The sequence below is a fragment of the Podarcis raffonei genome, chromosome 7 (assembly GCF_027172205.1).
Source record: "Podarcis raffonei isolate rPodRaf1 chromosome 7, rPodRaf1.pri, whole genome shotgun sequence".
Lineage (NCBI taxonomy): Eukaryota > Metazoa > Chordata > Lepidosauria > Squamata > Lacertidae > Podarcis > Podarcis raffonei.
Genome location: NC_070608.1, coordinates 33,194,809 through 33,338,987, shown reverse-complemented (window position 1 = coordinate 33,338,987; position 144,179 = coordinate 33,194,809). Strand labels below are relative to the sequence as shown.

The window sequence follows — 144,179 nt, the reverse complement described above, 5'->3', positions numbered from 1 at the left end:
TATCTTTCTTCACCAGCAGCTTAATTCCTGTTGCAGCTGGCCTAGGCCTAGAATTCAATATGTATTTCATAGGCCTCGCTACAAGCTGGTGTAGACCTATGCCATCCATGTGACTAATCCAGCACATAACAAGAGAGAAACCCAGTGTGATTTAAGAACATCAACTAACAGGGCTTTTTGGCAAGAGGTGGAGAGGGTGGTAGGGTCACGGCTCTCTCTTTTTTGTCCCATCTTAAGGCCCATCAAAGCCTCCAAGTTCCTGCAAAGCATATCTCTGACATTGCTTGTTGACAAGTGGTCCATATTTGTCCTACTCTCTTCCTACTTCACGTAGGATACTGTGTTACCTAGGATGGTAAACCTCTGCTTGTGCCGCAATGGTTAGGATTTATGGTCGGATCAGGCTGCATATTGAACAAGAAAAGTCATGCAACTTCCATGCACTCAGAATGCTGTGTTACAGGTAAGCGTCCATCTACTCATTAAGAAAACTGGGCTTAATTTGCTTGGTTTTCTACCATGTAATTTTGTTCCTGAAGGAAATGAACAGATAAAACTGAGAACATACAACTTTAAACACCACAGTTTTAAATAATTTCATTAGTTTGGATTGCAGTCATCAAAATATGTTCCTCCTAACTATGCGTTCTTGAAGGAGGGGCCTTTTTGGTGGTGATGCCCCAGCTCTGTAATACTTTCCTAAAGGATTACTGGTCTGGCATAAACACTGTGTTTTTTCCTGCGGCAGTTTAAGATGGCTTTGTTTGCTCAGGGTTTTAAAATTTGCTGGATTGTGTTAGTTGGTTGAATAGTTTTTGGTTTACTATTTTTCCATGTTTGATCTTTAGAAATTGTTTTAATATTGTCTTGATATTTGATTGTTTGTGTACTCTGAAACCTATGTTTTGGATGGATGTGCCATTTAGACATTTTCAACACAAAATACATAAGTATGCAGGTTCACCATCAACTCACTGTACCCTACTTTCTGAGGTTTCACATTACTTTAGCTGACTGCAGGCCAACACTACAGATCTAGATGTGCAGGGATTTACATAAGCCCTGCTGGTCACCTCTTCTTGTGATAGAAGCATCTCACCATCACTGGAGAGGGACCATACCTCAGTGGGAGAACATCTTCTTTGAATACAGAAGGTCACAGGTTCATTCCCTGGCATCTTCAAGCGGAGCTAGAAATGTCCCCTGAAATTCTGCAGAGTCACGGTCAGTCAGTGTAAAAAATACTCAGCTAGATGGACTAGTGATCTGACAGCTTCCTATGTCCCACTACTACTTCATGGGGCGGCCAAGAGAATGGGCTCAAAGGCTATGAAAATATGCAGTGTGATATTTATTCTGCATATCGTCGTGTACACCTCTGATAAGCACAGTTCCTCAAGAATGGGGAGAGTCAATAGCTTGGTAAGGTAAAGGTAAAGGGACCCCTGACCATTAGGTCCAGTCGTGACCGACTCTGGGGTTGCGGCGCTCATCTCGCTCTATAGGCCAATGGAGCCAGCGTTTGTCTGCAGACAGCTTCCGGGTCATGTGGCCAGCATGACCAAGCTGCTTCTGGCGAACCAGAGCAGTGCACAGAAACATTGTTTACCTTCCCGCCAGAGCAGTACCTATTTATCTACTAGCACTTTGATATGCTTTCGAACTGCTAGGTTGGCAGGAGCAAGGACCGCGCAATGGGAGCTCACCCCGTCATGGGGATTCGAACTGCCGACCTTCTGATTGGCAAGTCCTAGGCTCTGTGGTTTAACCCACAGCACCACCCGCGTCCCTAATAGCTTGGTAGCAGGATATATTTTTGGCAAGACCTCAGGTTGCTGTCAAGATCCCACGTTCAATCTCTGACATGCCAAAATATGGCTGGGAATTATTCCTCTCTAAAATCCCAAGAGCTGTTGCCAGTCAGTGCAGGCAATACTGAGGTATATAGTCTGGCTCTCTGTAAGGCACTTTCCTACTTTCCTAGCTTAGAGAGTGTTCTTTGGGCCAAAGCACATCAATCTCAGGATGCAGGGATGGGAAAGAACCTTGACCCCGAAAAGGATAAGCAGTACCAGGCTAGAAAGGCCACCATATATTTTCATGCTTCATTTTTTCCCTTAAGACAATTGTTATAATGTGTTTAACACATTAGAGGACAATGACTACAACCCTTAATTGTAATCACCTCAAAATCCAATGTGGTGTTCACTAGTAAAACATGCATAGGATTGCAGGGTTGAAATACCTCCATGTATTTAAGCCTCGGCTGTATTTCTCAGCACTGAAAGCACTAAAGCAGACATGGATTTACATGACTGCATCTGTGTAAATTGTGGCTCTGGATCTCATATGATCTTCCACCCACTGGAGAGGGAAACACAATCCATTCCGTTAGGCTCATTAAAGGTGACTGGATGCAGCAATTCAACAGTACTTGCTTGTGTAATGGTTACATGCAGGAAAAACGAGGTGTTAAGCTGGGAAAGCTAATGTGCCTTAGCCTTACCATCTGGAAATGGGTTGGAATGGACACTGGTTTTGATTCAAAGGGAAGGAAATGGTAGCCTATCGGAATGACGTTGCTCCACAATATCATTATCCCACCTACTCCCACCTCAGCTCAGGAGATGTCACGAATAAAATGCTGTAACCATCTTACACATGTACAGGCCGAATCCGAAAACCAGCACAAATGCAGCTTGAAAGTACATAGCTTCCAACCACTTCAAAAGGAGAAGCAGTGAAGGGAGGGTGGAGGTGGAGAAGGGGGGTGGTGGTCCAAGTTAGGGAATTGTTTGAGTTGCTTGATTTAATAGCTCTCAGTGATTGAGCTATAACAAAACCACTTTATCCCTGAGACAACTGAAATCATGAAGTAAACTCTGGAAACAAACCAAGGATTTTTGTGGGGAACTCATGTGGTCCCACAGAGCTCAAGGACTTGTAGGAAATGTCTTTGAAATCAAAGTTTATGAATCACTAGTGCCTATAAAAATTGCCTGCAGATGTTCTAAAGTGCCCCTCTGGTTATGGTTGCCAAAAAGGTAAACCAAGGGTGGAATACAGTAGATGTAAAATGAAGACCTGTAAGAGTGATCAGTTTCGTGAATGCAGTGCAGAAAAATGGCTTCATTACTTTTCCCTGTTGGGTTCTTGTTTTATATAATGAATATACAACAGTATATGCTCTGTTCAAATTACTGTGTGCTCTTCAGTGCAATAGACAATGTAGGGGCCATGGTCTGGCCTAATCTACCAGTTCCACAGAAACTCTCCTGTTTATTCTTCTTCTTAATTTATTTATACCCTGCCTTTCTTCTTGACAGGGACTCTTGGCAGCTATTACCCTTCATCCCATAACTGGTGGCAGCACTTGGGAGACTAAAAGCTGTGATGGTTTCCCTTGCCAAGCCAGATCTGCAGGTGTTGATGATTTCTTCAGTAATGTTGACCTCCAGATTTGAACTCCAGAACTCATGATCTTATTGTGCATAAGTTCAAATAATCATTTTGACGGCCGTTGATTCCCAGCTAGTGGAGTTTGTTTTAACAACTGTGAAACCAACTGCAATATCACTGTGACTGAATTGTCCCGCTTCTAACAATGCGAGTTGGAGTCATCAATTTACCTCTATTAATTTACACCTCAGGACTCACTATCCCTAGGTGCTCTGGAAACTCTCCCACAGCACCCACAAAACTCTGTGCTCCCTTTTATTCAATGCTGCTGTTTTGAGAAGTACAAAACAGACCACCTGTTTGTATCAAATCTTGGTATATTTACTTGCGGAAATCCCTCCCTCCGATTTCTTGCAATTCCATGGGTATCAGTCAATGATAGAATAGGACAGGAGGGAATAATGCAGGGTTAGCTACCCTGAGCCACAAGGGGTGAGCTATAAGTTGAAACTCCACACATTTTATTTATTTATTATACTAAAACTTCTAGCCTGCCTTATTTTTCGAAGAAACTCAAAGCGCCTAACTGATTAAATAACAATACATTTTTATCCTGCTCTTCAACCTCAAGGGTTCACAGAATGCCCCCCAAATCTTAAGGTTAAATAAATAATAAATCCATCAACATACTAAATAATTATAATTATAACATGCTAGATGCCTACAATACACAGAATAATCACAAAGCAGAGGAACAGTAAAGACAACTATTAAGACCAGAGACAGGTAAGGTTTAAAACCATCTGTTATATAGTATCTAAAAATGGAGGGCGTTTTTAGACGTTTTAGTCTTCACCTGATACTGAAAGGACAGCTTTTTCAGCACCAGCCAAGGTGTCCTAGGATCCTTGGTGAGGAAAGATGGGAAAGAAATTTAATAAATGAATAGATAAATTCCAAAGGCAGACCACCATCACTAAAAAAGCCCTGTATTGGCAAGGGAACCCATAGAAGCAAACCATCCAACATTTCTCCAATGAAAATAGGGATGTCCCATTCCATAATGATAATTTTACTATTTATACCCCACACATCATACTACTGGATTGCCCCAGCCACTCTGGTCAGCTTCCAACACATATAAAAACATAATAAAACATTAAACATTTAAAATACTTCCCAAACAGGATTGCCTTAAGACAGCTCAGGGGTCAGGTAACTCCATACCCTCCAACATTTCTCCAATGAAAATAGGGACGTCCTAAGGAAAAGCGGGACATTCTGGGATCAAATCAGAAACCAAGATGGCTTCTCTAAATAAAGGATGACCCTGGAAAATAGGGACACGTTGAGGGTATGTAGAAGGATCTGTGAGAAAGATCTAAACACTCAAGTAGTTTCATGCAGGATCAAGCAACACTTGAGGTAAATGATCTTTGCCCACAAATAGCTTTAAATGTGAAAATCTGGGGAAATCTGAACTATGCTTGGAAGCAGATATACATATATACACAATGATATAGAAGGGGTTAAAATTAGAATGATCTAGTAGCTTTAAAGAGAAAGAAGAAGGAGCCTCTTGAGGAACCACTGTAAATGAAAATAATTTTGTTCACAAAACTGTGTTTTATGCAGACGCCACATTTGAATAACAAGCTCTTTCACATTGGTATCACATCAGGAGTTCAGAGGACTTCACTGAATTTACTTCCAAAATAATTAACATAACAAAGAGGGTCTTAATCGTTTTCTGCGTATGGCAAGAAAAATACAGATGAGAGGCAAACTTGTCCTTTGTACTAACATTGGACAAATGGCTGCATACATCTGAAAGTAAAATCTGGCTGGGAAATAATTTACTGCGTTTAAGTGAGTGATGAAACAGCATGATGTAAAGTCTTAACCAAATTGATTAGGCATGTGCACATGACGCTCGAGATATGCAGTGAGGTGCTTAGGAATCTGGATCAGTTGGTGTATTTTAAAAACATGGTGCAAGTTACTAACCACTCCCTTGAGCATCCATATCAAAGGCAAGGCTTTAACTGTCATTTTCATGTAGGCAACTGGATGTTGTGCAGCCACGCAAGACCAGGGTGGGGGTGGAAGCAGGGGAAGAGCAAAGGAAACATATTCCGGGTTCCATTATTTTTAGGAGGTGCAAGCGTGGCAATCATTTGTTATTTGTAAGAAGCGTTTTTATTTGAGGCAGTTGCAGTGTTGGGCAAAGGTCATGCTTTGCATGCACAAGGTCCAACCCCCAGCACCTGCAGGTTGCACTGGGAATGTTCCTCGTCCCTGGAGACCCTGGAGTGCTGCTGCCAGCCTTGTAGACAGTACTGAGCTGGATGGACCAATGGACTGGACACAGTGTAATGCAGCTTCCTGTGTTCCTTGGAATGGGAGGCAGGGATAACACAGCAAATCTTGCACTGCTTTGTTTTCTGGTGCAAAGGTCACATGTTTGACAAAAGTTGAAATCTTCCCATGGCTGCAGGCTATATTGCCCAACTACTGACTCCACCATCAGTAGAGTTTGGATTTGATATCCCGCTTTATCACTACCCGAAGGAGTCTCAAAGCGGCTAACATTCTCCTTTCCCTTCCTCTCCCACAACAAACACTCTGTGAGGTGAGTGGGGCTGAGAGACTTCAGAGAAGTGTGACTAGCCCAAGGTCACCCAGCAGCTGCATGTGGAGGAGCGGAGACGCGAACCCGGTTCCCCAGATTACAAGACTACTGCTCTTAACCACTACACCACACTGGCTCTCAACTCTGTCTGCAACTCTGCAACTATCCCATCGATAATCATTTCATTCTTAGCTTAAACTTCAGAAGCTTCCTCCAAAGTATCCTGGGAATTGTAATGTGGGCAAGGGGACTGAGAATTCTCCATGAAGAGATTAATAACTCTTCTCAAGAACTGCAATCCCCAGGGCGAGCAAATGGGTGCTAACAGGTATGATTCTGTAGTGAAGATACATCATGCAAATTAATTCAGACTTTATTTTTTAAACTGGGTAGGGAGAAGTGCCTAAATTCAATGGCAAAATCAGTTGTGAACAGCATATGCATTCTGAAATGTGTAGGTTTTCCTGAAATCAACATGGAGCTGGTAGTCAGGAAAGAGCCGTGCCCTGTTTACTTGTCTGCTGCGATAGAACCCAACCATTTAAATGTGCCATTCACTACTGAAGGTCTTGCTTACAACTAATCCAGAATGCGGCAGCTAGACTGGTGACAGGGAGTGGCCGCCGAGACCATATAACACCAGTCCTGAGAGACCTTCATTGGCTCCCAGTACGTTTCTGAGCACAATTCAAAGTGTTGGTGCTGACCTTTAAAGCCCTAAACGGCCTTGGTCCTGTATACCTGAAGGAGTGTCTCCATCCCCATTGTTCTGCCTGGACACTGAGGTCCAGCTCCGAGGGCCTTCTGGCAGTTCCCTCATTGCAAGAAGTGAGGTTACAGGGAACCAGGCAGAGGGCCTTCTTGGTGGTGGCGCCTGCTCTGTGGAACACCCTCCCATCAGATGTCAAGGAAATAAACTACCTGACTTTTAGAAAACATCTGAAGGCAGCTCTGTTTAGGGCAGTTTTAAATGTTTTATGTATTTATCATGTTTTTAATATTCTGTTGGGAGCTGCCCAGAGTGACTGGGGAAACCCAGCCAGATGGGCGGGCTATAAATAATAATAATAATAATAATAATAATAATAATAATAATAATAATAATAATAAATGTCATTTAAACAGGAGCACATTGGGTGCCTGACTTTAAAAAAGTAAAGTGTGAGTTCTTCAGCTGTGATAAGCAAATATCAGAAGAGCTCATGAGATGCCACTCTGTAGTTTGGGCCATTGTATTGCCAGAACCACCAGAGCTATTTCTTTGTAGGTGCTTCAGTGGTTCAAAGTCAGAACTTTTAAAAAGTCTCCTGGAACTGCTTCTTCTAGAATTCGTTGCTAGATGGAGATATCAGACCTGTTTATGTTGTGATAAACTTCTGTTGTGTTTCAGAGGCCTACCTTGTTGCTGTGTGCTCTCCTGTATCCTAGCATAACACATGCGTTATGGACTCACAATCTCTTACGACACAAACAGCTGCAACTTTGTGTTTTGATTTCAGGATCAGCAGAAGCTGGAAAAGTGGGAGGGGATGTGCACACAATGCTTTTCTGGCTTTTTACAAATGTAGGGGTGTATATTCTTCTGTGACCCAATCCATCAGACTAACCTTCATGTCATGTGCAGAATAGCATGAGGAAGGAAGTTAGATTCTTTCTGTTTAATGACTGCATTTAAGTACCCTCAACTATAATTCACATGGTGGGTGGATTCAGGGTTGTCAGTTTCCATGTTTGCAGCAGCTTGGAAAAGGTCACAGGATGCAGTGCGGACTGTTCCTCTTCCTTACATGAAAAATAGTATTGAATTGCATGAACAACTTCCAGGCTGGCTGTAGCCCAGTCATTTGTCTACTGATCTTTTCCAAGGTCCACTGAGTCTACATAGAGTGACTTCCCCAGAATAACTGGTCCCATGGGTGTGGGTCGCTGGCTGTGTACACACTCCACCCCCACCACAGCAATGTTTAATTTTATGCTCTATTTGGTGTGGGATACCACATGAAGCTCTAAGAATTCTAACAGGATAAACTGCATGAGTGTCTTTGCAGAATCAAGGACAAAATTTTTGGTGGCAGGATATATATATATATATATATATATATATATATATATATATATATATATATATGGAAAGGAGAATTCCCTGGATGCCAAGATCCAGGTTGGGGGTAAGTTGGTGAGAGACCCCTGACAAGAGATTTACGCAGCTAAGTAATGCGTGGAAATGCAGGCTGTTATACCTTTAAAATATACCGTTGTGATTTCCAAAATGGTCCCCTTTTCCCCCATCATAAAAAAAGACCACATGTATGGTAAGTTAAAAATGATTTACTTACAAAAATTTCCATGGTCTGGTTGATGTGCTTTTCCATTCATCAGACAGAAAACTCAAGCAGTAAAACTTGGCTTAGTTACAGTGATGAAAGTTCCTAAATCTTTAGTATAGAAACTCAAGGAAGGCTTGTTGGAGCCATGCGGTCTGAGCTTGGAGCAACCAGCTCAGACCTCACATATTGAGCTTCTTGGGTACACTGAAGGGGAAAAATAGGCTTAATTACCCTCCTTACCAAGGTGAGGTGGTGTGACCTAGCTAAGCGGTTCCCAGACACGTATACAAATCTTCTTCTTCCAAAGTGGTTCAAATGGTATAGTTAGGAAAGGGCCATAGCTCAGTGATACAGCACATAAATTCCATGTAAAATATCCCAAGCTCAATCATGGTCATCTCCTGGAAGGGCTGAGAAGAGCTTCAATCAAAAGCCTTTAAGGGCTGTTGCCAGTCAATGTAGACTAGGCAATTCCAAGCTAGATAGACTTGGGGCCTGACTCAGTATTAGGCAACTTTCTATGACTGTAAGCAAATTCTCAGTACAGGGAATTCTTATTTTGTGCGGGGGTTATGTTATGGACCCCTGCATGCATCAGCGGAGCCTGCATAAAGTGTTCCGCACGGCTCCTGACCTGACCCCATTCTACCCTTTTATTGACATTTTTGGATCACTTCTGGGTTCGGTGCTGTGCGCACATGCACAATCGCACATCATTTGGACATGTGTTATTGCCCGTATGGAATAAAAGGCTCAATATCTCTTTAACATTTCGGCCTAATAATGAGGTTTTCCTGTCAATGTTATATGGTTTCTCCCTCCAAAGTAGACCCCAAAGCTTTGCTGAGGGTGCTGCTGAGATCCATAACTGTGGGGCCACCCAGTGCCCAAGCTCATATCAAAGACATGCCTGTGTGGCTCAGTGCAGCTGGCAGCAGACAGAGGCAAACATTTCCCTTGTTTTAATTCCCCCATCAACTACTGGGCGTCCATTTTGAAAGGTTTTTAATTTGAACAATCTCTATGGTTTTTCATTATAAACCCATGCACATAATACAGAACCAACCTTAACCTCCCACCCCAAATCTATGTCAAATGTTTCACTTAATTTAAGTGCCACTCAGTCAGCATTTGTATGATAGGAACTCAAAAGAAATGGCTACAGACTAATTGATGAGTAATCCCCATTCTGCAGTGCATACAGAGCCTCGGAAATGAGGGTGGAAATAGCTTTTGCTCCTTCTAATCCACTCCTTGTCTTTTCTTAAGACAGCCTATGTTCTGTGCCTCAAAGCATTTTCTTGTTTGCACCTTTTCTTGTTTGCACCTTTTGTCAGATGAGTCCCATTTCCTAATTACCTTTTCATTTAAAAAATAAAAATAAATCTACTAATATCCCACCTTAACCTTTGACTCCTCATTTCCCCCTCATTCACTTCCCATTTCCCATCAGAATCAGATCTGAACCATAAGATTTGAATCTTATAGGTCAGAAGATTGATCTACAGAATGTGTTTTAATTTAATATGCCAAGATGGGCCACCTGGAAGGTAAACCTTGTGATATATTGGAAATGGGACCCCTCTGATAAAAGATGAAACTGCAAACAAGAAGATGGTTCAAGTCAGCGAGTAGAGATCTGGTTGGCAATTTAATTCACTGAAATGGTAAGTGCTTGTATGCACTCCTATGTGTTTACATTGGTTGGTGACTGAATTCTAGAGCATTCTCTAATAGTTCTCATGTGATTGGCTAACGTTGGTCACATGGGAGGTATCTAGTGAAAGAGACACTCCATTTTATGTGAGGCAAGATGACTGTGTTATGGAATCCACTGTGAGCACTGCTAAGTTGAATAGAGTGTTGGAGTGCTTCTTCTCTGCTTGAAAGAAAGAAAGCAAAGCTTTAGGAGAAGGTAAAAGCAGAAATCTCTCATAGGAGCTGCAAGGCATGGCCTAAATGAGCTCCAAAAGGCTGAGTGCTGAGCTTGTGAAAGAGAGAAAAATACAGTTGTTTGGAAGTTAAAGGAAGAGACTGAGACATGTGACTGTAAATCACACCTCAACGTTCTTAAGATATTTACTTTGATGCATGGCCAAAAGCTTTGAAATGTAGAGGTGTAGTACACTTGACAAACATCAGCTGGTCTGCAAGGCCACTGGCCATGAGTCCTAGTGCCAGGTATCATCTTGTTCAGATGCTAGCATACAGGACCCCCATGACATTTCTGGATGGTCGTTGGATGATTTTTGGATCGCAGTCAACATAATGTAGTGGTTTTGTATGACAACCAGTGCCAGATTTACATATAAGCTAAAAAAAACTATAGCTTAGGGCCCCACTCTCTTGGGGCCCCTCAAAAATTTAAAGGAAAAAAAACTTTGATAAAATACATATTTTGTTATATGCAAATGGCTTTAGATACCTATTAGGCCCATAAATTACCATATAGCATATATTCAACACAAAAAACAGCGACAATTTGTTGTTGACAAAGGACAGCTGGACATATAAAGGGCCCCATTACCTTCAGTAGCTTAGAGCCTCATCAAAACTAAATCCAGCCCTCATGACAACTCCATCGGTCCCAGCCAATGGTCAGGGATGATGGGAGTTGAGGACCAACCACTTCTGGACAGCATCCCATTGGTTACCCCTAGTCTACTGTATCTTGGACCTGTTCAGAGCATTCAGTAAGGTGGGGATGGAGAGGTGATAACTCTTATTGTTACAGCCTTCCAGAAACAGAAGAATGCAAAGTGTCCTTGTAAGTGACAAAGCACTGCTGCAGGCAACAGAGATGGCTGCTCAGTTTTAACCTAGCATGAGCATCACAGGAAGCAAGTTACTGCCTGTTATGGATTATTGTATGAGCCAAACAAAAATCAATGTGACTATTTCTGTTGAGAATTACATACAGTTTTTTATGCATTTTCAAAAATCGATATCTTATGGGTGTTTTTACTTTCACTAGATGTATATTATCCGAAGACATTGACATAAAGTTTCTGCAGGCTTTCATTTTGAACCGTTCTATTATAGTCTCTTCTTAACAAAACGTCTCTTCATTAAGTGATTCCCAGAAGTACCCAAGCTGTGTGTAATGATCTGAAAAGCCTGCATTATACATTGACTTGGAGCTTCCATTATTAATAGGCCCTTCTCATGCCCTTCTTAGCTGATTGACATCTATTTGAGACAATTAGATGCCTATAAACTGCCTTAACTTGGCATTGTTATCTGAAGGTCTAGGCACATAATTATGGGGCTGCAAGTAACAACCCACTGGAGCATGTGAACGGAAGCCAGGGGAGCCCCATTAATGTCAATGGAACTGGGGCTGCAACCCTAGGCTCCATCTGCACTATACATTTAAATCACTGATACCACTTTAAACAGTCATGCTCCCTTCCACAAGAATCCTGGTTTTGGTAGTTTGCTAAGTGTGATGAATTGTTAGGGGACCCCCTATTGGCCCCATACAAAACAGCTTACGTCTGAGCACCTGAGCTTAGACTGCAAACCTGTGCATAAATACTTGAGGGTTAAGTCTCAGTGAACTCGTTGGGGCTTACTATTGAGTAGACATCTATAGGATTGTGCTGTTGATGCATTGGTCAGTCTAGCTCTGTTCTTCTACATAAAGATGCGTGTGAAAACTGCACATAAATATTTTATATTTGTAATGCTTGATGCAAAAAAGAAAAGGGAAACCGTGGATTGTAGTGCACAATATGTCACAAGTGAGCTGTCCTTGCATGTTATGTAATAATATTTTTTTTAAGGGTGAGGAAGTTGAAGAGAAAGTTGCATTATTATCACAATTTTTTAACACTTATTCCCGAGAGCGCCTTGTTTTTGAAAGAGAAACGGCATTATTTGTAGAGAATCTCATTTCAAGGGACAAAAGGTTTGCTCTGCAATATTCTCACCTCTATTCTGTGATATGGAATCAGGCTCCAACACACACACCTGTACAATTTTGTCACTACCTAAGTTGCCTTCACAATATATATTATGTCAGTCAACACAGCTGAAATCTGAGATTGGATGGGAGACTGCATCTGTCCAAGAGTGCGGTGACAAAAGCTCTCTGTTGAAGTCTTCCTTGCATTTCACTGTTTTCTATTCAAGGTGCTGCTTTGACCTTCCTGTTAAACCAGAGACAAGCCCCTTAGTCCAGAGGTTCATGAGAGCAGTAGCACTTGTGGATAATCTCCCTCCCTTTTCCACCAATGAACATAAGATCAACGGGAGAAAGGAAAGGGAGCTTTCACCTCCCTTACCATGGTGGGATCTCCACAAGTGGAGCCTTTCATCACTGTATGAACAGAAATAGGTGGGATGCCGGCTGCATATAGCAGCTTATTGCACTAGCAAAGGGAGCCATCCACATGCACACCGATGCTGAGTTAGGCTCTGTGTGTGAATTAATGGTGCTCATTTACTTTATAACTCGAAGGGGATGAAGACAGACCTTTCTTCAATGGGCCTTGCCTTTTGCACTCATTATGTGTTGTTGATGATGAAGGATGATGAAGGTAGGGATGGGAAAGAAATTAAGTTCAGTTTACATTTCAAGTTGAATGTGCTTAATTCACACTTTGCAAAACATTAGGTGAACTGAAATGCCACTATTTTTCCAAATTTGCACATCTCTGAATTTTGCATTGCAGTTTGCCAGCCAGGTAATGTGTACAAAAAATGCCTATACTAGGGTAAAGTGTGCATAAAAATGCAAATGTGATTTGGGGAAAACGTGCAAAAATTATGTTAGGGAAAGGACCTTTAAAAAAGGTAATACTATATGACAAAATTGAATTTTGAAATGTGCATATTAGGAGAAATTTGCACTAAAATGCTGATGGATTTTCATGTGAAACATGGAGAACTGAATTTAAGACTAAAAAACTGAGAAAGCAAGAGAAACTGAAACCGATAGATTCATCCATCTCAAGTCTGAAAATACTCCAGTGTTAGCACAACTGCTCTAATGAAAGTGCTTCCGAATATGGGGGCTTGCTAAAATGCTGGCAAGAGCACACGTTTCCCAATCATATAGCCATTTGAACTATTTGCACCCTCGGATTCAAGGTCAGTTGTTACAAGGCTTGGTTGGGTGTGCTCAGTAGACACTGCTGTGTGTTTCACTTTCTGCTACACTTTCTGAGCCAAGAGAGATGATAAGAAAGGGCATTGCTTCTCTATAGCAAATGCTGCAGGGAACCTCAGTTTTAGTTCCAGCTAATTGTGAAAATGTAATAACTATGGGAGTGTTAAATAGTTCTAGATATCTATGCTAGAAAACAGTGCATATTATTTGCAGCATAAGCATAAACCCCACTCTGGATATAGGAATAGCTATGATTCAGTATAATACTGTACTGTGAAACTTACAGGACAGTCGTACCTTGGATCCCAAACGCCCTGGAACTCGGACATTTTGGCTCCCGAACGCCACAAACCCAGAAGTGATTGTTTCGGTTTGCAAATGTTCTTTTGGAACCTGAACATCTGACGGGGCATCCTCGGCTTCTGGTTGGAGCTTCCTGCAGCCAGTCAGAAGCCACGATTTGGTTTTTGAATGTTTTGGAAGTCGAACGGACTTCCGGAACGGATTCTATTCAACTTCCAAAGTACGTCTATATTGTGTTGTAGTATCACCTAAATGCACAGGTCTTCCTTGCAGAGAATCTGCTTGGGTAACCCCCTCTCTCTAATGGAAAGAAGAGCACACATGGAAGCCAGTTGTTGGGTATATCTTGGACCACAACTCTCATCAGCCCAGGTGTGTAGCAAATAACTGTTTCCAAATGCAGAATGCTGTTGCTGAGTCAGGACACTTATGAGGAATTAAGCTCCAGTGACATAGATAGGGAATGGCTACAGTGAAATGGGATGTGGCTCATCATGCCAAAGAAGCAAATGTTGTTGATAGATGGTGAATTGTGCTAATTTGTATTGAAAATGTTTTCACTATTCCCAATGCAATGGCTTGCAGAAATAATGTTATGCTTTGACAAAACAGCATTGAACCATAAATTTTAGCCATTTGAGCAAACACAGGTTTTTCATATGAGGCATGTCGGCTTATGTCCTAGTTTGTATGCAGAGTATAAGGATTTGCATAGGAAAATATATATGGTGGCTCTGAAGTTAACCAATTACTTCAGCTCGCCTCCAAAAGGACACTGTAGAGTTGAAAAGGGTTCAGGAAAGGACAACCAAAGAGCAACTTTTTTAATGAGAAAAGGTTGCAGCATTTGGGATTTCCTCAACCTGGTGGTCCTTCACATGTTCTGGGCTACAGTTCATTAGCTCCAGCCATCTGAGCTGTAGTCCAAAACATACAGAGGGCCTCAGATTGGGAGGGGCCATCCCCCAGGCTCACCATCCAAAAAGACATGACACCCAAGGCACAAGGAGTGGGAGGGAGGAGGGGAAAGCAAGCTCAAGAACAAATTCTGAAAAGTTGCAGTTCTCAAAGGTAACAGGAGATTGTCAGTGGCAGTTCTGCCTGCCTTGCCCTTGGTAACTCTGGAAGCAGATCCGGGAAGAGAGCTGGCAGTGACATACAGGCCAGGAGGACAAGGCAGCCCTGCTCTACAGTTCTTCCCTTAGACAGCATAGGATGCCTATGAAGACCACTTAAAACCAGAGAAACATACTGGTTTGAGAGTCTCTCACACACATATGGCCACCAAGCACACACCACAAATTGTTATACTGGCTACAATAGAGAGCCTAGTTTTAGCAAGGGGAGGAGTGACAGGAACCCATGGGCACCAGTGAAAGCCTTCGCGGGCACCACATTGGTAACCCCTGCCCTAAAGCAATATTAAAAAGAATAAAAATGTAACAAGTATACAAAATGGTGTGTTCATAGAAGGAGAAGGAGTTGTGCCACATATCACTAGTGACCATGCCCAAAGCCTAGGGTTTGCCAATCAGAAGGTCGGTGGTTCGAATCCCTGCGACAGGGTGAGCTCCTGTTGCTCAGTCCCAGCTCCTGCCAACCTAGCAGTTCGAAAGCATGTCAAAGTACAAGTAGATAAATAGGTAGCACTCCGGTGGGAAGGTAAATGGCGTTTCTGTGCACTGCTCTGGTTTGCCAGAAGCAGCTTAGTCATGCTGGCCACATGACCTGGAAGCTGTACGCCGGCCCCCTTGGCCAGTAAAGCGAGATGAGCACCGCGACCCCAGAGTCGTTCGTGAATGAACCTAACGGTCAGGGGTCCCTTTACCTTTACTAACCCATTTGACTCCCAGTCGGGGCAGATGTGCTAGCTGGAGGGGTTGGCATTAGTGGGCAGCAGGGTAGACACACAGAAAATGGAATGGAAGTATAACCCTGTGGAACACAGCCCCCCCCCTTGATACCGCAAAACTTGGCCTGTTGAATTTGTGCCTGCCTTGCAGCTATTAAAAGCACACAACCCCTGTTTTTTATTTTAAGCAACCCTTTTGGAGGCTATAAAATAAAGGGAAATGAATGAACTAAAATAGGTGTGAGGTCAACCTCTTGGCTCCACGGCATAGCCTTGTAATGTGGGTTTTGTGCCAGGGATTGCTAGAGGGATGGGGGGGGGGAATGGAACGGAATCCTCCCCCTTCATTCTCAGCTATTTTGCAGCTGCCGCTGCTTCCTCAGAGCTGTCACAGCCCTGCTGCTCCTGCATATGTGCTCTGCAAGCCAGAACGACAGGTGAAGCCACATAGCTGAGGGCTCGCCTGGCCCGTCGCACGCCACTGACAAAAATGGCCACACAGGCTGGGCTGCCTGACGGCGGCCTATCCCAACTACAGCTCCTCCTTGCACAGTGCACAGAATGGCTGGCACCAAGGTCCACCAACTGGTTCCTCTGTGGCCTAAACTGCCACAGAAACCTAAAGTGGGAGAGAAGCCTCTGTGAGAAGGGGCAGAGATTGGTCCAAGGGCAAGCTATTTGCCTCAGAGCTATCATTCTCAGCCTGCAGGGTTTGGCTGAAGCCTTCCCCTCCTTGGACAGCTATACAAATAACCCTTCTATATACTACCCTAGCTCATTTTCCGCTTCCAGCTGGCCTACCCATCACCCCGCCTCCCCAACCAGCTGGCAAGCCATCTATTAATCCAGCTGCCAGGCCGCAGCTAGCAAGTCTCCTACAGAGCTCTCCATTCCGTGTTCTGAGGAAGGGGTTCTTCACCTGAGTGAGACATTGCATACCCTCCAACATTACTTTGACAAAAATCAGGACCCACATCTTTACTTGCGGCACTCTAGTGGGAGCCAGGAGAGGAGGAAGGGGGTGTGATGGAGGCAGGCTGCCCTGGGTGTTACCACTGAGGGGAGTGACAAAATGCAGGGTGGCACTCACCACAGGGCCTGCAGCGTGCCCGAGCTATGCGTCTCTCCTGGGAGTTACGTGGTGGTTTGGGAGCCTGCAGGCTCCGCACTGCCTCAAACGGTCTGCCCACTGCCTCTCCCTCAGCTGTAGGGCAGCTGAGTGGGAGGAGGTAGGCAGACTCCTCAGAGGCCCCACGGAGCATCCTGCCCTGGCTCGCCCTGCCCCACAGGTAGCTGGCCCTGCCCCCGGGCGCAGGGCACGCGCATCGCCTCAGGCGCCCGATCAGCTTGCTCCACCACTGGTGGGAGCCAGCTGACTCACACGTCTTTTGGTGCTGCTGATTCATGGGAAATCACAGCAAGCACCGGCTCATGCTCCTCCCCGAATTTGATGATGGTGCTAGAGACGGGAAACGGGATCAAATCAGAAGCCGGGATGGCTTCTGTAATTCCAGGATGTCCCAGGAAAATCAGGACACTTGACGGGTTTGGCATTATGGGCAAAGTGGCCAATCAGAGTGACTGCATTCTTGCCACATAGACAGTTACTTCCATTACCTCCCGCTGGCCTGGATTGCCTGGTCCTAGGCTTGCATGCTCAGGCTTAATGCAGGCCTAGCTGGTGTTGCCTCAGCAGCCCTAATGATGTGTCTTCCCCAAAGGCCAGACTTTTTGTGATGAGGAAAGAGATGGGGAAATGCACTGGGAAGGGGGGGGGATAATGCTTGCTTTGATGCAACAATAGCCAATAGCCAATGTTGTCTAATCTCTCTGTGAATAAATCAGGGTGAATGTTCAATAAACAGGTCATATGGAAGTACTCAGGGAGAAAGAGAAAGAGAAAGAGAAAGAGAGATTCTTCTTGACATTTGTCTGCTGTCTTCACAGAGCATATTTTAAGCTCCCTATTTCAGAGGTTGCTGATCCAAACTAGTTATTTATCAGGATTGGAGTTTTGCCCATTATTCCTCTTATTCTTTATTTTCTACAGCACAGAGTTTCACAATCTAAAAAAAAATCAGACTCGGTGTTATTGAATCCTGGCATGAAATTAGGCAAAATGAATTCATGCAGTTCAGTGAAAAGTGATATGCTGCAGTAGTGTATAAAATTACTAGTGATAATCATTTTCATATTATCTGTACTTTAGCTTTGCTGTGATACATTTGCTGTCTGTTCTGGCACGGATACAACAATGTTCTGTGGGCAAGCACATGCCTGACATTCCAGCATTTATAATTATGGTTACATGCACATTCCATAGCGGGTAAGTGCCTGGATACATGGGACAAGTGCTGGTGCATTTCTATCATCTCTAGGTCCTGAGTACTCAAAATGGTTTGGATATTAATGAAACACTTGCAAGGCAGATAAAGAAAGGAAAACTCAGAACCAGCATTAAAAAATGATGCAAACAGATATCACTATATGCACAGTTTCTCATTCATGTGGGTGGGTGTGAATTTTTTTATTTTATTTTTTTGCAATTCCTTCTTTACTCCCTGCCCTGTTTCTAAAAATATTTCTAACAAACAATCCCCAAGTCAAATGTTATGCTTGTAAATCCATTCTAAACAATTTACATCAGTTAGGTGTCCTCTACTCTCTGTCTTAACAGATTGTTCCTCCCTAACAGGAGTTCTTATAAGCAACTTCTTCAGCTTACATCTGAAAAGCATTTAAATCAATGGAAATGAAGTGTAGGTGAACATGTGTCCATTAGTAAAACAATTCACACTTTCTGGGTCGGATTAAACGAAACAGTTGTGCTAGTGGAAGGTGGTGTGATAAGTCTTGCTAGTGCAATGGGACACTCTCCCCCTCTTTTCCCCCTGAACCCCCCAATCAGCTTGGGGGTGTCAGGAGAACTCCCAGAACTGCCCCACTGGGTGCAGTGGGGGCAAAAGGGGAGATCATGCCATCAGGCAAGCAAGAAATGCTTACGCTGATAGAGGATTCTCCTGAGCATCACTTTGGATTCCACCCTCCGATATGATCTCATAGATAAAACTTTGCATGTTCTACATTCATAAACACACACTTAAATTTAGTACACCTACCATTGGTTGATGAATGTTGAACATGCAACAGAGACTGACATCACTCCATGCAGCTGGCTAAGACTGTTCTAAATTACACGTTGCTCCTTTTGTCCCTATGGGGTCTATCTTGGCAGAGGGCAGCAGTAGCATTTTTGCTAGCTGTGGATCCTATACGTAGAAATGGTGCATGAGTGTGTTCCTACACACAGCGGTCTTTGTGGTTTTTCGCTGTTTGCGGCTTCAGCTTTTCATCCCTCCTGGTCATTTGACTGAAACAAAGCAGCTGTTTCATTTGCAAAACTTCACTTTCCTTCACCATTATACTGTTGTAAGAACTCCTACGGTAACCACCTGACATGCATAACTCCAGGAAGAACTTGCTCCTCTAGCTCTGGAATAATCAGGGGGCCATTCAGATTTCAATATGTATGAGATGGACAAAGGGATTTTGGGGGTAGGAGAGGACGAGATTTAACAAGATAATATATTAAATATTTTCATAGGAGCATAAGCTGCTACCTTATCATGAGTCACTTGGTATTGCCCACACTGTCTGGCAGTGGAGTCTTTCCTAGCCCTATGTCAGGAGCAGGTGTCAGGAACAGGTCAACAATAACTCTCACGGCATCAATGAAGTTAACTCTTCATTCAAAGGAACCGAAACAGTGGAGGCCTAGTGAGCCCAGCATCTCTTCCTGGTAGATCTTGCCCCAGTAAGGCAGTTGTGAGGACTGAATGTCCCCACCTTCCCTAAGTCTCCTCTTTCCCTGAGTCCTTCCCAAGCAATCTGAGACTTCGTTGCCTTGTCTCTATTTTCTCCAACCACTTCATACCTCTTTTGGTTTTGGGAGACATGCTGGGGGGTGGGGGTGGAGACACAACTGTTCTCAGCAGCCTGCCTCATCTCTTCCTCCTGCCCCGACTCTTCAGCTTCAGCTTCTGCCTCTGATCTCTGCCCTAGACTCTTCCTGATCAGGAAACCCTGTTACCTCTTCTGCTTCCATCACCTCCTTCTCCCAGTTTCTCCCTCTTCTCCCTCTAACCATTCATCATCGTCCCACCACCAATCACCTGGCTCTGGGCCTTCTTCCCCTGGGGGTCTCCAGCTGGTGTGTCTCACCATTCCTCTAGCTGGAGACACCAGGGATTGATTCTGGGACCTTCTGCAAGCAAGGCAGATGTTCTACTAGCACCCTCTCTCAAGCTTAAATTGTGAGGAGTGGATTTTGAGAAAGTTTGTTGTTGTTGTTTGTTGTTTTAGCTTTTTATGCCTCATAATAACTAGCACAGGACAAGCAAGCAGTGGCAGGTTCCTCCACCCCTTTTTAAGAAAATGTATTTATATCCTGTATCACGTACCATTCTGGCTCGGCTATGATTTATAGCAAATGCCATTACGCACGTAAAACCTATGAGCTGCTAACTTAAGTAGGCTTTTCCTGTAACGACTATTATTTGATTTCTTACATTTATATCCTACCTTTCTTCTACCATGGAACACAAGGCAGCATTATGTGTGGTCCTCAGAGGGTCTTCCATTCAGACACTGATAAGATCCAGACTCACTTGGTTTCAGCAAGGTGGTGGCCTCATGTGCCATCAACCTATTCCTTGGGAATAAATTATTAAATCTGAAACAAGGAGGCTTACAACTAGAAAAAGGCTAAGCTATTGAACAATACTCAGATTAAATAGAATGCATTTTTAAGAGCAACCGCAACTAAAAGTAAAAAAATCAAAGCACAGAAAACAAAACAAAACTACAGGAAAACAAAGTATGTCTAGTCAAATATGCCCTATCGTTTAAAGAGCTGGTCTTAACTTGATGCCTAAAAGTCAAAGCATTGGATCCTAGCAAGCCTCCAAAGGGAGGATATTCCATAGAACTGGCACCACAACTGAATAGGCCCTGTTGTTTGTGTATACCCACCAAGCTTCATTAAATAGGAGCACATGGAGCAAAGTCTCAGATGTTGAACAGCGCACACAAGGAGAACCTTGAATAAGTTTTGGAAACTTCAGTTGTTCCAAAATGTAACAGCCAAATAACTAGCCAGGGTTCCATTTCTAACTCTCATAACCTCTGTTTTAAAACAGCTGCACTGGTTGCCTTTTTGTTTCTGGGTTCAATTCAAGGCGCTCACATGAGTGTTTATAGTCCAAAATGGCATAGGTTCCAAGTATATGAAAGATGCCCTTCATTCCTATAGACCCTTGTGGGTGTTTTAATCTGGGTAGTTCCACCACCCTCAGAAGTTAATGGGATCACAGCCTCTGAGAGGTGTAATTCCCTCCCCATAGAGATCTGTTTGGCACCTTCATTGTATAGCTTTCACCATATACTGCAGACACACTTCTTTGACACTTGAAAGATATAATTTTAGGGCCCACTCTATGTTCCTCATTGCAAATTGCTTTCAAAGATTTTAATATTGAATTTTTACGTTGTTGTAGCCTGCCTGTATGGTGACCAGGGCCGGATTTAGGTTTGATGAGGCCCTAAGCTACTGAAGGTAATGTCAATGACAAGTTGTCACTGTTTTTTGTGCTGAATATATGCTATGTGGTAATTTATGGACCTAATGGGTATCTAAAGCCATTTGCACATGCAGAATGTAGGCACCCTATATATAGAAATGAGCAAACCAGTGATATTTTAGGGAGCAGGTGGGGCCCATTACTTACATCATAGGAGCCTACACAACACAAAACACTGTTGCTGTATGTAGGTTTCATTTTATTTGTTTTTTATTATATTTTTTGGAAATGTACATCCAGGGTTTTTTTCCTTTAAATTTTTGCCCCCCCCCAAGAGAGTGGGGCCCCAAACCAAAGCTCGTTTAGCTTATATGTAAATCCGCCACTGATGGTGACATATGGGCAAGAAGTCAAAATAATGATGATGATGATGATGACATGTATGTGTCTCTGTGTGTGTGTTCCTGCGGGGCAATTAATATGGTCTGAAATATTAGGGGAAGGAGAAAGCTTCCCTGCCTTTCCTAAATGGCATATATTCATATTTATGTGAACGGTTGCAAGGCTCAGTATTAATACAATAATCTAAGATAGTATTTATTTAGCACTTTCTCTAAGTCCTTCACTTACATTATCTCTTAAGCTGGAATACTCATTCTAAGCCAGCTTGGTCCCATAAATGATGTGGGCACACAGATCCTCCACTTATCTCAACTTTGCATTTGGGCTTGCTTTGCTTTCCCTTTTTTTCTTCAGTCATCTGTAATCATTAGACCATAGGCACATTCATGTAATGCACCTGTTCTGCTATCTATTTTTGACACAGTGCCGTCTCTTGTATAGACTGAGCTGTGGATTAGCGGACAGTGAGGCAGTCATATGATTTTGAGGCTGAACTGAACAGCGATCAAGTGGGAGAAAGAATCAGGTGGCTCTTCAAAGAGTGTCACGAGGTGACAACAGAGGCCTGGGAGCTGCTAATTCAATGTTTGGGACTTTTTAGTTTGGAGGAAAGGCAAGTAAGAGTTGGCTTGATAGAAGTTTATAAAATTACTCATGGCATAGAGAAAGTGGCTAGAGAAAGGTCTTTCTTCCTCTCTTGAACTTGTGGACATCCAAGGAAGCTGAATGTTGTAAGTTTCAGGGCAGATAAAAAAAGCACCAATTCACAAAGCACATGGAACTCATTCCCACACTCCCAACTTGGGTGGCTTTAAAAAGAGGGCGGGACAAATTCCTAGAGGATAAGGTTATCTGTGGCTACTAGCCATGAAGGCTATGCTCTGCCTCCACAGTCAGAAGGAATATCCTTCTGAATACCAGTTGCTGGAAACCACAGAAATGGAGAGTGCTGTTGTGCTCAGGTCCTCCTCATGGGTTTCGCATGGGTTTATGGGTAGTGTGGGAATGTTAAGGACAGTAGGAGAGGATATATTGATTAAATATTATCCTTCCTCACTCACACTAGTGGCGTGTGGGTGGCACTGTGGGTTAAACCACAGAGCCTAGGACTTGCCGATCAGAAGGTCGGCGGTTCGAATCCCCGCGATGGAGTGAGCTCCCATTGCTTGGTCCCTGCTCCTGCCAACCTAGCAGTTCAAAAGCATGTCAGAGTGCAAGTAGATAAATAGGTACCGCTCTGGCGGGAAGGTAAACAGCGTTTCCGTGTGCTGCCAGAAGCGGCTTAGTCATGTTGGCCACATGACCTGGAAGCTGTATGCCGGCTCCCTCGGCCAATAAAGCGAGATGAGCGCTGCAACCCCAGAGTCGGCCACGACTGGACCTAATGGTCAGGGGTCCCTTTACCTTTACCTATATATAGCAGAGCTAATTCCCCTTTACACAGCAAGAAGCTAGTTGCAGATTCGTTTGAATCTCTTTAGTTAAGTAATCCAATCTGGCATGCCCAGATTGGAGTATATTCCTTTTAAGACCCCTTCGATTCCCTCTTAAAAGAATAAAGACACAAGAGTCTTCCTTATAAGTAATTAAAAGTTTACTCACATTCAGTTCACAGTATCATCCCTGAAGGCAGGCTTTAGCCTGTAGTTATAGATACAGTGTGGCTTACATCCCTGTGCTGCTGGCAGAGAGCCAGCATTGCAGTCCAAGAGAAGAAAAGGCATCAGAAGAGGAAGGTGGCTGCGTGACTGGACCTTTTGTGGGGGTCTGCAAGGGTCACGCCCACCTACCTGGTCACATGCAAGGGGAGGATGCTCCAGACCAGGTGCAACAGGAAGTTCAACTAGCTGGATCAACATCCCCCGTCTGTGTCCACTCTAGGCAAACAGGAAGTGTTGTACTGTGAGAACAGGCCACTGTGAGAACAGAATGCTGGAATAGATGGACCATTGGCCTGATTCAGCAGGCTCTTTTTACGTTATGTTCTTACTGCCTTGACACACGGCTGCTATATAACCAGCAGCACCCAGCACTAGGGGACAACAGTTTGTGTATTTTTAAAAACTCAGTCAAGTTTGGTTCACATTTGCTTGACTTATGACTACTGGTGCAGAGAAATACTCAATGGCTGGGAAGTGGGAACACACTTGAGCTTAGAAAGAAGGACTTGTTAGGGTTCAAAACACCTGCTCAATATTGGGTATGTCCTTTTCACAAAGGCATGATTGGTGGACTGAAGACTAAGGAGGCTTAAATCAATACTGCCTGTCTGTGGGCACAGAGCTAGAGCAGTGCTGTGGAGAATCTGGTTTCAGAAAACCTGATATGGTCAAACCAAACAGCCGTTTAGCTTACCATAGTGCATATTTTAGTGCACCAAAATTTGAAGGTTGGGACTTCCATATTAAAATGAAGGCCTGCAGCCAAAGATTGAGCTCAAGTCAATATGTAAACTTCAGTCTTTTCCACCTCTGCTTCTTCTACCCCTCATAAGAACATAAGAAGATCCCCTGTTCATCTCCTGCAGCATTCTGGTCTCACAGTGGCCAACCAGAGGTCTTTTGGGAAGCCAGCAGGCAGGACCTAAGCAGAAGAACCCTCTCTCCACTTGCGATTCACATCATTGGGTATTCAGCCATTGTGACTAGTAGCCACTGGTAGCCTTATCCTTCATGAATTTATCTAATCCTCTTTTAAAGTCATCCAAGTTGGTGACCATGACCGTCTCCTGTGGGAGAAAAATCCATAGTTTATTTATTCACTGTGCCTTTTCTCCATCCTGAGTTTTGTAACGTTCAGCATTCATTGGATGGCCTCGGATTCTAGTGTTATGATAAAAAGAGAACACTTCTCTCTATCCACTTTCATCACACCATGCATAATACTGCACACCTCCCTCGCCTTTTCTCTAAGCAAAAAATCTTCAACTGTTGTGAACTTTCCTCCTAGAGGAGTTGCGCCAACCTCTTGGTCTTGGCGATTGCACTTTCCTACACTTTCCCCAGGCTCTTGCAGAAGAAACTTTCCCACAGACCACAGTGACTTACTGGGTGTATAAGGTACCCCAACTCTGGTATAAAGTGACTATAAAGGCATTATTCCACCACAAAAATGTAATGTCCTGTAAAGGATTTGGACTTCTCCGGTACTTGGAAAACACAGAAAGTCTGGGTTTTCTTTTGAAAAGACCAGTTTAGAAAAATATTCTCTCTCTAAAATCTCCCATAGTCTAAACAAATGATATTCACCAAAAAGTACCAACTCTGACAATGAGCGTATCTGATAGTATAAACAAAATGCAAACATCTGCCAGTCATTTGTAAAAATGGTTTTGATTTGACTATATCAAAATAAGAAGGCTTTATTTATGTTTTTATTTTCCAGCCCAACTCATGTGGTTTTTACATATGTAGCTTTAGAAATCAAGCACCATTAGTAAAATGCAAAAGGCATGTTGACAAGGTTGCTATAATGGAAGAATAGCAACAGAGCATGTGGATTTTTTAAAAAAGAAAACCAAATGCATTGTGTTATCATGATTCACGGTGAGAGCAAAATCTGGGCTCTTTGAAAGTCAGTGGGGATTTTGCTCAGTAATATGGAATGAGGCATGGCACTAACTCTGAATGCATATATTACTAGTCAACAATGCTTTTCCTATATGAGAAATAAATGTAATCCTAAAATGTTATGGCAACAATGAAACTCAATTTCATAGTGCGGTCATGCTTGGATTAGAGGAAACTCAGAGAGAAACTCGCCACAGAGACACAATTCCCAGCACCCTTAACAAACTACACTTCCCAGGGTTCTTTGGGGGAAGTCCTGTGCTTTAAATGTTTGTTGGATGCACTTTAAATGTATTGTGTTGATCTGCTGTGTAATCCGCTGTGTTGCAATTCCCCCCCCATTAGTTCAAGCAACAGAAAGCAAGTCTGCTTCGTTCTCTGCTGGACAGCCCTTCGTGTATATTGTGAATGAGTCTGAGGTAGTTCTAATATTTATGGGGCAACCTTTTTAATGAAATTGTCAACAAACGAAACCCACTCTTGCTTCAGGCACCTCAGGGACTAGTTAATCCACAGTTGTGTTTGCCTGTAGTAAATCTTCACCTGCTTCAACACCTCAAAATGATTTGCTGTCTCTAGGTGTACTAACAACATTCTTTATGTGAGAACTTTATGGCTTAGGAACTGAAAAGGGGCAGCTGGCTCAGCAGAGTGATCAATCGGTACTCCAAACTCTTGGTCAGAATTTAAATATGCAGAAAAACCAACTGCACTTCTCTTTTTGTCATTTGATATAAAGTAGATGGTTCTCTCCATGCTCCCTGATTACTTAGGAGATTTGTCTTATACCATCAGTTGCTTTGCAAATCCCCCTTTAATAATACAGCATGTTGAATTGGGACCATGTTGAGCACACTGGAATGTTGAGAATGTTTTGTTTTGTTTTGATTTGATTTAATCCAGCTATAAATCTGAAGGATGGGACTCTGGCCTGCATCCTGCTTTTGAAAGTGCCAACACCAAAGAAAATTAGAATGTGCCGAGCCAACTGAGATGTTAGCATTGGTAACTCGAGGTTCCAGGCCACCAGGCATGGCAAGATGCAAGTCCTGTGTGGATATTCAAATCATGTGCAGTGATCATCTACATATAGCCACATTCCTCCCACATTCAATCTCTGCTTTATCACAATCAATTCATGTATAACAAAACATCAGTTCAATTTCTCATGCCATGACTGTGAAAATGAATTAGAATCTGTTCGCAAGTTGTATCTCAAAACGCAGCTACCACAAGGTAGATTATTTTACAAGGTAGAAGCATAGAATCATTAAGTTGGAAGGGACCATAAGGATCATTTAGTCCACCCCCTGGAATATTTCACCCAACGTAGATCATGTTACTTCAGCTTGTTTTTGACACTTTCCTTTACATCTCTGTCATTCATTCTTCTGCTCACCTTTCTTCTTCCCCATTCTTCTTCCTCTTATTGTTGAATATTCCAGGAAGTATAGTCCCACTAGTTCCATTCCCATTACTTATCGATAGACAGGCTAGTTAATAATAATAATAATAATAATAATAATAATAATAATAATAATAATAATTTATTTATACCCCGCCCATCTGGCTGGGTTTCCCCAGCCACTCTGGGCAGCTCCCAACAGAACACCAATAACAATAATAAAAAAGCATCAACATCAAACATTAAAAACTTCCCTAAACAGGGCTGCCTTCAGATGTCTTCTGAAAGTCAGATACCGTAGTTGTTTATTTCCTTGACATTTGACAATTCTCATCATACTGTGTGGATGAAGTGTTAGGCTGGCTTATTCAAACTTGAGGGAAAGCTGGGTTTACTCCATCCTTCTAGAAATGTTTGATAGCATTTGCATAATATCATATATACTGTTGAATAAAACTGCTAAATAAGAAAACTGTCCATTAACTGCCCTACTAATATGTGTTAATTGCCCCACTTATGTGAGCAAACATGTGATGCCTAATCCATTGTAAATGACCAGTTTAATGCTCCGTTAAATAACAAAATGTGTTTAAGGCATAAAAATGACAATCAGCATTGCAGAGTATCTGGAACTGGGCCCTTTCGGTTGACGAAACACAAGTTTTGCTACTAGAAAATTTGACTAAAGGAGTCTATTAGTGGCGATGCAAAACACAGTCCCTTCTCCTGATACGTTGTTTGTTTTGAACAGCACCCATAAAATTGCTGTTCGCAGGGTGGTGTGATGCCTTCTCTGTGATTTACTGTTCTTGAAACCAAGAGACTACCTTGTGATTTACACAAAGAATGGGGCATTTGACATTAGAGGGACTAATTGCTTTCATTTATCATGGTTCCCAGAACTCTTTCAGGAACATTGCCTCGTCATGTACCTTCACAAACCAACAAAGCCCAGGCTAAAAGGATCAGCGTGTGTTTGTGTGTGAGTGCGCACAGCACAGTAAACTTATAGTCTAACCAGAAGAAGAAAAAACTCAAATGCAGGCCTAGGAGGTACAAATGAGACCTGCAACAAATGTTGTTATGTAACATATTTGCCTATAACAGGAATGCTCCTGTTCACGGTTCCAGACAGCCACCAACACCTATTATCTTCTAGTAAAAAGCCATTCAGTATCAGCTAGCTCTGGAAAGAGAAGATGAACATCATTTCACATTAGCAAGCAATCAGGTTATAAATTTCTTTTCTTGATACACAAATGTCCATTAAAATATTCTTGAAAGTAAGGGAAAGAGTGGAAGTGCTTGGAAAGTATAAGAAGAGTTTGGACTTGATATCCCACCTTTCATTCCCCTTAAGGAATCTCAAAGTGGCCAACAATCTCCTTTCTCTTCCTCCCCAACAACAAACACTAGGTGAGGTGAGTGGGGCTGAGAGACTTCAGAGAAGTGTGACTAGCCCAGGGTCACCCAGCAGCTGTATGTGGAGGAGCGGAGACAGGAACCTGGTTCGCTAGATTACGAACCCACCGCTCTTAACCACTACACCATGTTGGCTCCCAGAAGAGGGGTGTGGCAATTTCAAAGTAAAAAAATAAATGGAAGGGGCAGAGTGTGGACATGGAGGACTATCGATGGTTGGCAGCAGTGCTTCTGACCATGAGCTGCAGGAAACCACGTAAGGAGAGAGTGCTCTTGTTCTCAAATCCTGCTTGCAAGTTTCCCATGGGCATTTGGTCAGCCACTGTGAGGACAGTGTATTGGACTAAATAGACCATCCAGCAAGTGCTTCTTATGTTCTTATGACAGAAGTGGGGAAAATGCCAAGGCTCTGGGAATAGGAAGCAAGTCTGAATAAAGATAAGCATCACTGTTCATTTGGGTACCTTTACCAAAGAGATGTGTACAGATGATGTGGGTTTTTCTCCCAGAATTCCTGTGCATAGACCATGCTGGCTGAGATTTTGACACCTAGAGGGTATAGAATTGGCTACCACTGTATATATATATATATATATATATATAGAGAGAGAGAGAGAGAGAGAGAGAGAGAGAGAGAGAAAGAAACTTGCCTAGCAGGTATGCTGAAGAAAGAAGTGGGGAATCGGGGATGGGAACATTTCAAGCAGTCTTCACATCTGTCATGGAACACAGCCTCTCCCAGTCCGTGTGAAATGGTGAATGGGACCAAATAGTATTCTGATCAGGCAGAATTTTAAAATGCTCATTCTCCTATGATCCAACTAGACATGATATTAAATACAGCTTTGCATTTAATGTGCACCTTAAAAAAATGCAGCTAGCAGTTGTTGGTGGGGCTGATAAGGACTTTCCTCTCGTTGCAGATATCAACGTCAAAGGCGCTATTTTCATCAGAATTGAAGCAGAGGAAGAAGAGAAGAAGAAGAGTTTGGATTTGATATCCCGCCTTTCACTCCCTTTAAGGAGTCTCAAAGCGGCTAACATTCTCCTTTCCCTTCCTCCCCCCCCCCAACAAACACTCTGTGAGGTGAGTGGGGCTGAGAGACTTCAAAGAAGTGTGACTGGCCCAAGGTCACCCAGCAGCTGCATGTGGAGGAGCAGAGACGTGAACCCGGTTCCCCAGATTACGAGACTACCGCTCTTAACCACTACACCACACTGGCTCTCAAGGAGAGGAAGAGGAGGAAAGGGTCTTTGCCTACTGTGATGCTGATCATCCTCAGTGATTTCCCCAAAGAATCAAGGGAATTGTAGTTTGTGCTGGAAATTGTAGCTCTGTGAGGGGGTAAACTTCAGTTCCTAGTATTCTTTGGGGAAAGCCACATGCTTTAAATGTATGGTGTGGATGCGAACTTTATCTACACGCCATGAAAAGCTTCGCCAATGCAATTTCCACCAGTCATGCTGCTTTTTATTTTAGTTAATACTGTGGAGGGAGGAAAGCAGCAATCACACACTCTGCAGTGCCTGATTTTCAGAGCAAAAGAATTTAAGATTGTCTGGAAGTTATACAATCTGACCTGACAGGCTTTGCTGTAACCCCAGATGGGATTTAGTTACACATGTAAGAGGAAAGACGCCCTGGCGCATGCTCAGAGAGCCTCTCTGCTTTGCAGATTTCAGAGCTGAGCATTTGCGTGGAATGTGGGTGGACAGGAGTAAGCTCTGGTGGATCCTGGCTCCAATCAAGATCCACTATTCCACGCAGATGTGGGTGGTGACAAGAGGCCAAGCCTGTGCTGGGGAAAAACTGATTTAAATTATTAGGTTGCTTAATCCTTAAACAAATTTTGGCAATGAAGCAACAGAAGATTACCCTCTCCACCTCTGTACAAAGCCACTTAATCATGCTGGAAATTAAAAAGGAATAATGAGTCAGACTATTGGGCTGAGGTCAAGTTTCAAAAGAGCATTATGTGCTAGTAACAATTAATGTGCCACCTCCATTCACAAGAAACATAAAGCCCTGCTGGATCAGACCAAAGGCCCATCTAGCACAACCTCCTGTTCCCGCAGTGGCCTACCAGATGCCTGTGGGAAACCCGCAAACTGGTTATATAATGCACTCGCCCCATTTGTGACTCGTAGCAGCAGCTATTCAGAGACAGCCCTATCCTCAGTAAATCTGTCTAATCCTAAAGCTGTCACCACTAGAATAACTAGGGCCATTTTGTTTGCCCTTTAATGTGCATGGGGTTTGGAGATCTTCACAAAAGGGTAGAGATGAACAAGTCCCTTCGCTGCAGGAATGGGGAACCCAGGAGGCCTCCAGAAGGTGTTGGACTCCACCTCCATTAGCCCAGCCAGGACAGCCAGCGCTCAAGGGCAACAGGAACTGTAAGCTGACAACATCTACAAGGTCCCAGGTTCCCCAACCCTCGTATGATCACTGCTGGTTTCCAGGCATAGTTAAGAAAAAACCAACTAGAACTATGGAAGAGATTCATCTCAAATTACCAGCTTAGGCTGTGCCACCTTCTTCCCATGCATGGTGTCACAACAAGTTAAATTCATTTCATCTGCTGTGGTAATGTCTTCGTTCATTCGATTCTGTGGTTTTATGTCAATAATGTTTTGTACACCAGTGGGTTACAATAGCGCAAGATACGCCCTGATCCTGTGTTCCCTGTCCAATATGCAGGGAAAGATGGAGCTCAAGTCCCTGAAATGTCATCTCCCTCCCCTTCTCTAGTTCTTTGTCTGCATCATTTATAAACAACTCACTGTTATTTAACTTTTGGCACAGATCTGTGTCACATAGCTCCTCCTATGTGTGAGTTCTGTTGCTCCTGGCACAAAAGAAGATAGTTGTACGCTTGCAGAAATACAGCCCCACCTAAAAACTGCTTTTCAGCTTGTCTTTTGAGGGAAAACTGTTAGCCAAGGAAAGTGCAGGAGATATTTGCAGGTACCGAAGAAGGTACCAAGTCATGAGTTAATGATGTTCTCATTTGGGTTAAATAATAGAGGGACATAACTGGGACAGGGTCAGAGCGTCAGGTCTAAAAGTGAATGTGCACAAAGTAATTTCAAGGGGTGGGTGTTGGAAAGAGATGTACAGCTATATAAACTGAAGTATTTATTTAATTAATAGGACATGGCACAGGTTTCCAGCCTGTGCAGACAAGCCTTTTGTAGTATTGGCATACAAATGGATAAACTTCTGTTGTACCATGAACCCTTTGGGCTCAGAAGATTATGAAGAACGATTCTATGTTTAAATCTGTTTAAACTTTTATTGGATATATTAAAAATTCATCTCCTGGACACTTACTAAACCTGTTGCTTCGGGCATTCAGCTGAAACTCGGCTATTATAGTACAGGCCTGGGGAGCATCTTGTAAAAGTTTTAATTATCACATTAAATAAAACATCAGCTGTCTCTTTATGGGGTACATCAGTTCATGCAGCCTTTCTCTTGGGTTTTAATAGCTTCATAAAAGTAGCCATTAATAGAGCGCTAGATTCTTTGTATGATTGTTTAGAGTGGGTTGGAGATGCGCTGCTGCCTTTACTAAGTAGGGGGAAAAACTATGCTTGGTAGGGAGTATCTGAGCATCACCAGTTATTTCACTGCTCCTGCCTGAGTAGACAGAACTCACAGGGTGATGTTGCTGGTACAGGGTTTCAGTGGCAAATTCCACCCCAACCTACACCTCTATGTATACACTTTGTATACATATGAGTTTGTCAGTGTGGTGGAGAATGCCGTTTTCAGCTAATAGATTACACCAGGGGTGGGGAACCTGTGGCCCTCCAGTTGTTGCCGGACTACAATTCCCATCATCCCTGGCCATAAGCATTGTTAGCTGGGACTGATGGGAATCATAGTCCACTCTTAAGCTCAAATTGGAATGGGCCTGAGTCTATGAAACTGTGAAACAAAGGTCATCCTGTTTTCTTCTTAGGCAGGACACAGTTTCCCTACCAAAGTTACCAAACACTGTAATACAGATCACATTTATTGTACTTGAGATATGAAGACCCTAGACAACTTGGTGCCCAATGCTGAGTGAATTTATGGTTGCTGGGGCAGACATCTTTTAAGCAACAAAACATGCTAATATGTCACTACTTAGGTGTCATGTTCTTCCCTTTCTTAGCTACAATACATTTGCAGAATCCCACTCATCCCTTCCAAGTTCATGTGTATAACATAATGCATGTATATAGCACTCAAAAGAAAGCAGTGCTCCCCTTTTCTGACAGGTTTTTTCTTAATTAGGCTATAACAGATAACAACTGCAGTAAGAGGAAAAAAGACCCATTGAAGCCAATGGTATTTGTTCTGAGTAAACCTCCATAGGATTTTGCTCATTAGAATGTTAATTACAACTAGGATGGAGGGAAATTTGTGGTTTGTTTCTCATTTTACTGCAAACCTGCCTAATTTGTACTTTTTAAAAAACCAAAAACCAAAATGCATCTATCCTTTGAAATTTTCACTTCTCTGAATTTTGTAATGCAGGTTTCCAAACAAAATGTGTGTACAAAATGCTTATATTCAGGGAAAGTAGGGTTTAAATGCACACAATAGTGAAAAATTACCAACGATATCATGGAAATTTGCTTGCAAATATGTGTGTATTGGGAGAAATATGCAATGAAGTACTGACAGATATTTGTGAATTTCTGCAAATTGATGAAGAAATGTGGGAAACTGAACTTTGGAAAATGAGGCAGCAGCTACATTTCATCATGCTTCCAGATTGGAACACCTGAAGCAGCATTAGGTACTGAACATTAATTGTATTATATTTTAATTTAATTGCTGTGAGATGCTTTGTGTGGATGGATTCAGAGGTGAACAGAAAAGGGGGCACTCAGCTTCCCCTTGCAATTGAAGCTCCCTTTCATTTGGCAAACGCTCTGCTGGATCCAAGTCTCTTCCACTGTGCACCTTGGGATCCAATCCTCAGTAACTCAATAACAGAAATATATATAAACCAGCTTATATAACAATGCCGAACCAGATAGCATATTTTCTGTATACCATCATGTAAAATGCAAAACATCAACTAACACCAACATCTTCTGCTGCCCATGGCATACAAGAGAGCTTTCCATTTATGCTCTCCATATAAGATTTCTAACTTGCTGCAAAAACAAGAAGGGTCAGTGCTGAAGGAAAGAATTTGTTGAGGTGAGTGAGTGTACCTGCATTGCAAAAAGCTAGGGATGCTTTTTGCATCTTGGAGAGCCTCAAAAGAAGGTATATGTCAGTAATGTGGCACATGGACACATAGTATTTGAGTGCAACCCTCCGTAAATAAACAATAGATCTAGATATCAACAAATCTATATGACAGTATCAAATTATATATGTGTGTGGTGTGTGTTTCCATATGTATATTCATACACACCTTTTATTCTTGCCAACAAAGAGTAGAAACAAAGTGTGATCTGGTTGTTGTATCAGAGCATGGTTTTCCTGCGTTAAAACATATCTTTACCTCTGCTACTGGCTTAGAAATGCCAAAGAAATATACATGTTTTTAAAGGGCGCTGTGCCCTAGGGAGTACCGCTAGTTTAGGTAACACATGAAAAGTATTTATGAGTCTTTTTTATGAGGTGGTCAAAGCAAAGACCATCTAGTATGTAACATAAGACTGGCTAAAGAAGAAAGGTTTTTCAAAACCACATTGGAGAGTTAAGCATGAATGGAATTTTATTTCAATCTCTATTTAAATTAATGATGTTTTCAGATGGGGACTTGAATGATAACACAGATCAAGGTAATCATTCCAAAGGCACAATGCACAGGTCTACTATTGAAACAGGAGTCCCTAAAACAGGAGAGAAATACATAATGTTTTAAAGTGAGCAAGGTAGTTTTTCAACAGCGAGGGAGTAAAGTTTTTTAGCTACTCTATGTGTTCAAGCTTGACACCGAGACTTCAAGCTTTCCAACAAAGCTATAATTTTTCCAAGTAATTTATATACAGAAAAATTAAAAGTTTTATTGTTTGCTGTCTCAGCACCCCTCTAAAGTAGGGTGCCATTATTCCCATTTTACAGATGGTGACTGAATGATCGCAGTGGGTTGTCTCCAACATTAGTCAGAGTAGACCAATTGAAATTAAGGGATATGACTAACATTGGACCATTAATTTTAATGGGCCTCCTTTATTAGTTTGGATGCAACCCAGAAAGTCACCCTGGGCTACACAATAAGTCTTCAGAGAGATGAATTCATATAAATCAATCTGCTCTCTTCCAAATTACTCTTGCTTGAACGGAATCAAGTATAATGCTACTAAAACCTGGTTCCTGTGAACATGAGGGTAGGGTGAAACAACAGCGGAGGGAAAGAAAGATTAAGGCAGTTATACACAGCAGTGACAGCTCTCCTAGAGCCTTTGATGGAAGAGCACAGTTTTTATCGGCACTTTTGGCAGGTGTGGCTACTTATCCTGTAGTTACTTCCTCTGGTTAGAGTCAGGTTTTGATGCCTAACCAAATGCTTCTCTGACATCCCTCAGCTGTTCAAGACCCACTGCAGGCACATGTACCAGGATGATAGTTGTTCAATATCCTTAGTCAGTTGAGGGTCTTTGTACACTTTGCCTCACTGAAGAACCGTGTATCGTATCTACAGGAGTCCCGGAGAAAGCAGGCTGTCATATAATGAGCATGTTTCACATAAAGGTCCATGTTTAAGCCTGAGTTCAAATATTTTCATTTGACGCTACAACATAATTAGACGAAACCATCAAATCAATTGTTGCTTTATTCGGTTTCAGATGTTTTGCAAACTGTTTTACTGGAGAATTGTGTTTCATTTTGTCTTTTCTCCTGTGCAACAGCACAAGTGCTTACCTGAACAAGAAGAATCTTGACTGTTAAATGGTTTCACACTATAAAATTTGCCTTTGGTGTTTCAAACACATACCCTCCTACATTTCTCTGATGAAAATAAGGACGTCCCATTCCATAATGATAATTTTACTATTTATACCCCACATATCTCACTGGGTTGCCCCAGCCACTCTGGGCAGCTCCCAACATATATAAAAACATAATAAAACATTAAACATTAAACAAAACTTCCCTATACAGGGTTGCCTTAAGACAGCTTGGGGATCAGATAACTCCATACCCTCCCAACATTTCTCTAATGAAAATAGGGACATGCTAAGGAAAAGCTGGACATCCTGGGATCAAATCGGAAACCGGGACGGCTTCTCTAAATCAGGGATGTCCCTGGAAAATAGGAACGCTTGGAGGGTCTGCAAACATAGCCTCTCACTTTAACCTCTTAATGAGTTCCAATGTTCCAATGTCACAGCACTGGTATTTGATACAATAGGAATTTAATACTTCAATCACACAATAATATCTTTTGTTCCATTCTAGATGCAGTTGAATGAAGTACCTGAAACGTATAGGAAAATCTTTAACTCTGGATATTTTCCAAAGCTGCTTAAACACTCTTTCATCTGTCTCAGTATGGAGTCTAAGCTTTAAAACTTGTGTATCTGGCATGATTTTCAGCTCTAAAATTGTCTCTGGTCAGGCTTTTCTTTAACTATACGAGTAATGCTCAAAACATGCTGGCAAAAAAGAGACTATTCAACATGACACACAGCCTTAATTCTCAAACTGTGGCTTTCCTTTGCATGCTTGTGGTATTCTTTCTAAAGAGTACAAGGACATGGAATTTGTAAGCCTCCAGCTTCCTGGTGATAATCCTCCTGAACACATGGTTTTTAAATCCAGATGACAAACTGATTAGTGGTACCTTTATAGAAATGTAAGTTTTATTTGAAATAATGCCTTAACATTGTGTTAACAAGACTTCTTTTTTAAAAGCTCATTGTGTAGCCTAGTAGTCTACTGTGAATGACTGTGCTAGGATGGGACCCAACTTACCAAAGCAGTGACACAAATGTGGCACCATGAGTTGACCCAAAGCACGCTAGCTGTCCAGTGCTGTGAGTCGGTGCTGCTTTGTAGCTATTGAAAACACACGTAAACATAATAGGCCGTATATGTTGCCTTAGCCAGACTTACTGGTTCACCACGACTGAGAATTCATTACAAATAAGCTTCATGTAGCTGTTACATATAGTACCGGTATGTACATTCTTTATATCCTTGTATGCTACTTTGGAATTTATGTAGCTATCATACTACAAAGTGTCTATGTTTATATAACTATGCACAGCTGATGAAGCCCCTTCAGGCGAAACAGGGGAATATCCAGGAATCCCTGTCTTGGCTGCCTGTGCCAGCATCCATCAGTGCCAGTTTCTTTTGTCTGCCAACCCAATCATCTTTATTGGACACTTAGAAGATTATTTCATGCCACTCTTCTAAGGAATACATCAGACAGAAAAATACAAGAGAGATGAAGAAATTAGAAAATAATGTACTATGGCACTGACTATACAGTGGTACCTTGGGTTAAGTACTTAATTCGTTCTGAAGGTCTGTTCTTAACCTGAAACTATTCTTAACCTGAAGCACCACTTTAGCTAACGGGGCCTCCTGCTGCCGCCAGAGCACAATTTCTGTTCTCATCCTGAAGCAAAGTTCTTAACTCGAGGTAATATTTCTGGGTTAGCGGAGTCTGTAACCTGAAGCGTATGTAACCTGAAGCATATGTAACCCGAGGTACCACTGTATAGGACTTGTATTTTGTACATACTGGACTTGGTGGTCAACCGAAAAGTTACATTTTTATTATATTATGTCACAAGTTTGATTGTGACATTATGAGAAGTGGTCTCTCATTTTTGAGAAGTAGTTCTACTAAATAACTTTGCAATTGTTACTATACTGCCTATTATGTTTCTGTGTGTTTTCAATTGGATTTGTGTAATATAGGCATTCTGGTGGGTTATGGCATTGTAGCTATTGCCAACTGCAGCATAGCACCATGGTGCAATACCAAGTGAAAGGAAAACAGATATTGGGGACCATAAGTGCTCCAGAGTGGAAGTGGCACATCTTGGCATTCATTGTAAAGGCATTTTGGTCAACATGGAAATAAAAACTATTATTATTAATATTATTATTTCTTAATCCCCCTTCCTCTAACCTTTGTTGAGTTGCATTCACTACTGGGTTTGCACCACATGTGCCTCTAACTTCTTTCATAGTTCGAACTCCTCAATGTACCAAGAACTTGCACCAGATCGGAGAGCGGAGGTAGATGAGGCCTCCTCATCTTGACATAACACAACAAGACTAAGGCATCAACAGGTGTGCCAGCCAAATCATTGGAAGCTCCCCAAGAGCAGTCAGGAATACCTCCTGAGCTGGACCATATTAATAGGTCCCCCATCCCACTGGCAGGGGGGAGAGAGGGATCAGCCACAGCCAATCCAAGCCTCACCAGGGAATTGTCCATGGAATGGTATGATAACCATCTTCCCCAAAACTGGATGCTTCCCAACCCAATACGTTGTGAAGACCAGATCAATGACAGTGAAGTTCGTCCTCAATTGCAGGAGGTTGGTACCAGTGCGGGTTGATCCACTGGGGTTAATGGGGCACAGGCCTCATGCTGAAAACTTCAAGCAATTTAGTAATAATAGTAATAATAATTTTATTATTTATACCCCTCCCATCTGGTTGGGTTGTCAGATTTAAAAAATCCCCTCCTCAAAAAATTCCCTCCTCAAAATCTCAAAGCCACACACTCTTTCCTGTCCCCTACATATTTTATATTGGACCTCATGGAGGTATTTCTTCCATTTTCCTGTTCTCTACATCACTCAGCAACAAGGCCTCTCCCATGAGTTGCTATGGAGAAAAACCATATGACTTATTGGACTAGTTGAAATTCAGCCCTACTAGAAAGGCTCCCACTCCATCTGTTGTTAGGAGGCCTATCCCGTAGAGCCACTGTAGCATATATGGGAGGACTAATTGAAGAAGGTAGCCTTAGACTATGAGAATCCTACATGGCAATTTATTACCCTTTACTATTTTGGTCACAACCATTACCTATTATGCCTAAAGCAGAAGAGATGGAGTATATAAGCATATCTGTCTCCTGTTCAATTTCCAAAAACTGTCATAAATGGCCAATCCCTGGTTGTATGCATAAACCATTAATTTGATGTATGCATGCTTCTTATGAGAATGTTTTATTTGCTTCTTTGAATTTCATGGTGCTGTGTACTGAAAATATTTTATGGGCTAAAATAAAATATTTATCTCATTTTGAGACACCTGAGCCAAATCACATCACTTTTAATTTCCTGTTCTATACACACATACCTCTATCCTGGTCAAACTGCCCTGACATGAGCAAAGTATTTGCTCTGAATCAGTGTGACATTTATACTTAACGCTTGCAGCTAACAAAAATATACAGATGGTTGGAATATGCAAATCATGTCTGGACTGGATGCTAAAAAGTTGGGACCAGAGCTATGCAGAGCTGGCAGGATTTGGAAGGTAACAAAGAGGTAGTAATGTGTATACAAGGGAAGGGTCAAGAAAACAATGAGGAGATATTCAAGCTCGATGGTGAGGGGCATTAGAAAAATAGGTTAAAGATCATGCCTTTGGATCTTAAGGGAACTTCTTACACCTAGGCACTTTGTGTAAGCACAGATACGTTTTGTGTGGGTATATCTCACAGTATAGGCATCAGCTAAAAAAACCCCCTACAAACGTCCTGTGAGGTCACTAGTCAATTTTTGCAAGGACAGGGAATGGAAAATTCTAGCATAAGGGGAGGAGGGTGATAAAAAAGGGGGGGTGAGAAGGTAAGCGAATGTGAACACCTGACACAATTAGGTCCAGTTGTGTCAACTGAAGGTGCAGCTTCAAAGAAGAACTCGCTGGACAACAGAGAGCAGGATGATCTGCCTGTTCCACTGATGAAGTCTTGCCTTGGGCTGCTGTCATGCTATCTCCTGTTGTGGTTGAAACCTTGTGGGCATTTCTTTTGAATTGGTGTATGTAGTCTTGTAGGCATTTGCATTGCTTTCTGATTTGTGGTCTGGGGTTCTGTTTCTGATTACTTGGTACGTATAACATCGGCTAAACTCTCAAACCAACCTGTCAGTGCTTACATTGTCATTTTGTTTCATATATTCCCAATATGGATCCAGCAATGATCTTTATTCTTTTTAAACAAACAGAAGTGAAACTAGCTTTGTAAATGAGCAAAAAACCGTGTGTGTGTGTTTGTGTGTGTCGCCTTTCAAAATGAACTACTACCAACCCTCCTCCCCACAATTTGGGTTATATACTCTGCTATCAGTACAGAAAGTTACTACCTGCTTTGAGCAACTGCACTGACTGTTTCCAGGCTCAGTTCAAATGCCATCTTTTTCATTTAAAGTCCTAAATGACCTGGGTCCTGATTATCTCAGGGAACACCTTCTCTCATGAGTCCTGCCGCCCACCACTTAAGTTCTTTTGCTGAGGCCCTGATCAAATCTCCTACTCTAAGGAGACTAGCTTAGCCCTCAACAGGCCCTTTTCTATATGAATATTGTGCAACTTTGCCAAGAGACACACAGCAAATGCTTGGGTTGGCCTTTGTAACTCCAAGGGAAGTTGAAATAAAACAATTTTGAAGCACACAATTCTTTTGGGGACTGAATTATGAGAACGTATTTTTTCTTTGTTAATATTGTAACCTAAATTTCAGCCAGGGAACTCAAGAGCAGCATATTTTTCCTTACAAGAAAAGCTTATGCCGATAGGGTGTAGCTTAACTTAAAAAATAAGTGGATGTTTGAACTTGAATTTTCTTTCCTACACCCAGGTGCAAATCTCTGGCAACTGTAAGCAGTAGTCTGAACAAATATGTATTAAGGGATGGGAGAAATCAAATACATCTAAGATAAAACTCTTTAATATGTCACAAATCAATTTTATTAATTTAAACACAAAATGAAGGAAGGAAAATTTCTGTACACAGTTGTGGACACAACACACTTTTTGTACAATAAGGCCCAGACAAACTTTTTTTTAGTCAGCATGTTGACTACAAAAAATTGAAACAAAGGGGGGGAAGTTCATCTCTATTTTGCTTAAAGCAAAAAAAGGGGAACATACTAATTACAGCCCCTGTCATTAAAAGATTTGTGTATATGTGCTAAACTTTACAGACTGTGAGTAGTCCCTGAATTGCATTGCTCTTGGTACATAAAGTTATTGAAGGCTGGGGGGGGGGCATATTTAAAATCAAACAATTTGAAACAATCCATAACATAATTATAAAGTGTAGCAGCAGTATGCATCTTCCACAAAAATAGGGTGTTTACCTCACAGTTACTATGTTTGCTTGTAGCTGGCTTAAAAGCTGGTTTATGTTGCAAAAAACAAGAACTTTAAGAAAAGACTAAAATAACTGCTGCTGAAGTCTAACAAAGACACCAATGAAAAAAAACTACCAAGGTTTAGGCAAAAAAAAAGGGGGGGAGCCATTTAACCACATGCAGCTGTATCAAAGGCCTTCCCTTAACCACATTTACAAGATTAGGGGCAGGTTGTAGGATCAGGTACTCCCTTCTCCCAACCCTCTGATCTGCAAATCTCACATTGCCACCTTAATAGAATCCTGTGCATGTACTCAGAAATAAATCCCACTGGGTTCAATTGGGCTTCCTCCCTGGTAAGAGTGTAGGATTGCAGCCCAGTAAACCCAACTGAGGAAACTGGTTACCCCTAACCATAATGACATTGATGCTAATGTATTACCTTACCCCAGTTACCAGCAGGAGGGAGGAATTCTCTGTGGGGAGGGAAGAGGATGTTAACCATGGTGAAGAGAATCACATTGATAATATTTAAAGAAACTGACTAGATTGTTCATGATCTTCATATGTTACAGAAGATGGGAACAGTTCAAATGTAATAGAAGCTAGTTACAAACAGTCTTAACAAAATTGGCAATGACTATTTTTACTATGCCCATTGCCGGCAATGGACCAATAGAAAAATCTGGTTCCTGGTTAAAATTAAGGATGCACCGGACATTTGCCAGTTTCTAATTTCATACTGTGGGCCTAAAGGTAAAAGAATTGTGTGCCAAAATCCTTAAAGTTTGAAGGTTTTACAAAATCAGTGTTTATTTTTGAGCTGCATAATAATTTCAATACTTACTGTAAGCCACTTTTTTTGGGGGGGGTACTCTCACAATAAAGGTAGGAGAGGCTGGGGGCATGAACTGTTTCAACAGCTAATGCAAACCAAGACTCACAGCCATGCTTTGCCCCATCCACCTGATATTTTACTAGGTTATCACAGTGTTACATCAGTTTGCTTGACAGCTGCTCATTGCGAAACTAGAACTGTCATTACATTCTGCCCGTTTTTCAACAGATCTGTGTGAGGTTTAAAGCATTTTAAATATTCAAGCAAAAAATTATTACTTTTTTGAGAAGAAAGGGACTGAGACGGCAATAAGTTTCTGATGAACCATAGTTAATTTAGTATGTACTCACTAGATCTCAGAAAGACCTCTCCCTTTGCACTTGAAAATAAAGTGGTTGCATTCAATTTTAGTTTTTCAGTGCATGAACACTTTGTTCCGATTTTTCTATAAGTCAAGATATGTTACATGACATACTTTTAAAAAACCCAGTCCTCTACCTTTTTGGGGAGTGGGGAATCAATAGATAAATTATTTACTTCTCCCACATTCAGTGTTTAGCAGTAAAGCCAATTAAACAAAAGAGATCACTTCAAGACTATACTATTTGTACTCAGGTATAATACCTGAGCAAAAAATGACATCAGTTGAAAGTACACATGTGTATTTAAATTGCTGCTTCTTTTGGCAAAACACACTGAAACAGAGCCAGATCAAGCCTTCATCAAACATAGGTATTTTGTCAAGAAAACTGGCAATTTAAACACGTAAACCATTCTAACCTGATGTGAGGCCCATATATTTTGCACTTATAGGCAAGTACAAAATGTAAACAAGAAGCCCATGATGGGCATGGTGCAAGTAGGGGAGGTATGTTTAGATATTATAGATTTGCCAATGAAAAAACCTGAAGAAAGAACAGAAAGAGTAAAAAGTGATTCCTTATTGACACTTGACATCCATGCTTTTGGTCTTGACAAATTGATCTAAAAAAAAAAAAATCAATTATCTACATATTTATACACAATACTTTCATAAGGCACAGCACAATAGTTTGTGCATACACTGCCTCATATTTCACCAAAAAGCCATTACTACCTTTCAATAGTATTTGCCTAAACAATATGTAAAACGTCATCCATTCATTACAAATTTACACCAAAACATTCTTCCTGTACACGATTGTCTCAGTGATGTACCTATTTGCTTAAATTAGACATACTTTAAACTACTTTGCAATGTGCTAAAATTCAAAATCAATTTGTTATCAGAAGGCAAACACTCATTACAGCCTTTCATTTATCATACATTTCCACATTTAGGTGATGGTGCCAAAACAGAGTCTGTTCATAAATAAGTAAAGATTTACAGAGTACCCTGGGTCTGAGAAACTAAAAGAGGGAGAGAGAAAGAGAGGGGTGCGGGTGGGGGAAAGTAAACCTTTTCAAGAAATGTATGCATGGGATTCTTAAAAAGAAAAGAAAAAGCTCAGTCTTTTGTTGTGCAATCAAGTTTGTTGTATTTAAGAAGGTGTATGTGCGCCACAATGAAGAATCTAGAAACCACAAAGCACTTCCCAGTCTCTTCACAGGTATGAACGTTTCAATGTGGTGAATGTGATAAGGACACACTGTTAAACATTCTCATCATGGCTTGTTTTCATTAGATTCACAGTACTAGAATCAACAGCTGTTTCTGAAGACGAGAGACATGCTCCTCCATTTACTGCTAGGGCAAAGGTTGAGACCAGTTGCAGCTGTACATCAACATGATGAAATCACAAATTTCTGTAGCCCAGCAATGACACAAGTTGCAGGCACACTGTCCGTGGGCGCCAGGGAAGTTCTGGGGTTACAAAGTGCTACTATAAGTACTCCAGTTCCAAGGCATGATGAAGGGCCATAAGGTCAGAGTGACTTGTGATCCTCCAGAATGGCATGGCATGCTGTGAAAAATAAAAACACAATGTAAGGACGCAAAGCTATATGTTATTTTGCGAGTATAGCTGTGCTTGGCCCATTTCGCATTGGAAAGCAGGCAGATGAAAATGCGAGAATGGCTGCAAAAATGTATCGATTCAGCATTAAAAATACTTCATAAAATTCAGAAGCAAAACATTAGGATGTTTATAGAGGCAGGACATATTGAAACAGACCATATAAAGCAAATGCAAAAAACCACAGTGCTTAGCTGCCCTTTCTTTTTTTCTACACAGTGTTTACTACAAATGCAGACCCAAATTCTCTATTAAGAATTCTAGCTGTTGAGCTACAAGTGTACAGCTGGAGCCAGGTGCCCCCTGTGGCCAGAAGGTAAAAGCTGTAGTACAAGACAAGACATAGGGCCAAAGTCGGCAGCATCAGCACCTCCACACAGGTAGCTTCTTTCTGCCAATGCCCAAGGAAAGAATGGGATGACTTAACAGTGTGGTGAGAAATGTACTTATGAGATCATATTGGGAAGAAGTGTGATAAAATATTCCTCGGTTTCAAAGACATACTAAGCTGCATTATGTATTCTTGCTCCATACTAATGTTCTCTGAGACTAATTTGATAGCTGGCAGTGGCTTTGTGGTCAGACATCCTAGTTTTTTCTTTGAAAGAATGCAACAAACATTGGGTAGATTAAATCAGGGCTGTTGATGGTTACTTGGCAAAGGAAACTAAGTTTACTGGGTTGTATCCAGTGGTGTCCCTCCACGAATGGAAGATTTTTTAATTCAGTAGAATGAGGAGGAAGCTATTTTCACTGATTCACCCTCTCACTGCAGTCATTTGCATCACCTGCCAAATTGTCCATAAGGTCCTCCAAGGGAACCGATGGGGACCCTGATGGGGCTACATGGGAGGAGGGAATGAATATGCAAAAGTCACCTTCCTTCCTTCCCTCCCTGTTCCACTCAGAAATTCTACACTGGATTAAAGAGGTTTTTGTCAACAGAGACACACAACCTAGTTTGTTTTGGTGCACCTACATATGATATGGTGTTTAAAGACCTACAGAAGGGGAGCGTCACAAAACACAACATATTAATAGCCAACATAGCGCCGTCCAGATGTTTTCAGACTCCAACTCCCATCATCCCTGACCATTGGCTTTACTGGCTGGAGATGTTGGGATTTGGACCCCAGCAACTTCTGGTGGCTCCCATGTTGGCTACCCAACATAAAAAAGTAATAGCAGGAATCCAAACAGCACTGCAAAAGCATGAAGTGCTGCGACTCATGGGTGTGGTGCATTAGTAGCACAATGCCAGTTTTCATTTCAAATTGCACTCCTTTGCATCATGCTGGAATTCCATTTCAGAGGGTTCTCCTAACCACCAAGAACAGATTTTCAGAGGTTAAGATAGGTATGCAGTAGAAAGGTGGACTGGAAAGACCCCACTGTTCATATGGAAATCCATAAGCTGTCCTTGAAACCCAGGTTAAAGGCTGCATTCCTAACCATGTCTACTTGGAAGTAAGTCCTATGAAATTCAATAGTGCTTAACCCTGTTAAGTGTGGTTATGACTTCAGAGGTTTCCTAAGTATATAATTCTTCCTGTTTCATAATTGATATTTCTTCAGCACAGCAATCCTTTAAAATCTGTACTAAAATACATAGCTGAACAGCCTCATTAAAGAAGCAAATCTGAACTGCTTTTTCTTAGAATGAAAGAAAGAAAGCTAGTTTCTTAAACTGGAAACCTACGGAGATAGAGAAAATCTTTTCTTTGTCCACAAGACACATATCCCAAAATGATGCAGCATTTGGTGACAACACATTTAATAGTGTATTGTTTGCTGCGAAAACATGCTTGTTTAAAACTTTCTGGCAGGTGAATTAAACAGGTTATTAAAGCAAAGAATCAAAATGTATCACTGTGTTGCCCAAATCATTTTCTGGCTAACCTTCTCCCAGTGATTCGTATTATACTAGCATTGTTCATGTTGACATTTGTCAGGTCTGGTCGTTGTCCTCTTCAGATCACCACACAAACGCTTCTTGTTCTTTTATAACTTTTTATTGTGTATTAACAAAATAATCTTATAAACAGTTCTTAACTATTATTCCTCAGAGTCACTTATTTCAGATACCTTCTGAGCTCTGCTTCTCTGTGACCAGCCACCCTCAAAATGGCGAAGGCGCCTTTCCCTTCGTTTTCCCGCTCTTTTTTCTAACCTCCTGGCTAGAGCTGGCCTGTATCTCCCCTCCTCCCAATCTGAGCTAGAACTTAACCCTTGCCTTTCCTGTGAACAGCCGGTTCCTCCCTGTTGTTCCTCTTGCTCCCTTCTATTAGATTCACTGCTCCCCCCCCCTTGGGGAATGCTTTCTCCCTCTGATAAACTGAAAACTTCTAACTCTTCCCTGACATCACCCCCTCCCCTAAGCCCCCCTTCCTCCTTCTCACTCTCCTCTGTTTCTGAAGGACTGAACCCTATGAACTCTTCTTCCTCGCTATCTGTCTCTTCAAAAATTTCTTGAAGGTGCCAGTTATGGGGTTTTGGCTTGTGGGGATATTTTCTATGAAATTCTCTCTGCAATTCTGGAACGTTAATTTTTTATGCTGGTTCCCATGAGTTCTCAGACTCATCTAACCCTTTCCATGCAACCAAATACTGTAATTTCCTCCTACTTATTCTCGAGTCTAATATCTCTTCCACTTTGGTCTCCTCTTTCCCCATCATGGTGGGAAAAGGAGGTGGTTCCCTTGAACTTTGATACTTATGCGCTGGTACAAACACTGACAATAAAGATCTATGAAATACAGGGTGTATTCTCATATTTTCAGGTAAATGAAGCTTGAAAGCAACTGGGTTAATTTGAGCCTTTACTTGGAAAGGTCCCAATCTCCTTGGTTCTAGCTTTTTACACCTCCCTCGTATTGGTAGTCCCTTGGTAGATAGCCATACCCAGCTCCCTACTTGGATTTCTTCCCCAACTCGCCGGTGCCTGTCTGCAGCTCTCTTGTAAGCCTCTTTAGCTTCTTCCAAATCCTCTTTCAATATCTCATGAATGCACCTCAACTCCTCTATCATTTGTTCTGCTGCTGGCACTGCTAACTGCTCCTCTTGACCTGGGAATGCCCTTGGGTGCAAGCCATAGTTTGCCACAAATGGGGCTCTGCCCATAAACACATGCATTGCATTATTATACGCAAACTCTGCTAGACTCAACTTCTCTAACCACCCGCTCTGCTGATAACCAGCATAACACCTCAGATATTGTTGTAGTGTTGCATTCGTTCTTTCAGCTTCCCCATTGGTTTGCGGGTGTCTCGCCGACGTGAGGCTTAGCTCCACATCTAGTAACTGCATTAACCTCCTCCAAAATTGTGATGTAAATTGGGCCCCTCTATCTGAAATGATTTGTGATGGCATACCATGCAACCTAAAAATATTATCTAAAAACATCTTTGCAGTTTCCTGCGCGGTCGGAATTTTGGCACATGGTATGAAATGCGCCATCTTGGTTAGCATGTCAACCACCACAAAGATCACTGTATGCCTATGCGATGATGGTAGATCTGTTATAAAATCCATAGACACCACATCCCAAGGTCTTCCTGGCGTGGGCATAGGTTGTAACAACCCTGCAGGAGCTGCTCTGGGTGCCTTTGCTCGTTGACATACTTCACAACCTCTTACATATTGCGTTACCTCCTCCCTCAACTTTGGCCACCAGAACTGCCGTGTGATCTGATACAGGGTCTTTTCTCTACCAAAATGTCCTGCAGTCGGGTTATCATGATGTTGCCTCAACACTTTACCTCTTAATTCACCTGCAGGTACATACAGCACCCCTCTCCTGTACAACAATCCACCTTTTTCCTTGAAACCTTCCTCTTCCCCTCTACCTTTTCTCAGTTCCTCCATTTTCTTTTGTGCAAACTCATCTGTTACTGTCAATCGCTGGAATTCCCTGCCGTCCACTACTACGGCTGAACACCCCCACTGATCTGATCTCAGCATTTCTCGCAACTTGGGAGGTGCTTCTCCTTCCATATACTCAGGTTTGCGCGATAGCGCATCTGCATGAACGTTTTGATGCCCAGGTATGTACTCAATCCTAAAATTAAACCCAGCAAAAAACTCCGCCCACCTAATTTGCCTTTGGTTTAGCTGTCTAGCAGTTCTCCAATACTCTAAATTCTTATGATCTGTTTGTACCACCACCTGATGTGACGCCCCTTCCAAAAAATGTCTCCACACTTTAAAGGCAGCATGCACAGCTAAAAGTTCCTTATCAAATATGGTGTAGTTTTGTTCTGATTGATTTAATTTTCTAGAGTAGAATGCACAGGGTCTCCAGTCCCCTTCCTTGTCCTGTTGCAGCAGAATGGCCCCAATAGCCCTATCAGAGGCATCAGTTTCTACCTTCATACGTTTACTTGGATCTAGGTGCATTCGAAAGGCGCCTTCGCCATTTTGAGGGTGGCTGGTGACGGAGAAGCAGAGCTCAGAAGGTATTCTGTCAGGCCTGGTCATTGTCCTCTTCAGATCACCACACAAACGCTTCTTATTCTTTTATAACTTTTTATTGTGTATTAACAAAATAATCTTATAAACAGTTCTTAACTATTATTCCTCAGAGTCACTTATTTCAGATACCTTCTGAGCTCTGCTTCTCCGTGACCAGCCACCCTCAAAATGGCGAAGGCGCCTTTCCCTTCGTTTTCCCGCTCTTTTTTCTAACCTCCTGGCTAGAGCTGGCCTGTATCTCCCCTCCTCCCAATCTGAGCTAGAACTTAACCCTTGCCTTTCCTGTGAACAGCCGGTCCCTCCCTGTTGTTCCTCTTGCTCCCTTCTATTAGATTCACTGCTCCCCTCACCCCCTTGGGGAATGCTTTCTCCCTCTGATAAACTGAAAACTTCTAACTCTTCCCTGACAACATTGTAACAAATTTCCCAAATGAAATATCTTAAAGATGGATGTTTACGTTTCATTCTACTAGTTAAATAAAAGGAAAATTTGAATCTGGACTTACAAGTGTGTTTGCAAGACACCTGAATAAACCAAAGATATGAACAACTGGGGTGGGGGAAGGGAAATACACAAATATCATTCACAAGAGGTGAAAATGTGATTGGGAAACCATACTACCCTAAAGCTATAAAAGCAGGACTTTTGATGTCAGTGAAATATTTTATACAAATAATAAGAAAAGATAGCCATAACCTTTCAGAGAGAAAACATTCAAGCTATCCCATGGGAAAATATTTGACATTTAAAATGTAAAGGAAGTGAAGTATGTTTTGGATTCTATTATTTTAGATGTGCACAGTTCATTTTAGAGTATGCAAGAAATAGCTGAATCCTTTTTTTAAATCTTAAACTGCTATAATATGAGAGCCTGGCTTGCATGCCACATTGCGGCAAACCATGACTTAAGTGCAAACGCGTGTGCTCCTGGAGAGAAAGCTGTGGCAACTTTGCTTCTCCGTGGTCATTTTGCTGCTGTGTTGCACCAAGCAAAACCCTGGCTTGGCTTAGGGTGTCATCCACACCTAAGTTTATGGGTTAGCTTTCTCCAGACTAGCCACAATCTGTAAAACAAGAATGAATCTTTATTACAGCATGTAGTTAGAGTTAAATCGCAAGCCTGTGTTTGGATGACACACTAAGCAAGGTTATGGCATGGCTCAGCAGGGTTTAGCAGCAAAGCAATTGGGGAGGGGTGAAGCAGGCTTAATCTTATTGCATGTTCATGCTAAGGCATGGTTTGGCTTGTGAGCAAGACCAGAGAAAGAGGCAATCTATATGGCATAAATGGGGCAAACCCTGATTTTATCTACTAGCCATTCCTGCAGCTCTTGTATTAATAGTAGGAAGTCGGAGTCTGTCTAAGAGAAATATGGAGATTTCTGGCAAAGAAAGGAATGGACTGGTTAGGGCTGTGTTTTCCTCCTCCCAACGCCTTTTTGCTGTCCTTTGGCTCACCCAGGGCTTGGGCTCAAGCTACTCCACTTAGGAACCTAGGTTGTGGTCAGAAAGGGAAAGATGAAGCAGCCCAGCATAAGCCCTGAGTGACAGCAGAAGGGGGGAAATTGCCCAAGTTAATCCACTTCATTCTCCAGCCATATTTGTCAGTACTCCAAGGCTGGCTCCTGTTTAAGAGTCTAAGGACAAAACAAGACTTTGCTGGGTACATCTAGTCAACAACTGCAGCTAGCCAGATGCCTCTGGGAAGTTTGAAATCAGGGCATGAAGGTAACAGCTGTTGCAGTATCTTCTGTCCCACCTACCTGGCATTGAGAGACACAGCATGCTTGGACAGCATCTATTTAGCTATCATGTCAATCCACAGCTATGATTTTTGTCTAGGTGATTTAGAAGCTGCCTTATGGTCTAGCTACACATTGCACAGAAACACATGTAACAAAACTGTGATATCAAGAAGGGGTGATTTTTCAGCAGAGAAGCAGCAGTGGGGTGCATTTGAGTTTGGGTGCTTTACCCCTGTCTCTCATCTGCCACTTTGTTAATGCAACCTCTCTTGTAGAAAGCACAGTCTGTGCTGATTTCAAACCAGCGCATGTCGGTACCTTGTGTAGGAACATTAGCTGAATTCATTACAGTGTTGCTTTCAGAAAACAAATGTAAAATCAACATATTCTAGTGTGGAAAAAGCACAAAAGTGGTCTCAGCTGTGCCCCAACACATCTCTGTTTCAAGTCCTAAGCAAAAACTCGGAGCGAACCAACAGACAACAATGTAACAACAGCCACAGAACGTGGCATAAACTTACTGATTCACTGATTGTTAGTAGTTTACACAGTGATCCTCTTTTCTTACTGTTCTACATAGAACAAAGCTCAATACTTTTTGCACACTTTGCTATTTGAAAAGTAAACATGCTCCAAGTTGTCCCATATCCCCCCTGTGGCAATTACTAATTTTATATTACTGCAAACTCATAAAAAGAACCTGAGCCCAAATGTATTTGAATCTGTTTGCAAATGAAGAAGCTGAAGACTGCAATTTGGGAATGGTTTAGGTTAATGACCAAATATTCCAGTAAACATCTACTGCTAGGTTCTATATGTAATTTTAATAGCATTTATGTGTAGGGATTTCCTAGCACAACAATCTCTCTCCTAGGAGGCAAATACAAAGACAGTGAACTCTATGCATCGTATCCCGAACTCCTCATAATCCCACCTGCATCAGCTGTTCTATGAACTAGTCCAGATACGTTTCCCCCATTTTATATTACTGCTTAGTCTGAATATTTTAATTGTCTTATAAAATGAGTCTGCAGGAAATAACAGCTTATGTAAAGGTGACAATGCCATGACTTATTCACTACAAGTGAAATATAAGAGTGTGTTGCATCCTGAGTGAAACATATTTCTTTTAATCAATCAAAAGGGATGCCTTAAAAATGGTGCATTTGAAAGGATGCACATTCTCTTTTTCTGACAGGTTTGGTTTAAGATTGCAAAAAAACAGGCTCTCTGTTATGTACATCTAGTTTTTTCAACACACTACAACATGTATAATAATTTTTGTTATACATGGTAATATATGAAAAAAACATCAGTTCCTCAAGCAACTGATTTTATAGTTTTGTCCACCTAAAAGTTGCTTGGTCCAGCCCATATTTTACCAGCTTCCTTGCAAAAATACTTTGTCAAAAGCCTTACTGAAATCAAGACACACTACACCCACAGCATTCCCCCGATAGATGTACACATCCTTTACATATAATGCTCCTCCTCCACCCTTCCCATTTGTTCTATTCCTATGAACAGGTTATACCTCTCAATTTCTACATTCCAGTCATGAGCCTTATCCCACCCTGTTTCAGTAACACATATCAGTAATGCCTATTATTTACCACCCTGTATTACCTCAAATTTGTATTGCTTGTTTCCCATGCTCTGTGCATTAGTACAGAGACAACTGAAACCACAAGTCATTCCCTCTAGCAGCTTCCTTCTTGTAGTTTTCTGCCCTTTAGCTTGTTTCTGTAGAACCACATCAGTTTCCAGTCCATCAATGCTGCTATTATCCCTAGTGCCAGTTGTTCCCCTGTTGTCTGTAATATCTGTAAGTTTTTAGATGGTAAACTGTTTTCTGACACCATCTTAATAAACTGCACAGACAAGCCACTGTCATCAGAAACAGATCTGGAATAGAGTATTTGATTGGTTGGCCAGGCAGCAACTCACACAGGGAAAATGTGTTTTCTGGTGTTACACATTAAACTCTCTAAATAATTTTTTTTTCAAAAAAATGTACAATGGCATTTGTCAGTCTTATATACTGACAATTTTGAATGCTTGAGAATAACTGTGTGTCATACCATCACCACTTTTCCAGTTCACTTACTCCCTCACGAAGGAATACCTAAAGGTGCACTGAGTGTTTTCAGCATCAAATCTGAGCTGGCATTAGGCAATGGATGATGAGACATAGCCAGCGAAGGAACTAGACCTAGCCAGTGGAGGAGGAGCTGGCTTTTGGGAGATAGCTGCTTCGTTTACTTGACTGACAGCTGGTGGTTGGGATGGGAAACTGGTTTGACCACTTGAACCAAGGAACAACTGGGACTGTGTGAAATTAGTTTGCATAGTATGGAAAAGCAGCTCACTTCAAAAGTCAATTTCTCTTTTTTATTTTAGTTTCAGCTATTTAACTATTCTGAAAGCTCGGTCTACGTTAAAAAGGAAGCATGAAGTTCTTTGGTTATATAACTGCAGTGGTGTGCCATAGATGTGTTAAAAAGGGTGCAGCACTGGCTCCAGCTCGCCTCTCCCTGCAACTCTGTGCCAGCTTAGGTCAACAAAACAGAGAAAGTGCATTTGCTGTGGTGGGCAGAGAGCCAGCACAGTTTGTTCTCTCCCCAAAAGAACAGGAAAAATTGGAGGAAAGTCTCCCTGCCGGCAGATATGGGACTAACAGAACCACAGGGTGTCCTTTATTATTCTGGGCTTGGGGCAAAGCCACAATTGAGACCTTTAAGTTAAAGGCATATAAATATAGTCACGGGGAGCTTGAAAAGTAGTATTTTTGAGGTGAGATAAGAATCTGAATGGATGTAGACACAGGAAGATGTTTTTCTTAGGCACAAATACATATAGTTACAAAATTCCTTGTTAATATAATCCCATTGAATTCACTGTTGCTTTGCCAGGAGAAAATCTAGATGCTTCCTTCTGTCCTAAACTGGAAATTCCTTCCGGCAACAAAGAACACATGAAAGGAATGCCTCCGGAGGATGTTTTGTACTATCTGTCCATTCCACAAATGTAAAAGTTTTGTGAAGGAAACTTCCAGAAACTGCTTATTTAGATTAGGCACTGATATAAGTGCACAGTTCTTTTGGCAAAGGACTTTTTAATCACCAGCACATGGAATTCAGTACTATTAATAAAAAATAAGGGTGGGGGACCTCTGGATGCTACTGAACTACAACTTCCATTGTCCCTAACAATTGGCCGTGCTGGCTTGCACTGGTGTGAGTCAGAGTCTACCAACATTTGGAAAACCAAAGCTTCCCCACCCCTGATACAGGATATAAAAATGAATCAAAATGTAGATATTTCTCTTACTTTTAGATATTAGTTTAAAAATGTAATTCATTTAGGCAAGAAGGCTTAATAAATGTAAGTCATTTATATGGCCCAAATGCACATGGTGTTCAGATAACACTCCCCTCCTTTCCCTGAAATTTTCTTATCTGTTAATCTTCAGGATTTATTTGATCTTTCACACAATGTAAAAGGCACTACTGGAAATCCAGAGGAATCTAAGCACTCATTTCCATGTTAATTGCTTCCAGGAAAAAAACAGATTGCAACCCTGCTAACCCAGAAAATCATGAGAGTTTTGTACAGTAATTTCCCCATGATTTTCATGGATCACAGCACCACTGCTCATGTGATGAAATTTAGGGCGGTATTCCAGAATACAGTTCTTACCCAGTTTCCATGGGTGAACTGAAGCTCACATGCTAAAAAAGGGTGGCAAAATGTCTATAACATCAGCTGTTGTGTCACATCATGCCCATTGGTATGAAAGAAACATGGGGGCATATCAACCTAAAAACCACAGTTCTGTATAACACAGGAAAACTAATAAAATCCATGAGCATGAAATCCAGAGCTACAGCCACCCCAACAGATGACTGCCCAGTCTCTACATGATTACCTCCAGCAGGAAAGATTGTGTATTAATGAGATGCTTAGAACCTGCAATTCAAAGGAACATTGCTGTAGAAATGTAAACCTTGACTTATTACCTTCTTTGATCCTTGTTCTTCTTCCACACCATCTCCTATAACAACATATACTACTTTTCTTCCAAATCTTTGAATTATGCGCTCAAAACAGCTTTCTTTTCCTAAAAACAAAAAAGCATAAACCACCAGAGGTGGTGTAACCGAAACCATGTTGCATTTTACTTTAAGAAACCAACTAGTGCAGCTAAAAACATTTTATATTATACCAATAACCCTATCCTGGCATTAGCTTATTTTTTTTTGCATGAATGGTCACTGAAAATATCATAAGGCTCTGATGTAGCCTACACTTCAACTTATTTCCCTTCCCTGGCTTCTTACTTTTCTGGTATTTTAAGCCAATGCTGGTCAAATCTACCAATTCACCATGGATATTCACTAAGGTCCCTATTTCTCACGTTGACAATTTCTTCCAGGGAAGGGACTCAGTGGCATGGCAAGTCTACTATTTCTGCATACGCTATCAAAGTTACTGGTGTGCACCCATGTAAATATTCGGAATTATTGAATTAAAAACCCCCAGAGCTCATGGTTTTGAGAAGAGAACTTGTGTATGTATGTGAATATGAAATGGCTAGTATAGGTGCACCCAGGGGCAAAATGAAGTGAAATGAAACAGCAGAGCATGAGGATCTTATTCTGAGGGTCATGGGTTCGAGCCCCACTTTGGGCAAAAAGATCTTTACATTGCAGGGTGTTGAACTAGATGACTCTCATTGTCCCTTCCAACTCTTCAATTCTATGACTATGAATGGGATAAGGAAGGGTAATTGCACACATAGCTTTGAAGATAATTAGTTGGAACCAGAGTGCTCCTTCATCAAACAGAAAGGCTCCTTCTATTCACAGAAAGGACTGAGATCTAGTGAAGGCTATCTCTGAAGGAAGGGATGTGAAGGCAGTTTTTGCCAATTCCCACTGGACCCTCTGTGCCACCTCTCATGCTGATCTAGAGGAACTCCCAACCTTACAAAACAGTTTTTCAGGAGACACATGACACTACAGGAGAAGGAGAACTTGGTGATAAATCACCTCACCCCCTTCCTTCAGCAGGAGCATCCTGTGAGCAGAACTCATTCCTAGGAACTCTGGATCCAAGCTTATGTTTCTAGGTAGAGACTGAGCAGTGACTGGATATAAATGCATCTCTGTCAACCTAACTTTCTTCACAGGATTGTTGTAGAGAAAGTTCAGTGGCAGAGCATCTGCTTTGCATGCAGAAGGTTCCAGGTTCGATCCCTGGCACCTCCAAGAAGGGCTCATAATGTCCCCTGTCTGAAACCCCTGCCAGTGCCTGCCAGTCAGTGTAGACAATACTGAGCTCTTAGAGAGACCAATAGTCTCAGCATAAGGTGGCTTCCTGCGTTCCTAAAATCAGAACGGTGAAGAACTTTGTACACAAAAAAACACTATAAAAATGAATAATATTTTAAGGACATTGCCCAGAATGATGATATCTCTGTCTATACACAATGATTAGTATCAAAAGAACTACATGATATTTCAGAATTATGTTCCTTTAATAGTAGCTCCCAAAGCCGCAGGGGAAAGTTCCATTTTTTAAAGGAGGATTAACAGGGCAGTTTCTGGTATGGCAAATCAGCTTTCAAAGGGGGGGGGGGGAATCAACAATCTCAGTGGGTGTAAACAAGCTCTTGGGCACTCCTAAGGTAGCTCTTTGGATACTGGCCTATATATAAAAATAGCTCATGAGAAGCAGTTCCGGAGTCTCCTTTTGACTTAGTATTTTAGTGGAATAATGTACTGTACAGTTAAATAAACAAGTAGAATGTGGAATTGTTTATAAGGTTCTCCTTAAGCATTGAACTATGAGCAGAGATAGATTAGAAGCACACATCACAAAATGAGTGGCAGATGGATTAATAGGGCAGACTAAATGAGATTTTCAAAATTGACTTAATCAATGTTTCTTGTTATTAAGACTTAGTTTAATAACCAGAGCCCCAGGAAATTCTGAAAGATGCACAAGTCTGTTGCATGTGTAAACAAAGCATGTGTTTCTGTATTAGTAAAGAGACACTTCTATCTCAATCATTGTGCCATCTCATTTGAAATTATAGCTTCAAGGAAATAGGTTTTGTTTGTTGTAAAAATAACTCACCTATTTTAGTTGCACTGTAAATATTTTCTATTGGAAATACTACACCTAAGCCATATAGCAAGACTTTTGCAAGAGCTGGAATAAGCTGAGTAGTCGTCACTAGAATATTCACACAATTTGTCCTAGAAGAAAGGGAAAGTATCTTTCATAAACCAAACAAAGACTGCCATTTTACAAGCATATTACTATCCTTGTTTAAAACCGGGAAAGGGAAAGGTAGGAGAGACAGACTGAACCATAGTTAGAAAACGTCCACAGGCAGAGGAACAGCATTTATATAGTACACCTGTTGTTGTTGAAGCTGTTGCTCTTCTGATGAAGCATGTCAGCGCTGGGACACTGCACTGGCAGAGCAGCATAGACAGGTGCTGCTATATTAACAAGACTAAGGGCACAATCCTACACTGAAAATCTGCTGGCTAAAGGATTCAGTGGAAGCCGTTCTATGCCAGCAGAAATCCAGACCCTCCTCCACCATATGTACCACCTCTACCTGCAGGGCATTTCCACTGGCAAAGATATGCCAAGGAATGGTTTGTGAAATCACACTTATATAGAGTCAGAGGTGCAATTTTGTTGTCTTCTTGCCTGGGGCAAGCAGTAATTGTTCCCAAGTTAGCCGCCAAATTACAAACTGCCCCTTTCACCCCTATCTGCCTGCCTGCTCTCTCCCTTGCTGCAGACACTCCTGCTATGCCACGAGTGGGGACACTTTGGCCTAAATGTTGCTGAACTATGTCTTTCACATCAGCTTCAACCTACACGGCCAATCTCAGGGGTCAGCAACCTTTCTCAGCCGTGGGCCAGTCCACCATCCCTCAGACCATGTGGTGGGACGGACTATATTTTGGGGAAAAAAATGAACAAATTCCTATGCCCCACAAATAACCCAGAGATGCATTTTAAATAAAAGCACACATTCTATTCATGTAAAAACACCAGGCAGGCCCCACAAATAACCTAGAGATGAATCTTAAATAAAAGGGCACATTCTACTCATGTAAAAATACACCGATTCCTGGACCGTCCGCATTGGGCCGCATCCGGCCCACGGGTCTTAGGTTGCCTACCCCTGGCCAATAGTCAAGAGTGATGGGAGTTGTAGTCCAAACACTTCCAGAAAGCCAAAGGTTCCCCATCCCTCTGCTGCACTACAATCACATCCCTATTGCAGAACAAATACTAGGTTGTTGAAAGGCAAAAGTGAAACTCTTAATATGCACTTTTAGGGCAACATCACTATACAAATATAGAAACCCACCAGATCATTCCAATTTAATTTTCATATTCCAGGGAGCTACAGTTGGGATTAAAAGATCAGCTTCCTGCTAATTACAAGCACAAGCTTTATGGGGGGATGTATATTAGTGGTAAAGATACATGGTGTCATTAGCGGAAATGCCCTAATTTATATTTCATGTTACTATGTGTTGCTGCCCCAGCTTGAACCCACTTACCTAGAGTGAATTAGTGTGAGTGCTTTTAGTGCAAGTGTTAACCAAGAATCTGTAAGAGCTTCAATTTCTGCTCTAAGCTGCAACCATGCTTCTCTCTTTGCTGGACCCAGAAGACCTGCAGGGAGGAAAGGAGCAAGCACTGTAGTGTTTGCATTTCAGCTAAGATCACTTACCACATCTTACAGATCTATAAAGTGTGCAGCTCTAAGTAGCTGAGTAAACACAGCCATGTTGAAAAAGATTCAGAAAGCAATGAGACTATTAAGCAGCATGCAGTATGACGGCCACTTGCCTCCAACATTATTTTTGTAGGTGTTGTAGATTTCTTTTACTCGTCTGTATCGAAAGGCCAGTTTTCTCATCCAGTCCACCCCTCCACGCACACCCGTTGCTAAGCATAAATTAGCGCTGGTAGCTGCTGCAGGGAAGCCATCTGTTCCGAAGTTATAGGTGCTGATTTAGTTGCAAGAAATTAAAAAAAATAACAATAATCAGACTATTCAAGACCAAGAACAACTGAACATTACATGGGCAATTTAGTTGAGTTGCAAAAAGATCCAAAGGAACAACTGTACAAAAATTATTATTATTTATTTCAGTATTTCCTTTTTAGTATGGATTTACCTTAAGTCCTGGCCATTGTCATCTGATGAAACATCATCGATATGAACTTGGTCACATTCCTACAATGAAAGAAGGTTGCCACTATGTTTACTTTCATTTGACAATTACAATACAAAAAAAATATTTGTGCCAGAGGATTTTTTAAAAAACAAGCAAACCTGCAAAACCAACAAATTAATTTACTTTTTATGTTGCTGTATTGTAACAAGCATGCTCTATTTTTAGATGTTATTCTTCAGTGGAATTGGTGGAAAATATTTGCATATTTAAAAAGGAGTGTAGTTGAAACAATTACCATGTTTAGTTCTGTACATGTTCTTATAGCCTTTCAGGTACCTTCAGACTTCAATCTACTCAAAGCTGTTTCAGGCAATGTATGTGCATAACTAAAACCAGACATTTTGGTAAATGTAACATATTAGAAAAATTAAACCTGATGCTAACCACCAATGAAATTATGACCTCTGATTGCTGTTGAGCCACACACCAACACAGCCTGAGGCCAATGTTTCAGAATACTGCAGACCAAAAAAAAATCTGTTACTTGTTTTCCATTCACTTGAGAATTGTGAGCTTCTTTCTCCTGGCTACCCAATCTCTTCTTAAAACATGGAATTAGCAAATCCAGAGTGCTGCAGGAACACTTTTAAAATCTACAAAGTAACTCTTTCCTTCCTTGCAACCTCTGCACACAAATTAAGCCCCACACCTTTATATGTAGGTTTATCTGCCTGAAAATTGCCACATGAGTGCATTCCATTTGCTTCAACATTGGGCAGGAAAACATCAGTTCCTACGTAGCATTTGGCACTTGATGAGTAAATAAAACACCTTCCAAAATAGCACTTTCATTTGAACCTAAGCTCTGTTTCTCAGATATTTAAACAATTGTCTGTGACCTCTCTTAAAGACGTGAAGGCCAATAGCAAAGATGGTCCTTTTTTAAAAAGAACTAATACATTGGAGCCACGTATTTTTGTGTTGCTGGTTCCCTCTGAACAAATTTCTCTCTCTCTCTCTCTCTCTCTCTCTCTCTCTCTCTCTCTCTCTCTGGACTTGGGAGGGATGGAGGGGAGATAGAAGTGGAAAGAAATTCAAAACAGCTGTTCCCTAACAGAATTAAAATCATGACCCTTAACCCCTGTTCTAAAACATCTATTTTCCAGCCAACCCTCTCCCAGCAAGCAGTGAGCTCCAAGGAGGAAAAGACTTTGACCTCATAACCTTCTTCTCCTCTCCTGAGGTCAACAACCTCAGATAAGAAAAAAGGGGGGGAAAGTCTATGTGGCCTCACATGATGGCTATGAGTCTGAGTCTTTTGAACACAGATTGCCTTTTGAGAATATAGCACAGAACAGTGGAACACAGCACTGGCACCAATGTGTGTGTGTGTTAGGGGGAGCATGCAGAGAAGCTGGAAGCATTAAATATTACTGTTCAATGCAAGTTTGCTGGAAGTTTAAAATGCATACTGCCAGCAGCACAGAGTTAGATTTACACTGCAGTAAAATAATGGTTGAAAAAAGATTAATTGAATGGCAAACTTTTTTCATATATAAGTTGTTTTTACAACTCTCTGAATTTATCCTTACAGTGGTACCTCGGGTTACATACGCTTCAGGTTACAGACTCCGCTAACGCAGAAATAGTGCTTCAGGTTAAGAACTTTGCTTCAGGATAAGAACAGAAATCGGACTCCGGCGGCGTGGCAGCAGCAGGAGGCCCCATTAGCTAAAGTGGTGCTTCAGATTAAGAAGTTTCAGGTTAAGAACGGACCTCCGGAACGAATTAAGTACTTAACCCGAGGTACCACTGTATTAACATTAAAACTGTCTTACCAAATTTATTCTAAATATGAAAATCAGGAGCAATGCATAAAGGGAAGCACAGAAAATCCATTGCTAATGGCAAATTATAGAGATATATGCCATCAACACTGTGCTGAACCAAGATTTTATTTGAGGCAGGCATTTGCAGCAGCAGCAAAATTAATGTGCACCAGTCTGAGGAGAACCAATTAACATATATTGAATAACTTTACCTGTGTGCACACCTACATATATATATGCATGTACACACATACATGTATGGAGTTTGGTTACTCATTATTTTTACATACATGTTTGCAAGCAGAATAGTTCTTCACGGCATCAAAGCAAAATAACGGCAGGGAAACAGAAAGGACAATAATGCAATATGATTTATAAAAACTCTGGGTAAGCTGAAGGAAAGGCAAGAGTTAACAAGAGCAGAGCTGCTCCCATCTGTTTCACAGTTTTTAGCTGCCTGGTGAAAAGGAATAATAGTATACCTACAAAGGGGTTAAGAGAATCTGGAACATAAGCAAAATATCGGGTTAGAGCCAAAGCTGCTTCCCTTCACTTGGAACCCGCAGCTCTTCCGTGATGGGGTCTCCAGGGGGAGTCAGGATCTGAGTGTGACATGTCCTGTTAGTTGCCATTCTCTTCTCTACTCCACTAACCAACTGTCATATCTAGCTAAGAGGATTAAAAATATATGACTACCTAGGGATAATAGGATTATTATTATTACAATTTTACCTTGGAAGTCGAACGGAATGTGTTCTGGAAGTCTGTTACTTCCAAAATGTTCAAAAACCAAAGCACGACTTTGGAAGCTGCGGAAGCCCTGTCGGATGTTCGGGTTCCAAAGAACGTTCACAAATTGGAACACTGACTTCCGGGTTCGTGGTGTTTGGGAGCCAAAACGTCCAAGTACCAAGGCATTCAGAATCCAATTATTCACTATTACTATTACCATTATTCAAACTCTGAAGTACAATCAGAATCCTTAAATTATATAGGCTTACAATCTGAAACAAGGTAGTCATAATGATTCCCTTTTCAATCACTGGAATGAATTACTATTGGCTTGCTTATGACAGCCTATGAATTATTATTTTTTTTGCTGGGACTGATCTTCTAGGTCCTCTTGCAACACTATAGCCTCTGAACAATCACATAAAGATAAAATGCATTTTCTAAAGTGTGGCAATAATCCACACAACTAGGCAGTAACATCTCCCAACATTTGCCACTTTGGGAAAGTGACACTTTTTAAAATTAAAAAATATATATTTGATACTTTTTCAGGCGTTGAGTAGGAAAAAGACAAGTGGGACAGATTAGAAGTGGAATGTTCTGGATAGGAGAGAGGGAAGAATATTGAGGAACAGTAGGAAAAGCAATTCAGAACAAAAACAGTCAGAAAAGATGGAGAGAGGTAACACCAAGAAAGGAATGAAAGAGAAGTGGAGAAAATGAAAAGAGGCACCATGACCAGCTCAGTGGATGAAGGGGGAGAAAGGTAAACAAAAGATAAAAGGCTGACGGGTTCTATTTTAAATGGCCCTGCAAAGATATAAAATCTAGAGGTAAATCCCAGGTTTTCTAAAGAAAAATTCTTTAACTGCTGGGAGAGATGGGAAAAAAATTAAACAGCAAATTCAGCTGATAGAATCCAATTACCCTCTAATTCTTAATGAATCTATTGTGTCTATTCTCTAAACATCCTGTGTTTGTTTTTGCCTTTTGGGGATTTTTGATCTAAGAAGGAAGCATTCAAAGCATTGTTCAGTGTAGGTTAGGTATAATTAAGTGTCAACAGGTTTACAAGACTTAACTTCTGAAAGCTTTAATTTGCTGAATTGGGACAATTGGGATTTGAGTCAAATGAACTTCAGTGGAATGACTGACAGCCTGTCAATCTCTTCTCTTCATTGCTACACTTCTGAAAATTCTGATGTACTAACAACTTCAAAGGCTCATAGAAAATAAACAAGGAAGAACTGCAATGGATAACAAATGAGGTTTTAAGATATGTATCCTGCATAGATATATACAAATAATATATGTGCTTTATTTATACTTGTAACAGGTAACAACATTGTAATAATGTAAAGAAAAAAAAGCATTTCGTTTTAAATACAAACATTTAAATCTCTATGAAATTTCCACAAGAAATACAATTGTCTCTGATTTGTATGTACAACTTACATGTCTTCCAATCCATGCAATTTTTTTGAAGATTCTTTATCTATGAACTGATTTTAAGTAGAATAGTTGAACAATGCTTACAGTAGTTTTTAATTTCTTATTAAGTATGCTGTTTTAAATGTACAGTTTATATTGAGTTCCCTTAGTAATGTTCTCTTTTGAAATGTTGAAGATTTTTTTGTTAACTTTGCTGCGTTAAATGTGCATTCTGTTGTTGACCCCCTTTGTAATGTTATATTTTGAAATTTTTAAGGTAATTAAAAGGAAGCTTTGAATGTATACTTTATATCTTACTTCCTTCTGTGGTGTTTTATTCTGAATTGTTTTATTTGATGTTTCAATGTAAGTTGTAAATTACTTTGAGATTTTTTTTCTTAAAAATATAAAGTGGTATCGAAATAAAATGAATAGTAACAACAACAACAACAACAACAACAACATATACCACAAATGATTTAGCTTTTTAACTAGAACAAGAAACTAAGACAACAGAAGTTGTATTTTAAATCCATCAATTGTATCTATTTATGGATGTTGCCTTGAAAACGTTTTAGTTGAAATGATAAATTATGTTTTACACACGTCTATCATCTATCTATCATCTATCTATCATCTATCTATCTATCTATCTATCTAACTATCTATCTATCTATGGACTCAGACCAGGATCTTAGGATGTAATAATGAAAAGAACAGTTGCCTCCGGTAATATGCAAAATATCTTTCCTCCATCACAGACTAAGCACAAGCCCTACCACATTAATAAACCACTTTTTCACATGCTCACATGATTCACACAACTCAGTGAATAACTTTTCATTGGACAGATCAGACAATTACATTTCCCAACTCTTGCTTTCAACCAATTGAAATAAACACTTTCAGGCAGGTGGCAAGTTGGTACCTGGACATGAGTCTGTACGTAAACATTAAACTGAGGCTATTTTTGCCTATAATTACATTATTTTGGTTCTTTTTGTCATTTTTCAAGGTGCACAAGTGACATGATAACATAAAATACATTTTATTATTCAGTATACTGTAGTAAAATCAAAGGGAAAAAACCTGTAACAATGGCTCTTAACTTTGCCAAAAGCATGTCAGCTGCAATGATGTAATGGCTCCACTTTTATACTTCAAAAATTAAAAAAGTAAAATCAAGTCATTCGTAGCCTCAACGAGCAGTGTGTGTAAAGGCTTTGGACAAGTTTGCACATAATGAAAAGGGACAATATGAATAACTTTATAAATATATCCTCTGAGAATGTGAAAGCATTACAGGCCAGAGTTCCAAACCTGCTGATTACAGCTAAAATACACTTCCATGTTTGCTTAATCTTCCTAATTTACCGTGAGAAAACTAACACCATGCTGTCAACTAATTGTTTCAGTGATTTGCTTTACAAAGTAAAATGAGCTGAGAAAAAAAACAAAACAAAACTCCTTCAGAGCTAGCTCTTTTCCTTTTGCCTTTACATCAGGGTGTCCTTTGAGACTGGCTGGATGTTGGCCAACTCACAGGAAATGATCAGTGGATTCTCTGTTCCCCTTGTATCTGTCATTATGCAATTATCCCCACTGCTTCACTTTTTTCCCTACTGAACGAACAGTAGAGAAAATTGGTCCAAATATGTGTGAGAACAAGCCGTTGAAGGTTCAAACCTATATTTGTATGTGCGTGCATTTATTTTGTTGAAAAGAAAAATACAGCATGTTTGTTCCAACAATATTCTTCCCTTTACTTGCCTCTTCATATGCTGCAATTTATTAGACCAAAGAAAGCACAAACTTCAAGAAACTTGTGCACCTTGACATTCCTAACTGAAACAACACTTAAGCATGTGCTTAAACATTAATCCCTTCTCCTCCTCTTCCTCTCCGGCCCTCTCTGTTTTTTATTTCACTACTGTCAGCTTTTAGATGGTGAACGCCTCAGGACAGTTATAGGTATACAAATATGGCCCCATAAATAATCATAATCACAAAACGCAAACAACTTTATTTTGGAACTGTTTGAACTGTCTACATGTTTCAGTATAACATTTGTCTTTGATGAAGCACTTAATTTTAAAGCCCATTCATGGAATATCCAAGTATCAACGCCCTGCACCTGCAGGGAATTCCTACACAAAACTATGAAGGAAAGGATCCCATCTGCACATGGAGAATTTCAAAGCATGTGAAGAATATTCCCTGCTTGCCCAAGGAAAACAAGGGACTTATTGCACATGTTTCAGAGCCCTATCAGAATTGTTGGAGTGGGGCTTTCACTATGATCCATGAATGAATGTGCACTTATTACCTGTGTAGTGGACCCAATCCTGATACCGTCATTGTGTTTGTGCTTCCAAGCATGGAGATGTGAGGGGGTTGTTCCTCCTCCATTTCTTGTATCTGGCAATATAATATCTTTTCCTTAGGGCATCCATTGCCATTTTGTTCAGTGCCTACTTATCATTGGCTCACAATCTCCTCCTTTTCTTCCTCCTCTCATGTAATGAGTGAAACCACCACCTCTATGCCCAAGGTAATTTGTTAATATATAGGTATTAATTTACATAAAGAAATGAATATCCTTGGAGGATGTGCCAATGAAGAGCCTTAAGGGTATTGCCTCCTTTTCCCATTCTGTCTGCCATAAAAAGTAACTGTTTGGAAAACCTGCTGGTTAATTTCCCTTCTGGTTCTGCACTTCCCTCCCCAGAGAAGCCAGTGCTGGAATGTTTATGACAACATTTTTAAATGCTGTAGACAGCAACATGGTTAGGACCTTGGAGCAACTCCCCATCAGTGCTCACTTGCCATCTGGCATGTGGGATAGGGCATTACATATAAAATGCAGTTGTTTTATGAGAGGGAACTATATTGAACTAATTACTAACCTGTCATGTGTCCATTAATTTCAGTTGGTCTACTTTGAGTACGAGTTAGTTGGAAATTGTAGAGTGCATTTAGTGGTGTTGGATGTAGTGCCGTAACAAAAGATGTTATTTATTAGGAAGGATGGAAGTAGTGAACCAACTGAGGACTTATTTATCAGGCAGTCACTGCATTTTGTAAATGGTTATTTGATGGTGTATGTGTGATCACACCTGTTTTGTTATTGATAACTGGAATGTATAATTTTATTGAGTTTCACAGGTACTGTACTCCTTCTCAGGATTATTTTAATTTATAACCGGATAGCAAATTTCATTAATAAACAAACCTTTTTTGACATCAGTTTAGCAAAACCAATTAGAAAAAAGTAAAATAAGGTAGCTAAAATTGACTTATTATGCATTTAAATCTCTAGTTCTTATTAGTGCTTATGCAGCATCTATTTGCAGAAATAGGCCTTTTTATGTGCAAAAGCCATTCCAAAATAACTGGAAAATTATTTTTAATTGTACCTCCTTCGTCTCTATTCGGGACCACTTCTGACTTCCTGTTAGTTACTGACACTAGAAGCTTAAGTGCTTCTGCCTAACCCATCATCACAAAATTCCTGTTAACATACAACATAAATCCATGTGAAAAAGGAGAGACTACAGTTCGCAGGTTCTCAATACTAGCCCTCAATTGGCAGAACCTGTCATCCCTGTCTGGTCTGCACTTTGTGACCTGGACATTTCCTCAACTTTCCCACAATAATTATTCTGTGCAAAGGGTAGGAAGAAAGGTGCAGATTACCTGTGGGACAGGCACAAGATATAGAGAACAAAGAGAGCTCTTGAAATCCATTTCATTCCGTCTGACAATTTGTGGATTAACAGTCAAGGAATTAAAACTGACCTTGAAGAGTTTCAAAATACTTCCAGTTAAATTCAGTGTAATGAACCTACACAATTTACATTCATACTACAATGCCTGTTAATGAAAGGCTAAGACAAAAATTAAATTACATGAAAAGGCCTGACTTTTTATGTAGTAAAAGGCAGGATTTTCCTTTGCAAACTGAATACATGCAGAATTTAATTTAAATTAGGTGAGGATGGGAGAGAGTGAACGAATAAAATTTAACATAAGCAACTGTAGAAAGCAGCTATTCTCCCTGTTTTACTCTCACTCCTTCCACGAGAGGAAGCACTCCTCGCATAATAATGACCAAAAGATCTGCTACTTTTCATTGTCTGAACTAACAGTATTCTTCATTGGACAACAAACACCATATCAATGTTCCTTTTTCTGAACAAACTGGTATGGCCATGGGCATTTTCCTGACAGATTTACAGATTACACTGTACAAAAAAATTTCTTGTGCACTCTTTCACAGCAGAAAGAGCAATCAATAATTTCCCATTGGAAGAATTCAGCAGATTTATCAGTCAAAAAAAGAGAAGATTATAGAGAAATGTTTTTCTCCCTCTCTCACAATATTAGAATCTGGGGATACCCAATGTTAGAAGAATCAGGACAGCACCTAGATAAACTACAAAATTAGTCAAGGCCACCAACTTGGATGGCTTTAATAGAGGATCAGACAAATTTGTGCAGGTTATCAGTGACACAGTGGCTATGTTATACTACTGGAGGCAGATTGCCTTTGAATGCCAGTTTCTGGGAACAGCATATGGGGAGAGCCTTGTTGTGCTCAGGTTATGCTTGTGGAGTCTTCTGGGCATCTGGTTAGCCATAAAGAACCAGTGACCAACTGGTTGTTCTTATCAAGGCTTGTTTTCAGGACAATTTATTAATGGACAAGCTCATCTACCTACCCCTCTAGAAACTGTCACATAAAAGTTGTTAGGGGTCATGCAAAACTTGAAATATTATATTCAGTATGGAACCCATTTTATAGTATCATTTTGCTGAACTAGTAAGAGAAAGTAATTACAGCTTAAAGAATATATTTGAATATGCTTACATTGCGTAATGTTATGTTATATATATGAAAAACTTCTGAGTTATACTTTAACCAATTAACCCAGAAGCCTGTCTCTGCTACTTTAATTTGGGCATAAGACAGTTGTGGATACCTTAGTAACAGTTGCAAAGGTAAAGGATATTTCAAGGTAACAGTCTGAAAACAGCTAGTGTGAGAAGCCACTTGTTCATATATGGACCAGGTGGATGATAAAAAGCAACTGTATTGGCTGAAGGGGTCAGTAACTTTGATTGGTGTAAAAAGGTCTGTAAAGAATCAGTGATTGGTCACTAAAAGACCAATAGGTGAGAGCCCTGTCGGGGCAAGAATGTGATTGCTCAGAGGAGGTTCTGATGGGACGGGAGGGGGACCAGGAGGACAAAAGGCAATACACAGTCAGTCAATTGTTGACTGGGAGAATATAGAACTTGGATTTGAGAAAAACCTAAGGCTGGCAATCTGAGACCAGAGCTGGGGGCTGGAGAGAGCAAGAACCTGTGGTATGAAGTTGTGGTGAAGCTTCAGGTAGGTAGCAGAGTCCATCACCAGATGGCTTCAAGCAGAGGTCTTACCAAAGGGTAAATTTCAGCAAGCAGTCCATGAAGCATCTGGACTATCGTAGAAGTCAAAAGCAGCATGAAGAACTATTGTACAGCATCTGTTCCTAGTTGTAAGCAATTGACTAGAGTGAAAGTCAGAGAAATCTGGCCAGAGGGATAGGCTACTGAGAGCTTATTTGGCTTGAGAAGACTTTTAAATACCAGGCACTGTAACTAAATGTATTGAACCCTGATTAATTCAGAACTGTACACTTAAGCAATCTTATTCTGCCATCTGAAAAGCAACACATTATTTCTTTATGTAAATAATTCCTTTAACATACCAGTGTGTGTGTGTGTGTGTGTGTGTGTGTGTATGTGTGTGTAAAAACTTGTCTTTAGGAACCAAACCACTGGGTTTCTCTTACAGAAGGAGGGGTTGTTTAGTGGCAAAAGTTAAAGGTTTTATAGACGATGCAAAAACAACAAAGAGTCTTGCGACATCTTAAAGACTAACAAATGTATTATGGCATAAACTTTTGTGGAAGCTTATGCCATATTGAATGTCTTACTCTTTAAGGTGCTGCAGGACTGCTGTTTTTCTTTTTTTTGGGGGGGGGGAACACTGCTACTTCTCTGGAAATAGTTAATGCAGCGTTCTTTAACAGTGACATCTATCTGAGAACTTCATTATACACTATGGTAGGAAGTTCCATAGAGTCAGGTCTCAAAGGCATTTCAAAGGGAAAATAGGAAATCTATTATTTTCATCACATTTTGTGATTGTGCACTCTACATAATCTAATTAAATTGGCTGTATTTGTTTGTTTTATTAATTTTTTTCCAGGCTATGTTTAGAAGTATTCACTTTACTGAAAAATTCCATATAAAAATAAGACAAAGGAAAGTATGATAAACCAAATATTTTAGGATTTCAATAAGTTTCTAACTCATTTTACATCTCACCTACTGATTATATTTATTAATTAAAAAATCTTAACACCACTTTTACGTTTAAAAATGCTCTAGGTAATTGACAATATAATAAAACAACTACAATAACAAGATTATCTGATTTAAAAAAGAGAAAGGAAAACAGAAGTGATTAGATCAAGTCAAATGCCTGCCAAAAAAGGGGGAGAGGAACCAGTTTGCACAGAAGTGGAAGATGATCAAAGAGTGGGTGATATGGGTATTCCTTGGTAGGAAATGCCAGAATTTAGGACAAGTCACAGAAAGGCCCTCTTCAACATTCCAACGAAACACAGTTCAGATGCTGGTTGGAGGTGAAAGAAAACCTCTGCAGAAGGTCTTAATCTGAATGGGCAAGCAGTCTTGTATAGGGGAGGATGATCCTTCAGTTATCTCAGTTCCAAAGCTGTTAAAAGGTTGAAAGGTCACACTCAGCCTTGTGGATTGGGCTTAAAAATGAATTAAAACCAAGTAAAGCTGTTGTAAAAAGGAAGTCGTATGTTCTTGATAACCAGTTCCAATCAGCAGGCTGGGTGCAACACTGCATACATAAAGAGGTTTCTATGCCTTAAAGGAGAATATTATGAAAATGATTTACAGGTGGTACATGACCCCAGTCAAGCTTGCAAAAATTTATCACCTGCCTGACAACAAGTGCTGGAAATGTAAAGAAGCTGAGGGAACATTCTTTCACCTTTGGTGGACGTGTCCAAGGGTCAAGGCTTACTGGGAAACGATATATAATGAACTGAAGAAGGTATTTAAATTTACCTTTCCTAAGAAACCAGAGGCCTTCCTTTTGGGCATAGTTGGCCAACGGGTGCCAAAGAAAGATAGAACATTTTTTATGTATGCAACAACAGCAGCAAGAATACTCCTTGCCAAGTATTAGAAGACACAAGATCTACCCACCGTGGAAGAATGGCAGATGCAAGTGATCAACTACATGGAGATGGCTGAAATGACTGGCAGAATCCGTGACCAGGGAGAGGAACTGATGGAACAGGACTGGAAAAAGTTTAAGGACTATTTACAAAAATACTGCAAAATGTTTGAGTGTTAATATGATGTGGGAAGTGAAGGTAATAGGGCTTGTGGGATCTGGTTAAATGAAATGAAAAGAAGAATGTTAAAAAGGAGAAGGGGTTATGATCAGATTAATATTATGTCATAGTATTTAAGATGAGGAATAGGTTAAAACAATGAAAAATTGGGACATAATAATTAGAAGAATATAATTTAAGCATGGTTTAAATAAGGGTTTGAATTTGCTGAATTTGATTGGAACAAAGAGGAATACAAAAAAGGGAGATGTGAGGAGGTCAGGACAGAGGGGTATGGAATTCTGTAAATTTAAAAAAAAGTGGATTTTTCTTTTTTCTTTTTTTTCTGCTTTTCTTTTTTTGCTATATATCTTTGTTTTTCTCTGCTTTTTTATGTGAGCTTTATTCATGGCAATGATTTATATGAAATGATGAATTTTTTGATTTGTAAAACCTTAATAAACATTTATTTAAAAAAAACATAAAGAGGTTTCTAGACACCTTTCAAAGGCAGTTCCATGTACAACACTTTGTGGTAGTCTAATTGTGATGTGAAGAAATCATCTGACACCATGCCAGATTTGTTTCCTCTAGTGTGCATACTAACCTAAGCTCAACAAAGGTCATCTAGGTTCAGAGTTGGATCCAGAGGCACCACCAGACAGCAAGCATGTGCATTGAGAAGAAGTGAACTCATATCACTAGATCAGCAGTTCAATTAAGCACGTTTGTCTTGTCTGCATTAAGCTTTAATTTATTTGCTCCCATCCCATCTATTACCAGCATCCAACACCAGTTCAGCACCTCTACATCTTCCCTGAAATGACAATAGAAAGGATAGCGTGGGATGCCACATTACAAATTCTTGGATTATTTCCTCCAGCAGTTGCATGTATATGTTAATCATCATAGAGAAACAAGATAAAACTCTCTGGGTGTCAATAGGTGACAACACGCTTATCTCACCTCATGACCTTCTGAAATTATCCTTCCAGGAATTATCAGAACCAGCACTAAAATATGTATGTATTAGAACAACAGATTTTGGTTAGTAACCCTTTTCTTAATTAAAAAACCCCCAGCAGTATTCAGCTAACACATTCTGTCAAGGCCATAGCGTACATAGACTTGCTGTCTTAATTGGTTTTAAATTCTTTTAGCCCATACTTATAGACTACAGCAAGTAAGCCTGATTGATAAGACATGGGATGAATTCTCTTTCTTGTCATTCTCTTTCTAGGTTTTCTGACTGAACAAAATAATCACTGAACTAAATGAAACTCACATAGAGGTTTTATTGTAGTACTCCTGAAACAGAAGAAGACTCTGGGGGCCCTGGATCTAAAGCTCATTCTGGAAGCCTGAATTATACCACTCCTCTTTATTGTTTTCAGACAACTTTGCAAATAACTCTCTCCCACTTAAATACCTAATAGCCCAACATTTCCCATTCTTTCATAACATATATAGAAATGGAAGGTTGCCCAGAGAGTCCAATATGGTCATATTAAATTTCAAAGAGTACACTTGTCAAAAATGAGAGGTAAAGTTAAAAAGGAGAGTGAGGGGAGACACATTTATTTAACAAACTTGGGGCATTATGTCAAACTGAATCTGAACTAAGAAGTGGTATAAACCTTTATTTTTTCCTGCAGACTGAACCAGCTAGTTCCTGCAGGCCTGCCAGTTACTGAATCACAACTAAACCAGAATAGTTACAGATGTTAGTTACAGATATATATATAGTTAGTTATATATAGTTAGTTAGTTAGTTATATATATATAGTTAGTTACAGATGAAACTAGAATTGAACAACACCACAAAGTAATGATCCGACTCCCTGTTTAAAATTCAGCTAGAATGTATACCACAGTTTAGAAAAGTGCAAATAAGTTTAAGATGATTTGTTTAACAAGCAAGGTTACAGGATAGAAACAGGATAATGTAGCAGGTAGACCTTTAGGCCCAATCCAGAACAGTTTTCAGTCTAAGCATGGAATGTTGCAGTAGATAGCCACACTCCAGGGCTTACTACTCTACTTCTATAGTAGTAGGTCCTAATTACTCTGTAATGCAGAACACTTCAGCTTCCAGAACTTCTTCCTCTTACAGTCACTGCAAAACACATGTACCGGTAATTACTGTTCCACCCCCTCACTTGCTTCCTTCCCACAAACACACACCTATCTCATGTTTGCTTTTAATCCTCTTGAATTCTTGCTGCTCCTCATTTAGCTTCCAATTCCAAGTATGAAGACTATAAAATTCAGCAGCTGTAGCTGCTGAACAGTTCATCTGCTTGAACTGTGCACTTTTCACTGTTTTTGTTTTAATAACAGATCTTCCCTCTTCTTGGGTTCTGGACTTAAGTCAGGATATGTCTGTGTGCACTTCAGGTAGTGATACTTGCAGTGCAACCCCAACCTCTTATCTGAGCTACTACAAAGGACCAGGATTAAGGTAGGAGCAACCCTCTTTCAGGCTCCATTAGCCTCTGCCACTGCAGAAGTCCCCACTGCATCCATGGGATCAGGAAGCTACTGCCAATGGTTCTCCCACCAGTGACAGCCTGTGGAAAATCCACAAAACAGGACCTTTCAGAGCAGGATGATGGTACAGCAAAAGAGACAAAATTATCTCCTTCTTTCTTGGAATTCAGCGATTGCTCCACGGCTCTATGGCCAGGGTTTAGAATTTTTCTGTGGGCAAGAATGGGGAATAAAGTTTTCATGCTTCTTTCTGCAACCACAATGACTGAAAATACACTATCAAATGAACTCTGGTATTTTAGTCATTTAAGCTAACACAGTGGTACCTCGGGTTACATACGCTTCAGGTTACATACACTTCAGGTTACAGACTCTGCTAACCCAGAAATAGTACCTTGGGTTAAGAACTTTGCTTCAGGATGAGAACAGAAATCATGCTCTGGTGACGCGGCGGCAGCAGGAGGCCCCATTAGCTAAAGTGGTGCTTCAGGTTAAGAACAGTTTCAGATTAAGAACAGACCTCCGGAACGAATTAAGTACTTAACCCGAGGTATCACTGTAAAACTCTTCATTGTTAGTACCATTTGGCAACCTGGGCTGCCTGTTTGCAGCAAAAAATAAAATAAAAACAAATCTCAAAAACAAGTCATGCCAGATGAATCCCTCTCTCTCTCTCTTTTGATAGAGCTAGAAGCTTGGTGGATGAGGGGAATGATGTGGACATAGTGTATCTTGATTTCAGTAAGACCTTTGACAAAGTAATCTATGATATTCTTGCAGAGAAGCTGGTAAAATGTGGGCTGGACGAGGTAACTGTTAGATGGATTTGTTGCTGGTTGACTGGTTGAACCCAAAGAGTGCTCACAATTGGTTCCTTATCATCCTAGAAAAAAGTGGCAAGTGGGGTGCCACAGGGTTCTGTTCTGGGCCTGCTGTTGTTCAATGTCTTTCTAAATGACTTGGATGAAAGAATTGAGGGGATGTTTGTGCAGTTTGCAGATGCCACAGAAGACAGAATTGGGATTCAAGATGACCCGAATACCTGGCTTGCCAGTAGTACACATGAAAAGGAGAAAGAAAGAAGCTAATGCTAGTCTAGGCTGCATCAACAGAAGTACAGTATACTGATCAAATGAAGTAAGAGTTCTGCTCTGTTCTGCCTTGGCCAGATTATAGCTGGAGATTACAAACTAACAATCAGTAAGAACTTTCTAATGGTAAGAGTTGTTCGACTGTGGAACAGACTTATTTCGAAGATGGTGGACTCTCTTTCCTTGGAGGTTTTTAAAACAGAGGTTGGATGGTCATTTGTCATGGATGCATTAGCAGGGATTTCTGCACTGCAGGTGGTTGGACTAGATGACCCTTGTTGTCCTTTCCAACTCTACAATTCTTTGATACATAGAAAAACAACAAGCACAGTCTCCATTGATTCTAGAATAAAATGTCATGTGTAAGAAGCCTTGAAATTTGTACTTTTTTTGTTCCTTTCAGTGTCTGTTTTCACATATTTTTAAAAAGTAACTGAGGTACAGAGCTAAAAAAAAATATTTATTTTCAAATTAAATGATCAAAACATATCTGTAAATAAAAAGCCTAAATTTCTAGCATTTGTTATGTGGACATCATGTGGAACTCCAAGCAACTATTTTACACAGAGTGACAAACTACTTTGAAAATATTTTGTTAAAAAGCAGTATATCAATAACATAAAAAATAAATATCTAGTATGTATCCTACAGACTGAGCCTAGCTAAGTTGTAATGATTTAAATAGGATTTACTTCCAATAAGGTTTGCTTGGAATAAGAAACTTATAGTGTCATATGCATGTTTTCTCTAAAGCAAGCTTGACTTTGTCTAATGGGGCTTACTTTCTAATAAGTGAATTTAGGATTGCAGCTTTTTTTTTCTTTTTTGCTTTGTATATCTCTGCCACATCTAAATCACCTAGCTCAATTACCCCATCAAAAATGTGCACAGTATAGGTATGTTAGCAGGCATGAGTAAGTATTTATGTGTTTATGTGTGTAGAAATGGTGTTTAGGTGTTTATGTGTGTAGAAATGAACAAAATACAGTTATATTGGTATGTCTATATCATTTATTTATTTATTTATTTGATTAATTTCATAAAATTTGCACAATGAAATAATAAATTTTATTCCTTTGTAGAAAAACAAACAAACTGCTCAAACCTATCTACTGGTTATAGCATTACCAAGACAAGACAAAATGTTTACAAAGTAGCGGTGTAAACCACTACTGAGCAATCAGATTTGTCAAATGGCTGAAGACCGCTGTTCTCAGAAAACTTAAAGGTAAAGGTAAAGGGAACCCTGACCACTAGGTCCAGTCGTGGCTGACTCTGGGGTTGCGGCGCTCGCTTTATTGGCCGAGGGAGCCGGCGTACAGCTTCCAGGTCATGTAGCCAGCATGACTAAGCCGCTTCTGGCAAACCAGAGCAGCACACGGAAACGCCATTTACCTTCCCGCTGGAGCGGTACCTATTTATCTACTTGCACTTTGTGCTTTCGAACTGCTAGGTTGGCAGGAGCAGGGACAATGGAGCAATGGGAGCTCACCCAGTTGCGGGGATTCGAACCGCCGACCTTCTGATCGGCAAGTCCTAGGCTCTGTGGTTTAACCCACAGCACCACTTGGAAGCAAATCCCACTGAAGACAATGGGGCTTACTATCAAGTACACTTGGTGTTAAATGGTTTGTAAATGACACCTTATCTGGTTAATTAGAAACTCAGCTAAACAGGAACATGGAATAGCACTGGTGTTTACAACAGAATGCTCAGCGTGTTGGGAAATGAGTATCATGGAAAATGTATAATATGGGTATGAAGACAGGTGGGTTAGTAAGTTGTTTTGAGAGGTAGAGTCATATTGTGCAAAAGGAAAACTATACACATGAGAAAGTATTTGAATTTGGTGGACGTGATCTGTGCTTCTCAGCAGCTGCACTAGAAAATGCCTCGCTGCTGCCAAGAGATTGTACAGATCTGTCTGCTCCATCATACTCCAAAATGCAAAGCTCAGTACTCAGTGTTATTTTGTCTGATGGCGGAAAGCCTAAGATATAACAAACACACCATATAGATGAAAAGAGTGAAAATTGTATTCCTACTAATGCACCATGACCACACTGTTTAGGATATTATTCCAGAGATGTAGACATTCCGAGAGAGAAATTTAAGAAATTAAGAAAACATCTATTCATATAAATTCATTGTCACTAACTGAGAGTGTTGGTGTTTATGCCCAAGAGGTTTGCTTTTATCCTAAATGCTATCTCCGCAAACCCCCAGGCCACATAACAAGCCATCTGTGAAGCTCCCTCAAGTTAAAAACAGAGTTTACAACATAACAGGTGAGAGGGAAGGCAGGCAGGAAGGGTGGGTTGGGGGAAAATGAAAAACATTGCAGGGTGGGAAGAATTAGTTGCAAGGAAGCATTTCAGGTCATGCCAGACCAGTGAGAAATGACCAGTGCAGGCAACAAATTCTCCTAGCTGAAGCCAACTTGTATGTATATGGACGCTGCTCTTACACAATACAGTTGACAAACCAAAAGGTCAGATATATTGTATTGCTAGCCCATACATAATTCAGTGCTTTCAGGCAGTCTAATAAGCTGATGTTGAAAACACCCCAGCAGCCGGGGTGTTTATTCATTGTTGCTCAGTGTCTACTTTGATCTATAAAGAAAGAAACTTATATGACCTTACAACTGGTCTGTCTCCAGAGTAGAACAGTGGGTGGCAGGGGGCAGGGAGGACACACAGTTAAATCCATCACTAAACTGAACTAAAGGAAGGTTCATCCAGTGGAGATTAAATCAAAAGTGACGCAAAGCTTTCCCTAGAACTCAATGCAGAGTGGAAACAAACCTGTTTAAGGGGTTTGAAAGGCTCAGATAACTTCCCTGCCATTGTTTTTCATTTTTTTTCATGCCTCTACACTTCCTGGTTCTGCCTGAGACCAGATGTGCCAAAATACTCTAATAAAGAGTGTTGTCATAACCCAGCAAGAAGCCGGAAACACAGGTAATCTTGTAAGCAGAAAAAATGTTTTCATGTTCAAAACATCTGCACATACTTTTTATAAGGACCAAATACTTCTCAAACCCGGTCACATTGTCTATTCAACTATTTATAATGATCACATGAGGTGTAACTATTAGTATTCCTTTTCTAGAAACTCCCCCCTCCTGAAACCTATTGTGAGGTTTTGCAGTGCACATTAAAATTTTCCACATTTTCTGAAAGAATGTTGTTTTCTGTCCTTTAGAGAGTTAAAATAAAATGTATAGTTCAGAGAATTACTGTGCAGTTGGTCTTTTTAAAGTTTCTATTCCAAAACTATTATCTAGAATATAAATGTCCACTCTACCACAATACTGCAGGGCCACAACTAACATAAAAGAATTACAGTATTAGTGGAATAATTTACTAAACGCACAGCCACATATTATGAAAACAAGGGGTTGCCCCTGAAAACAGCATCATCACCACCACTGCCATAATCATTCTTAATCACCACCATTGATTTCTTAATCAGCTTCTAAACTACGTCTCAAGGTGATTTACACATAAGACAATTAAAAACAGTTAAAAACACATAAAAAGCAAATGCATGTAAAACAAGACTAAAACCCTAACAAGTCGAAACTTGTGCTAAAGACCCATTTATCCAGCCAGAAAAGCATGTCAGAACAAAAGTTCCCACTTGTTTCTGGAAAGTGCAGATAATGGAAAGCTGTTGTATCTCAACAGGAATGCTATTCCACAGAACAAGGGAAGCACACTAAAAGTGCTGCTCTGAAAAGCATGGGTGATCCTTGGAACTTGCAGGAGGAACTTTCCTGCACTCCACATCAATATACTGGGTTCAACATCCTTTTTGAAGTGCGGCAATAGAACTGCACATAATATTTTTTGGAATGTACAATGTGATCACAAATTCACATGCTGAAATGGACTGACTGAAACTGCTTTTGAAATGTCACCATGTTTCAAAAGCAGCTTACAGTGTGAGTTAAGAAGATGCTGCTCAGGAAACTCAGCTCACAAGCCCTGTGTGGCATAAGAAGTAAATTCCAAAATTCTCCGTTAACGTTGCCAGCATTTTGTCATAACCACTAAACTTACAGTTAACTTCTATTGACATCAATTGTAGTTGCAAGAAGTTACAAGGCCCTGCATATGTATACATGTAGATTTATGGTTGGGTAAAACAAAAGAAAACACTATAAACTATTGGATGTAGGCTTAGGATATGATACTATTTTTTATAGCTTGCATAAAATTGAATGCAACCAAAAATACATATACAGCCTTGGAAAGTAAGGACCCTTGTTATTTTCTTTTTTGGAAGAATAACAATCCAATACATGTCATTCAATACCAAAACAATAAATGTCTTTAACATTAAATTGCATTATTGAAAACACTTGCAAATGTATGAATTCTTGCATTTTAAATGTGAAGAAATAAATACTTCACTAAGGAATGAAAGAAAAAATAAAGCACATTTAAATAATTTTATTACATTCTTAAGTTGCCAATTCATCTGTGAGTAGTTTCTTTGCAGATGAAAAGAAATCAAAATATAGGACAGATGTTTGAGAAACCACATTTAAGGTTCCTCACACACTAGCATTTTTCAAATGATATTGGCTCATCTATTAAATAAGGTGTATTTTGCTTGATTTTTTAGAAAAGGAAACATCAGGAAATATTTAAAGGCCAATTGCTGCCAATTAACTTTGATCAGCAAAAGTTGTATTTGAATCTTTTGGATTCTTTTGCCTGTCTGGAATAACATACATTTATAAATTCTAACAAAACAACAACGTGATGATTAATGCCTGTTGGCAGCCCTGCCACAAGCTTGTTTAATGGTTGGATTTTAAATAAACAGCTGTCTTTATTATGATGGGAGCAAAACTTGACTGTTTTAATATATTCTTTTCTTTTTATGATAATAACAACAGAAATTGCCTTTCCCATTGTAAGCACAGACAAGCACTTTACTGGAAGTCTATGCAGAAAGTTCCAAAAAGATGGATACAAAAGTAACAGCATCGACGACTGAAATGGCTTCCCATTTTTCTTTTTCTTTTTCCAGTTCATGTAATAGTTCTACTGCTGAGATCCTTCTGATCACAGAGGTCCCTGCTGCTGTATTCAGCTAGTTCTCTGGTCACATTTCATTACTCACATGGAAAGGTCTACTGACAAGCTGAAAACAACCACCACAATCAACTACGAATGTCTATGAATTGGTCTTCCCACAAGACTTGCATGACTAATGAAAAGAAGTGGAACAAGCTCTATGTAGGCTTGGGCAATATATCAATATATCGCCCAGGACTGGTACATGGGGGCATACCACAATGACAGCTTCATTCAGCGGTATATCACTGGTGAAACCGTCACTGTTCTTGAATTCCTCTGCCTCCAGTGCCCAGCGGGACAGAGGGAGAAACAAACTAGCTGGGAGATGGAGGCAGAGGGACTCAAGCGGCAGCAGTTTCACCAGCAATATACGGCAATGTTGAAGACCCAACATCGCTCAGCCCTAGTCCTATGCAGAAACACCGTTTTAATAAGCAGCTGAGTCTACCAATCATTCAACATTAATGATTTTCCTTGGGTTAAAAGACAGACTTCCTCCCAGTGGGTTGCAGTTGAGAAAGAGACATACACCTAGTGATCATTAAGAAGGCAGCAAGGTTTAATATTCAATTGTCTGCATAAACAATTATGTTCTGATGTTTGAACTTGCGTACTTTGATCAAAATTATAATAACTGAATAAGATATAGCCATCAACACTCCAAACAACATTTTCAGCTACTAAATGTGGAAGTGTAACATATTACAACTGATATTTTGTGTGAGCAAATATATTCATGCAGCCCTTGTGCAGCATATTTCCAGATTATCCAACATACTGTTTTCAAGATGTTGCAGGCCTACAGCTCCTATCATCCCTGACCATTGGCTACGCTGGTTCGAGTTGATGTGAATTGGAGTACCCCTGCCATATTCAAGCAAATAAGCATTTCTGAGAGGTCAAAACAACCCTCACTCCTATGTTGATGGCTGGTGTGTGTAGGGCTAGGATAGCACATAGGTGTCACCACCTCCAGCTGCACCCAGGTGAGTGGAAAGCTACAGCCAATAATTCTACTGCCATCACTAGCAAGTGGAAAGCCCAGAAATTGGATTTTTCATGGGTAGTGAACCACCAGGTCAGGAGCAGACCTCAAACTGTCCAGATCCCCTGAAGGGTCTGATCTTTGGGCCTGTCAGCTACACCAGCTTGGAGTGAAAAGTGAGGAGGAACCCTCCTCATTTTCTGCCACGGCTGGTATGAAGCAGAAGTGACATTGTGGATCCAGTGTTATTTTCCTCCCTTGCGCCGGCTAAGATTTCCCTCTACAAGCCTATAAAAAGAAACTAATAGTAAATTTTGTCTTGATAGAACTATAATTACTTACTTCTAAATCATTAAAGAATAGATGTGTGTCTGCCAAGTTGAAAATCATCTCCTCCATCCTCAGTCCCAAGGAAACAGAAGTAGGGGGGTCCTCAAAGAAAAAAATAACAATTATAGTCGGTAATGTATAGAAAGGAAGCCTAGAATTCTACAGTTCTCTGCCACCCAAACCAGTCTGTTATGAGCCCAGATTCTGCATTTATTTATTTAGGTTATTTATACATTGAAGCCAGATGTGTTCAGAGGAAGTGAAGGGCTTCTTTGATCCAGCTTCCTACTCCCATTCCCCCTCCTCCTGTTCCTCCAGAGTCTGCCATCCTAGGTCTGAGCCCAAAGGTGCTCCAATGAAGTACTGTTGTTGTTGCTGCAGTAGTTAGGATGTGGGATATTGTGGACTAGAGCAGTTTGGGCTACATGGTGTGGAGGGGTATGAAGTGATTTGCTAAAAAGGTGGGTCAGGAAAGATCCTATGCATGAGGTTTTTTTTGGGGGGGGGGTTGGAGGTCACTGTAGTCTAATTGAATAGAAATACGAAGCTTCCTTATACTTTGGCAAACCTTTGTTTCATAGGTCCTCAGGAGAGTTTCCTCAGCTCTGCTACATGAGCTCAATTCTGGAAAAATACTAGGAACTGAACCAGAACCTTCCACATATATTCTGAAATAGATCTATGGACTCCTCCCGAAATACTACACAATAGATTTAAGGACTCTAATAAAATACTAATCATTCAGCTATAGCCCACCCATATGGAGAAGAAATCTATAGGGGGTTTTTTATTCATGTACAACACACTTTAATTGCTCTACAGACATTACCATAACAAGTTACTTCTTACTGATCTAATAAAATCAGAATGTGCTCAGCATTGTGGTTTGCAAATACAATACAGATGTGTGTGTTTAATATACATTATTAATCTATGAATTGCAACAGGGCCCTAGTATATACATAGGGCATGCAATTTAACAAAATTATTTTTCAAGGTCAGGAACATGAAAACATAATTTTGAAAGAATGGGCTATAAATTTAAAAAAGCTAATAAATAAACTAGATTGGGATAGATATCTCCCACATTAATCAATCAATCATTCGTCTGGCAATAACTTCCCAGAGTGTTTCAACATAAATGCTTTAAATTCATTAAAACAACAAAATACAACTATTTTGTACTTAATGTTCTGCTGTGTTTAGGTAATTTTGCTACTCTGAATATATTCATAAAGAAAAATGAGGTTTGAAATCTCTAAACCTAACATGGCTGCCCATCCAAGTGGGGGCAAAGAACAATGCTAAGAACAGGACAAAATTTATAAACATAATTTATTTATAATATATGTATGTGTATGTGTATGTATCTATATCTATTCTATATCTCAAAGGAACGGGTAACAGATCAGAGCTAGAGCATATGCTTTGAATGAAAAAGCTTCAGGGTCTGAAAAGACTTGAGTATGAATTCCTGGAGACCTACTGTTAGCCAGTGTAGACAATGTGGAGGAAGATGGATCAAATGAACTGACTCAGTATTAAGCATGTTCCTATATTATATAATATACATTCCAGTCTGGTTTCTCGTTCCAATTTTAACTACTATTTCCAGGACTACATTTCTTTGATTAGCTTATACCCTTTTCTCCTGCATCACAGAGCAGAATCCTATGATTATGAATAACCTCACTTTCCTACCTAGAGTCTCTGGAACAGCAATATTGCAAAATCCATTTTTTTTTTTGACACTACCAAGAATCTATAGAAATAAATTTCTCACCGCTCTCCTAGATTCTCAAACCAAACTGCACTGACTCAAGCAATCTACAGGATAAATATTTTTTAAAAAAGAAAAAGTCTTGTGCTTGAAATCCCTGTGTACACTTAACACAAGTACAATAGTGTATAGGGTTGGTGTAATCAAATACTACAACCCAAGTCCTCTTTTGCTATTCAGAACCATTAATTTCAAATAATTACTGGGAACTGAAAGTTAAGGAAAACTACCATCCATTGTAAGTTTATTTGGATTTGTAGTTCAATGTGAATGTCTAATAAGGTATAAAGGTGCAAATCTCAGGTGAATGTTCAGTTTAAAAGGGGAAATACCAGTGTGATAGACCACATATTCTTTTCTTGAACATGGAAGTCAGGGTACAAAAACTATCAGTATGTGATTTTAAAATGTTCACTTCCTTTGTTCTGTGGGTAAGAAGTAGTTGAAAAACAGGAAAGTTCACTTATTGTACGTGTCTTGGCTTATTTTCCAGTTAAGCTGGAAAGCCACAATTGAAGACTTCTGTGAAAGAGGGTTTTTGTTTTCCCTCCCCTCTTCACAGAACATTAAAGCACACATAAGGATCTCTTAGAATTAAATCAGGTAGGCTTCCCCGCCCCCTAGAGAAAATAACTTTTCTGATCAGGATTGCAAAAATTCAAATACCATTAAGGTGGTTCAGACATAATGTTAAACCATTATTTGGAGGTACATGAATGAGTTGTCAAGGAGCCTTGGGTTAGCACTCTTCCTCCTTTTCTACCCTTGCACATGGCAATTCCCTACCTCCTTTCATCTGAACTAGCTAACTATGGTTTTTGTTGTCCTGCAAATCAGGATTTAACACTAGGATCTGGCAGTGAAATGGGAAAAGTGGAGAGTGGACAAACCAAAATTGCTCATTCATATAGTATCAAACCATGGTTTGATGTTACATCTGAACCATTTAATGTTACAACTTTTCTTAGCGTCTTTCATGTTATGCAGCAATTGATTTTTTAAAATAGTTTCAAATAATCATTCATGAAGCACTTGGCATTGACCACTTTGTGGTGCATGCCAGCTGCTAACGCTGCAAGAGGTGATTTGATTAGAGACACAAATCTGCAGAAGGCATCTCTCTTTGTAAGCATTTGAAGAATATATCCAGCACTTCCACACTTTCTTTTTTAGCACAGCTGCTGGTCATTTTTTTGAATGAAATCTAAACATCTTTATTTAAGATAATACTTATATTGCAGAGAAATTGCTTTTGCCCTGCGCTCAAATGGCAGTATTTTGTTAATGAGAAAATGCACACACATCCCCTCCAGCCACATCTATTGCCATCATGATTGGTGTGAGAAATGTGAAATGTGAATCTCATGATCACCCCATGACTAGCATCCACAACATCAGTGTTATTTTTTTTGTTACGAAACACATCAGTTTGTCAGATATATTTGTTATAACGCTATCTTTTTTTAAAAAAAGGTGAGCTATTTAGATCCATCTTAAAAGGTCTAAAAATATAATGCATCAAACCTGGACTTCTTCACTTCCACCTACTACTATGGCAGAATTACTGAAGAAGATAAAATGGTAATTTTGATCAGTGCCAAAATTACTACCCCTCCCCCCTTGACTTGTCACTGTAACTTCGTTGCTTTGCTTCTTTTCTTCCTCTCATTGAAACAGAGCTCTAACAGCAATAAAGGGACCCCTGACCATTAGGTTCAGTCGTGACCAACTCTGGGGTTGCGGCGCTCATCTCGCTTTATTGGCCGAGGGAGCCGTCGTACAGCTTCTGGGTCATGTGGCCAGCATGACTAAGCTACTTCTGGCGAACCAGAGCAGCGCATGGAAACGCCGTTTACCTTCCCGCCGGAGTGGTACCTATTTATCTACTTGCACTTTGACGTGTTTTTGAACTGCTAGGTTGGCAGGAGCAGGCACCAAGCAAAGGGAGCTCACCCTGTCGCAGGGATCGCACCTAATTTAAATGTGATGCTGGGTATATAAATGCAAATCACTCATGCAAGGTTACATGTGGCCAGCCTCTTATTTAAATCAAATGCCACTTTGTACATGTGCAGTATTAATACACTTGCACAGTGTACAACTGGGGAGCCCTGTTCACTAATGTTGCATTCACTGGTGTCTGTAACCCTAGCATTTCTTTTAAAATGAACACCTGATTTTGGGCAAACTGTACAATGCACATTCACGACACTTCTGAGCAAAAAGTTGTTGTCCTGAATTGGCCAATTCCTTTTTGCTCTGAGCTGCATTCTAATGAGCACATGAGGTTTTGTTTGCTGTTGCTTCTTTCATTCAGGGATGAATCAAATTTCACTCTAACACACTAAAGTTGCTTATAGTATGAGAAACTCATGCAGCACAGCAATCTGGCCAGGGAGCAACAAGGTAGAGTAGAGGACTGACTGCCAAATCCCAAAACTTGCTGCATCGAACCAGCCAGGGCATTGAAGTGCCCCCTGGCTCCTGCCCCCAGTTTTTCATTTTATAACTGGAATAGCAGAGAAGATCTAGGATCAAGCCCTTTAGGGGATCCCAAGCTGCCAGCATCCCACCTTATTTTGGAGAGTTCCACTGATAAGAAAACCACCAAATATGGCAGCTACAGTAGAGCCTCTCCAACTGGTAGCAAATGGAAGCCACCAAATGGAAGACTACACAATATCCTAATCACCAGCACCCCAGACATCAACATCAAGGGAGATCAGGATTGCACTGAGGGCAAAACAATATACAAAAAACGTACACCACCCTTTTGATGAGAAAGAAAAAAACTCCTCCAGCAAACACTGAAAAGTTTGATTGTGCTCCTAAACATTTATCTAGCCTTTGTAAAAACAGCACTTCATACTAAGAACAAGAGAAAAAGAGATTACGTTGACTAATGTTTTAAGGGTAGCGTGCAGTGCTTTATCACATCATCATTCTGAAGCATGTCAGAGATATACACATGAGCCCATTTATTTAATAGCAGGATAGCTTTGACATACACACATCAAAAGTTATTTATTCAGTTCTCTATAGATTAAAGTGCTTGATCTATCTTAAAGTATTGGAGGCAATTTCAGTGCCTTTTTTTCAATTAAAATATTTTTTTACACTGAGTCATACAGTGCAAGCACTCTTTTTTTTTGATATCTGCCATAGCAAACTCCCTTTCATAATCTAATACATAGTTCTTTGCTTTCACTCAACGTAAGTAATAGGGACAACACATTCATTTCTTTACTAGTATATTATCAATTTAATTGGGGTGGGAAAGACTTCCTCACATTCCAAAGTCCAGTAGGGGAATTATGGGGCAGTAATGCTATTCAAGGGAAGAAGTTTTAGAATATTAGGAGAGGGTGATAGTTGGGCCTAGCACTGTGGGAGCAGCTGCAGCACTACTCATTCCGGTGCATTGGGATACTGTGAAAAGACCTAGACTATGTGGGAGGAAACCATGCTGCAGCTGTTCCCATACCAGTGTCAATCCTTGGAGAACAGGGGAAGCACTATAGCTCAGTGCTAGAGGCTCTGTTTCCATGCAGAAGGTCTCAGGTTCAGTCCATGGCATCTCCATGTAGGAATGAGTCCTGCCTGAAACCCCAGAGAGCCACATCCAGTCAGTTTGGATGATACTGAGCTAGACAGACCACTGGTCTGACTCAGTATAAGGCAGCTTCATAGGTTGAAAACTGGACTAATGTAATGGGAAGAGCCATAGGATATGATCTTCCTGCATGATATGAGACTTCTTATGTCATAGGGCCCTCATTTATGTGGTTAATCCAAATAAATGTGGTTAACCCACACTTTCTAGTGCAAATAGCCCATCATTTTTCCAACTGCAGAAAGGCCAATTAAAAAGGTGATGGGAAATTAAACTGGAAATTGCAGGATAGCAACCAAGTGCTGATGATGTCTTATAACCTCTGTGTGAACATAATAGCATGAATGTTCAGCTGGGAAACTCCCAGAGACAGTAATAAGAATCTTAAGGGTAACTCTGCAAATTAAGGCCAAAAGCCTAACTAGTCCAGCATGGTGTTTCTGACAGTGACCAAACAGATACTTATGGGAAGCAATCAAGAAGGATATGAGTGCAATAGCCATCTTCTGCTGTTGTTTCCCAGTGGCTGATACTAAAATCATGCAAATATTGGTTGGTTTGTTCGTTAATAGAATGTAATTATTTAATTCCTCACTTCTAATTTATAAACATGGTCAAATAACGCTATAGGATAAAACCTTAACCACACTGGTTGGGAAATAAGTAGTGGGACTTACTCCTGAGGAAACAAGCATGGGATTACACTGATAATTAGATCAAAGCAATGTATGATCTGACAATCTTGTATACTACTAATTTTGTTTTTGTGCCACCAGCACTGAAAACCTGGATGGGTACCATTAGACAGTTCTCCTACTTTACTTTTTACTTCACTACCACACCATACTCTAGATTCTTTCTGCACAAAGACATATAGACATTGACTGTCATGGTACTTACTCTCCCATATCTGTTAGCATAGGATCCTGTAAGCAAGGAATGGAAAATGATGATTGTCTCATCCAAATCCCAAATGAATACTCTCTGTAAAAAGATAACCAAATCAATGGGTCCCTCTGTAAAGTTGATAATTAAAATAGGAAAAAAAGCTTTGATCAATGGATGTATACGTGAACAAACTATTCTGAATGTTGTACCATAACAAAGCTATCCTTTCTTACTATTTTAGAGAAACCCATACATTTCAGAACAACATCAATAAGTAATATAACATCTCCACATTGACATACTTTTCTACTAAGAATTAATATTTGGAGGTGACTGGTTTCCTATTCCTGCATTAGATTTAGGTAGGTGCCCTTCCAGCAGGAAGCAGTAGAAGTGTTGCAGTAAAGCCCTGGGTAGCTATTACCTCTCAGCAAGCAGAGGACACAATCTAGGGGTGAGTAATTTTGAAGGGGATGGAAACTCCCTTGTGAGAAAGGTCAAAATATAAGACTAAGTAGGAGTGGAATTGTTTTTAGCTGGAGTTTATAATTTTGCTTTGCTTTTGAGGATTTTCATGTGCTGGAATTTGGTTTTATGCATCTCTTAGCCTAGTATGCTGTAACTTGCCCCAATGCTTCTGAAGAGATAAATAAATAAAATAGCTACTTCATATACAATACCTCTAGGTCGGAGTCAGGCGGTGGTGAAGGATTATTATTCCTTCTGCCTCGACCACGTGATTTGCCATCTGAGCTGCGACGCAACCTTTCTGCATCAGAATCTTTGATCGGTGTTGCTGGGCTGTGGATTGTACTGTACTCTGCTTCAGAAGAAAAAACTGCTTATATTTTAGTTTAGTTGTAGTTCTTTGATTTAGTTTCTCTTTAAGTATGATGCACTGAAATGGCCACACAAAGTTTTGGTGTACTTTTTAAATAGATTACCATATGTATTTATGTTACTAGTGGTACACTAATTCCTGGAAGTCAGAATTCTTCCTAACCCAAATATATACAACAATGAAGTCAACTGAAAATTCTCCTTTCCTATACTTGGAGGGGTTATTTCTTAAAAAACAAAACATCCTCCAGCTTCCAAGAATTCATAGAACATAAGCCGGCCAAAGTTAACCTAAAAGCTCACTGATTCCTATAAACTTTGTTCTTTGCTCTCTCACATTCTTTGCTCTTGAAATCAGTTTAAAGATAGTTTAGAATTAGTTTAAAACTATGTCTTCTGTGGAGGACTTTCAGCTTAAATTTTGGAGTGTGGAGGAAGTAGGGCACCAGCATCTCTGATAAATATTATGGGGCAAAGAGGGTCAAATGGGGTGGGATAAAACTCACTGCTGAAGCTTCTCCCAGTGACTATCATCCAACGGCCACCATCCTCCCTAAGCCCTCTGGATTGATGCTTAGTGATGACTGGAACATCTGGGGATTATTATAGCTAAATATGGACTTGCAACTTGCAGTCAAGCTTTTCCAGAAGTCCCACTGCGTTCAGTGGCGTCTACTCCAAGTAAATGTACGCAGGGTTGCAGCTGGACTAAGCAATCCTAATCCTAAGCAAGTTCTTACACATCCTTTTTTTGGCTGTGCCTGTTCCAGGCTGGTCCAATTAAGATGCCCTAAAACCAGAAGTTCTTTGGGGGATCTGCAGAGCTGTGGATACCCCTGAAACGTCCCATTTCAGGACTTCCCACCAGCTACCATGGATGGTAGTTTCAGACCCACTTGGGCAACACTTCGGGTTCTTGCTGCAGTGGAGCCACCACTAGCAGCAGTGCCACCAGAGAAGCCATGGTGTGTCATGCTTACCCCACCTACCAGTCATGAACACTGGGATAGTCATGATGGCAAATATTAACTAAAGTTTGAGTAATGAGCTCAACATCTGAAAAGACTATAACACATCTTGTAATCTTTGTTTTTACTTTTTAATGCTGGTGCTTATAAATTATTTGAGGTGGTAACTATAAAAAACCCGTATTTAAAAACTCACTGCTGTCCACTTTCCCCTTGCTGAGCCAGTCCTTTCTTAATAAGTGCCACCATACATTCAGAATTCTTCTAAAAATACATTTCAAGTACCAAATTGTGGCCTATAGGTACAATCAAATCTATGCAATTACCTGCTGTAGGATCTGCAACTGCTTGACTTGTGATGCCAGATGGTGGTTCTTGAAGCTGGTATGTAGCATTGGAAGAAGGGGTTGTTGGACTGGTGTTGCTACTTGTCATATAATGCGAAGGATATGGAGAACTGTTATAATACTGTGCGTATTGACCTTGGCCAAAGCTGGGGTAAGAAGGATACTCCTGCCAGAGTTGAGAAAAAAGCTGTATTAGAGACTTTCCCATCAACATTCTGCTTACTTTTTGGTGTGTGTTCCAAAGTGGAAGTGGAAACAGATGCCTCAATTTCTCTGCCATCTTGGATTTTGCAGAGTAGGAAATCACAAACATTATTTATTTTGCATAAATAGGAAATTGAATTTTAGAAAAACTATATCAGAATTGGGTCTAAATATTATCCTGATATTTTTTTTAAGGCAATAAAGAGGGGCTGTTACAAGTAACACTAAGGTAAGCCTCAAAATTCTAAAGAACTTCAAGGTTTTGTGTAGAATTACAGATATGAGTTGTATTATCCTTCTCAAAACACACTTTTCGCACCCTGTCATTTAATAATTTTCATATATTTACCTGTTGCGAACTGTTAAATCCCGTAGAATTTGTAAGTGAATTGTTTCCAGCATATATTCCAGATGATGTAGTGAAACTGCTTCCTGAAACAGAACAAAAGAAGGAGGAAAGTTTATATGAATAGTCAATACAATGTCTCTAAAAAGAACAACACGACAAATCAACAGCGATAAAACAGAATTTTTCATATGCTGGTATAATAAGTAATCTCCTGTGTCATAGGCAAGACTATACTGTGAATGATGAATGATAAATCATTACTTCCAGGGTTCTAGATTGTGTGAAAGCTAAAAAGTTATTCAAATGGAATGTATTAAGAGTAGAATCAGAAGTCAAAATCACTTTGCTTCATTCTATTATGTTAGGTATAACATAAGAGCAAAGCTTGATCAGTAGAATCAATGGCACAGTTTTCACTATGTGTCACTTTCAGTGAAGTGCCACTTCAAACTACAGGTGGAAGGTTCCTATGTTAAGAATGCTTCCTCATATAAAAGACTCCCTCCACTATTGAAAATAGTGAAAACTAACATGCTGATTTTCTATGTGAAGAGAAAAAGCAACAAGAGGGTCTGGTGGCACTTGAAAACTAACATTTATTATGGCATAAACTTTCATAGACTAGAGTCTACTTCACAAGAAGGCTAAGGTGTTATGGATACTGTATGTATGTGTGTGTAATTCATTTCATATTGTAGTCTCTGTTTGAAGTTATTTTGTTCAAGGGAGGTGACCATCTATTTTTACTGGCTTATCAATTTCCAGGCTGTCTGTTATCATGTTTTGTGACTGACCCTTATTAATGACATAATTATCACCTCCTGTACATTATATATTTCATCCCCACCACCTGTTTACTACACCCCCTCCCAAACTATGTGTATCCGGATAACTCATCAAGCACTGATGAAGTAAACTCTAGTCCATGTCATGATAAATAGGTTAATGTTATCTGATTTTACTGAAACAGACGAACACAGCTACTCCTTGGAAATATGTGGAGGAAGCTTTTTATTTGGATAAGCATTCAAATATGAGATCTCCCCCTACTGTCTTAAATAGTAATCCAGAGCAATATCTGCTTATGTAGTTATTCTGCTTATGTAGCCTTGTAAGTTTCAAATCAGTACAAAACTACATAGATATTGTGGTCCTAAAAAAATTACTTGGAAACCCCACTGATTTATTTGTTTATAAATAAATATTATTAAAATATGTCTCAATGTCACATTGTGGGGGTTTTTTTTTGGGGGGGGGGAGGAAATGACACATATCCTGGAAGATACTGGGAACTCCAAACTTCTATTGTTGTTAACAAGACTTATACTTTGTAGTCCTTAAAAATGAAACCTTTTATTATTGCTATAATGTTTTCTTCCATGCTATAGAAACACAAAAGAAGTTTTCACCACAATCTATGAACCTTATGGGCTTCTCAATAATGGCACAGATAATTATAGTTCATTAAATGTTCTTGAGTATACAGCCTTGGGCAGCAGTTTTCTCTTTCCTTGAGAAGTTACTGTTGCCCCTGACACTACAAGAATTATTATATGACATTTCAAGTAGAAAGGCCATAGTCTAAATGTGCCTGGACACAGCAATCTCAACCTTAGCTGCCCAAAATGGACAGATGGGCACTCTGGTTTTAGTGCCTTTATCTACAAAGCTGAATTTCTAAAAGGGCAGCAGCCTCCTTTTAGGCCCAAAAGCAAATGTGAACATATGGACACTTAATAGTGAAAGTGTACGGAGGAGGGGAGAGGGAATGGGGAATACAAAAAGCTGCAATTTCCAGGAGGCACTGAAGTAGCAAAGCACCCTCATAATCTGCCTTTTTCATTTATCATGATTACAGAATAGCTAATAACTAAGGTACCAAAAGGAGAACCAATGAGAGGAACAATGGTCCAAATATATCTGAGAGAATGACATTAAGATATGCTTGGAACTGTATCTAAGACACTAAGACACACACACACACACACACACACACACAAGCTGGAGTGTGGTAGAGGGATCCTTCAGTTCCCAGCCACTTCCTAGGATAGAGATCTCTTTTGGTAGGGCTTTTTTGCAGCCGGCACCTCTCAGGTGGGCACCATCGCCGTTATAATAGAACAGGGGAGGCATTCATGGTGAGTTTCGGCACCAAAATAGCACTGCCTTTTGGCCCTTCCATAGGATTGTAATTAAATGATTTTGTAAAAAGTGATCCTCACTTTGAAAAGTCTAAAAAGGAAATCTAAACTACACAGTATATTAGAAATGTTCCTTCCTTAATTTTGTAAATACCATATAATGGGCTCCATATTGCGGGAGGTGCCTTAGATGAAGTATGAGATTTACCGCATAAACAACTTACATGGTAATCCTTTAGCTAAACTAGTCTACATTAACTAGTGTTCTCTCTAAATGCCGTAGAGAAAACAATAAAAAGTTATTTATACACTTGCTCATGAGCCATCCAGTTATACAGACACTTACTATGGATACCTCAAGACATCAGGTTGGATCCTGACAACCATAAGCAGAAACAAGCTTGCAGAAGGGGACTTTACAAACTTCCTCCCAGTGGCCCCCTCCACCCTGCCTGGTCCTTGTGGTTGGGGACCCTCCAGAACAGAACAGGATGAGCAAATGAAAATTAACAGAAAGAGAGAATTAATGAATAGTGGGCTCACAGAAGGTGTCAATTCATCCCTTCCACAGCAGTCCTCTCATGTTCAATCTCACCCTGTTCTGAATGATCCTGCAACCCTCAGGACAGATTGCTTTTGAGCAGGGAGTGCAGAAGACTGCAGTGGGGAAAATCCCCTTCTGTGAGCTTTCTTCTGCTTGCAGTTCTCAGGATCCAACCCACTGCCTTTGGAGAAATCAGGACTAGTTGTATATGAAAAAACAGACACACGTTAACATTTTAGTAGAACAAAGAGATATTTCAATAGCAGGAAGAAGGGGTTTCAATTCCCAATTTTTCAAATACACATTACTTGCTTTTAGTAAAAACATTCACCTTTATATTAATATGGAAAATAAAAATAGATCAGTGCCTAAGCATTTAGGACATTATTTCGGGACAGTGATTAAAATAATTGTCGAATGTTGCTCAGCAAAGAGGTCTAATAGATATCCATATCTCTACTCTGAAGTAAACATGAGTGGGATCATGCTGACCAAGTAACTACTTTGTGCAACATTTCTTAAGAATAAACATTTTATTGTTTGTGATTAATTGGATATGTACATAGAAGTACTCCTATATAGAATCTATTAATGTATAAATTTCACAGAAATGCAAGAAAAATATCTAACATCTAAAATAACACTTAAGCGGCAATCCTGTGTCTACTTACTTGGGGGTAAGCCCAACTGAACTTATTGGGACTTATGGCTAAGTAAACATGCTTAGGATTGTAAACTTGCCTTTCTTGCATATTGGCAGAAAGTTCACAAGAGCCAATGAAAACTGTTATTGCACCTAGGCCAGCATATTACAACAAACATCTCTTTCATCTTATGCCATTACTGACTCCTATGGAGAGCAAGTAGGGTCTCACAGACCATAACAAATGTGGAACAGGTTTCTGAAAACTGCTACGTAGACCACCCAAGAACATCAGCTTAGGAGTACTTAAAACATTCTTTAAAGTTTGCCACATTTTAATAAGGTATGTCATGCCACAAATGCACAGTGCTATTGTATCAGATGATATGCAGATCAACAAAAAAGAGTGAGCGCCACCATCTAACCCTATGCACTATAACATTATACAAAAATCATTTTTGCACCTTTGCAAATTAAAAGTACATTTTATAAATAAGTAATCATGTTGAAACAATTGGCTTGTGAGTAATGCTAGGACCACAACACTATGTATGTAAGACTTTCAGAACACTTTTGAAAAAATACCCCACCAAAGACTCCTGAGTAAGCTTAGCAGTCATGGGATAAGAACAGAAGTCTTTTTGTTTGTTAAAAACAGCAACTGGTTAAAAACAGGAAGCAGAGAGTAAGAATAAATGGAAGTTCTTTCAGTGTTTTTGTTGGCATCCGTCTGTCTTGAGATAAAATGGAGGGCGCCTCTGGGGGTGAAGTCAAACTGCTGTGTTATAAGCACCAAAGTGACCTCCCCAGGATGCAAACCTGAGCAGTGTGTATGGATATCCTCACAAAACCTCTCTCTCGGCTTTGCTGATGAGGTCCAAAGGAAAGCAGAGCAATACATTTGGCACGAGCGTGGCTGCAGAAGCTGCCAGAAAGAGGTGTACAAGGCACCACCCAACCGTCTCCAGGACTCCTGTTAGGGTTTACTCCTTGGCCTTTTCTTCTCCCGAAGGTATCCCACAAGGCAGTGGAGGTTTTGGTACAGAGTTCTCCTTCTCCTAGATGGGCTACGTTCCCAGGTTGGTGAGCCCCATCTGCCCCTCACTTCCCTCTACAGCACATGCAGAAACCACCTTCATAACTTTTAGACTCACTATTGGTCTTTTCTGCTCAACCCATTGGAGCCACATGCAGGGGAAGTCCCTAACTTACTGAGGGTTTGACACCCATTAATTTTTTTAGGACAACAAAACTGTAACATTAAAAAACAAAATAAAAACAGAATATACATTACAGGGTCCAGAACTAGCTTTCCATACTTAAGACCAAGGCTGCATGCCAGCAACAGGCGGAGCTAAAACCAAGGATGGGCAAAGCCGGAGCAAAGGTGTTTTGCATTAACTTATCCACAATAAAGAAAGCTATTTCAGTTTTCACCATCACAACCTCAGATTAGAATTATCAATCCTATGCAGAAGTGAGACCCACTGTACCATTTCAGATTGTACGAATCAGTATTCATGGATAAGAAAGAAGCAAATGCCATTTTCAAACTATTTTACTACAGCTACCAACATATGCAACTTCCCTATAGTCCTCAACTTATACTAATTAGGAGAAGATAAGGCACATCTTTGAACCCTTTGAACCTCTGTGAAAATCGCTCTTTGGTGATTTGTGAAAACTCAGAAGGATGCAAAAGTGCTTGTGCATTTAGAATATGAAAAATGTAGGATGCAGGAATCACGGCCCCAATTCTGCTGCTTTTGCTCTCAGCAATGTTGCTGCTAACCATATTTGAATTGTTATATGATAAGGCCACTATTCCAAAAGAAGAAGACAAAATTAAGCAATATTTAAAAATGAGGCTGAAGCAGCTGCCAGATCCTACAAAAGAAGATGTGACTCAGACATAATTCCATTTTTTTTAAAAAAAAATAATCAGTTGAAAGATGAAAGAAATCTTATTCTTTCTGTTGAAAACTTGGTGGTAATGTGTCTTAATCTAGACCTTATGTCAGATCATCACCTCTGCCATTCTAAGTTTGCTGTCAGTTCTAAAGGTAAATGTTTCCTTTGCTTACTGGCTAAGGACTAGATCAATACATCCTAAAAGCTATTCTGCATCAACGAAGTCTGATACAGTTAAGACATTAAGGCTTCTCTGCTTCATAACATCTGTTCTAAGGTTTCCAAGGGATTCAACATGCATAGCTCCCACTGACCCAGTCTAAAATTAGAGATCATGTTTCTGGTTAGTTTTGAATCCTTTTCTCTATTCCTAAGGAGAACTGGATTCCATAAGTACCAACACAAAGAAATATACAATATATTAGGCATTATGTATAATATCAAGTAAACATTTAAATTACTTTGGGGAAGAAACCACAACTGATAGCATCTAACACTTATAGAACTTCCAAATTATACTGCCAACATTACCTAAATAATTCTGACAAGTTAACTTGTAGGGAATGTCATCTTAAATTTACAGACAAAGAAAACACACCTAAGGGATGAAATTATGTCAGTTTTATTTGTATTCTTGACACCATTTTTCACACTGCTCTGTTTTCTATCACAGCTGAGAACTATGCTGCAATAAATGGAATTTTACAATAAAGGTCATTGTAATGTTGGAATCACATAATAAAATAGCCATGTTTAAAATGCTTATGTTGATGAAACCTTTAAAACTTAGGTTTGAATTAAAAATGCTAATTTATTATCAACAATGCAAAATTGCATTTAAAATCTATCTAGTTTTGCACATAATATACACTGCTATCATCTTCATTTGGCTACCTGCATTTTCAATTATTATTATTTTTTAGAAACCCACAAAACCAGAACAACATGTGAAAAGCAAACGAATTCTAATTACTTTATACAGACCTTGCATCTGGTAACTGTATGGAGCCTGTCCTGGCTGGGGAGTGCTAAAACTTGCACCATAGCTCAGAAAGCCTGTCTGTCCAGGTGACTGTGTTTGTGATAATCCGCCTTCTGTCTTGATGCCTGCCCACAATGCACCTAAATCAGTTAGTGATAGCAAAGCTAGTTGTTCATATTTTAACAGAGGGCATTAAATAAAATCACACAAGTATTCATGTAAGTATGCAAAAGGACACCAACCCATAATCTAGTTAAGCTGCACTGTCTGAACTGACACAACCTTTCTAATTTAAATTCTTGTTTAATTTAAATCTCGCATGAGCATACTGTAGATTCACCTATTTAGCAACCGTTACATTATCAGTTTAGAAATGGTGGGGTGTATGAATGAAAAGTGACAGTTTTAGCTTAAAATTGTGAAATTATAGATGTTTAAAGCACATTTGATACTATTATACATTTTTTGTTTTCTGCTCATTCAGAAAGACATTAGAAAACTTGTTTTATTAATATAAGTATTTCTTTCTTCTATAGCTTTTCACATGCAAGAGCTTAATAATTAAAGAGGGTCAGAATATCAATAGGGAATTTCATATTTACAAAGTCCAGCATGTGAGTTAAAACTTTCTTAGCTACCAAAGTTGACAAGTTTTACAGTGCAATCCTGTACATGAATTCATGGTAACTGGGCAACTGCCTATACAGGATTTCCACCACCTGGGTCCCAACGCTTTAATTGGTTTAGTTACCAGGGGCCAATGTTAACACATACAGTAAGCACCTTTTACAACTCAATAGTTTTAAGATTTTTCCTAGACATTTTAAAACAGGGCTGAGAGTGGAAAAATTATCGCTTTTTAAATTATTGCTTGGGCCTATAGGCACATATCCATTATTAACTGCAAAAGGGATACAGCCTTTTTGCCATGTAAACGATACAGATCCCACACCTTTGAGATGTCTCTTCAGACTGGAGTAACATTATATAGTCTTTTTTTATTTCTTTTCTTATTGAATTTCATCAAAATTCAAACATCTACAACCCTGAAAATGATTTCATTAAATAAATACAATCCAGAAAAATAAAATGTATTTAGCCTGATAAACAGATAGAGACAAAAATAACATTTTGCAGCCTGCCATATGCATTGGCACCTCTGGTTTGCATCCACACCATAATAGGCTATTATTTTATGTTGTGTTGGAAAAGGGTATTGCCTGCAGCCCAGTTGTACAGGTAAGCTTTAACTGCTGCAGAGAATCAGTGACATTCGGCAATGCAACTGAAGCTCAGACCCGGGTTTCTGAAGTGAGGCAAGATGCATGCAGGTGGTGACAGGAAGACCAACAAATCCGTTGGAGCTAATCTGGTGATTTGGCATACAAAATAAAATCACCATGTGGATTATGCACTTGCAATTTTAGATATGACAAAGCTGCATGTAGACCATGTATTGGTGTGTAAGCTGCTTCTCCTTTTTAAAAACCCTCAATTATTTTTCCACTGCAAATCATCCACTCTCAAGGGTGCATTGAAAAGGAGAAGCAAGTGTCATGATAACATTGCAAGCAGCTGGGGAGTAAAATTTCATTCCCCACGTGGCAGCTATATTGTGAAAAAGCCATCCTAACTCTTTTAAACCTCTTCTCTGCATTAAGAGGGAAAACTCATGAATGGTATGATGGTAGTGATGGGAATTATGCTGATGCATGAATATATGTATGTTAATATGTGTATTTAACCTAATTCAAATAAATAATAAACTTCTAACAGCATGTCTGATAAAGAAGCAGTAACTGAAAACCATCCTGCAATGGGGGAAATCTGCATTTTAAAGTCTTTTTAACAGTTTTGCTGAAGCATTAGAGCCAAGAAAGTCTTAGCAACCAGCTGTCGGTGGCAATCATCTCCACCAGCCAAGCTCACTCTGTTACAAACATTATTTCTCCATTCTCTCATTGTACAATATAATAAAAAGCCTTTGCCAGAGTGTTCCATAAAATGTTCAGTTACTACAGAGTAAATTAATCATTGTTCAATTAAAAATTCAGTTCTGATTTGTTATTACAGCTATCTTTGTGATGTATCACACCATATTGAATCGTTATCAAGTATGTATAAATATATCAAAAGGAGTTTTTAAAATTTTGCTGTTCAGAAAAAGGGGGGAAAGAAACACAAAAACAGACCAACTGGCAATATTACAAAAAAAGGATATAAACCCTAAAACAAGAATGTAAACTGTATTAACATAACAAAGTAGCAACAAATAACCAAACTGCATTGTGATCAATTTTCCTATTCTAACAGTTTAAGAATAAATTTCAATTATTTTTTAAAAAATGTATTTTTAAAAAATCAGTTCTAACACTAAAGGAATAAACCACAAGTGGCCAAAGTTTTAATTTTTACTTTCATTTAAAAATAAACTTGAAAGTATAATCCTGATAGTCACTATACTAAGATGAAGTTTAAAACAGGTCACAAGATTATATTTGCTAGATTTAAGCAAATACAAAAGAAACGGATTTGTAAATGCCAGTTAAAGAAAACATAACCCATTATTTCCCGAGTTTCAGTCAATTTAATTTGTTGGTTAAGACAGAAATTCTGGTCACACTTTATTAGAGAATAAACCCCAGTGGACTTATTTTCCATTATATAGGGAGATAGTATAGTTCAGAAGTCCTCAATGGTGAGCTCAACAGTGGGGATCACCAAAACTTTTAGGGCAACGTGCTTCCAGTTGAGATGAGCCAGTGCCCTTCTCAGTCAACATCTAGGGAGAGAAAGTGTAAAGCCTTTTTATATGAGGCAGTACTTTTGGATATATTATTATGTAGTTCTTTGGCTCCTGTTTCAATTGTTGAGTACTTCTTGGTTTATTAACTGTTGTTTTAAATAAAATTGTGGGTTGCTTTTATTGGGTATGTTTAATAGCTGCCTTGGAAATCTAGTAGTAGTAGTAGTAGTAGTAGTAGTAGTAGTAGTAGTAGTATACCACCCTTCATCTGTAGATCCCAGGGCGGTTCACAACACAAAAATACAAGATAAAAAACACAAAATGTATAGTAAAACCAGAACAAAAACAAACCAATACCACCCCGCATCCCACAACACATTTAAAAGGGCACCTGATGTTAATGGGACTTAAGTTTGGTTGAATTATTCTTTCTATATTTCATAAGAAATGCTTTAATAAGTAAAATGCAGCAAGGGCATCTACATGCACCATGCATGCTGCTTTAACATTCTTAATGCTCCATAAAGAAAATGTGCACTGATCTTTCTGTTTATTACACAAACCATAGATATAGCTTGGTTCTTGTCATAGGACATTCAAGTACATAATATAGCAACATATACCCACAGACTAGGAACCAAATGACCCTCCTTGCTCTGTTACTCCATTGGAGGCATCTGACAACAGAGGGGGAGGGGGAAACTTTCAGGAGGGTCCTGAAAATCCGTTCTATTGGGTTTGCATATCCTCCAGAACAGATTTTTGTGGGACACTGGGGACTGCTGATGGGACAGGGATTTTTTAAAAAAATAACCTCCCCTCTTCTACTAGCAGATATTTCCCTCTGGATCAAAACCTCTTGTGTTTCTGCAAGGACATTAGTTGGAAACAGCGCATAGCAAGAAAGTGGGAGACATGGGGATGTGAAAGTTAAGATGCTGCTAAATACTGAGGAGTGTGATTCCAAAATCATGGAACAATGCTCTACTTCTTTTCAGGCCTCAGTGGTTTTGCAACATACTTATGCTTAAGCTACTAAAATGCGGTATTCTGTCACTAAGTAACGCTGCACTCATCAGCAAAGTGACTTCACAGCCCAATACACAACTGTTTGTCACCATCTCCCCAAAAACTTTACTCACCATATGATGGGATTCCATAGGGCTGACCAGGCTGTGGGTACGTTGAATAACCTGTGGCTTGTTGCATCCCTGTGGTAAACTGCGTCTGCCCATATGCAGCCATCGTTTGTGAAGGAGTAGGAAGAATATGCGGGTATGGTCTGCTGTTCGTTACAAAAATGACAGAAAACAGGAAAGCCTTTGTATTAGATAGAAACATGCAAACGTTTTGGTTAAGCTGCATGACAGAATGTAAATTCCTTGGCCACTGTGCAAAACAAATTAATTAATTAAACAATTTTCTACGTCTAAAGATACATTTGTAGTTATTCTAAAGTACAACCTTTCTCAAGGGTAAACTGATTTCAATTATGATTTTGCAGATGGATTCAATTATAATTATAAATGAGGTTTAACTCCACTTTTTTTCTTTTTCTTTTTTTAAAACGTAACAGACATCTTACTTGGACGGGTATATCTGTGGTGGGGAAAACTGGTGAGTTTGTCTTGGGCTGAAGCCACTGCTTCCAATTGCTGTACGGAGGAGAAAAGAAAGCACATGGAAGTGTAAACACACACATCTAACCTAAATATTATTTCTGTTAAAGGAACTTTAGAAATTTAATGAAGTTTAATAAAATTAAAACAGCGCCAAGTAATACTTTACTAGATCCAGGCTAGCACAACAATTCTCAACATCTTTATTGCAAATTAGGCTTTTGCAATTGCTCTTAAGGGACCGTTTTAAAAATATGTCACACTTTAAGGCCTTTTTAACACACCCTGTCATATTTCTAGCCATTTAATTAACTCTCCACTTTTCTCACAATTTTGCACTTGAATTAAATGAATTACTCCATGCATGGTTCTTAAATTTAAATGCTGTAAAATGTCAGCATTTTTATACAAGGGTGGCATTTTAGTGAGTCAGATATTCTTCAAACCCACAATCATACTTCCATTTTTCCTTCCCAAGAACTATAGCCACTACTGAAAACAGCTATTTAGCACATGGTAGTGAGGAATGAAACAAATGCCAATAAGAGAGCAATTCCTCTTCAGCGTTTTATTATTTATTCCTTCCAATGACTGTGTGTGACTTATGAAGCTGCTTTACACAGAGTCAGACCACTAGTCCATTCAACTTAGTATTATCTGCACTGACTAGCCGTAGCTTTACAGACAAGGGACTTCCCCATTCAACCTAGATATGCTACCGATCAGACTCAAAACCTTTTCATCGCAAAGCATGTTTTCAAGCACAGTGATGGCTGAAGACATTCACGCTGCTATGGAACCAAAAAGGAAGCATTCCTTGTTGGATTTTCTCAGCTAGAATCTTGAAAAAAAATGACAGTGTACCAATACTGAGATTGTAAAACTGACATATCAAACTTGAAACCTTGCATAATATTTTGTGACATTTTGGTTGGCCTTTAAAAAGTATTGCAGGCAGGCATAGTGGGCAGCATCCAGCTAAGTGCTCCTCAGAACAGACTCACTAAAATTAAGGGCCTAATTTACTCGTGTCCATTAATTTAATAGATCTACTCTGAGTAGGACTAACACGGAATGCAACCCATTTTTTTCAGCAGTAAAACTGCTGAAGCACCTTCGCTGTTCAAATGTACATTTCTTTTTCTTTGTCAAGATTAGGGGCGGTGGGAGGATCTTTAAGTTTGCAGCAGTAGCTGGCTATGAACAGTGCAGATTGGCTGTTACCTCCTGCTGCAATAACTGGGACAGTTTGGCACTTAAAAAAATAGGTTCTCACCACAGCTGATAAACTTTTGTCTTCACACAAACCTAGATTCTTTGAGGCAAAGCTATCTGCTTTACACATGCCAAATAAAATGTGGGCTTGGACTACACTGAGACTAAAGGGTGCCCAGTAAATGTCACCAGTAACAGCTCTGTATTTCAGCTAAGAAGAAAATATTGCTAGACGAAACTGAGGCTGCTAGACTCACCTGGAACTGGAGCCCCATTGGACTCAGCAGAACTTACTTCTGAGTAGACGTGTATAGAATTTCACTATTAATTTCAAAATAGACTTGGCAGCTAATAAGTGGCAACCGCTGCCAATAAGGGAAATACACACATGAAAATCCACAGAATGTATGGTTGTCTTTACTCAGAAACAGTTTCCTAATTAAATATCTGAAACATATATGGGTATCATATTTACACATGGCAAATGCTTCCTTACCTGATCCTGAAAAACTGTCTAAAGACCCGTCTGCTGTTGTAGTAGCAATCTCACTGCTGCTCATTGGCTCTGTTTTAACTAAAATATAAATAAAGTGTGTTTTATGTTCACTATGACTGCAATCCAGACAAATTTCCCTGACAGTCAATAAAACTGAACTCAGTGGGGCTTACTTCTGAGTAGACATGCACAGAATTTCATACTTGTGCACAAACACTCATGCATATGTGCAACACACTCGTACACTAATTGCTTATGTTCATATATACTAATGCAGCACTAATTCTAAGAAACACAAAGCTTATTTTGTACATTTATTTTCTATAAACATATTACACACAAAAATATGTACATCTGTCCGAAATGAGTAAAAACCATTGCAACAGAATTGTTTATTGCCTTTCTAGCAAGTCTCTGAGGTGATCTACATAACTGCCAAAAAGTTACTGTCAGGTCAGTACAATATTAGGCTGCAATCCTACAGCATTTACTTGGGAGCAAGTCCAATTGAACTTGGGTAGACGGGAACAGAATTCTGCTGTTACTAAACCAATTATATAATTTAGTGTACAGGCGGTGACCATTTTGCACAGGGGTTCTGTTCCTGGTGTAGGCAGAGCATGCATAACCCCAATTCACCCCCATTCTGCCCTGCCCCCCATTCTGTCCTCTTCTGGTTCCAAAAGGACCTGCATGTAGGTAGTGCAAAATGGTCGCTGCCTGTACTTTATTCTAACTTTTTACACCTGATCTTTATAACTTTCAGGACATTACATGATACAGTAACAAACACACAGACAATGCAGTACTCTTAGTTATTTTACATTCTGCTAAACTATACATTTACAGGTATCTTTAATATTCCAAGTTTTGTACATTTCAAAGGAAGCTGCCTTGCACTGAGCAAGACTATTGTACACATTATCAGGAGCTGTCCTAGTTTCAGACAGGAGTTTTCCCCAGTCCTACCTGGAGATCACAGGTATTAAATCTGTATCATTTTACATGCAAAACATGTGAACTACCACAGCGCCCCTTGCAACTGTAGTCTACCTTGTTTCTTAACTAGGATAGTGGCAGATGCGTAGTTGGTCTTGCAACAGGAGTGGAAGATTGGGTTTAATTAGCTGTTGCAGAGATTCCCCCAACTCTCTGGAGCAAATCTGGGAAGAGTGTGGGGCATGAGCTATGCCCTGTAAGTAGAGAGGATTCCCAGAATTTGACTAGCATAAGCTGAGTGTGGGTTAGTACAGTTCATGAGTAAACTAAAGCCCTTATAATAAAGTAAAACATGAATTTATTTATGGAATCAGAAATTTACAGGCACTTGATAAATTAGAATGATCATTATTAATACTGATTTATTAATAATCTTCTACACATTATAAAACCATTTATACCTGAGATAATTAAAAACACAAAAACAGCAAATGCATTTAAAACAAGACTAAAATACAACAAAACAGACACTTGTAGTAAAATTTATCCAGCTGTGAAAGCCTATGGGAACAAACATGTCTTCAATTGTTTTGGAAAGTGCAGATAGTGGGTGGTGCCTGTCATATTTTGTAAAGAATGCTATTCCACAGAACAGGGGCAGTGACACTGAAAGCCTTGCTTTCAGTTACTGTGGAACAGGCTTCTCAGATCTTTGGAACTTGCAGGAGGAAATCTTCCACAGACTGCAGCGACATACAGGGTTTATAAGCAATAAGGAAGTTTCTCAAGTAACCTGGTCCTGAGCTGTATTGAGCCTTATGTTAGCAATCGGCTGCCAGTGCAAATCCTGCAAGCAGCTTCCAGACTAACCCCAAGGGTTGCACCAGCAGAGCACATTGCAGTAATCAAACTGTAAGGTTCCCAATGCATGCACAACCTGTTCTGAACCTGGGTCTGAAGACAGATTGCAATGGGTCAACCCTCTCAAGTTTCTTGTCCAAAGAGGGTATTAACAACTGGGTAGTAGTTGTAAAATACCACTGGGTACCAGGTGGTTCCCTCCCCCCATGAATGGCCACACAATCACCTCCACAGTGGCTAGCACCACGCTATCATGAGGTTGCATATATCACACACTGAAGCCACCCAGCCATGTTTCCCTATCTAGCTTCAATCAGGCTGCAAAAACTGAAACTGCTCCCACTAAACATGGCTTGATGGAGTATTGGCATCTCACATGCTATGGAGACGAATGGCATTGTCCTCAGGCAGGTCACAAAGGGTCTCTGAGGTACCCTGGACTCCATCCACCAATATGGGTGTCAACAGCCTATGAACCACATATTCACTAGTTCCGCTTGCTGACTTTTAGAGGACCCAATGGAATCAATGATGTAGGTCTTCTTTGTTGTTTTCACCCCCATGCAGTAAGCACAATAGGGTGCTCTCACATGTTTGGTCATCTTTGCAGTGGGACTTCCACCACCTGCACTCTAGCCATCGCATGGTCTTTTTCATCACATGCAGCTCCCCAGTATACCAGGGAGCTGAATATGCTCCACAGTGTTGGAGAGAATGCTCAAGATCTATCATATCTACAACCTTCTGCATCTTGTCATTCCATAACAAAATAAGGTCTTCTGCAGGATTGCCAGTTCTATTCACCAGAAAATTTCACAGGAATCCTTTGTGGTCCACAAGTCTCCGGGGACAGACCATAATAATGGGTCCCACACCCCTACAGGGGAAGTTGGTACTATTAGCCGAAACTGCACCAGGTTGGAAGGACGAGCAGTTCAAAAAGCAACCATGACAAAGTTCATACCTAGCCAGGTATTATAGCTGGCAGACTATTTTATTTCATTTGGTTACAAATAGTACAAAAATCCCAAAGCCAACTTGAAAACACTTTTAATTATCACTATACCACACTAGCACCTCTCCTCAACCAATATCCAAAGAGGTTTTCCTAAAGCTTAAAGCTTCCCATGTGGGTAAAAGTTTGTGTTTCTATTGGCTGAGTGTGTTATGCAATGCTAGTGAGAACTGAGAAAACCAGGCCAATGAGGATAATAATTTAAACCTTCAACTTTATGCCACACATTATATGATCCCAGCCCTTTAGACCTGAAGCACCTGTGGTACATTAACCCATTCACATCACCTGTTAACTGGATATTTCTGACACAATGGAGTGGGAAAGGTATGAGACTTCAAATCATGCATTCTCAGTGTTTCCCAAACTTGGATCTCCAGCTGTTTCTGGACTTCACTTCCCATCATCCTTGATCCCTGGTCCTGATAGTTCGGGATGATAGGAGTTGTAGTCCAAAAACAGCTGGAGACCCACATTTGGGAAACACTGCACGACTACTGGGAATGACACTAGAAGTTTGCACACTAGAGTCTGCAAAGATGAAACTGGGTTTTCATACAGTCAGTTTGTCCTAATTTTTTCATAAGGCCTGATGCGCAAAAGACCACCAAGGCCATCAGGAAGAAAATAGCACTCAGCAGGGCATACACAGCAGCTATGCTGTAAGGGCTTCGCCTTCTCAGATTGCTCCATACCCACACATTATATTAAAACATTGCCAAAGTGCAGATAAGCAATTCTGCATTGTAACCTATTGCAGGTGTAAGAGTTTTGGAGGGTCCCCAAAATCTGGCAGTAAAATACACTTCCGAAGGAGCTCCAAGCTTAAAAACAAATAGATATTTTAAGTGTGGAAAAGAAGAGTTTTGACATACACCCTCTTTTCTCAAACAAATGCCTCAGAATGCAGTGAATGTGCTTAAAACCACTTCTACCACATTTTAGAAACCACACTATCCAAGTAAGCTGAAACTCTACTCAAGCAATGCTGGAATTCGGTCCAGCCTTGAATACATTTTTCCTGTACTGCCAATTGTTTCTTCTTCCAAAACCATATTTATATTCTCATACTTCTCTGAAGAATTTCCCCCTGCTCTTGGCCCTATGAGTTCCATCCCGTCCTTCCTACAGCAGTTAGTATATCACTCATATTTTGTGTGCTGTTGACGCACCACTATAGGTCAAAGCTTTGGGAAGGAATAGGTCATGGGCTTTTGGAAGAAAAGTACAAATTCAAACTTCAAAATGCATTAGCCATTTAGCCAATCTTTACAATAAACCCCAAAATTGATTACTGAAAGATTACTACGGCAAAATTGACCTAATTTTAAATGATAGGTAAATAACATTTAACATATGTTTCTTTTCTAGGTAACATACATAAGAATTATTTCTCCTATTATATTCCTATAATCTTAATCACCCATTAGATTCAGTCATAAAATGCAGAACTATTACAGCTTCTGATAACAAAGTGTGCCCTCTGTTTTCCACTGGAATACAATTTGCAGAACCGCAGGAAAAGCATGGCCATGATGAGACTGAGATGTGCAGATGTCTTTAGAGTTCCAATGCTCAGGTAAATTACTATACTGAGCATCTCATTATTTATTTATTTATTTATTTTTATTTAGCTATACTGCTTAATCACAGTTGTCACAAAGGTTGAAAATTCCCTACCCTGATCCATGGAAAATGCAGGTAGAAGAGAAATCGGGCGGGATGAGGAGGTTCCTCCTCTAAATTTATGGAGCATGAAAAGAAGCCTAGCAGGTGGAGATCATCTATTTTACTTTCACTAATCAAGAAGTCCCTGGAGCACGTATGAGTGTAGGTGTACCCATTTAAAGCATATTCTGCCTGCCTGGCACTCAACTCCTAATTCCTGAAAGAAGGCAAAGCTGGGATGCATTGTTAGGCTACAGCTACCATCATCCTTGACCATTAACTTTGCTGGGTGGGCTTACGGAAGTGGAATTCATCTTGTGAAAGGTCAGAGATTCTACATCCCTGACATGAAGAATCACAGGATACTATTACTTAAGTAATACTGTTATCTAAGAGAATAATTCCCCATTATCTTTAAGTGAACATTACTTTCTTAATAATAATTAAATATTCATACTACAGAAGGCTGGAAAATACAAAGTTAAAGTCACATTACATTTGGTTCTTCAGTAGGGATGGCACTGAAATGCTCAATACAGTGGTACCTCGGGTTAAGTACTTAATTCGTTCCGGAGGTCCGTTGTTAACCTGAAACTGTTCTTAACCTGAAGCACCACTTTAGCTAATGGGGCCTCCTGCTGCCGCTGCGCTGCTGGAGCTCGATTTCTGTTCTTATCCTGAAGCAAAGTTCTTAACCTGAAGCACTATTTCTGGGTTAGCGGAGTGTGTAACCTGAAGCGTATGTAACCTGAAGCGTATGAAACCCGAGGTACCACTGTACCTGGTTTCATAAACTGACCTGTCCAGATTGTAATGCTTGACTGTGTTACAAATTGTATATCATATCCCTGAAAAGTTAACTTAGAATGTTAAACTATATTGTGCATGCTCAGTTAGCATTCAATAGACCAGGTACCCCAACCCAGCTGTGCTTTGTGGGTGAATTTGTATAGGTTATTTTTAGAGCTAACCTCTCTCGTTCATTGCTGTGAAATTTCATGACTGCGTACTCTGCTACTTGGTAACTGCATCTGCAGAAGTTCCCACCCCTCTTCAGTTAGCCATTGACATCTGATGAATCTCACAGGTTGCTGTGAAACACATGGTCTACCAATTCAACCAATTATCCTGATTGTTTAATGGAAATATTTTAAGCTTGTTTGTTGTGCCCCATCCAGATTCAAAACGCTTTTTGTTCTCAAATGTGTTCGCTTACAGGAGGATCTCTCTGCCATGGATGGTGCTGTGGGGTTGAGTCATGCCAGGTTTAACCAAACTATAGTTCTCAGGGGTTGATACGATATTGCACATGTATTCAGTGTCCTAGTGTTCATGCCCATCAGCATGAAAAAGGAGTGCTCCAGCCACCGTATGCTCTTAAGTTAAGCATTTAGGAACATTGAAGACAACAAGGTGCTTCAGTTTCAAAAGAATGACATGCAAGTTCTGCTACATACAATGACACTTCAAGGAAAACACGTTGGACCACCCCAAATCATTTGCCCATGTAGGTGAACATAAAATAGTAGATTTAGCTGAAAGGCATGACATGGAGCACATCAGCATTGATTGTTGCAGTGTACCCATCTGAGCAAGCAGACTTGTTTTAAATGGAAAATAGCTTGCCAATTAGTGATCTAGCTGCAGTAAAAATCTTCAAAGCAGCTCAAGCTGTGCACATGCTTTCTCTCCATTCATGAATATGGCCCATGTGCATACATCCATAATTAGGTTTTCAGAAATAACATCTGAACTTGGTTCTTAGCAGATATTAGGACCAAATTAGATGAGTAATGGCTATACACATCATTAGCACACCCCCTTAAGGAAAAAAAAACCTTAAACAGCAGGTGTGTATATTATTTTCATCACAGCAGCTGTGCATGGGGAGATAAGGGTTAACCTTTTCTTCCTGCTGTGAAATCAATGAAAATTTCCCTTTGACAATGGGAACTTTCCTTCCTAAGAGCAGCTTAGATAGCATTTTTGGCCAAATTGCACTCCACCACACACTGTGGTCCCAATGAAAACTGGGCCCACGTGTACCTATTAATTTAAACACACAAGCACACACATAATTGCTAATGACACATCTAGTACCATGTCTCATTTGCCCTCGGTTATCCAAAAGCACTACCAATTAAAATAGATTCTCATGGTTCATGTTGACAAAGAAGCCTGATTATACTTCCTTTTGAAAGAAGGGTGGAGGCTAGTGAGTGGAGCTGGGGCTGTGGGGAAGAGAGAACTGGAAATATGGGAATATAGGAGGAGAAATACACACATCCTTTTTCCTGCTGTGTACCATTGCATTTGAGGAAAGTGAGCAGAAAAGGAGACCAAGGCTATGCCATGAGAAAGGGTTGCAAGTGTGTCAAATTCTAGATATCTCTTCCTATCCACCTTCCATGAGAAAAACAACCACCCAGGGCTCCTCCAGATGTCCTTTTTATCACACATCATGATAAGCCATGCTCATGATGCTATTGGGGCAGTTACACGCAAGCCTGATTTCAGTACTAACTTCCTACTGAAATCCTTTAACTTTATGTACCACAAATGTTTTTCGTTATTTCAGTCCCACTTTTTTGTGCTATAGCCACTCCGAACAGCAATAATATGATAGCATTGTGAAAGCACCTCAAAAGAAACTAAAGTGGAATAAATTCACCACTATTATTGTGCCAAGAACACATTGAAGAATGCTGTACATTCACAATAAAACAGGAACACCCATGAGATAGCCATTTCAAATGATATTGAGACCAATACCTTCAGTTGACTTATACAGTATATAGTAAGTTGCTGCTTTTTACAAAGTCAGGCCATTGACTTTGTATGGTCTACAATGACTGGCATAACCTCTCTGGGGGCTTTGACAAGAGTCTTTTCCAGCCCTATCTGGAGATGCCAGTCCTACCACGGTTCTGCATACAAAGTCTGTGCTGTATCACATAATTATATTTCCATCCCCCCAAACCTCTAAAAAATAAACCTTCCCCACCAGCTCAGCAGATAGGTCCCCTTAATAGCCTACACTTTTGCCCTTAATAGCCCACACTTTTTTTTGCTGTTCAGTGATAAATTAAATTATATGCAATTTCTTTTCACCAGACAATCACCATGACTGATAAGTGGGGTTGAAGAGAGGGAGAGAATGAATTTGTGGGATCAGAGGATGGGAGGGAGAAAGAATCCATGAGAGAGAGGAGAGTTTCAGGGAGGGAGGCTGGCTTATTTCTGAAATCAGATTAGATCAGACATAAGCTTTCCCCTGATTTTTCACCTATTTTTGAGCCAACCTGACATGATCTGGTGGTGGTGGAAGAAGTCATTCATCTCTATTCAGGCACAGCCTTTCCCCAAGTAAATGCTGTAAGTCGCTTGCAGACATCCAGGTAACAAGCAACAAACAACAAAAATAATAAGTGTTCTTGCTCAGTATCCTTGCATTTTACTGCAAATGGAAGTGTCATGACTAGCAGTTTTAGATGTTCCTAGTAAAATGGGAGAAATGGGAGTGCCTCATCACCTCATTTGTCTCCTGAGAAATCTCTATGTGGGACAAGAAGCTACAGATAGAACTGGATAAAGAACTGTTTGGTTCAAAATTGGAAAAGGAGTATGACAAGGCTGTATATTGTTTCCGTGCTTATTTAACTTATATGCAGAATTCATCATCCGAAAGGCTGGAATGGATGAATCCCAAGCCGGAATTAAAACTGCAGGAAGAAAAATAACAACCTCAGACATGCAGATGGCACAACTTTGATGGCAGAAAGTGAGGAGGAATTAAAAAACCTTTTAATGAGGGTAAAAGAAGAGAGCGCAAAATATGGCCTGAAGCTCAACATCAAAAAAACTAAGATCATGGCCACTGGTCCCATCACCTCCTGGCAAATAGAAGGGGAAGAAATGGAGGCAGTGAGAGATTTTACTTTCTTCGGCTCCATTATCACTGCAGATGGTAACAGCAGCCACGAAATTAAAAGACGCCTGCTTCTTGGAAGAAAAGCAATGACAAACCTAGACAGCATCTTAAAAAGCAGAGACATCACCTTGCCGACAAAGGTCTATAAAGTTAAAGCTATGGTTTTCCCAGTAGTGATGTATGAAGTGAGAGCTGGACTATAAAGAAGGCTGATCGCCGAAGAATTGATGCATTTGAATTATGGTCTTGGAGGAGGCTCTTGAGAGTCCCATGGAATGCAAGAAAATCAAATTATTATTATTTGTTTGATGCTACATTGTTTTTAATATTCGGTTGGAAGCCGCCAGAGTGGCTGGGGAAACCCAGCCAGATGGGTGGGGTATAAATACAGTAATAAAGTATTATTATTATTACTATTATTATTATTATTATTATTATTATTATCCATTCTGAAGGATATCAGCTCTGAGTGCTCACTGGAAGGACAGATTCTGAAGCTTAGGCTCCAATACTTTGGCCACCTCATGAGAAGAGAAGACTCCCTGGAAAAGACCCTGATGTTGGGAAAGATTGAGGGCACAAGGAGAAGGGGACTACAGAGGACGAGATGGTTGGACAGTGTTCTCGAAGCTACCAACATGAGTTTGACCAAGCTGCGGGAGGCAGTGGAAGACAGGTGTGCCTGGCGTGCTCTGGTCCACGGGGTCACGAAGAGTCAGACATGACTAAACGACTAAACAACAACAACAACAACAGTAGTAAGATAAAACACACAGTAACCCATAGGCTGCAAGCAGCTCTTGGCTGTTCTCCGTACAGCCTGCCAAGTTCCCGGGGAGCCCTATTAACTCCCTCCAGCTCATTGGGCAGCAATCGGATGGCAAAGAAAAACAATCACTTTCCATACTGATAGTAAGCATTAGGATGGTGATTTAAGCTGCTTGATTGTAATAAAACCTTGAAGCAGTTTACAAAACAAAACATTTAAAATATCAACAAAAAGACAGTTAAAAACAGGTATTAAAAAATTCAAACACTGATTATAATCAACAATCAGCTAAAAACAGATTAAAACCTAAGTACCTTCTGCATGTCTAGATTAGCTTGCCTAAACAAAAAGGTTTTAAGCAGGCACCTGCCATATGTCTACAGGCGGGGAGTTCCTCTATACAGCAGGGAACCACACTAAAAGATTGATTTCTTACAATTGAAGAACAAGCATTATATGGCACCTGTAACAGTGCTAGTCCCACAGACTGGAGTGGGTGAGTGGGAATATATAAAGGAGATCCCAGTGATCAAAAGATTACTGTCCCCATGCTACTAATGCAAAATTACAGGGTAGTGTACCTCCCTCCAGAAATCCCAGAACTATCCATGCCACTGTTTTCATTTTGCTTTTGCCATTGCAGACAGTGATCTTGGCTGCATCAGGATCATTAGAAGGCCTTAAAGCCTCCACTCCCCAGTGATCCCAGTGATCCAGCTAAATATGCCAACTAAATAGGTTTTGTTTCATCAGCCATTTATTATAAGCTCTTGTTCAGAAAATACATGAGTAACTTACTGAACAACTTGATTTAAGTAAATTATTAAATAATTCATTTTGTTTATTTACAGATGTCATTCTATACCTGCTTACCCGGGAGTAATCCATATTGGATTCAATAGGACTTACTTCTGAGTGGCATGTATAGGATTTCATAGTAATCCCTCTTGTTTTAAATCAGTGCAACTTGAAGGCTAGTGAGTACTGATGAGATGTTCCTAATGCCAGCTCTCAGTTGGAAATAATTTAAGATAAAGCAAGACCCCTGCCTTCACTATACATAACAGCTCCACATGGAATGCTGGTGAAAATGCTTAGGTGTCTGATGGAGGCTGCATGCATCATCCATTAGTATGACATGACAAGGTTACTCAAAATAAATGAGTTAAGGCTTCTAAATGCATATCAACCCAAACACTTATTATGTAGTACTATGTCTAACCACAACAGGACCACTCAGCATGAAAGGCTTGTGGATTACAAACATAGCCTATGATGATCCCATTCTTCCTACAGCTTTATACAGGCACAAGTGGGTTTTTTTGCTACTTCAGAATACATTGCTGCATTACTCCCTTATTATTCTCATTACAGTAATGCTGAACTAACAGTGGCTGACGCAGCAGTAAATTGGCTGCATGTACGACCACACAAATCTGAGGAGACCCACAGACCACTGAAGTACTACGATATCTGACAGCACAAATGCATTGTAGTCGTATGCACAATGAACAGTTTATGCAGATAGATCTTTGCATTTATGGAGATTACTACTAAAAGAAATACAATTGCAGACCTAAATCTCATATTTATTGTCTTTATTCAATTTTCCGAATAGATTTACTATTGATGATATTCACTGAAAATAAACTTCAGGAACAGCTATGTTAGTTGGCTGTATCAAAAATAGCAAGAAATTTTGTGGTACTATTAAGCCTAATGAATTCAGATACAATGAAAAGGATTCTGACCCGCAAACATTTAGCCACAATAAAATTGTTGGGCTGGTATCCCACATTAGTCATACTCAGTGCGCCAGTTATTGATTTACTGAGTCTACTCTGAGTATGACTAACACTGGACACCACCCTTAGTCTTTTGCTGTTGTTTTACTAAAATTTAACATTAATTGTTAAATTTGTTTGACTTATTGAAGTTTAAGCAAAAATATACTGAAAAACTGGAAGATGTTTTTGTCACCCATCACAATTAAGCATCTTCCTTTTGCATGTCCTGTTGCATTCTCCCTGTTGCATGCAGTGACAGTACGTCAGAGCAGGCTCAGCCTCCAAACAGCACAAAGTATCCCTAAATTTCATCTGAAATTTCTTCCTGTCCATGAATACTCCATAATTTTCCATTCCTTCTTATACTGTAAGGTTTGATAATGGACAACTTCGCACTAGCATGTATTAAAATAATAATAATACTGAGCCAGAATGTGTGTGTATGTGATATTCAGTGAACATATTATTTTTCTTGGACATTCATAGCACTCTTAATTTATTTATTAGAATTTTCAATTACCTCATTCAAATGCCCCATGTTAGATAACACTTTAAAAGTCCACATAAAACCATTGCAATAAGCATATATTAAAGTATGTGGGTGGAATTCAACAGAGCAATGAAGAAATTGTTCTGTCATTTCTGCTTGCTTGATGAAATGACTTCCCCTCTGTCCCTTGTACCTTGGTCGAGGTGGGGAAGTCTTCTGACCTCTCAGAGTGGATTTTTTTGGGGGGGGTGAGAGTCGTAGGGGGGAAGAACAGGAAGCCCCTTTACACTAGCAGGGGTCCTCAAGCTGGCTTCTACTAGTGGAACAGGGTAGCTGAATCCAGCCTTATATTTTATTATTATTCTATTTTCAATATTTATAGGTCAAAGCCCATTCAGATGTGAGAATGGACCAAGTTATAGGAAGGATAGGACCTTTAGTAGGCTCTGCCTTTCTTCCTTTCTAGGACCTGGCAAGGACCCTTATTGATCAACACTGGATTTGTGAGGTGACAGCACCTTCCTCACCATCCCATTGTGATTTGAAAATGAGGGTTCTGATATTTGAACATACAGCATCTCCTGTTAAATTGCTGCACATGTTACTAGGAGTGGAACAAGAGATACAAATTCTCATTCTAGCCTTTCCATAATGACAGTGCTGTGATTGCATGCAAAGGTGTCTGTATGCTCATCTGCGTAAAATATTATTTATGTAGAGTGCGGGCTCCAAAAGAAGACTAAGTTTTGAAGTCAGAGCCCAAGCTGAAAATTCTTGAGTAACTTTGCCATAAAGGTTTGTATGCTCATTGTTTATATCTGCACACACTCTGAGAATGCAGAAATTAATTCCACAAATTAAGAATTTAAGGGTTCTTAAACTATTTGTCTAACCAATTTTCAAGGGGTGTGGTATCAAGAACTTTGGTATCAATGAACAGTGGCGACACATATAACTTTTCCTTGATCCATTCTGAGAAAAAAATGTATATCTTCCTAAAATGCCTTAGGTTTTAAAGGAGGTAACAATTCTGATCCCCCCATTTATATCTCTGTATCTTTTCCAGATATTATATAGCAACAGGTATTCTTTTTTATGAATTCCTGTATAAAATGTCATGACAGTGTAAAAATACAATAAAATAGATGCACCTTCACAAGTAATGCTTTCAAAGAACAAGATATTGCTATATGATTTAACTGTGGACAGTTTGTGCAAACACTGCAGTGGATTGCTCTTTCAATTAGAAAAAGGGGGAAAGAAAGATGTATCATACACATGTTTAATAAGCTGTTTTATTGTTTTTAAAACAATATTACAAAAAGCCTAATTCCTGCAATAAAAACAAATGCTATCCTTCCTCTTTCCTTAAGATACACAGTAGAATCTAACACCTTGCACCTTCAGTCCAATAAATGAAACATAAAACTTGAGATATGTCTTGCCTATAAAATGACTCATTCAGAAAATGCAAACCATATTCCTTTCAGATCTAAAGAACAACTTTCCCACATGTATTGCCAGAGTTTGTTGCAAAAATGGCTTTTAGGTCAGCTGTCCCAATGTGGGATGTGAAAAGATATAAAGATCAAATACTTGTTGTCTCCTCTTCCAAGCACATATTGCATCAGAGGCCACCCCAAAAAGTCCCTGACTTCCATAAAAAGTGTTTTGAGTATCATAAACTGATTCAATAGGCAGGTAAACTCAGAAGCTGCAACTTAGAATGCATAGAAACTGCCCCCATAGCTCTTGGATTTCACCCACTGCATTTATTGCCAGGGTGTTAGTATTCTACCACCTAAAATACATTAATTCTCATAAAGCACCCACCTACACACAGCCACTCCCCAAAAGATCTGCTGGCATCAGAATAATATATTGTGTGTGTTAGGTTCTAAAGTTCAGTGGGTTATCAAGTCCAAGCTGCCTGCCCTACAGCAGGATCCCTTTCACAAAATGGATTCATCTTGCGTGCTGTACCTATTGCTCAAGGGAATATTGGGCTAAGGAGTGCAGTGTACCTTTCCTGTAAAAGGTATCTATGTCCAATACAACATTGCACAATATTTCTCACAATAACACTACATAAGCAGGCATACAAAAAAGGAAGTAATTGCAATGAAGCAGTACACACGTAAATCTAAATCACATACTCAACATATTCCATAACAGCACATGCAACAGCCACATACAGCCATTTTCTATTAAAACAAGCCAAACAGAACTTTTAATATCAGCTAGTCTACCACAGTATTAAAACCAACTGACAACTTTAGCACAGTGTATATATATGCAAAAGAATATACATATTCTGTAGCAGGTATAGCAGACTGCACACATTATGGACTACAACACCCATCATTCAGTGAGGTTGTTCTTCCTAATTGTGTTTCATAGAATTATAGAATCGCAGACTTGGAAGAGACCACAAAGGTCGTCTAGCGCAACCCCCTGCAATGATGGAATCTCAGCTAAAGCATCCATAACAGATGGCCATCCAACCTCTGCTTAAACATCATATTTGCTTAAGTCACATTTCAAATTTCAAGTCACACTTTCACATTGCTGCACACACCAGAGAGGAGGCAGGGATATTTTCAACCAATGTGCATTACCTGTTTTGTTTCCATGCATCTCCACCATCCTAACTCCTATTCATGAAACTCTCGTCTATGCATATGCAACTCCTGTCTCAAATGTACACACCTAAGCTTAACTGCAAAGTGAATGTAGCATACATTTTTTTATCAGATAGAAGCTGGTAAGGACTGATGGGCATTGTAGTCCAACATGTATTGAGTGTACTATGTTTGCTAGCTGTGGTCTAGAAAGCAATTGAGAAAATGGTTCTCCTTTCTTATTCTGAGAATCATGGCTACTTACATCCTAAAATGGCACTTCATGCCATTAGCAGTTTGATTTAAACTCAAATTTGCTTATTCCCTTCAGTATTCACATCTTGCACTAGGTAGTTCTATATTGATAGACTGTTGCCGGAATGCCCACTATCTGGATGAACAATCAAGGCTTTTTGTGCCAATCATGACATCCCATCTTGTATTGGTAAATTCTGTTCACATTCATTATCCACAAAAGTTATTTCTTGGGAAGCACTTATGCAGTTCCACCAACTACCAATTATTATTTCCCCTCGTATCAGGTATAAGCTACTGTTTTCCAACTTGGCTCAGAGCAAGGCTTGAGAGAGATGAAAACTAAAATTTCGTATATTCCTAACATGAATTTATGGCCCATTAGATATGGCATACAACTATTTCTGTAACTGATTTATTGCAAGAATGGCTAAGTCTCTGTTAAACAACTAAATGAATAAACTTCAGTCGCAACTATGCTTAATGCTGAAGTAAATACTTTCACATCCTGATGCCCTTCTGCAGAAATATGTTGAGGATCATGTTAAGACAGTAACATTTTCCACATACTGCAACAAGGAGTTTCTATAATTTAGTTCATTCTTGAACTAATGCTGCAGGAATCAGCACTAAACTTTGATTATACCAGACCACTGGCACCCATCTACATCCCAATTTCTTGCCGTAAAAGGTTAACCACTAAGTGTGAAGTGAAAAATATTAGCTACTAACAGATAGATATCTATCAACCACATCCTCCTGCAGCACATTTGAAAGAAATTAAAGAATATGGGGTTTGGACAGAGCTGTTTTATTGAGTACATGTAAAAAAAAATCAGTGAAAGCAGCTTGACCTGTCTATAATGACATAAAACTTAACTTTACTTCAGAATTAATTTAAAACACATACTGTAACAGGATTAAGATTGCCAAAGGAGTGATCAGAGTTCACATTAGAATCTGATCCATTCTACCATCAGACGTTGACCACCTGACTATTCAGTGACATCTTTCTATCTCACATGCAGCAAACAAGCAGATTACACATTATGTACATTAATTTCAAGAGAAGCACGTGGAAACCAAACACTAACAGCATCTCCATCAATCCTATGATTTTTCAAAATACTTTTATTTAAAGTAAGATTTCCTTTTAATAGTTTATACTCTCTTGCCCGCCTCCAAGTTACTATTACTATCCAAATGTCTGTCCTAGACCATTATTATCCTCTACCCCCAACAGATAAACAAAAGGAAAACAAATAGGGACAAGGGTAAGTAATACACCCCAACACACAAAACATCAAATTCATTTTAAGGAGATAAAACAGCTCTCGGTGTATTCCTTAGTTACTATATAAGTAATTGTGAAGCAAAGTCCTATCCCGCCTCACAGCAACCAATTTAAAAATTGGCTTTTGTGCTAACATTTTGCTTGAAAACTATATTTATACCCTAACCCTATGCATGCCAAATTGGAAGCTGTAGCGTTCAAAGGAGTTTACCTATGGAAATCATATAAAGGGTTATGACTTTGCTTATTTATCAATGAGGGCGAACCACAGCATTTCCAGTTTTGATTAGATACAATCAGTCAGAACCTTTTAATATTTTTGCAAACCTTAAAACGCATGCTAATAACTGTGCATTCACCGTTACTACACAAACCTGCAGTGGTCTGTGTATTAGTATTTAACAACCAGTCTGCAGTGCTGAGCAGAGTCATGTCACCTAAAGGAAAATTGCAAAGAAAATGAAAAAGCTAGTACTTTTTCCACACATGTCCCAAAAGAATACGTACAAAAATGTACAGAAGTTTTCCATTTCTTTTTAAAATTGTTAACTAATTAATTAAAGGCAGTGCTTCAGGCTGTGTTCCTGCAGTCTACAATCTCTAAAATATAACCTTGATTCAACATCCAGACTAATTTTTGTACTCCTTTTTAATTTTCCTCATTTCCTCATGCACCCACTATCCCTTGCTCTGGGGGATACCTTGCCTGATAAAGACTTCTGGGGAAATCACAATTTCATAACATATTGGTTGGTCCTATTAAAGGAGTTCTTTTTCTCCTTACCAGTGCACCATTTTTCTCTTTACTTGGAGCCATCACATTAAAACTTAACTTTGATGTAAGTGTGTTTATCAACAGGAAAAGTTTTCTGGATTTTGTTAAGATAAAACAATATGCTTACATTCCAATTTTAAAATCAGAAGTCAGTGGTGTATGCGCACACAAAAAAAGATAAACAGCACAGTCCTCTGCATGTCTGGAATCAAGTCTCTGTGTTTAAAGATCTTTATTCACAGGTAAGTATGCTATGACTACATCCTCAATCAGATGTCTTTATCCAAAAGGCAGTGGTCAGTCATTAGTATTGACTAAGGTTGCAATCCTAAAGATACAAATTTGCATTATTTTAATTTAGAGAAAGGGGACAAAAATGGTCTATCTGACAAAATACAATGCAGCTCCATTAGATTTAGAGGTAATGGAGGCTAAAAGTATAATCTGATAACCCAAATAGTCTTCAGTTAGAACTCAGACCAAAAAAATGTTTTGGGTAAAGGGCATGGGAATGGTGGGTAAATGGATAACTCATTTGATAGATGTTTCACATCACTGTCATTGCTATAGTCAAACTTCAGTAAGTGCCCATGAATAACCACTGGAATGTTATCTAGTTATACAGTATTTCATATCTAATAGAAAGGCAAGGCCTGACAATCTGAGGTGGTAAACTAGTGTGTAAAGGCTCTACCATTTCAGTTTCCAGATGGGAGCTCCTCCATCCAAAATAATAGTAAAATCCACCAGATAGAAAGCTAGCTGACAGGAAGCTGAAGGATACTTTCCCTGACATGCCGCTTTGTCTATGTGCAGAAGACTGTTGTTGTATGAAGGAGTATTCTGTCATGAAAGCCCCCACCTTTAGTCCGAAGTGGCATAGTCCAGACACACATTTACCATCTCAGTGAAAACTGAGGTCTAAAGTAATCCCATCATATCACAAAAAACCCCACCAACAACTCACCTTCTGTGCCATTGGGTGTCATGGAATTATTATTTATGTGAGAATTATCAAGTTTTGGACCATTGGGAGATTCACTACTACCACTTAGTCGACTATGAGGGCTGGCTAGATCCTGCATTTCCATAGACCTAAAAAAAAAAAGTGAGTAGAAAAATTGACTACTGCTTTCAGATCTGACTGTGGAAGTACAACCCATGTCCTACCATTGATTTTACTATTTCATATACATTATTACTTCCTTAGTTTGCCTTACATTTTTGAGTCGTTTCATACACTCATTTCATAATGGCTCTGTATAATACACAATCCTTAACAGATTTAAAATACATTTATACCTGCTTGTCTACACATTTTTATAAAGCGCAAAATTAGAGACAAAAATTAAAATGCATTTAAAAGCACATCCCAAGTGCAATACAGTCACACTGTTCACTTGCATATCATTTACCACCCAATTACGATTTAATGGGCCTCCAAACCAAATAAAACACTTGAAGCAATAGTTGAACCTACGCTCAACTGACAAGGAATGAGATATTCCTGATGTATGTGTTTACTCTGGCAAACTACTTAATTGTTCTTCTGCTTCCGTTGAAACAAATGCAGCATTAAAACATTATTATGTCTGCTCTCTTGTTTGCTTTGTGGATTACATAAAGCGTGCCCAATTGAAAAGGGATAAGGCCAATATACAGTGAATCCATACAGGCATTAGTATGCCTTAGCACTTTGCAGTACTTGAACTGTCACTTAAAGTGAAACAAGAACAGAATCAGTGCAAATTGTCAATATTTTATAGAATATATTGCCTCTCTTGTACCTTAACTGTGCTTATGATTCCTGATCATAATAGCTTTTATAATACTCAACTTCCATTAGATTTATACTGAATAGAAGATCTGCATAATATAGTTAAGGGGCAATGTTCAAATCATGTACTCTAGAATAAGGGCCCTTCGGCATGAAGAAAGTTTTGGAACACTTGATACATTTCTATGTAATGAAGTATCAGTTTGCATTAAGCCCAAAGTTTACAATATGCTAACAAATTTTGCTTTCGTAATATTATTGGGTTAAATATTATCAGGAAAAGTTTGCACAATATACTTGAAGTCCACCAAATCAGTTTAACTTTGGTTGCAAAGCTGTGCACCTCCTTAAGAGTAAACCCCACTCAACTCAGTGGAATTTACTACCAAGGAAGCATGCACAGAATTCCATTGCACATTTTCTAACATAAATATGTATTTTACTTTTCACAGTTATATTGCTTTCACACTACAAATTTTCTCACTAATAATGCTCCATTTAAAAATTACCAGTTGGAGTCCTTTTAAATGCTAGACTACTGGTGTTACTTTCATGACCAAATCCAAACAATTTTAAAATACACAGAAGTGTATACATGAATTATAAAACATTTTAGTGCTGAGCAGAACCTTTATTTAAAAGTGCATATTTAAATTACTTCTCAAAGCAGTGAAACAATATTCTCCAGTTTAAAATGAACAACAATCAAATATCATTCATATGTCTTTCACATGGAGTAAAATAACTTCATTCTAAGTAGTTTTCCCCCCTACAGATAGGCCACTTTGATCTTATCCTTACCTGTAAATGGATGAAACAGCAACATCTGAACTGGTTTGGGATTTTTGCACCTGCAAACCAGGGACACAAATAGAAGCCTCTGTTATTCTACGTTCATGTCAGGTCTTAATCTAACTAAACAAAGAAATCTTCCTGGGGATGGTAATGCTGTCTTTTAACCAAAAGAGAAGGAGGGGGTTACTGCTGCAGTGAAAGACATATTGTCTTTAAATTGAAGCCTCAACTGTTGTTTCCTCCAGCAGGTCTATCCCCCCCCCCTTGCCCATGTCATGGGGAAGGCAGCCAAATGACGGGATAGTGATTCATCACTGGCCTATGACAGCTGCACACTGGATTTCCCCTCCCCCAATCAACATGCAAAGCAGTCTTGCTAAGGTAGTTTAGGAAGAGGTGCCTGGGTAAGGTAGCTATTAACAGAGAAAATATATCTAGCAAAGGGAAGAAGCTCCCTAATGCTCTCCCCCAGCATCCTCTGAAGATCTTTCAGTTTTTGTTATCACTGGCTGAAACACATCACCCTCCCACTCCTTTAACTCTTGACAGATCTTATCCTTATCATGTTAGTTTTCATCCCTCCCTCCTCCTTCCACTCTGTCATTTAAGTTTGCAAGTCCAGTTTCCAGCCAACTTTGAAGACTGCAAACCAACACTGAAGGATTTAAAGTCAAATGCAATGCTAGGCTCCTATAATTTGACTGAAAGTTCCTGAATGTTTATGTTTATCTAGGCCAGAAATTCCCCTTCCTCTTATCTGCACCTCTCCCTACAATCAAGTTAAACTAAAAAAGAAGAGCATACACTTCAGAATGAATGAATACGAGCAGTACGCAAAAATATATTTCTAAAATGAACTCCGTGGTCATGAACTGCTCTTTTGCATTCTCTGTGAATGTACACTCTTTGGACTAGGGTGGGTGAGAGATTCAATAATGTTTGAAATCTAGACCCTCACTAGTTTAGTGCAGTGCTGCTGCATCTTATTAAAAATGTGTAAGGTTGTGTTTAAATGAATAGCCTTTGATACCAGTTTCCACACACACACACACACACACACACACACACACCCGGCAAAAAAGCCACTAACAACTGCCAGCAGGTGATAAAGCCCAGGTGAAGACTGGCTGCTGGCTTGTAAGCACAAACAAAACTTCCCCAGCAAGGACATACATTGTCTAAATGTCTGAATTCAGAATTCCACCCAACCTGAACTGACATCTCTTACATGATCACAGAACAAAGACAAGCAAGATGAGGCATTTTAAGTGCCATAAAAGTCATCCAGGAAAATCTCACTTGTGTGCCTCTAGTTTTTGTTATTTTTAATCACAGACAGAATTACTACTTTAGCAGGAGTACACCACTCGTATAAGCAGCCAGACAACAGATAATGTTACACACAATAGCAAAAAGCATGTACTAACACAGATAGGAAAACTGTAACTCTCCCCCCACCAAAGGTATTTAAAATGCTGCATAGTGTGCTTTTTAATAGACCATAGCAAACCAAATCAAACTGGAGTATGAAATGTGTATTTGCAACAGCTAAGACATTTTTTAAAAAGGAAAATACAAAGGACCCAAGTGTAAGATGGAAACTTTTTACTCTTAACCCTAGACACTGCGGTGGAATGGCTTCAGGATATGTTCTCTCCTTGTACTTCTGTACACCTTTAATAAATTATAGGAGGGAATGATGCATACTTTACAGTTATCTCTTATTAACAATATGGAGGGCCATTTAAATATAATAATTAATTGAACTTCTAGTAATATGTATTAATGTTTTGTATATTATTTTGCTGATGTTGTAGAATATAATTTGTCAATTACAGACAATGAACAAAAATTGTTCTGAAAATATTCTATTACCTCTGTCTTTAAATAACTACTAGTGTGTATATATATATATCTCATATGCTGCAGATATTAGCATATCTTTTTAAGATTCTGTAAGCTGTGAGAGTTCATATCCAAGACCTTCATTTTCATTCGTCATACTTCAGTTACAGTCCTTTTCCTATTAAGGATTATTTAAACCATGTGTTGTGTGTTATGGTATTTAAAAATGATTCTTTAATCAAAATAACTTTAAAACTACTAATCCTTACTTAGATTGGTCAAGTGAATCCACATAGTGGTACAGGAAAAATAAATCTACTCTCAAGAATGCAAATGCAGACAACAATTAGACACAGATGTTGGTGAAATTAGTTACAATTTACAAAATGCTACACTTTACATGCTTTCAGGTTTTTTTGCAGGATGTGAAATTACAGTGCAGTGAGTAACTGCACTTAGGATGCCCAGTTTTTGGAAAGCAACATATGTATGAATAGCGTTTCACCGTTACTGCTACTTTAATATGTCTGCATCTACTGTCATCTAATACAGCCTTACAAACAAAGTATATGGTCTTCTATGGCTCATTAATTATTACACAAGTAGGAAGATTACAGCAATAATTAAAATCTACTCAAGAAAGAATACTTTAAAAATGGGAGGGAGAATTGCTACAATGAGCAAATGCCATGCGCAGGGAAATCAGGCCAACAATATTTTAAATAAAACTTATTGCTCCTTATGAAAAATCACATGATTACTACTTAGGAAGTGGCTTTAAAAGGCTAAAAAATGTTTGACTAACATTGCCTCTTAGTATTTCTAAAATGAAAAAGAAAGGATTGTGATGGCAAAGCTACTAGCATCTTAAATAACACCAAAATGACACTTAAGTATCTTAAAGCAGTAACGTCTAATTCTGATTAGTTAATGAGATCTTTTAATTTTGGGTTTTTTCCTAATTAAATTTATAATTCTTCACAGATGTAGGTTTTGTTGATGTTCAATTTGTCGCTCTCATTTTGTTAAACCTCACATAGTACTCCACCAATCCACTGAATAGCCACATTAAATCTGTTAATACCATGCTCTTCAACCCCAGAAATTATTTCCAGAAGGCAAACTTGCTTTGAGAGATCATCAAACAAGACTTAAGGTACACATTTTATCACATTTTCCCTACCACAGAGCTCAAGATGCAGGAGAAAATTCATGACTTTTGCACTGTTTATTATACTTTGGTAAATTACAAATCAAAAGCATCTGACAGAAAATCATGTATGAAGCCAAAAAGTTAATAATGTTCTGTGAAAAGTAAACTGTAAATGGGAAGGGATTCTAAATCTCAGCACCATAGAACAAATAAAATGTAGGTACTTGTCTAAATTATTGGTTTTCCAGACTTTTTTCACTTGCTAGAAGCAATCCTTATAAAATGACTATAATTTAGAACATTTCTTCCAGCTGAAAGAAAAAAATCAAAGTAAAAAATGCTATGCTTATTCAAACAAATATAGCTCACATGTGAGTTAGTAACTTACTTTCAACCACAGTTGTGATCTAAACCAGAAATTGTAAAGACAATGGGAACTTTCTAATCATATTTTTTTATATCTGAAACTGCATTTTTTCCCGCAAAGTTAACGTCTTCAACATAAAACATTGACAAAAATGGAAATAAAAAAAAATGAAGAAAACCACAATTCTTAACTTCAGTATTTTACAAAACCCTGCCAATCTTCAATAAGGGCTACCTCCAAATGCTAAAATATTTAAATGCACTTTTTTAAACCATGTGCTTTAAAAAATGTAACCATATTATTAAAACTAGATTAAATTAGTGCATCAATCCCCCAAACAGAATATTATAATGATAATCTCCCTAAATACATCTGAAATTTTGACATATCACTGAAATTTAAAAACAGAAGACATATGTCACTGTGACAATGCTTCTGAAACAACAAAAATGTAACTTTGAAGTTGCAATCTTAAAGTCTCTTATTTTGTACACAATGGTACTTACTTCCAAGTAAACATGCCCAGCATTGCATTGTATGTTGCACTTTGTGTAACAACTTTTTAGTTACTATTAAACATTCAACAAAACCCCACTCATTTGTTCCCTCTCATTTGGATCTGTGTTAACCCCTGCTGCGACCACCACAACTGAAACAATGGCTTGTGTTTTTTTTTTTTTTAAAAAATCTGTCACTGTGCTGGGTTTTTAGCTTCCTAAAGCTAAAGATAGGTCATTAAGCAACAAAGCTGAACCTCAGGTAATGCCAAAATTCCATTAATATGTATTTCATACACACGCAGCGTCATGCATTTATGAAATCCATAATTCTCTTGAGGCTAGTAGAAAGAAACCTCCAAGAAACCTTAAAATGCAGATTCCAGAAAGTATGCATGAAGGGGAGGGGGAAGAGAGACAAAAAAATAAAACAAAACAGTCTCACACACACACCATTCTGATGATCTAAAAAAATTATCCCTAAAGCTGACCATCTGGACTTTCCTTTCATTAAAAGATAAACTTACATTTATTATCGGCTTTAAAAGTGACTTCTGCACTCACCCTCCCCATTAAAGTGCGCCTAAAATTTGGGCTCGAGGGTAATTTTATATAATTTGATGGCTGGTTGTTGTTCTTGGGTTTTTTTAAAGAATATTTTGACGTTCATAAAACAGCTTCAAGAAAAACATTCTTATAAATTTCGTGAGTAAGGAGATTCATAAACATGATGTAAAGTATGCTTGGGCTTTAAAGAGGTCGTTTCCTAATTCGAAGTGTTGAGTTTCCAGCAGTACCTAACGTCATATATAATATTGTCAGGGAGCTGTTTATTTTGCCATTTTGATAAAGCCCTCCTTTAAGGTTCAGCAGAGCTTTGCCAGCATTTAAACATATTAAGCAGGATTTCCTGCTTCGGCAAGAGCTGTCAGTCTCTGCCATATGTCCCCCTTTCTCTGTTCTTCTGAATTCTTGTGCCTTTTAGCCAGGTCTATAAAAATTCATGGAATATATATATGATCACTCAGCATTGTGTTCTTTATTTTCAGTGACGCTCGAACACTTTAGAAAACCCAAACACAAGGCACAAAACGCAAATTGAACACAAATAAAGAGCTGAGAGACATGTAGCATCTGATTTGTGGGGAGGCTACGAAGCGAACCGGGAAACACAATTAACTGCAAAAAGTGACGTATATTAGATATTAATTAGAGGTGGGAATGGGGGGGGGGAGAGAGAAAGAGAGAGAGAGAGAGAGAGAGAGAGAGAGAAGAAACGTGCAGGAGATCCAGGCGTGGAAGATTACTGAGATTCTTGGAAAAGTACAAACTTGTTTTGCAAACAGGCCACGGACGAAGGTGCTTTTCGTCTGAAAGCAAAAACAAAAACAAAAAAATGTCCTCTCTCCCTGTTTTGCAAGATGGGGCAGCTGTTGTCAAATCCATGCAGTTTTTGAAACAGCCGGGTTCGTACTTACAGTGAACGGCTTTGCTGCATCCACCAAGTATTATGGGCTGCCTTCACGCTGGCGCTTAACTTAAAGCCCAACCAACCGTTGCTCACATAGTTTTGTTTTGGTTGTTGTTTTTTTAAAAATTCCTAGGTGAAAAGCTCTCTCTCTCTCTACAGCCTGGTTTGGGCTTAAAAAAAAAAAAGTTATTACTTTTTATTTTATTTTTTAAGTTCCCCCTCGACCAGAAGCGCAGCTCAGTCTTGGAGGGGCAAATCCGAGTTGAGAGCAGAGGGTGGCTGAGGAGCGAGCGAGAGACTGACTGGACTGACTGACTTCTGTTGCTGTTGCTGCTGCCGCCGCGGGCTGTGCCTGCCAAGCGAGTGTGTGTGTGAGGGAGAGAGAGGTGGGGTGGCTGTGGGGAGCGGAGCTGAGGGAGGGCGGTGTGTCTTCGGCGAAGAAATTGAAAACAGCCACCGAGGGCTTTCCCAGGAAGGCTTAAAGTCGGAAGTGGCACCGAGGGGCCCGTCTCCGGCAGCGGCAGCACCCAGCTCTGAGGAGGACGCCGCCGCTGCTCCGAAATTCCCGCTCAAACGCCGCTTCGGGAAGAAGCCGCGGCGCGCGCGATCTCTCTCTCCCGCTCGGCTCCTCAGCAAAGGCGGCCGGAGATATTATCTGTGGGGAGGCTGAGCAGACAAAGGAGCGGCAGCCCAATCTTCATCTCTTCCCCCTCTCCATATAGGTGGTTTTATATTTTATTTTTTTGCCCAGTCTTGTAGGTCTGCCTCGAGGCTTCTCTCTCTCTCTCTCCTTCTCCCCCTTTTGTTTATTTGTAATGCAAACCACAGCTATTCTCTTGTCCTTAAAAAATAAATAAATGCTAACACAATCGAACCGAGAGAGCCCTGGGCTGGCTTGCCTCAGAGGCAAACCTTTGCTGGCGAGCAGTTTGGGTATGCAAATGAAGGATCCCGCGGTATGTGAATAAACAGCTGTGGGGGAAGAATGCGGCCCGAGCGCGCCCTGTCAAGAAGCGCGCGGGATTTCTCTCTCTCTCTCTCCCTCCCTCTCTCTCTCTTTGCTGCTGCTTCTGAGGCACCATCACCACCAAACCATTTATAGCTTCGGAGAAGAGGCACGGGAAAGCCAGTTCTCCACCTTCCGAGCAAGAGAGAGCATAATTAGCTTTCCTCAGCCGAGAGCCTTGGGGGATATTGGGGGGGGGCGGATTTAAGCCCCTCTGAACGGGGCAGTTTCTTTTAAGTGAGGTTTCTTACGAGAAGCCCGAAGCGGACGACAAAACGCGGGATCCAGCCGGGAGAAGCTCCATAAGGAAGGGGACGATCGAGTCCACTCTTTACAAAAATAATAATAATAATATCACGCAACATTCACGTCTGAACTTGACTTGGGCGCGCGTAGCAGATTCGTCCTCTGCTGCGTAAGGAAAGGGGCAAAAATATCCACATAAAAAGTCAGTTCAGAAATATTTAACCTACACTAAACCCTGCCCTGTGCCAACATCAAGCAATCTGACACGATAACCACAAACCTTTCAACAGTTCATAATGTGCAGATACAAATGATGGTGGGCAAAATGAATCATTTAAACACACTTCGACTTGGATTTCATTTTTAGAGCAATTGCACCTCATCCTTATTCATACTTGGTGGTGCACAGTGTCTTTTTACATTAATTGTGTTTTTATCTGTCCTTTGTGTGCATAAAAACTCAAGCTAGGAAAGAATCTAGTGGGAATATTTTTTGGTAACTGATGTCTTTTTAAAAGAATGATGTTTTAATACAATTACCGTTCTTCAAAAAATCGAACTACACATCACCAGAGAAGCAGTGCCCCCCACCCACAATAACAGAGTTATCCTGAGCTATTTAAACCAATCTCACCATAAGATATACATTTATAAATAAGCACAGCCTCCTCCACAATACAAATAATTTTCTCACAAGGAGATAAACACTGTGAATTGTACACATAACTTACTTATACAAGTTCAAATGCCCTAGCTGGTTTCCGACTCACATTCATAATTTTGTTTCAGACTCTGTTATTATATATTGAGTATAGCCTTACCTTCCATTAACAAACTTTGTGATTGAAAACAACTCTCATAAATAGAAAATACCTTCTGGCTGCAATGTCCAGCTGATACACATTCTGAAGAAAATCTATCAATAAAACTTTCCACCAAGCAAAAAAGTTGTGCCTAACAGTCTTAAGCTGATACACCAAGGGTCTCCATTTGCTTAGTGCTGGCAAAAAAATAAAAAATCATGGGATAGACACCTACCATATATGGAAGGTTAAGGTCAAAATCCACATATTTCTATTGGATCTGTTAATGGAGCCAGTATAAACAGAGATGCTTGCCTTCTTTATATCTCTTAAACGTCATACTCAAAGTGTTCTTTATAATGGTTCATTAAACTGCACTAGAAATAAATTTATTTGCAATATTTTAATTTTATTAGGCAAGATTTTACTAAAATGAAATCCTTATACTTACTATGACACAAGGAATAGCCATTGCTTTGGGCTTTATTTTCATTCTAAGCAATCTGTTAAAAGAATATGTTATTGATGTTTATCAGCATAAATTTGTTTCTCCAGCACACTGTTAAAATGAAAACATTAGAAAAGTTGGTACACATTGTATATAGATACCTATTAAACCTTGCTTTTTTCCCCAGAAACACACAACTGCTGGAAATAATTTTGCAAATATGCAAAGAATAAAAAAGTGAGGCAATGTACCAAACCTGATATATTTCTACTATACAAATACAATACTAACCCAGTCTTTCCCCCCCGCCCCCGCCAAAGATACAGTTTTATTAACTACATTAAGGCTGCAAGCCTACATACACTTACATGGGAGTAAGTTTTATTGAACTCAGTGGGGCTTACTTCTGAGTAGTCATGTATCAAATTGCTCTTTCATAAGTTTTACAATAGATACTAAAGCAATTGCTTTCCATGCTTAAATTTTGTGTTGAAATCATTTGAAGGTTACACGATGAATTCAGTCTGAATGTATCCAATGTCAAAATCATTTATACTCAAATATGTATTTACAGTGGTTGACAGACAAGTAGCTAATTTTATGTACAAGATAGATATATTCAAGTCTGGAAAGACTAATCTACCTTGGATTTGCAAGAGATTCATTGGTGAACATTTTAATAATCCTTTAGTAAAGCATTCATTCATACTTCATACAGTGAGTGGAGATATAAAGGATCATAGCTTTGTAGGTCTGTGTTAAACTCCTGATCTGACTATTTGTATATAATTATTTGACAAAATGCCAGTAGAATCTGAAAAAATACCTGTTTCAGCATAAGCATTCCTTTTTAAATGTAATTTACAAACCACAGATTTGCTATTGGAGGCCAATTTTTCAGCAAGGGTAAAATAAGCTCTGTTTGATTTCACTATGAGCCTTATTTATATTATCTGAAGCGCCCTTCTTGACTTTATATGAGCAGATTCCTGGGTTCTGCATAGGGAAGTGTGTTGATTTTTATACATTGTTTCTGCTCTTAATGTCACCAAGGTCCAATCAACCCTCTCCAATTCACAGTTCTTGCATGCAACTTATCTGGCACTAAATTATATTAATATCAGTAGGACTTAATCCAACACATGCATTTGAGATCAAGGTGTTGGACAATGATCCTGAAACTTTATAGCCTGTGATCCCAAGCAAGGACATGCTCTTCTACTAATATAAATGGAAATTATTTCTTTATATGCCTTTTAAGCTTGAGAAGTCTGAAAAAATCATTCTAAAATCCCACTGATATGCTTACTATTTATTTGTCTAATAAATTTTCAGACATGTTACTGGAGAAGACTCCTCCTGAGGAGACATAGCTGGGGTTTTGTTTTGTTTTGTTAAAAAAATACAAAATACAATAAAGCAATAAAAAAGTCAAATGGTGTCAATTTTTTTTAAACCACCCTCCAATTCAGAAATTTCCAAAGCAGTTCACAATAACTCATAAGACATAGTAAAATAACATTAATCAATAAATATAGCAGAGAAAAGGTTTTTTAAAATTCAAATCACATGCCAACTGCTGGTTTGAACTAGAAGTTTTCACCTGACTCTTAAAAATCTACAGGGAAGAACTCTAGCAGGCTCCTCTAGGAAAGGAAAGCATAGAGCAGGCCCCACAACCAAGAAGGCCCTGTTGTATGTCCTCCCCACCCAACAGACACAGAAGTTGGTCCTCTCCTGCAAATCTCAGCAAATGAATTTCGAAAGCCGAAGAGTTTGATATTTAGCAGCATTTTGCATCACTTGCAAAAGGTGAAACGAAGGCAATACATTTGCTTAAGGCATCTTCAAATTATATCCTGCCATCTCTGAAATCCTTAAAGAGCAATTTACTTCATAAATAGTCCTTGTTTAACAGAATCTGGTAACTATATCCTGGAATGCAAATCTTGCAGTATGCAAATGTTACAAATTACTTCCCTCCCACTCATCTTAAGGAGCTGATTTAAACACCTTCAAAAGATTGCACATTCCCAGTGTGATATTCTTTTTTTTTATCTTTGAACAGAAGCCCTCAAAGCTGTATCAAAAAACTGCTTTTGAAACTCTACTGTGCATAATGGATCTTGACTCTCCTAGTCAGAAATACATGTCAGAATGTGTGTGTGTGTGAATCATACTCAGAGTAGACCCACTGAAATTAATAGACATGAGTAATCTCATTCTGAATATGAATAATGTTGGCTACAACTATGATTCTATGAACCCATAGTTTTGATGTTTGAATCTTTACTCTCTGTTCCTAAATTACGTATCTTGATCCACCAAGGCAGATCATGTGTATGGAACCATAATTGCACATATGCCAATGCAGTTAACAAAAGGAAGCAAAAGCAATAGCTCTGCATCAGATTTTGGATGCACCTTGATTGGTCAAGAAAGTGGTCCTCATCTTCATTTGCAACTTCTCACCCTATCCTAATCAATGTAATACAGGAGACTGTGTGCTTCACCAAAAAAACCATTGGTTTTTGGAGTTAGAAGTCATGGTTAGGGAACCTGTGGACTGTAACTCCTATCAGCTTCAGCCAGCACAGCAAATGGTCAAGGATGGTGGCAGCTTTAATCCAGCAACACCTAGAGAGCCATAGATGCCCAGCCCTGGCTTTATATTAATTAATTAATTTAGAATTCTTGACAACCTACTTTTTAGTCAAAAGACTTTCAGAGTGGGTTGCATCCATTAAAACCTCTAAAAATGAGGCTTTGCGTCAGATGAATCTTCTTGGGAAACAATTTATAACCTGGGCATCACAAAAGACAAGTTTCACCACCCATATTTCCTCTAATGACAGTGAGACCTGAAGAAGGGCCTCCAAGGAAAATTATAATAGGAAAGTTCATATGGGGAAAGATGGCCTTTCATGTATTTTGGGCAGCAGTTTGTGGCTTTCCTTGGGTCTTTCCCCGGGAATCTAAAAATACACCAACAGTCCATGTAGTAGATCTATTGTTTCCTTCTTTTTAGATCCTTCTACCTGGCTCTATGCTTGTAATAATAGCAAGATCTCTGGCAACTGACAGCTCTTTACTTACACTTGAGGAAAAGGGGGACAAGGAACTCTAGTTATTGGAAAAGGCTCACTGGGATTTAGTGATAAAATGTGCAAGCCACTGTCTGCAGTAGAGTTTTGAGTTTGAGAAGGCATGGCAATGTCATTGTATGTTCACTATAATGTGACCCGATATCAAAACAATGCTCTTGGAGTCTGTAGGTATTGTCTGTGTCACGCCATTGTAATTCCATCAAGTAAAACATCTTTTATTAGCTTTAAAAGCACTAGTTCTCTCAAACACAATGTTTGTGTCACCGTAGAAGTCACTTAATAATGAACAATAAAATCCAGTTCAGAACACACAGATTCAGTTAAGTAACTTTATTCGTTTGCATAGTTCCACTAGGGTCTAAAGCTCCTGAACCAAGCATTGTATACTACTTAAATGACTGTAAGACCAAGATGAAAACAGATCAGGAACATTATAGGCTCCATACAAAACACTGTTGATAATGATTTATATTAACATTTTAATGCATTCTCAATATGAGAGGGGGGAAACATAATATAATAATCATTTGCTACATGAGTAGATGGTAATTTGGTTATTCATTTTAATAAAGCACTCAACACAGATAATAAGCACGCTTTGTGACTAGATCATAATTATTATGGGTATATGCTTCCAAATACATTTAATTGTGTGAAAAACAACAGATTGAATTATACTTCCTAGAATAATCAGATCTATTCCAATACTTTATTGGCTCCTTGGCCTTCACCAAAACTATAAAAACAGAAGTTTTGCATGCATGTGGTTATGAAATGTTAGCTAGCCTTTTAAAAATTACTTTGAAATCAACAATAAAACAGATTATTTTTCTTTGTAAAATTGAATAAAAATTAGCAATGTGTGTAGTGCAGCCAAGGCTAAGTACTTTTAAGGCTGCAATCCTATATACATTTACCTGGAAGTAAGTCCCATTTAACTTAATGAGGCTTCTGAGTAAACATGCACAAAATTATACTGTAATACAGAGTTTTCTGGAATTCAGTCATTAATTTCAGAGAGTGTTAAGCAAATGCTTAACTGTCATTAAAGTCAATTGTATTTTTAAGTGTCTAACATGGACTGAATTGTACTTGGTGGCCTAAAGTATTTTCTTTTTTCACCAAGGAAAGGGTTAGGCAGCTATTTCAGAAAAGTACATTGTCGCCCATGACATACATTTCATTAATTATTATTTCCAAGAGTGTTGCTTACAATACTCTTCCCTGGAGGTAATTCAAGGCTGTGCAACCAATTTGTCCAAATACAAACTGAACCAGCTAATTTGTACAGATTTGTGCCAAATTTGGATCAGATTGACACAGCTACAAAACACCACAGAGTGGGTTGCATGTGCACGAATAAATTTGTAACAATTTGTGCCAATCTGAAACTAAATATTAGTATCTCTAAAGCTAGACAGTCTCCACTGCTGTAATTATTAAGCACGCCATATAAGAAGAATGCTGAGTGGGGAGAGGAAGGAGAGCTGGACAGCTCTAGCTTCCAATCCAGGGCTAGAATCTCACCAAATACTCTCCAATCACAGTGCTTGGACAGAGGGATGGTGGTGTCAAAATGCAGCAAGCTCACCTCTCTTTTAATAAGTTCTGTCTCTTAGGTGTCAATCAGCCAAAGGCCTGGTTAAAGAGGGACATATTCTCCTGGCACCTAAAAGGGAAAGCATTGCACAAATGGGGAGCCACTGCAGAAAAGGCCCATTCTCTTGTTTCCACCCTCCCGTTTATTAGTACTTTTGTGTGTGTAAGTCTTGTGAGTACATTGTACCCCAGGGGCCAGCAAACTTTTTCAGCAGGGGGCTGGTCCACTGTCCCTCAGACCTTGTGGGGGGGGCGGACTATATTTTGGAAGAAAAAAAAATGAACGAATTCCTATGCCCAACAAAAAACCCAGAGATGCATTTTAAATAAAAGGACACATTATACTCATGTAAAAACACACTGATTCCTGGGCTGTCTGTGGGCCGGATTTAGAAGGTGATTGGGCCTGATCCAGTCCCTGGGCCTTAGTTTGCCTACCTATATTGTACACAGTAAGTGCACAAGCAGCACACATGCAATGCAATAATACATACATGAGTGTATTTTTAATTTTTATTTTTGAACACACACACACACACACACACACACACACACACACACACCTGGAACTACCCATTTTGAAATTTGACAGGAATAACCCCTTCTTGAGGGGCAACCGTATATCCCAAGTCCATGCACCAATGTTAAAAACAAAGAAAGTTATGGCTGTTTTGGTTTCCCATTCCAAGCCAATGGCATTTCAGCTGATTTGTTTTTTCCTCCACTGTGGTTTGGATCTGTGTGTCAGGTCAGGCTGGATCCTGATTGCCCCGAGTTAGGGCTGGTATAAATAGCTGAATCAGGCTCTGAATCAAATTGTGGGGCTTGGGGGGTGGGAGATGCACAACCACACAACCCAGATCCAATGCAGCAATGTCATTGATCTTTCAATGTAGTCTGTATTGCAGCACATGGTGGAGAAAAGCACATGCTTAATTTGCTGCTATTGCAACCAATCATTTCAGTTTGGATGGTTCATGCCTGGTTATTGTTTGTTTTGGGGTGGATGAACAACACCATCTTGTAGAAGTGTCAACTGTAAATGACAAAGAAGGATGTATGTATTAAAAGTATAGTTAGATGGATCACTTGCTGTATACTTCCCCCCACCTATTAATTGGTTAACTCCAATTAACCGTAGTGACTCACTTCAATACTTCATATCATATACGTAATATTATTTTAATTGTATTTACCAGAGATCCATTAGTTTGCCATTGAATACAATGTCAAAATTTCAATCAAAGTCAATGCAAGCAGGATTTAATCTCAGAGTTAAAGTGTAATGATTGCACAGTGGCTGAAATTTCTCCTTTAAATTTTTTAATAATAATGAAAATCTAACGAGTTATAATTGGAGAACAATGGTAGGGATGGAGGAATCCAGCAGCTTCAAAGTTTTACCCCTCCTCCTTCGTTCCAGCAGCATTAGCTCTTTTTCTTCAGTCTCACAAATCGGAAAAAGAGTAACCTCTAAAGCTGTTTTAGACTGAAGGTCAGAATTCAAAGGGTTGGTAACTTAATCCACAGAACACTACAATCACATTGCTATTGGAAACACACTGAGGAGTATTTGCATTCTTAAGGCTTATATTAAGCAATGTCAGTAAGTATACAACCTGTACACAGTACATTTATACATATACATACATATTACACACACACAAACATTTATATTAAAAAAATAGAGAGAGACAGAGAGAGAGGGGAAAAAACCTTTCCTTAACTTATGGTTGCAAGAGATGAAGTAGCCTAAAGCCACTGAATTTTACTTTAGTTCTCTGGGAGGTGAGGAAACTGGACCGTGTGTTATTTGGTAATAAAAGCAACAGCTTTGGTTTGTTTTATCAAATACTTAAAAAAAGGTACCTTTTCCAGCTCAAATGTAAACAAAGGTTAAGATCTTACTTAGTACCATACTTTCATGGTACTAAAAATTAGACAAAATAATAAATAAGCACTTGAGAGACAGTTCTATTAATATAGCCTTCTATTAACCCCAGCCATTTCAGATTATATAGAATTAAATAAAGATTTAACCCTGTTATGAGAAACTGCTTTTTTCAGGCACAACAAACAGAACAAAATTTACCTGGAAATTTATTTTGCAGTTGAGAACGAGGTGACATAAATTTCAGGGGGCGGGGATTATTTGTATATTTATACTGACCTTCAATTATATTCCCAGTTCTTTTGCTTCAGTCATATCACCAGCCATTTTGTCAACACAATAATTTTATATGAGAGAATATGAAATAAATTATATGGAAATTATTATTATTATTATTATTATTATTATTATTATTATTATTTTGCCAAATATGAGTGTCTTCATTTTGTTTGCAAATGGGTCCATTTAAGAATTCTAAATGGCCTTTCTTATAATCAGTGTGACTTGTTTTTATGTTTCTATAAAACCAGTTTCAGGAAGTATCATATACAAATCAGGAATTCTGCCTTGAAGAATGGAGTTTTATTCTCTTGTTTAGATGAACAAGACTAAATAAAACGACAAACTACAACTGGAAACGACATTTCCTCCAGCATTTGTAAAATAAAAGCTGTTAACCGTGCTGATAGAGACTGTCTAGGATTCAAGTTACCTCAGGAAAACAAATCACTGAGAAGCAAGGAGAAGGATAATAGTAGTGCTGCTATCATGTCATCCCCTGCTGGCTGATCTATAGAGCTCCAATTAGCTGGGGCCTAATCGGAAGGCTGTTCACTTTCTTTTCTTGGCCAGTGAGATATGAATTCATTCCCAAACAGAAACTCCTAGGCGGGGGGGGGGGACTAAACAAAATTTAAAATTACAGATTAAAATGTGAAACTTTCAATAACTTTGCTTTATACAGCACAGTACTCATTCGGCAATATTAAGGGGGTAATTTAGCCCAGTTTCTAATACAGTATTTACTCACTTTGTTTAAAGCCCATGTTTTTCTAGTTTACAGTAGCATGGGGCCCTATGCCAAAATGCATGCTAGTACTAGTGAAAATGTCTGAAGAACCACAGTTTCGTGTAGTGTGACCGGCTTTCAAATCTCCATTTGATTATGCAACACAATGGCTGATCTTAGACCAGCCAGCATGTCTCAACGTGGACTACAAGGGAGAGGAGCTGTGTGTCAGTGATAGAGCACATGCTCTGTATGCAAAATGTTGCAGGTTCAATCCCTGTCATCTCCAGGTAGGATTGGGCATGTCTCCACCTGAAATTCTGGAGACCCACAGTAAGTCAGTTTAGGCCAGGCACCCCCAAACTTGGCCCTCCAGCTGTTTTTGGACTACAGTTCCCATCATCCCTGACCACTGGGCCTGTTAGCTAGGGATGATGGGAGTTGTAGCCCCAAAACAGCAGGAGGGCCAAGTTTGGGGGTGCCTGGTTTAGGCAATACTGAATTAGAGGGACCAATGATCTGATTTGCTATCCAGTGTTCTTGTGTAAAGGTAAAGGGACCCCTGACCATTAGGTCCAGTCGTGGCCGACTCTGGGGTTGCGGCGCTCATCTCACTTTATTGGCCGAGGGAGCCAGCCTACAGCTTCTGGGTCATGTGGCCAGCATGACTAAGCCACTTCTGGTGAACCAGAGCAGCGCACAGAAACACCGTTTACCTTCCTGCCGGAGCGGTACCTATTTATCTACTTGCACTTTGAGGTGCTTTCGAACTGCTAGGTTGGCAGGAGCAGGGACCAAGCAATGGGAGCTCACCCCATCGTGGGGATTTGAACCGCCGACCTTCTGATCGGCAAGTCCTAGGCTCTGTGGTTTAACCCACAGCACCACCCACGTCCCTGTTCTTGTGTACACTGCAGTAATAATGGTTCTACTCACGACTAACCCACTTAGCACTGCATTGAATTCCGCCCACACGTTTAATGAGGCAACTATATGTGTGTGTACACACACACTTCTTTGGACTGAGAGGTTTAGGTAAATCTAACTAGGACTACATTAACATGCACACACAAGAAGCAAACAAATACACTGGGTGTACACAAGGCATAGGAGAAAGACGGGTGAGTAACAAGTGGTCTGTGTAAGGCAATGGTGTTTTTTTTTTAAGAATGGGCTACTCAGAGAGCAGTCACCAATGCTGATGTGTGGAGTGCTGGTGATGTCCTGACCTAGGACATTGCTCTTTGTCAGGCTGATGGTGAGCCCGAACTCCATGCAGGCTTGGGCACGAGTCTCTGTAGAGCTTCCTTGGAGTGCGCTGTCAAGGCTGCGTCATCTGCAAACATCATCTCTCAGATAAGAACCCACCACAGTTTTGTCTTGGAGTGGGGATGTGCCAGGTTGAACAGACCCCTGTTGCTCTTTGAATGGAAGCATACACCATATTCAGTCAAGCTGAAGGCATAGGACAGCAACAGGGAGAAGGGAGAAGAATAAGACAAAGAGAGTTGACGCCACTCTTCATAAGGAAGGTGTAGGACGTCAACATTCTACATATCTGGATAGACTTGGCAAAACAAAATTGTTTTTAGTAGGTGCGAAAGGGAAGTACAGTGATGCCTGATAACAAGGAGCAAAGATTTCTGCTTCAGCAAGCTAGGATCCAGAGATGCAGCAACTGAAAGGGAGCCCTTAAAAGGACTCTTGACCACCAACAAGGACCACCAACAAGTAGGGATCCAGGCAGGCAGAAAACTGGAGGTAGTTGAGGAAAAGCTGCAGAAGAGAATGGAATCAGTCCCCTAGTTCCATGCTGAAATAAAGTGATTTCAGTATGAGTGGTTTCAAGCAGCAAACTGAAGAATTTGGCTGCGAAGCCTGGTGTTTATATACTGCCCTAAACAAAATCTCTGAAGCAAATTCCAAAATTGATTTGCTATAGGGAGGTGTAATTCCTGGGCAGCCTTTCTTGCAGCACGGTGTAACTATGCACTTATTGGCAGGATGGGGTCCCCACCCTGCAGAGTTTTCTTTTGTGGAGGCCAATAGTGTTATGCACTCTTTAGTTAGCATGATTAAATTAAATTTAGACCGGCCTCCTCTCTGGAGCGATGCCCTATTGTAATACTGGCTTGACAGGGTTTCATTGCCTGAGGTCCTGTGCATGTCAATTGCAACATCATCTCAGTCGAGGTGACCAATTTCCACCAGGCAGGCATCCAGCAGCCTCCTTGCTTTTATTGCAAAATAAACCATAGTCAATACTGGAGCTAAGTGCCTCCCAGGCTCTTGCAGCTAGCAGCCTGCCAACACTTCCCTTTTACCTTTAAAGAAAGGCAAAAACACTTTCTGCAATGATTTCCTTAACGGTGAAAAGACTCCACTCTCAACAACAGCACTAACAGAGGGCCATCTGAAACACAGGTAGACAGGCTCCCTGGCTTCCCATCCTTACAGGAAAGCCCAGCGGTGGACGTCATGAGGCTTTCAGGAAGGCTGCAGAATGAAAACCTCACTTCTTTGCTATTTTCAAATATAGTATCTTTGGAGATGGGTAAAAATATATATATGCAAGCTATTAATTCAACATGGTTAACTTTTGTATTTGATTTTATGTATGTATGGGGGTGTGTGTAAAAAAAAGTGTTTTTGAATTATTGGGAAAATGTCACTGGGCTCTTAATGAAATCCACGAGTCGGACCATCTGATATCCCCAACTTTAGCCAAATCACCTCCCACTTTGTCCCTGTTAAAAGCAGCTGCTAGGACAGGTATCACAAAATAAAATTGGGGCCTTCCTTCCTTCACCTCCCTCCCCATAATTCAACAGCAGCAGTTACATCCCACTTACTTAAATATTAGTGCCAGTGCAGGGCTTCCACCCAATGCAAATAGCAGCAGCAGTGAAGAAGCACTTGTCAGGACTGCAGTACCTGCTATAATGCTGATAATTATCATCCCACAGCAATTTATATTTAATTTTTAAAATAAAAATGTGCACATTAAATCATAGAATTGTAGAGTTGGGTCATCTAGTCCAACCCCCTGTGCAAAGACATAGTTTGGTCCTCAGTAACAGAGCATGCAGAAGATCACATGCTGAATAATAGGCATCTGCAGGAAGGGATGGGTAAGACTGCTGTCTGAAACCCTCGAGATTGTGTGTCAGTCAGGGTAAACAATACTGAGCAAGATGGACCACTATTTGGCAGCTTCCAACATACTTACATTCCTGTTCGGCCGCACTGGTTTTTCACTTTGCCATTAAATGACCTGAACAAGCAAACCTTGAATGTCTTCTGCTTTGTGAGCACCTGAGGTACTGACAATCTGCTGGGCAAGACCTTTTTAGGATCAAGCAAAAAGCAAGATTTCTTCCATGATGCTATTGTTGCTTTGAAACTGTCCCTCCCAGGAGGCCTGCTAGGCCAGCTGACTTATAGCTTTTGGCATGCAATGAACATTTTTATTCCACCACCCTTTTTCATATTTTGACTGTGACAGGTATGGGTTTATTGGCAGGTGCGGCATTATCGTTTTGGTCATTTGAGAGTGATGCTTTATATTGTGGTCATATGCCTGGATTTTTATTGTTATTGATTTCACGTTATTGTAAACTGCCTTGCATAATTTCGGTCAGAATGGTGGTCTAGACATCTTGAAAATAAAGAAATTAAGTAAATAATCCTGAATGTTTGGGATCATTGAGTCATCTGCTACACGCCTCTGTGCATTATCAGTCAGCATTTTCTGAAAATTATTTCTCCCCATGGACCGATGGGATCTGATGCAGAGCAAGTGGCAATCAGTAGATGAAATCCAATGGTTTTAGATCAGCTGAGTCATCAATTGTTTCATTTTTGGAGCACAGTTCTAATTTAGTCACACTGAAGACAAACAAAACTCAGCTGGTTTGATATCAGCATTTTACTTTAACAGAGATTCTCTCGGAAAAACAGTTAAAAGTGATTAAAAGTGGGAACTGGTTAATTATCCAACAAATTATCTTTTAATAATTGTAGCTAACACAAACATTTTCCTTTTCAACTAGCATATAGTCTAAACTTAGAAAGTGTCCAATGCTACTCTGACAAAAAAGTTGCAAAAGGTATACCCTATATACAAACTGTACACTGGTACTCAGTCAAAAGCACAAATGCTTAAATTATCCTGAATTAGATCTTCAGTCCGTAAAACAAGCAAAATTAAGATTATATTTTCACTTTAGTTGGGGAATTGAGTAATTACTATAATATGCTACTGAAAGAAACCAAGAATAAACAACAGATACTTATGCTTCTACTGTATTATTTAGAGATATTTTGAGCAGATCATAAAGTAACAGGATTCATAATTGCAAGCAATACAGAGGTGCTTACATTGATTGTAACTAATGAGGTATTGTTATAAAGCCTCGGGCATCTTGCCACTTGTTTTGCATAAATAATGTAAGGAATAAACTTGCATCCTGTTAACGTGGTGCTTTTTTTAACTCATCTGCTCAAAACAGAGTGAAGGTGTGGGTGTGTTACAATAGACCCATCATGCATGCACAGAATGCTACGCAGATGCCTGTAAAAATTAATCGGTGAAGTGTTCATGTGTAGCTGCTCGCCATAATGGCTTGGCCATCATCGTCCATTTTGAGCCAAGCAGATAAGCTAAGGGTTGGATCCTGAATTGCCCTTCCATCCACAGCAGGGAATGCAATCCAGCACAGACTCCAGCTCAATGAACACAGGATGGAGCCTATTTCTGCTAATTCCCCTACAGCTAGGGATGGGAGATCCCATTTTCAGCACACACAGCAACCCTAACTGATTTGAAATGTTTCTTTTTCACAGCAATGAGACAATATTTCCTCCCTGTCTTCTTAACTTGTCTATCTATTTTTTAAACTGACCAGGTAGAGAGCCTGTGAGACACTGGTGTGATTCAGCACCAGGCATCAAGCAACAGAAGTTAGATTAAGGCTTCCATACATCCTCCACCCCAAATCTTGGAAACCAATTTGTTAAGGATGCTGGGAGTTGTGGCTCTGTGATGGATGAACTACAGTTGCCAGGATTCTTGGGTGTATGTGTGCTTTAAATGCATTTTAAATGTATGGTGTGCATAATATAGTAGCATAGACTGAACTCTCTAGGACCTAGGAGAGCTCCCAGGCTAAAAGGGATGCTGCTGTCACTGGGGGTTGTATGACTCAATACTAGAGAAGTCCTGCAGACAGCTCAGACCCCTCACCTTAACTGTGACTCAGCAAGACTTTATAAAGGGGATTCCATCCTGACTCGGAGCATCATACTTCAGCATCTCCAGATAGCCTCCAGATGCACCTTCATTGTTCTTTGCAAGACTTTTGTTCATTCCCTTCCCTCTGGTGCTCCAAATGCTGCAAAATCAACATTTTTCAGGGACTCTGGGAAATGTCCTGAGCATCAGAGTCCTTAACATCAGAAATCTGGAGAACAACACATCCCAGGGCTCCTTGTGTCTGGGATCTAACATTTGCCATATTTACCCATTTGTTCTACTTGTCATTCATTTAAGAATGACTAGAAATGGGTCCTATTCAGTTCAGTTTTCCATGAGTCCTGAAATGTTTGCACATCTCAAATGCCCAGACCTCATAGGATCAGTATTATTTTCAAAAAGAGAGAGGGGACAGAGAAGCAGGCTATGAATCTTGCTCTTTCAGGCCGGTCTTCCTGATGCTGAAGAACACATACAGTGTGCTGGCTTTGAGTCAAATCCCAGAGAAGATATGGCTGATGCAATCTTGCACTTTGTAAAATGGCTTCAACAAGGGCATTGTAACTGGGTATGTGCAGCTAGACCCTTCATATTAGCACGGGGTGGGGTGGGGGAGAGGAATTAGATCCATGTTATTTATTTTTGTGTGTTGAATCCCAACCAATATGATCTCCTACTAATAAATCTATTTGGAACAAATGTAATAATATCCACATGGATACAACCCTCAACACTTATCTATGCTTAAATATACTAGTGCATGTCACTGATAAATTGATATTTTACATGTTATATAAAACCGAGGCACCCTCAAATTTCCCAATAATTTTTAGAACACCTATTTGGGATCATAGCACCTGATAGCTACCTTTTTCTGTGACCAGGAAGCAGTGAGTGGAGAAAAGCCAAAGGAGGGAAATAAAGTTCCCTCACTGGAAATTATGCACAGAAAAGCTGTTTTCTTTTTAAAGTAAACAATTTAAATTTTAAAAGCAAAGGGATTAGATACACGCAGCATCCAGATGAATGAATGCAAAATGTAAGGCAAAGAATTGTGTTTTGCAGAGACATATCACCTTACTGGTAAGTAGCTCTCTGAATAGGTTTCTAAATGATTGATGCTGTTTTAGCTAATTCTGACACTGTCTTGCTTTTTTTGACCTTGGAATGAAAATTCAGTCAAAATTCTCAAGAGTAAGTTTGAACCTTTGGCTCCACACCACTCTATCCTGCCATATGAGTCTGTGCCCATTATAGATGTGTCCATACATCTGTGCATATTGCTTCTTAATATGCACATTTGAAAAGCTACAGAAAGATACCCTTTGGCCAATGTCAGGGTCAAGCTGCACTTTAAGCACATTTCTTTCTTTTTTTAAAGGATGCTTAACATTACCACTTTTCACTTGGAGGAAAAGCAGCCGATCAGCAGCTGTTGCTAGTGAAAAGAGGCAATCAGACAGAAAACAGTAAACAGCCATCCTTCCTCCATTCCCTTACCTTACAATGGGGATAGTAAAAAGGGGCTCTCAAACATTCTACCCACACGGTCCACTTAGCTGAAAATTACATAGGCCCACCAGTCACAAAATGGTGGCAGATGGAGGCAGAGTTTGGTATAATCAGCTTGCAGGCACCAACAGTAATCTATTTGTTTTGAAAATGCTACATTATTTGCCACTGCATTTTCCTTGTGACAAGCAATATCCTATCTCATAATCTTCCCTTTCTATTTCTGTTATTAATAAATAAAAAGTAAATGCTAATCTTTTTATTTGATTTCTTCCCAACATTGCCTCTTTTTACTTCAGAAAGGGGCAGCCTTCCTTCCCCTACCCTGCCCAACTCCTATGTTTCTCAGACACTTTTACTCAGCATGCCAAGAGTTGCTGGTGCTGGCATTGTCCCAACCAAACGACTATGGCACAGCTAGTGGGTAAGGCAGCCAAATGAGGAGACAGTGTGCAGGCTGTGGCACTTGAGACTCACCTGAAAGTGGCCCATTGGCGGGTCCCAGCTGATAGTTCGAGGTTGCATGCATGCCCTCCCTCCCAAAAAAGAATACTGGGAACTGTAGTTTGTTGAGGGTGCTGGGAATTATAGCTCTGTGAAGAGTAAAGTACAGTTCTCAAGAGGATGTTCCTTAAATGTCTGTGGTGTGTACACAGCCTGAAAAACACAGCTGTAAAGGATCCTAGTGGGCGCAGTGGACGAGGGCACTGAAAAACAGAAATTCTCCTGGAAGTTCCCCTGTAATTCCTGCTGCAAGTCTTGCCATTTCTGGTAGTTGATGAGAGATGCGAGGAAGCAAGAGAAGGTAGCAACAGCTCCTACTTCACCCACTCTGGGTATCACACAGTGCCACCTTCAGAGAAAATGGGCACAGGAGCCTCTGTCCAATTGCTTGCCCCATCTCTCTCTGGGTGCTACAGCATAGAGGACTGGACATGGACAAATTAGCTCTAGTAGCAACACTGGATGGGGCTGCACATTTTACCTTTATATAAAAGAGGCATCCAGCCACTTCAGTGGGACTCAGGATGAGCACTGGAATGCAGGTGCAAAGGCACATTCAGACACCATACACAACAACATGAACTCTGCATACATAAGTCTGCTTCCACATGTTCTCTGAAGAAAGCAAGATATTCTTACTGACAAACCAAGACATTTTCGGAGTAGGAAAAACTGTGCATTGATTAGCATATTCAAATTCTTTTCTCTAAGACTTCTGTTTGCTATGCCTTTGACTGAGTTTATTTTCAGCATGTATTTTGTTCATTATTTTTGTTTGCATATGTTGATTTAGAGCGGGTTAAACATAGTGTGGACTTAATGATGTAACTAACCCTCTCACCCAAGTATTTAAGTCACAAGCTTTTTTTACTTATGTTTTGTAGCAACATGCATATTGGAACTTTCATTTATACTGTAACTTTCCCCTGTCACGCGCTACTGTTCTCCTATGCAGAAACCACTGGCAGAAGTGAAAAAGCAGGTCACCTAATGATGACAATGTATTTTAAGCATTACAAGCTCTCTTGAAATCCTGCCTCCAGCAACACAGAACGGCAGCTAAATAATTAATTGAGTATTGACAAGGTCCGATAAAAGGGAAGGTCTGGATTGCACTGGGACCAATGACTTCTTTTCTGTGTCCACAAGGAAGATGCATTTCTGCTTTCTTCCCTTTTTGGAAGATTTACATACTTCTCTCTTCACAGCATGTTGGGCTCTTAGTGCTACAGTTCTAGCTGCCGCCCAGTGTGAGAACCAGCTACATCTGCTTTGTCCTGCACATTCATTGAGTGTGACGTCATATGCAGCTGATTCTATAGTCATGTAAGACATATTCTCAAATCATAAGGCTTTTCCAACACACTGAATAAATGCTTCTCCATTGCAGTTTCTTTTGCAATGTCTAGATTTCCCTTCCCCCAACCATAGACATTGAAACTTAGACTGCAGCCAGTTACAAAGGAGCTTCGATTGTAATCAACATGGCTGCAGTGTAGAAAAGTGTGGCCCAACTGGAGTTTTAATTTGCTCATTGGCCCACTGATGTTGCAGTATATGAAAGGCTAAAGTTTATTATACAACCTTTAAAAAAAGGGGGGGGGGAAAGAACCCTGCTGCTCTATGATATCATTCATACATGCATCAGAAAACATTGTAAATATGAGAGAAAATTAATCCCCCCCCCCTTTCTCCTATGTAATTTGCTCTAAATTGTACTGCAACGACCTGCATCCTTTTGCTGTATATCTATTGTCATGGTACTTCAAATGCACTTAATAAATTGCACCTTCTATGAAAAGAAAAGGTGATGGATTGAAAAATGTTTAGCACAACCATGCATAATTGATAGGCTCCCTAGTGCAAATAAGTGTCTAATAAATAATTAAATTTAATCTCATTATAAGAGTTTTCATAATGGGATAATTTAATTAAATGAAAGCCAAAGGGTTTCTAGGGGTTGAAAGATGCTGGTGTTGCTATATTTGGCTAATGGTCTAGGGATGCTAGAGTGAAGAAGGGTAATTCACAGGGGTGCATGCATTATTTAATGAATCCCTCCGAGATAGAAGAAAGGACAGATCAATGATAAAATGACAAGTTATCATTGCTTACAAAGCACATTTAAACAAACTGAGTAATGTTCAGAAGGGGGGGGGGAGAGACTTTTCAGCTCTCTTGCAAGATAGCCGTATTCTTACTGTCACATGTTCGTCCTTCCTTTTTTCAGAG

The 144,179-nt window shown here is 39.8% G+C and overlaps 1 protein-coding gene and 1 long non-coding RNA gene across 28 annotated transcripts; one reads left to right on the top strand and one right to left on the bottom strand.

Moving 5' to 3' along the window:
- Positions 1–39,885: 39,885 nt before the first annotated feature.
- Positions 39,886–126,712, bottom strand: EYA1 (EYA transcriptional coactivator and phosphatase 1). 27 transcript variants are annotated; one of them, XM_053395892.1, is made up of 19 exons: positions 126,694–126,712; positions 119,242–119,291; positions 117,631–117,758; positions 116,248–116,325; positions 100,259–100,336; positions 98,514–98,583; positions 98,071–98,213; positions 94,185–94,322; positions 87,962–88,044; positions 87,388–87,574; positions 85,934–86,076; positions 85,266–85,349; positions 78,985–79,074; positions 57,565–57,623; positions 57,233–57,393; positions 56,941–57,055; positions 55,484–55,605; positions 53,362–53,462; positions 39,886–43,075 (listed from the first exon to the last, which is right to left on the bottom strand). In XM_053395892.1, exons 3-19 carry the CDS (start codon positions 117,752–117,754, stop codon positions 42,995–42,997), a joined length of 1,857 nt encoding a protein of 618 aa, XP_053251867.1. In that variant the 5' UTR covers positions 117,755–117,758; positions 119,242–119,291; positions 126,694–126,712; the 3' UTR covers positions 39,886–42,994. The 27 variants fall into 27 exon arrangements, with proteins under 27 accessions (XP_053251867.1, XP_053251866.1, XP_053251848.1 ...); XM_053395891.1 differs by lacking the exon at positions 126,694–126,712 and adding an exon at positions 126,642–126,660; XM_053395873.1 differs by lacking the exon at positions 126,694–126,712 and adding an exon at positions 125,826–125,998 and having other exon boundaries at positions 85,934–86,073; positions 98,071–98,210.
- LOC128417365 (uncharacterized) lies at positions 125,893–127,378 on the top strand. The gene is made up of 2 exons (XR_008331449.1): positions 125,893–125,989; positions 127,259–127,378. It is a non-coding gene; the product is annotated as an uncharacterized LOC128417365 (long non-coding RNA).
- Positions 127,379–144,179: the final 16,801 nt, after the last annotated feature.

Excerpts from the sequence above, each read along its gene's own strand:
- EYA1 (XM_053395870.1), bottom strand. The coding sequence starts at position 125,939 with ATGTTGCGTGATATTATTATTATTATTTTTGTAAAGAGTGGACTCGAT. Across the intron at positions 98,214-98,513 it reads CCACAGATATACCCGTCCAA|CAGACCATACCCGCATATTC; the intron begins GTAAGATGTCTG and ends TGTAACGAACAG. Across the intron at positions 88,045-94,184 it reads ATACAGTTACCAGATGCAAG|GAAGCAGTTTCACTACATCA; the intron begins GTCTGTATAAAG and ends GTTCTGTTTCAG.